Source organism: Botrytis sinoallii, assembly GCF_014898435.1.
Source record: "Botrytis sinoallii strain Bc 23 chromosome Unknown BSIN_036, whole genome shotgun sequence".
NCBI lineage: Eukaryota > Fungi > Ascomycota > Leotiomycetes > Helotiales > Sclerotiniaceae > Botrytis > Botrytis sinoallii.
The window spans coordinates 80,301-186,179 of record NW_024066063.1 but is presented as its reverse complement, the minus strand read 5'-3'; the positions used below and the strand labels follow the sequence as shown (position 1 = coordinate 186,179).

The 105,879-nt window shown below is 40.6% G+C and overlaps 32 protein-coding genes across 32 annotated transcripts; 20 read left to right on the top strand and 12 right to left on the bottom strand.

The window, feature by feature from the left end:
- Positions 1-12,576: 12,576 nt before the first annotated feature.
- Positions 12,577-13,888, top strand: EAF02_011825 (uncharacterized protein; the record flags this gene model as incomplete). The annotated part of the gene is made up of 4 exons (XM_038907872.1): positions 12,577-12,783; positions 12,859-13,436; positions 13,493-13,769; positions 13,826-13,888. The coding sequence occupies 4 exons, from the start codon at positions 12,577-12,579 to the stop codon at positions 13,886-13,888; spliced, it is 1,125 nt and encodes a 374-aa protein (XP_038752381.1).
- A 379-nt stretch (positions 13,889-14,267) lies between these two features.
- Positions 14,268-15,215, top strand: EAF02_011824 (uncharacterized protein; the record flags this gene model as incomplete). Its single annotated transcript, XM_038907871.1, has 3 exons — positions 14,268-14,342; positions 14,400-14,510; positions 14,586-15,215. 3 exons carry the CDS (start codon positions 14,268-14,270, stop codon positions 15,213-15,215), a joined length of 816 nt encoding a protein of 271 aa, XP_038752380.1.
- An 882-nt stretch (positions 15,216-16,097) lies between these two features.
- EAF02_011823 (uncharacterized protein) lies at positions 16,098-16,701 on the bottom strand (the record flags this gene model as incomplete). The annotated part of the gene is made up of 2 exons (XM_038907870.1): positions 16,098-16,225; positions 16,509-16,701. 2 exons carry the CDS (start codon positions 16,699-16,701, stop codon positions 16,098-16,100), a joined length of 321 nt encoding a protein of 106 aa, XP_038752379.1.
- Positions 16,702-17,208: 507 nt separating this feature from the next.
- On the top strand, positions 17,209-17,931 carry EAF02_011822 (uncharacterized protein; the record flags this gene model as incomplete). The annotated part of the gene is made up of 3 exons (XM_038907869.1): positions 17,209-17,255; positions 17,322-17,444; positions 17,529-17,931. Coding segments are annotated over exons 1-3 (528 nt in total). The 5' UTR covers positions 17,209-17,253.
- A 318-nt stretch (positions 17,932-18,249) lies between these two features.
- EAF02_011821 (uncharacterized protein) lies at positions 18,250-19,515 on the bottom strand. The gene is made up of 2 exons (XM_038907868.1): positions 19,079-19,515; positions 18,250-18,740 (listed from the first exon to the last, which is right to left on the bottom strand). Exons 1-2 carry the CDS (start codon positions 19,313-19,315, stop codon positions 18,402-18,404), a joined length of 576 nt encoding a protein of 191 aa, XP_038752377.1. The 5' UTR covers positions 19,316-19,515; the 3' UTR covers positions 18,250-18,401.
- Positions 19,516-19,901: 386 nt separating this feature from the next.
- EAF02_011820 (uncharacterized protein) lies at positions 19,902-20,818 on the top strand (the record flags this gene model as incomplete). Its single annotated transcript, XM_038907867.1, has 3 exons — positions 19,902-19,956; positions 20,014-20,308; positions 20,356-20,818. The coding sequence occupies 3 exons, from the start codon at positions 19,902-19,904 to the stop codon at positions 20,816-20,818; spliced, it is 813 nt and encodes a 270-aa protein (XP_038752376.1).
- Positions 20,819-22,465: 1,647 nt separating this feature from the next.
- On the top strand, positions 22,466-23,286 carry EAF02_011819 (uncharacterized protein; the record flags this gene model as incomplete). Its single annotated transcript, XM_038907866.1, has 4 exons — positions 22,466-22,532; positions 22,599-22,618; positions 22,714-22,801; positions 22,868-23,286. 4 exons carry the CDS (start codon positions 22,466-22,468, stop codon positions 23,284-23,286), a joined length of 594 nt encoding a protein of 197 aa, XP_038752375.1.
- A 1,325-nt stretch (positions 23,287-24,611) lies between these two features.
- EAF02_011818 (uncharacterized protein) lies at positions 24,612-26,400 on the bottom strand (the record flags this gene model as incomplete). Its single annotated transcript, XM_038907865.1, has 7 exons — positions 24,612-25,487; positions 25,542-25,710; positions 25,833-25,929; positions 25,985-26,006; positions 26,064-26,164; positions 26,237-26,270; positions 26,368-26,400. The coding sequence occupies 7 exons, from the start codon at positions 26,398-26,400 to the stop codon at positions 24,612-24,614; spliced, it is 1,332 nt and encodes a 443-aa protein (XP_038752374.1).
- Positions 26,401-27,704: 1,304 nt separating this feature from the next.
- EAF02_011817 (uncharacterized protein) lies at positions 27,705-28,451 on the bottom strand (the record flags this gene model as incomplete). Its single annotated transcript, XM_038907864.1, has 1 exon — positions 27,705-28,451. The coding sequence occupies one exon, from the start codon at positions 28,449-28,451 to the stop codon at positions 27,705-27,707; it is 747 nt and encodes a 248-aa protein (XP_038752373.1).
- Positions 28,452-29,895: 1,444 nt separating this feature from the next.
- On the top strand, positions 29,896-30,826 carry EAF02_011816 (uncharacterized protein; the record flags this gene model as incomplete). The annotated part of the gene is made up of 2 exons (XM_038907863.1): positions 29,896-29,908; positions 29,973-30,826. The coding sequence occupies 2 exons, from the start codon at positions 29,896-29,898 to the stop codon at positions 30,824-30,826; spliced, it is 867 nt and encodes a 288-aa protein (XP_038752372.1).
- Positions 30,827-31,168: 342 nt separating this feature from the next.
- On the top strand, positions 31,169-31,912 carry EAF02_011815 (uncharacterized protein; the record flags this gene model as incomplete). The annotated part of the gene is made up of 1 exon (XM_038907862.1): positions 31,169-31,912. One exon carries the CDS (start codon positions 31,169-31,171, stop codon positions 31,910-31,912), a length of 744 nt encoding a protein of 247 aa, XP_038752371.1.
- Positions 31,913-31,952: 40 nt separating this feature from the next.
- On the top strand, positions 31,953-32,228 carry EAF02_011814 (uncharacterized protein; the record flags this gene model as incomplete). The annotated part of the gene is made up of 1 exon (XM_038907861.1): positions 31,953-32,228. The coding sequence occupies one exon, from the start codon at positions 31,953-31,955 to the stop codon at positions 32,226-32,228; it is 276 nt and encodes a 91-aa protein (XP_038752370.1).
- A 2,075-nt stretch (positions 32,229-34,303) lies between these two features.
- EAF02_011813 (uncharacterized protein) lies at positions 34,304-34,783 on the top strand (the record flags this gene model as incomplete). Its single annotated transcript, XM_038907860.1, has 1 exon — positions 34,304-34,783. One exon carries the CDS (start codon positions 34,304-34,306, stop codon positions 34,781-34,783), a length of 480 nt encoding a protein of 159 aa, XP_038752369.1.
- Positions 34,784-35,711: 928 nt separating this feature from the next.
- Positions 35,712-38,411, bottom strand: EAF02_011812 (uncharacterized protein; the record flags this gene model as incomplete). The annotated part of the gene is made up of 1 exon (XM_038907859.1): positions 35,712-38,411. The coding sequence occupies one exon, from the start codon at positions 38,409-38,411 to the stop codon at positions 35,712-35,714; it is 2,700 nt and encodes an 899-aa protein (XP_038752368.1).
- A 6,447-nt stretch (positions 38,412-44,858) lies between these two features.
- Positions 44,859-46,464, top strand: EAF02_011811 (uncharacterized protein; the record flags this gene model as incomplete). Its single annotated transcript, XM_038907858.1, has 2 exons — positions 44,859-45,585; positions 45,722-46,464. 2 exons carry the CDS (start codon positions 44,859-44,861, stop codon positions 46,462-46,464), a joined length of 1,470 nt encoding a protein of 489 aa, XP_038752367.1.
- Positions 46,465-48,715: 2,251 nt separating this feature from the next.
- EAF02_011810 (uncharacterized protein) lies at positions 48,716-53,341 on the bottom strand (the record flags this gene model as incomplete). The annotated part of the gene is made up of 2 exons (XM_038907857.1): positions 48,716-53,247; positions 53,305-53,341. 2 exons carry the CDS (start codon positions 53,339-53,341, stop codon positions 48,716-48,718), a joined length of 4,569 nt encoding a protein of 1,522 aa, XP_038752366.1.
- A 648-nt stretch (positions 53,342-53,989) lies between these two features.
- EAF02_011809 (uncharacterized protein) lies at positions 53,990-55,468 on the bottom strand (the record flags this gene model as incomplete). Its single annotated transcript, XM_038907856.1, has 1 exon — positions 53,990-55,468. One exon carries the CDS (start codon positions 55,466-55,468, stop codon positions 53,990-53,992), a length of 1,479 nt encoding a protein of 492 aa, XP_038752365.1.
- A 206-nt stretch (positions 55,469-55,674) lies between these two features.
- EAF02_011808 (uncharacterized protein) lies at positions 55,675-57,555 on the top strand. Its single transcript, XM_038907855.1, has 2 exons — positions 55,675-56,339; positions 56,390-57,555. The coding sequence occupies exons 1-2, from the start codon at positions 55,817-55,819 to the stop codon at positions 57,418-57,420; spliced, it is 1,554 nt and encodes a 517-aa protein (XP_038752364.1). The 5' UTR covers positions 55,675-55,816; the 3' UTR covers positions 57,421-57,555.
- Positions 57,556-58,593: 1,038 nt separating this feature from the next.
- EAF02_011807 (uncharacterized protein) lies at positions 58,594-63,128 on the top strand (the record flags this gene model as incomplete). The annotated part of the gene is made up of 5 exons (XM_038907854.1): positions 58,594-59,287; positions 59,338-59,435; positions 59,495-59,938; positions 59,988-62,795; positions 62,847-63,128. The coding sequence occupies 5 exons, from the start codon at positions 58,594-58,596 to the stop codon at positions 63,126-63,128; spliced, it is 4,326 nt and encodes a 1,441-aa protein (XP_038752363.1).
- Positions 63,129-65,396: 2,268 nt separating this feature from the next.
- Positions 65,397-68,168, top strand: EAF02_011806 (uncharacterized protein; the record flags this gene model as incomplete). The annotated part of the gene is made up of 5 exons (XM_038907853.1): positions 65,397-66,991; positions 67,053-67,121; positions 67,233-67,283; positions 67,332-67,491; positions 67,545-68,168. The coding sequence occupies 5 exons, from the start codon at positions 65,397-65,399 to the stop codon at positions 68,166-68,168; spliced, it is 2,499 nt and encodes an 832-aa protein (XP_038752362.1).
- Positions 68,169-68,876: 708 nt separating this feature from the next.
- On the top strand, positions 68,877-70,620 carry EAF02_011805 (uncharacterized protein; the record flags this gene model as incomplete). The annotated part of the gene is made up of 4 exons (XM_038907852.1): positions 68,877-68,927; positions 69,961-70,067; positions 70,311-70,463; positions 70,569-70,620. 4 exons carry the CDS (start codon positions 68,877-68,879, stop codon positions 70,618-70,620), a joined length of 363 nt encoding a protein of 120 aa, XP_038752361.1.
- A 1,558-nt stretch (positions 70,621-72,178) lies between these two features.
- On the top strand, positions 72,179-73,409 carry EAF02_011804 (uncharacterized protein). The gene is made up of 3 exons (XM_038907851.1): positions 72,179-72,699; positions 72,901-72,982; positions 73,098-73,409. The coding sequence occupies exons 1-3, from the start codon at positions 72,341-72,343 to the stop codon at positions 73,164-73,166; spliced, it is 510 nt and encodes a 169-aa protein (XP_038752360.1). The 5' UTR covers positions 72,179-72,340; the 3' UTR covers positions 73,167-73,409.
- A 474-nt stretch (positions 73,410-73,883) lies between these two features.
- On the bottom strand, positions 73,884-74,132 carry EAF02_011803 (uncharacterized protein; the record flags this gene model as incomplete). The annotated part of the gene is made up of 1 exon (XM_038907850.1): positions 73,884-74,132. The coding sequence occupies one exon, from the start codon at positions 74,130-74,132 to the stop codon at positions 73,884-73,886; it is 249 nt and encodes an 82-aa protein (XP_038752359.1).
- A 1,590-nt stretch (positions 74,133-75,722) lies between these two features.
- On the bottom strand, positions 75,723-78,788 carry EAF02_011802 (uncharacterized protein; the record flags this gene model as incomplete). Its single annotated transcript, XM_038907849.1, has 4 exons — positions 75,723-77,309; positions 77,374-77,908; positions 77,965-78,576; positions 78,768-78,788. The coding sequence occupies 4 exons, from the start codon at positions 78,786-78,788 to the stop codon at positions 76,882-76,884; spliced, it is 1,596 nt and encodes a 531-aa protein (XP_038752358.1). The 3' UTR covers positions 75,723-76,881.
- Positions 78,789-79,742: 954 nt separating this feature from the next.
- On the bottom strand, positions 79,743-80,089 carry EAF02_011801 (uncharacterized protein; the record flags this gene model as incomplete). The annotated part of the gene is made up of 2 exons (XM_038907848.1): positions 79,743-79,918; positions 80,020-80,089. The coding sequence occupies 2 exons, from the start codon at positions 80,087-80,089 to the stop codon at positions 79,743-79,745; spliced, it is 246 nt and encodes an 81-aa protein (XP_038752357.1).
- Positions 80,090-80,574: 485 nt separating this feature from the next.
- On the top strand, positions 80,575-81,430 carry EAF02_011800 (uncharacterized protein; the record flags this gene model as incomplete). The annotated part of the gene is made up of 3 exons (XM_038907847.1): positions 80,575-81,201; positions 81,282-81,321; positions 81,342-81,430. 3 exons carry the CDS (start codon positions 80,575-80,577, stop codon positions 81,428-81,430), a joined length of 756 nt encoding a protein of 251 aa, XP_038752356.1.
- Positions 81,431-82,742: 1,312 nt separating this feature from the next.
- Positions 82,743-84,290, top strand: EAF02_011799 (uncharacterized protein; the record flags this gene model as incomplete). The annotated part of the gene is made up of 1 exon (XM_038907846.1): positions 82,743-84,290. One exon carries the CDS (start codon positions 82,743-82,745, stop codon positions 84,288-84,290), a length of 1,548 nt encoding a protein of 515 aa, XP_038752355.1.
- Positions 84,291-84,896: 606 nt separating this feature from the next.
- EAF02_011798 (uncharacterized protein) lies at positions 84,897-87,427 on the top strand (the record flags this gene model as incomplete). Its single annotated transcript, XM_038907845.1, has 3 exons — positions 84,897-85,201; positions 85,255-85,887; positions 86,266-87,427. The coding sequence occupies 3 exons, from the start codon at positions 84,897-84,899 to the stop codon at positions 87,425-87,427; spliced, it is 2,100 nt and encodes a 699-aa protein (XP_038752354.1).
- Positions 87,428-87,665: 238 nt separating this feature from the next.
- On the bottom strand, positions 87,666-90,819 carry EAF02_011797 (uncharacterized protein). Its single transcript, XM_038907844.1, has 2 exons — positions 90,684-90,819; positions 87,666-90,557 (listed from the first exon to the last, which is right to left on the bottom strand). The coding sequence occupies exons 1-2, from the start codon at positions 90,700-90,702 to the stop codon at positions 88,096-88,098; spliced, it is 2,481 nt and encodes an 826-aa protein (XP_038752353.1). The 5' UTR covers positions 90,703-90,819; the 3' UTR covers positions 87,666-88,095.
- Positions 90,820-92,707: 1,888 nt separating this feature from the next.
- EAF02_011796 (uncharacterized protein) lies at positions 92,708-93,327 on the top strand (the record flags this gene model as incomplete). The annotated part of the gene is made up of 2 exons (XM_038907843.1): positions 92,708-92,845; positions 92,938-93,327. 2 exons carry the CDS (start codon positions 92,708-92,710, stop codon positions 93,325-93,327), a joined length of 528 nt encoding a protein of 175 aa, XP_038752352.1.
- Positions 93,328-93,588: 261 nt separating this feature from the next.
- EAF02_011795 (uncharacterized protein) lies at positions 93,589-97,130 on the bottom strand. Its single transcript, XM_038907842.1, has 3 exons — positions 96,483-97,130; positions 94,027-96,403; positions 93,589-93,980 (listed from the first exon to the last, which is right to left on the bottom strand). Exons 1-3 carry the CDS (start codon positions 96,570-96,572, stop codon positions 93,760-93,762), a joined length of 2,688 nt encoding a protein of 895 aa, XP_038752351.1. The 5' UTR covers positions 96,573-97,130; the 3' UTR covers positions 93,589-93,759.
- Positions 97,131-99,294: 2,164 nt separating this feature from the next.
- EAF02_011794 (uncharacterized protein) lies at positions 99,295-100,500 on the top strand (the record flags this gene model as incomplete). Its single annotated transcript, XM_038907841.1, has 2 exons — positions 99,295-99,689; positions 99,762-100,500. The coding sequence occupies 2 exons, from the start codon at positions 99,295-99,297 to the stop codon at positions 100,498-100,500; spliced, it is 1,134 nt and encodes a 377-aa protein (XP_038752350.1).
- Between the last annotated feature and the right edge of the window lie 5,379 nt (positions 100,501-105,879).

The following is a 105,879-nucleotide window of genomic DNA, read 5'->3' as shown; positions in this document are numbered from 1 at the left end:
ACAACAAACTAATTAATATTATTGAATATTAACAAGCTATAAATAATCTTATTTATCCAATGGTATATACAAGACCAGATATCTCCTTTGTGTTAGGCTGATTATTATAATATATAGCAAAGCCAGCGAAATGCCATGGAATAGGAGTAAAGAACTTAATGCGATATTTGAGAGCTATGATCACTTAGAAACTCAAATACAAATTCGAGAAAATACAATACCAAATCGCAAAGGAATACAATTTACTAGTAAATATTATAAAAGTTTTTATTGATGCAGATTGGGCAAATAATCGGTATAATCGGAAAAGTATTTCTGGAAGAGTTACTATATTCTATAATAGACCAATATTGTAGACTAATAAAAAGCAGAATTCAATAGCGATATCAAGTACTGAGTCCGAATATATATTAATAGTGATATTCATTAAACAAAAGAAATAATTAAGACAAAAAGACCATTGTCCTCCGCAAGGAGCCTGGCTGGTTCAGTGGTAGAGTGATCGGGTCACTCTCCTACTGTTCTACGACTTATGGCTATAGCGATCTGATCCACATGGATCCACCCTATATGCCGCCTCATAGGCCACCTTAGTGTGGACCTCCTGACACAGCTCCACTGAGCTCCGACAATCTACCGCTAACCCTAATAGAGCTTTTCTATTATGGGCCGCAAAAGCGATCGATCGAATGCTGAGGGGGAACTGATCCCCCCTCCAGCCGCCACCACTGCGCCTATGCGCCATTCCGCTACTCAGCGGAACCATCGTTCCGGCTGCTCCTCTCGAGCGGCCCAATAGCCGAATCCTCCGCTCCTCTGGAGCACCATCACACACACACCCGCTTCTTTGAAGCGGCACACCTGTACACACCGCTCCTGTCCATAAAACATGGTTCTATGACAGAAGTAATTGTACAATCAGAGCGCTCCTCTCCATGAGCAGAAGGAAGCGCTAGGAATATGGGGCCAATCAAAAAACGGCCCTATTTGCGATCATTACACTGGCTTGTTTAGGATATATAGAAGGAACTGGGTTTACCCTGTGAGGTTTTACTAGCGTGCGCATCAGCGCCTTTCTGTATTTGTAACTCTAGATCTAGCCACGTCTTTCATACCCCTCGGGAGGTCCTCTACAAGACGTTAATCACTATAAATAAATAAAAATAAAAGAAATAATTAGCTCAAGTATTTAAAGATCTTGAAAAGACTGAATATGTATTTGTATATAGAGATATTGTTCAATTGTTAAATAATAATCAAAAAGCAATTACTTTAATCAAAAACCCGTATTTATATAAACAATCAAAGTATATCGATATATGCTATTATTTCATTAAGGATCTTATTAAAAAAAAAAGGTAGTAACTAGTTACATCAATATATCAAATATGGTAATAGATAGAATAACTAAACCCTTAGTAAGAGTAGTATTCGAAAGATTCAAAAACATATTGGGATTGAGATAGTAGAGATGTGGAAGATCAGAGAGATTAAAGATAATAATTTTTATAGGGAAGTATTAAAAGGAATAGAAGTTACTAGTGTTAAGTACGTGTAATGATTAGTAATATAGCTACCTAAACGGGTTAGATTAGATGAACCATAGATAGGCATATTGATCCCCTCATATAATACTATAGGGAGATCAATATGCTTACACGTGTAACTATATAGTCAATATAGAGGCCTCTTCCACCCAATCTTCTAATAGTTTTATTATTTTTTGAAATAGAATTTGGAAAAAGAATATAATCCCTTAATCGATTATATTGATAATTATAAAAAGAAGTTTGTTAATAAATTGATTATAATAATATATTATTTTTGTAATCTTGAAAATGATGGTAAGATAATTAAGGAAGATATTCTAAAGACTTTATATTAAAGTTAATCTGATTGTAAATTCAATATATCTTATTATAGAAATATTAGTTTTATTGATATCAATAAATAAGAATCTCTAAATAAAAGATTATCAAAAAAGATGATATTATAATAAGAATAATATATTCAAAAAAACAATTAGATTTATACTAGCTATATATACAATTGTATTTCCGGTAAGAAAGATAATATTTGTTATTAACTTTCTGGATAATCATTTAATTAATCTCATTATTTGCTTGTTTAACTAACAAGTATAAGTGTGAGCACTTGCCTGATAAGAATACATATAAGATGTTTTTCTAATACTGTCACGAGAGAATTAGCCTATATAAACCCAATTAGCTTAATGCTATCGGTGATATCACTTTTAGCGTGATAGTTATGAGCCCGGTATGCGTTTATAGCGCAGTGGCATAATTCTTCACTTTACCGTACTCTCTTGTAGTGGTTTTTCGTGGGCCCACTTATAAGAGGGTATTTCAACAGACCCACATTAGTCATCTGATCTTGGCCTATTGGAGCTAATGTGAGGACCCTGCTCTGTTGCCCCACTATCTCCGCTCAGCCTATTAGATGTATCCAGAGAGAACCTAATACTAGTTGTATCCAATCAAAAGAGAACCTAGATTCGGCATCACATGGAGATAGGAAGAGATTTGCGCATTTATGACTCAATGAGGCTAGTACAGAGATTACTGCCTATACCCAGCTAGTCAGCAATCTCGGGGGTGTGTCACGAGAGAATTAGCCTATATAAACCCAATTAGCTTAATGCTATCGGTGATATCACTTTTAGCGTGATAAATACTAATCGGCTATTACTGAGTATAGTAATATAACAAAGATAAGTTATAACTTTACTAGCTTTTAATAAAGTTAACTTTTGAGATAGCTTGATATATAAAAGAAGCTAAAAAGTTACATTTCGAAAGAAATGTTTCCTTTTACTCTTATTCGAGAAACCATAGAATATTGTATAATGGAGATTGCAGTACAGGGAGACAAATTGAAGTAGCAGTATCAATTCGTTCTAATTTAGATGAAAGCAAAGTTTTCGGCAACTTGTAAGTGGTTGGGTGCGATTGAGTGCAGGCTTAGCCTTATTGTTGTATATATTGTGGCCAATAGTTGTTTTGTCTTTTGGTTTGTAGTTATTCTGTATATACTTGTTGTTGCTATTAGCTAGAGACTCGACTGATATTTCGGTTTAAATTATCCAGCCTTTGTTGTTGTGTTTTATCTGATTATAATCATTAATATCTATAGAGGCTTTCTTTCTAACTTAATTTAAATCTGTTGAATAGGGGAAAAGACTTTCTTTATTGATATTTTATCTTTATCTAATTGCTTTTAGCTTTTCGTGCAATTAGGATTTTCTTTATTATAATAATAAATTAAAAAAATTCTTTTTATTTTTTTATTTATATATTAATTATTATCTATAAAATTGTAATTATTCTTTTCATTTTTATAAAAACAAATCCATTTCGATAGATATATAGGGGGTTCTGGCAAAATGGGATTTTGTAGATGGAAGTTACGGAGGTAGTACAAAACAGTTTTTAAGTCAGAAGCGGGGTACCAGATGAGATTATTATTAGTGTTCAGTTATAATACTCTATATTTAAACTATCAGCATACTTTCTTTACAATTAGAATACATTCTATTTTCCATTTAATATTATTGGTGATATTTATTGGGAACAATAGTTCAAGGATTTGTTTGGGAAGTGAATTATTTGTTATTTTATAGAGTTTGTTAGATGGAAATACAAGATGGACTTTTATAGTAAATAATAAATCCAATCAAAAGAAATCTCCAGCCCAACCAATAATCTTGAATTTACCTTGAATAGAGTAATTCAGTTTTTTGGATGATTGTTGTATTGAAAAGTTCCTTATACTAAGTTATATATAATCTCCTATATCAAAATTGACTAAACAGTAATGTGAATTAGCTAATCGAAATATCTTTTCTTATATATGTAAGATATTTTCTTTTGCTCAATCGAGTATTAGTTTATTGTATTTAATATACTCTCTAGTATTGGTTATATTCAAATCGTTGACAGATACAGTAGAGTCGAGTTTCCAATCCCAGGGATTGCGGGATAGGTAGCTATACAAGATCTTATATGGGATTTGATTATCTAATAATTTATGGGGAAGTATAAGTTGAGCGTAGTTTATTATTGATAGGAATTCAGATCAATTATCTTGATAATAGCTTATAAAGAATCGCAAGTATTATTGGAGATATTAATTATAAATCTCAATTTGATCATCAGTTTGCAAATGGTGAGCGATAGATAACTTGACTTGCATTTCTAAGATATTATTGAATTCTTGCCAGAATTTGGATATGAATTAAGGACCACAATTAGAGATTATAGTTTCCAGGGTATTATAATATCTGTATACATAATATAAGTATAAGCAGACCTGATCTCTCGAATCAATTGATTTATAACAGGGTATCAAAATAGCTTATTTGGTTAATTGATTGATAATGACGAATATATTGTCATAATCATATTTATCCTTGTTGAAATTATAGTAGTTTATAATGACATATTGCCATGCTTGTGTAAGGATCGAGAGCGAGTAGAGGAGATCGGGAGTACAATTTTTTGATATGGAGCTACACTTGTATTTGTAATAATTCTATATATATTAATCGATTATATTGTTTATATTCTTTCAATAATATTGATTGGCTAAGAAAGCATAGATCTTTTTGATATTAGAGTATATAGTGGAGATTGAATTGTGAACTTCGCGAATCAAATAGGTTCACAGATTTTCGGTATTTGATATGTAAAGTCGATTGTTATAAAGCAAGAGTTTTTTCTCGAATATAAAATGCTTATGCGATTTGATAATCTGAACACATAAAGCTTCTAAACTCAGATGGAATCTATTTGCTTTAATAATATAATTTACAATATCGAAAAGCAATGTGATTGTATATATATCGATATTTGCAATTATATTCAGATCTTGCTATAGAGATTTGTATATAATCTTTGTGTCCACTTAATCATCTTTTATAAACTACTAAAAACAATTCTTCTTCTTAATACTATTTTGTTGATTCAATTTATTAGTATGGCGTATAAGCGCATCTACAAATAAATTGTTCTTTTCAGTATAATACATAATAATAAAGTTATAATCAGTAAGTAGTTCTGTCCAATATGTTTATCGAGCATTCAACTGTTTGATAGATATAAAGTACTCAAGCGCTTTATGATTGATATATATTTTGATTTGGTATAAAGATTTAACAAGTTCAGCTTTCCAATAGCCTAGGGATTTGATAATCGCGAGTATTTCTTTATCATAAACTTTGTAGTTCAGCTTGGCGGCGATTATTGTTTTCGAAAAGTAGGCAACTGGTAATTATTCGTTGCTGTATTTCTGAGATAGTATACTAGCGACTATATTATTGGATACATCGGTTTTCAATATACAAAATAATGTATAATTGTAATACTACAGGAGAGAAATGAAGATAAATCTGTCTTTAAGTATATTAAATACAATTTGATAGATTTTGTCAAAATGGAATTTGATATTCGCTTTTATAAGTTTATAAAGAGATTTTGCTATTATACTGTAATCCTTAATAAATTGGCAGTAAAAGTTACAAAAACTTAAAAATAATTGGATACCCTTTATAATAATAGAGTAAATCCAAATAGCAACCACTTCAATCTTTTCTGGATCGATTTGTACACTGTCTATAGAAATAATAAAATCTAAATACTTTGTATATTTAATATTGAATTCGCATTTCTTAAGATCTGCCTAAAGACTAGCGAACTCAAATCATTCAAAAATATACTTAATGTATTCCTCATATTTATCTTCATTTTCAGAATATATAAAAATATTATTGAGGTAAGTAGTACAGAAATTATTTAAATAGTCAAATAGAATATCGTTTATATATTATTAATAAATTATAAAGCCGTTTATCAATCCAAAAGATAAAACTTTGTATTTATAGAAACCATATCAAATGCAAAAAGTAATATATTCTTCGGAAGCTGGATCCATATAGATGTAATGGAACGCTTGTCGAATATCTAATTTAATATACATCTTTGTATTAGCGAGTCATATAAATATCTCGTTAATGAAAGGTAGAAAATACCTGTCTTTGTATATTAAAAAATTGAGTAATTGGAAGTCTATATAAAACCTTAAGCTTTCATTCAGCTTTCTTATAAAAGAATCAATACTACAAACAATATTTAGCTGGGTTTTATAAATCCTTTGGTAAGGTTTTCTATAATATTTCTTTAACAATCTTAAACTATTCAAGTAATATTTTATATAAGAAATTGTATTTGAAAGCTTTTTCATCTTTTCCTTTAAGTATAATTTTATAATCATATAACCAAAAGAAAAATAGAATATCAAATTTATATTTGAAGAACACTCAATAATATTATTAATAAACTTCAAAGATCGAAGATTCCATCTCAACATTTGCAATGACATGATTGAAAACAATAATAGTTTTTGGTTTAGAATTATTTAAGGCAACAATTACAATTGAGATTTGATAATTATTGTTTTAACTAAATTTGTAAATCGAAATGATATTGTTAATCTCTATATATATAACTATAAAGATCTTATAATCCTTGTTTCTCTTATAGATAAATTGAAATTGAATCAACTTGAATATATAGATATCAAATATATCGGAGATATAAAGTGAAAGGGATTTGTAAACAAATTGAATAAAGATTTAATTAAGAATAGATTTCTTTTTCAGATTGATAAAACCTAAGCTTTGATTGCATCTGAGATTACTATATTAGTCTCTTAAAAAGAGGTAATAAATATTTCAGATACAATCAATACTATAATTAGTTATCCATTGTCAAATCAATAATACATTTTTCCAATCGGGCATTCCGATCATTAACATTTTTCTGTCTCAAATAATTAATTCTGGATTATTAAAGACTATCTTTAGTTAAAAGTATATTTTTTGATAAAGAAATAGTAAAAAGATATTCAAAAAGCTATTCGAGATATTAATTAAAACAATCGATTTTAATTCGGATTTCTATCAATCATTTGTAATCTAGGATTATATTATGTAAATTCAAATCGATAATAAGAAATGGTAAATAAGACTATTGTCAAATATCAATTGTGAAATTAAGAAATATGAAATAAGTGATAGTTTTACTTTATATATTATTATAACTTTTGACTTCAATCGATAATTTGAATAGTATAAAATAGGATTTGAATATAGAGAATAATAATAAAAGAAATATCTTGTCAATAAAAGCAAAGCTATTCGCTTTGAAATCTATAAAAGATTGAATATTATATAAATATTCGTTTTTCGAAAATATATATAATAGATTTATGAAATTACCTTCCATTAGTTTTATCAAATCAAGGAATCTTATATCCCGGATTATATTTAGGAGGGAACTTCTACCTAAACATATTGATTTAAATATTGATTTTCAGTAATATAAATAGATTTGATAATTTCCACTTGCACTTCTTGATTTACATCTTCCTCAACATTCTCTTTTATATTATAAAACTCTTTGTCTTCTCTAATCTCTTGAATCTCGGCCATAGCATTTATATTACCTATACATAGTATAAAACTGCGATTCACTTCTGATACAGGAGTGGTAATATTATAATTGAAATTGTTTCTAGAAATAGAGTGTTATTTAACTTAAAGGTTTCTGTATAGTTAGTAAGAGTGCGAGGAGGATATTGAATGTGAAATTGAATAGATAGGTTCGAATTATTCGATAAGTGGAGAATACTTCTAGAGGTAATCAACAAATCGATATTACTAGATAGCTTTCTAAGAAATATCTCTTTAATCGTTCTATAACAATTACATTCTCGAAATATAACTTTGAATTTATTGATTTTAATAAGCTTAATAATCAGATCCTTAATAGTATAGCATTTATTAATATAAAAACCAATAGCTTATTAAAAGAAATCAGATATTTTTCTTTTCAGATTACAAAGAAGAGTTATCGGATCAATGATTTCCGCCTATATAGCTAATAATCTAAACCTGTAATATTATATTAGGAAATTTCCTTATTAAATATTATTAGGCATAATCCAGTATTTATATTCAATTTGTACATAATCGGCTTCGGCTAGGTTTTTATAAATAACTATAAACTAATCAATTAATTATTATTCTATCAAATAAAATATTTGAGTATATAACAAGAATACATATTCTTATATCTCTTTTTCTGTTTAATCTATTATATAAGATTATTATTGTGCTTTCAAGATAAACGAATTTTTATAAAATTCGAATCGCTTGATAACCAATAACTACCAGAAACTTATTTTCAATTTTACATTATCTTTGAATTTGAATAAAAAATTAATAAGCTTTAAAATATATAAATACTCTATTACAATAATAGATAAACAAGAATAAAGTATTCGATGAATTTGTAGATTATTCAATAAAGCGATTAAATTTGAAAAGGGTTTGCTATCAATACTCAAAAGGGATTATTGCAAAGACTGACTTTGTGAGTAGAGGTTTTTCTTATTCTTCCTTTTTCCGATAATAAAAAATACTCTCTCAATAAAATCGATTGGAACATTAGAAGTCCGAACTTCGCGATTCACAAGGAAATCTGTATAATATTGTTATTGGTATCTTAAAGATTGAAATAAATAAATAATATTAAAATTACACTATAGCAATTCATCTTTGAATCTTACGATTTCATTCTGTAGGTTCTCAAAATCTTTAAAAGTTGGTATTTGTTTTTTCTATAATAAAAGAATATATATTAGTATACTATCCTCAAAAGTTAATACTTCAATTGAGGAGTTATTTCCAGACTGTTTATTTTTTCCATATCTATTAGTATTTATATTAAAACTATAAGAATTATAACCATCATTCTATTAAAATTGACTATTGTCGGCTGGGGGCGTTTGGCCGGTAAAAGAAGGAGAGTGATAGAATTCCTTTGAAATAAATAGGTCGAATATAATAGCGGTACTTGTAACTCTATATATTAAGGATTTATTATTTTTTGTTAAATAAATTTATTTGGAATCAGCTCTCTTTTTATAAATGATATCGAATGTTCTTAATATATTCAAAAAGGTATTATAATTATAAGGTATTATTTGATCGGCTATCAGATGGCTGTGCAATCGTATAATGAGTTGTAGATAATGTGACACTTTGCCTTAGAAGAACTACAAGAGCAGGGTACAATTTATCCTTAGAATCTACAACTACAGAATCGGAAGCAAAGCGCTCGTAGAGTGCTTCTATATATTAGCTATATACACGTGATCGTGTACGTGCGCAAGCGCGCACGTGAGCGATCGCAGCTGCGATTGGGTGCGATCCGTGACAATAAGAGGGAATAGACTAATATTAGTCTATTATGGGAAGCTGGCTCGTATTAACAACTAAATAGCTATGAAACACGTGATTTTCATGAAACAGTATATGATATTCTTATTTTCTTTTTCTATATTCGAGGGGAAAAGGCCTTATTTTATGCTTTTTCCTACTAATCTAGCTTTCCACTTTCGTTTATATCGTAGGTCATGAGCTAGTATATGAGTATATGATATATATAGTATATAATAGGGATTAGACTAGTATTAGTCTATTATGGGAAGCTGGCTCGTATTAACAACTAAATAGCTTATGAAACACGTGATTTTCATGAAACAGTATATTGATATTCTTATTTTCTTTTTTATATTCGAGGGGAAAAGGCCTTATTTTATGCTTTTTCCTACTAATCTAGCTTTCCACTTTCGTTTATTTCTCGTAGATCTCTCCTAATCCGGCCATTCCATCAAATAAAGCTTTTCTTTTCTTATTCTTTATTCGATTTCGCTAGTACTATGTCGATCTTACTACGAATGGATTGAAAGAACTAATAAAGAGCTAATAAAGAATTGATTTTCAGGCCGTTCTAGGCTAAGAGCTCTCTTAAGCGACGATCATGTGATTTGATCATGTGATCTTGTGATTCGCTCTTAGTATACTATATGAATATAGAACTATATATATATATAAAAAGATATATTATTATATTATTTTTTATATAAAAACAATAGTTTATTTCTCGTAGATCTCTTCCTAATCCGGCCATTCCATCAAATAAAGCTTTTCTTTCTTATTCCTTATTCGATTTCGCTAGTACTATGTCGATCTTACTACGAATGGATTGAAAGAACTAATAAAGAGCTAATAAAGAATTGATTTTCAGGCCGTTCTAGGCTAAGAGCTCTCTTAAGCGACGATCATGTGATCTGATCATGTGATATTGTGATTTGCTCTTAGTATACTATATGAATATAGAACTATATATATGTATAAAAAGATATATTATTATATTATTTTTTATATAAAAACAATAATATTATTAAATTCTAGAGTTTATTCGATGTATTCTCTATTATAGAACCGTAACATATTACAATCAGTAGGTGGCGAGTTATGATAATTAAGCGAGAGATACGAATTACTCTCAAGTATATTCCTTAAGTCAATTACGAATCTTTGTTCCCTAAAACCGCACTTGATTTAATTTACTCTCATGCTCCTTGGATCTTTGTTGGATCTATATCCAAAGATGAGAATCTAGTCTATAATAGCTATATTTACGGGGAGGGAGGGGGGGGAACATATCAAAAAACGTCGTAATATAATTATTATGTCAAAGCAAATGCTTATCATTGGACTTGTTTAGTATTCTATTGTTCATTCGTGATACTCACCTTTATCATGTTCTTATCTATTGTAAGATTACGTATAAGCATTACAGTTAGTTAGGAATTACTTGGATGCCGGCCTTATATTACTAAGGATTCTGGTAAAAATTATGCATTTCTCAAGTATTATCTATCTAATTCTCATAGTGTAAAAGTGAGAGTCTATTTGAATATATTCTTTCACTTTGAAGATTCATAAATGATTAATAGAGTGTCTAATCCGAGTTGAGTTGTACTTTTCGATACTGAGGAATCATAGCTTACCGCATTGCTGAAAAATTGCCCTCAAATTCGCAGTACTAGCAGCTCAGAGTCGGTATCTTTTCAAGTTCCTCTCAACGGGTTGACCTATGATGTGGAGACGATGAACTGACGGTTGAGGAGGTGGCACATGGCAAAGGATGTAAAGGTTGAGTTTTGAGCGGTAATTGGGAGCTAACTTGAAATATCTTAAAGGATATTTGATTATGATTGTTTAAACCAACCTTGGTTCAAAAAGATGACGCATGATGCAATGTGCATGCCATTTTTGATGATCACCTAAATCGTTACATGTCTTCCACGAACTTCAGATGAACGATCACCTTGCATCTTGCGCTCATCACATATGTAAAACTAATTCGAGTCTCTCATTAAGAATACCGATACTTTATTCAATGCTTAATTTAGTGAGGGCCATGCATACAGCTAATCGTATCTCTCGCTTACCATAAATAGTTCTTTCACATGATTATTTATCTTTGATGGCATATTTGTTCCTATGTAAGCGCTCGAGGTTCATCTAAAGGTTCGAAAATTTTATGTCAACACACAAGTTGTAGTTGGCAGGTTTTGTTTTGCGATTTAATTTGAATTTGAACAATTGGCGAGGTTCCTCGTTTGTCTCGAGCCCCTGAGTTAATATGCTCAACTAAGCGACAACACTTCTGTCTCGGATCCTGTCCTCGGGTCCTGGGAACTTCTGAGTAGTGGTTGTATTCCGTTTTTATGAACAATATTTACGAGCTCGGGTTATATGCCAATTGCAGACTTTACATCTATTTATAATGCTGAAAATCTCTATAAATATCCCAGACTAGACTACCTGTCTAGTCGCTACTAGACTATTGAAACTCCAGAAACAATCTTTACTTTCACATCATCCACCATAGTATGCCTGCTCATATGAATATATTCTTTGAAACATGTACAGTTTTTTGGGCCACCGATTTGATACTAGGCAAAAAGAATCATTGCGAATTCTCATGATTGAATTCTATGATTGATTGAGTCCCAATCTAATACCAATCGCATACATCTTAAGATACTATTAGCAAATTGCCCTCCCTTCCTAGCTTAGAGCAAGGACGATGAAACAGTCGAGCGCTGCAACTTCTATAACAATTTCGTAGACTGTGTACTACGTGCGCGCATGATTACTTCACATCCTTACGTTTCTCCACCTCGAGGTAATACAGTTGACCACAGCATTACGTGCAACCACGTTATTTGTCGGGCCACACCACACCGCCAAAGCCTTGTCTCGGCAAATTATCAAGCGCACAAGATTAACAAGACTTATACATAATTTTTGTTCCAGCTTGATGTCGTTGATTTATTGAAATTTCCTTCGCAGCCAAAATTAGCAACCGCATAATCCCATGTAGGGGCAACACTCCAAGACCAGATAGGAGAACGGAAATACTTGGGCTGCATGTTTCGTTTGCCAAGTTAACTGCGGATAGAGACATGGCCAGTGGAGCCTCTTGCAATTGAAGGCCATGCGGTGCTATTAGAATCTGTTGCACTGGATGGATTGGATAGCATAAGTACCAGGCATCACCTCCATTAATACCTTTTAACACTAGAGCTCTCAGTTCCTCAAAGACAAACCTTTTAAGTTGGGTTGAATTTCAGCTTACGATGTCTACATCATTGACAATCGGAAAGACCAAGCAATTTGCTGAGTCAGCTCAAGATGATACCAAACTATTAGTGCTTGAACAGATATTGAAGGAGTTGAGAGAAGTCTCTTCTCATTTGAGAAAGCAAGAAACTCGCCTTAGTTCTGTAGAAAATGGGCTACGCGAAAGATCCAAGCTGGTGGATGGAAAGCCTATTATATGTGGCGTAGGTTTGTTTAGTTGCTGCTTTCTGTTAATCTTTAAATTAGAGTCCATCACGGCTAATTGAGGTATCACGAAGGGGAATACCATTCAGGTGTATAGCAATGACGGAAGAACGTCAAGAACTCAGATTGTTGACAAGACTGACGAGAGTTCGAGTGGTAATTCCACCGCAGTGCCACTGAAGCATGGAATTCAGGGAGCAATATCATTACCATTGGACGTCATACAAATCTACCACAATGATGCGATTTTATTTGAGAGATTAGGAAGAAAAGGTGTAATCGAAGACGAAGTTCCGCGATTGGCCACATCCTCAGAAATTGCTCGCTGGAAAAGTGTTGTAGGAGACATTTACAAGGTCCCCGAAGATGGAAGACTCAGATTAACATTCTCAACACGATGGCTATTGATGTTGGCATCATCTGATGATGCCCAGCAACATCTTGACCGGATAGCGCACGATGAACAGCTATGCAGAGGTCACACAACAATCACTGACCTTTTTGATAGTGGGCAGATAATACGATATTCCATTGGTGTTCAGGACTCAAATGCTGGGTCTCACAGTAATCACTGTCTTAATCCTACTTCCACACCATGTCCTGTTGGAACTCCAAACTCCAAACCATTGGTCGGTCCATGGAGAAGAGTAATGTAAGTCAAAATATTGCCTCCAAGATTTCGTTAGACTTATGTTACCCCTTTGTTAGCTCCATATCATGTCCTGAGCTCAGGTCAACAACTCTTACTCAAGAACTCGTACGAAGAGAAGATAAGGATATCAGATCCCAGACTATCCCGTGCGCCGTGAGAGGAATTACCCCCATGGATCGTATCATTTTCCATATCAAGTATTTTGAAATACACAATGTACAGCGGGAGGAATATATTTGTATGTCTTGGACAAAGTTAAAGTCAGGAAGGTTGCATAGTGACAAAGACTTTTCGAGTGGAATGTTTCGCATTCTACTGGAAAGCTCGTACCGGGTGAGTACTTTGCATACTGCACCTTAGAAGATTGATATGCTAACTTGTGCGTACAGCTTGTTGCACTGGCAGACAGAGGTTGTAACAGTATTGGACCTTGTTGGAACATAAGCCATTGATTTTCAGCCAGACAATCTCTGAAGTGATGCATTCCGATGGTACGCCTCGAAACGTTCTGTCGACTTTCTTCCGCTACGCAATCAATGCCGTCTCTTATATGATTTATAAATGGGAGCAGATCCTTACATATTTTGACGGCTCGTTTACTCAAAAAATATCGTTCTTGGATCCGATCAAGCACGATTATCTTCTGCTAGACGACGAGACATTTTCCAGGTCCAAGCGATATTTTTGGGCAATATCGACACTCAAGAAATTGCATGACGTGATTTTAATGAACATATATAATGTATCTAAATTGATTAATCAGAGAGAACTCACCCCAATTGAAGGAGATGAGGTGGAACTTGTTGAAGCCTCTCGCAAGAAATTGCGGCAATGTTTCAAACGATTGGAGGAGATAGCAAAAAGATAAACGACAAGAGAGAAGAAGCTATCGACATGAGAGATGGCGTAAGTACGACGTCCTATTCCCATGATTTTCATTAGACTAATTCTTCTCATTTCTAGCTTTTCAATGTCAGTGTTGTTATGGAAAGTCGTGCTGCTACTAAATCGGGAGAAAATGTCAAGCTATTGACTTTTGTGAGCATATTCTTCCTGCCACTTTCGTTTTGTATGGTAAGCCGATTCCTATCTCAGCAAATGTCCCATTCAACCTGAGTATACAATTGGCCAGGACTCATACACCTCAAGTCAGTTTGGAGTATCAACGATGGGATTTTCAGTCTTCGATTACTGGAGATTGTTACCATCGTTGTCGGACTGTCGACATACTTCATAGTTTTCAATCTTGACAGCTTCATGAATTTATCACGAGCACTGCATCAAAGATTTGTTGTCTTTGCAATCTCGATGATGGAAATGGAGGCTTCACACACTACCTGGGGGAAAAGAGCCTACATTTTTGAAAAGTTCTCGGTTCATAGGGAGATCGAACATAAGCCGTCGGATTGGAGATTGGTACAATACTTGCTTTACCGAGCACTTGGTATGATAGGCATCATAGGAAGATCCACGGCTCTGCTTAAGCATACCAAACAAAGACTATCCCTTGCCACAGTAGCATCGATGAAAGAGGCTCGAAATCCAATTTGGAGAGACCGCGCTCAACGTTTCGAAGATGCTTGGACTGGAGGAAGTACGGACAAGCCATCTAATTGGCGTATATGTCAATACATTCTGGTTAAAGGGACTGGGTGTTCCCTTATCTCTGCCTGTTTTCGCCGCAATTCTGGGGATCAGACTGTACCCAAATCGAGTCAGGGTCAGGCTATCACTGGAGACCTCGAAACCCAACAAAATCGAGAAGCGATATTATGCTAGCCAAATTTCACTGACACACCCCCCTCGAGTAGTAAAGTGTATACTTACCCGCTGGGTGTATACATATGGAGTATTTGTAGAGGATATTTCGTGATGATAATTGTAAGGTATGGTTCCGCAGATACTTTCCGTAGAATTGCAAAACTACAAAACTGCAAAATCGGCAGAAACTGTCATTTCTGGCTGGCTGAATAGACATTCTAAGACAAATAGTCAATTGAAAAAGATGATGTTACGTTCATTCTGTTTGGTTCAGCACCCAATTGAGCTCCAAGTGGTAAAGTACCCAAATATCAAATCACCTCAGTTCAACGCCTTCAGCTCACGCTCTCTGGGTCATGGAAATAAGAGCAATGAAAAGATTCATTCATATTTTATCATCTCCTGATTTCCACTATCAGCTTGTCCCTTCATCAAGGGCCTGAAAGCCAGAAAAGTGTTAATACACACTGGGTACGTATCTGGGTGTATCCAATACATTTCTCATGCCCCTCGTATTATTGCAACCACCTTCATACCCGCAATTTCCATACTCCCTTTCATGCCCCTTTTCATTATATCCTGCACTGCCCATGCCTCATTTTCTCCGAACTACAACTAAACCCACAAAAAGAAAACGCCGCAACAATGCTCTTTTCTTGACGGATCGTCCTATGAAAGTAACGGAAATCCATTCTCAACGCCCATCCATTTTATCTGCATCGGTGTTCTCCAAACAATTTCCTTCATGGCTGCCTACTATTGTAGTAGGTGTCTTTTGATGTCTTCAACGAACCAATCTCGATCAAATCCATGCTGAAAGTCTTCTGTGGCTTCTGGTACTCGAGTATATACCGAATTTAAGTGAGTAACTAGTGACCAAAACCAAATCCAAAGGACCTCTTAATTCGTAAATCCCATCAACTTTGTGATTTCATCCAATAACTCTGTCAAATCGTCATCGCTGATTTTGTCTTGTAAACTGGGTATCAAAGTCTTCGCTTCATCGGCCGTGTCGCAACATAATGAGCCTTTACATCTCATGTTAGCATTGCTTCTCCCAATGATACCCTCGTTATCCATCTTCCCCAAACTGCCCTCTCCATCCCCCCCCCCCCCCACCCCCCCCCAATCTCCCCTTTCAACCTTCAAGAAATCCAAGCATAAAAAAGAAAAAACCACAAGTCACCTACCCAAACTGCGCCCTCTCGAATTTCGCCAATTCTCCCCTGCTTCCCAACAATCTCTCTACAGCCTCCACGTTTTCCTTTCTCTTGAATCTCGCAAAATGATCCAGGTATTCTTGCGTCTTACTCAAGATCTCAGTCTCATTAACATTCTTGCGATCACCACGACGCTTTGCGACAAGCGCGTTGATAACGAGTGCGGCTTCAGAATGAGTAAGTGCATCTACATCTTGGAATTCTCCGAGCTTCAGAACGGTGGATGCTTCTTCGTCACCTGCTGGAGGAGCGCGAGAGCGAGATGTAGGGGCAGGTGCTGCCATTGTTTTCGAAGGAGAGGTAGGTTCGAGAAAGGTTGAAGGATGTCGTTTGTGGGAGGGTCGGGATTCGATAACTTTGGCTGTTCTTTCTGACTGACTGTGTTGTCTCGATTTAACCTGTGTAATTAAAGAAACAATCCTTTCCTTGAAATGCGCGTCCAACTTTTCCAAATCAACTTTGTGCAAAGACTCGACGTGTTTTGCTGTAAAGTGATTTTGTTGACTTGAAAGGAAGAAAGAAAGTTAAGTTGCGGCCGATCTATCAATAAACATGTGCTGGTCGCAAATTCCTCGAAATCCGGGGAAGGGCTGCTTACTTAGCCGTTTTGGGACGAGGCTACAGACAACAGTATCTTGATGCATCTCGAACTTTATATTGTGGATGTTTAATGAATGCGCCGAGTTCGATATTCAATTTTTGATTCTTGAATTGTGTAGACAGAATAAAAGGACGGTTACGAATGCGAAGTTTGCAACGAACAATTGATTTCTACTACGAATAACTCTCTCAGCTTCTTTCCTATCGATTGCTCTTAGCAGTGCATCAAATATCAAATGCAAGTTTCTACTCCCAATTCTCCCCACGAAGTCTCAGAATCGTGACTCTAATACCCAATCCGTAGGGTCGTCTTTGCCCTCACAATAATAAATAAAGCTGGTGGACTTATCTACCAAAAAGATTTCGCAGATGGATTGAACAAACTATCTATAAATGACTATCTGGTGCTTGCTGGAACATTTCACGGGTACATGGGCTTCTCTCTTTCTACTTCCCAATTAGACTCATCTCGAACTTCTTCTACTGAGAATTCTCACTAACAAGTCCCTAGAGTCCACGCTATTTCCACTCGACTAAACCCCATCCCATCCTCTCACCTCGCTTCAACAGGTGCCTCCTCTCTTCCTTCAACATCCCACTCCAAGACGCTCTCTACCCTCTCCTCACTCTCCTCCACTCCCACATCCGATGACCGACCAGATCCACCTTCCGGCATCGAAGTGCTCGAAACGACTTTGTTCCGACTCCAATGTTTCCAGACTCTCACTGGCACGAAGTTTCTCCTATTTACTGAACCTGGCATGCCAAATGTTGATAGCATATTGAGGAAGATATACGAACTGTATGCGGATTATGTGATGAAGAACCCGTTTTATCAGTTAGAGATGCCGGTTAGGTGTGAGAGGTTTGAGAGGGGCGTGGAGAGGTGGGTCAGGGGGGTTAACATGAGGTAATTTGGAAGGGGGTTATGGGCAGATGGATCGATGGATCGATGGATTCACGTGGAGAGCCAACGGACTTGGGGAAAAGCGAGGTGGTATCGTGGGCTCAGAGGTTGTATTCCCACTTATTGAAGAAGCGGGGAATGTCTCTGGATCTGATACAGGATACAGGAGTACCTGATCAGATCTCTCACATTAGGACTGAGAAGGCGAAGGGAAATGTGGACATAATTTCGGGCATAGAAGGAACTTATTGGGACTTAAGCATTATATTGAGCATACGCGCCGATATTTCACAGGCCAAACTTCAAAGGAGTCAAGGAGTATACAAACTAGAAGTAATTTGTTGCAAAAGAGCCAAATACCATTGTATATGATATCTATTGGTACATACCAAACGCCAGTTTGCCATGCAGCCCCAACCATTCATTCAATTAGCAATCCATCCATTCATTTCCCCGCCATGTACTTCAACTCCTCATCTAAGCCGTATCCATTTTATCATCGTCTTTCTTGTCTCCACTCCCACTAGCTTCTCCGTCCTTATTCAATAGAGGTGCAGATGCCTCATCCTCTTCCTTAATCTCTCCTAATGCAGACTGCTCCGCTGCTTCCTTCTCTAGTCGATCCTTCTCGTTTTTCTCAACCCGAGCTTTCTCATCCTCCATACTCATTCTCAATGCTAATGCCAACTCTGGGTCTACGCTTGGATCGATACCAAATTCAAATGCGCCTGCATCACCACTTGTTTCGGCTCCACCCATACCAACTCCTCCTGTAGCTCCATCCCCATTTAGAATTGGTAAGTCATTACTGATCCACTAAGAAGCTGAGGTCCTGGTGGAATGATGGCCAAATGTGATCCATCACCTCCCTTGACATTCTCATTGAAGGCTGTCAATTTTTTGGTGACATCATCATCAAGTTCTCCAAATACAACGAAATCGATCGAAACGTTATTTTTCTTCATCTTTTTGGCGAGCTTGACAAGTGATTTTTCGTCTTCTGCGATAGGAGAGCAAGTAAAAACGATTATGCGTTGACGTTGGGATTTGTTTTGTCGATGTTTGAGTGCCAAACTATGAGAATATCTACATCAGCATTTACTCCAATAGCATGCCCGGACAATAGGTAAGATTATAAAAGAGATGATACATACACCAGCGATTTGAATACCAGTAGCTAAGTGACTAGATCCACGAATCTTAGTCTTAGTACGATGTAATCCATCCAAGATCTTTCCATGATCAGTTGTTAAGGTGACAAGAACCTCTGGTCCTTTACCCCCCATGGACATTAAACCAACTGAAGATTCTGGATTGGCTTGAGTGATGGTAGAAAAATCCAGAAACGGCATCTGATTGCGCTTCATAACGTGTTGGTGTATAATCTCCATTTCGACTGCTTTCACTGTTATCCACCACAACCATTACTGCTTCGAGAACCATCTTGTCGGATTGGCTGCCGTTTGGCAAATGTGCGAAATCTTTCTTTTGGAAGTTGTATTTGAGTAATGGAGCCGGATGTATGGTAGAGGACGATCGTAAGTAGTAAGTATGAGTTAATCTGTTGATGGCGATAAAGAATGTTGATGTTATTAAGGTTGCAGGTTGCTCAAGGTAGCTATGGTTGCGCGTTAATGCTAAAGTACAGCAAGCATCCGTAGCTTCGGAGAGGTGCCAATCCCTGTAATATCTTCAGAATTGGGGAGCAAGAAAGTTTAGCCACACATCTGTGGCGCTTAGCAAGCGACTTCGATAATGAAACGGATAACAATCTACAAAGTGATGATGATGTTTATTCTCAATCAACATCACAACACTCTACACTCTACACTCTACACTCTACACTCACGATACAACATCTCACAGCTTCAATTGTATTCACACAACACAACAATTCAGAAGTAATCGAATCGCAATTGTTCGTACGGATAATTAAAGAAATTTGTAAAGTTTCATACATATAATAGCCTACGCGAAATGGCTATCACAACAGGCCAAAAGCAAGCTCTGATGGAGAATTTGCAGTTGGAAAGTGAGGAACTCATTCCTAAAACGCGTCAAATTGTATACTAATTTTGCATTTGGATAGTTACTGAACGTGCTAGAAAGCTCAGAGCACAATATAATGTTCAAGCTCAAGGATTAAAAACGCGTATTGAAATTCGCGTCAATCGCATACCTATCTCAATGCGCAAAAAGAACATTGGGGATTTGTTTGAGAAGCACAACAATACTGGCGCACAAGCAGCGCGTTCGGAAGTGGGACCGCCAGTCCCAGCAAAGAACACTCCAAAAAACACACACAAGAAGATTCCAGTGGAGGAATCAGAAAGTGGTCCAAGTACTCAGGTCACAGCACCATCTCGTACTACCAAAAGGAATAGGTATGTTTTCCCCATAAGATTAAGGAACATATACTAACAATTCAAAGTGACGAGGCAAGTCTGGACAAAGAAAACAATATTGACAACCCGAAGAAGCGTCAAAAGGCTGTTCCTAATCTGCCTGAACGTACCACTTCTCGTGTCAATATGGACCCAAAACAAATACTTTCACCTAGATCTGCTAACTCCCGAACTTTACCTGCCTCGCCAATAAAACCCGCACCACCCGTCAAATCCACTACAGAATCTCGTCCGCCTACAAGAGCAGGACGAAAAGTCGCTCCACATACGAATCCAGCTGGAGCTGCTACTAGTCGAGCAAGATCCAATACCGCAACTTCGGGTCCAAAGACTACACGAGGAAGAAATGTGAGCAATACTAGTACTGAAACTGTTGTTAAAAAGGCACCTGCTGCAAGACTCAAGAATGCGGCACCTGCACCTGCACCTGCGCAACCCATACAACCAGCCAGCACTGCTGTTGGAAGAGTGTTGAGAAAGAGAGGCTGAGGTCAATTCAACAGCTGCAATCTCATACATTGTTACACCAAATTCGACTCATCTTTTGTTCATGAAGCACTGACCCTCAGTTGAGAACACTCTTACTCTGGAGTGGGGAACTTCCTCTATGGTATTTGATTAAGAATGTTAAGGGCTGTGACCCCTTTTTAATCAACGCCATAGGGCATATAGAACCTCGATATCGTGGCTTGTTGTTTTGAACATTGGGATTTTGATTTGATGCTATGATTTGGATTTAATGGTTGATAAGGAAATGAAAAATCTGACCGCTTGAATCGGAAATGGATAATGACGGGTTTTAATTTATCTTTAGCGATTGGAGTAATACGGGGTTTGTATTCTATAGGCTTCTCTGGGGTATGCATTGGAAGGCGAAAGAATACTGCTTGAGCTTCTCTGGAATAACAGGAAGGGAAGGATGACTGGCGTTTGATTTTCTGATACCAATAAAAAGTCTTTTATTGTATGCACCTGATGTTATGTAGGGAAATTTGAATTCTCAATGTTCGTAATGTATGCTCTCTTGGTTGGTGTCTATATAAGATTTATGTTTTGTCTGATAGATGATATCTTGTATGGTCTTGAACCTTCAAAGATGCACAAAGATTCATTCTTAATTCAAGCGCAGGGAGCAAAGAGTGGTGGAGGGCTTGTAGGCTTGCCCCCCATGAAAGCTACTTGGATCTCTCGATTGATGACGCCCCGCTAATAGTCGGCTCTCATAAACGGCCGATTAGTTTCTAGTTAAGAAAAGTGAATATTCCCAAAAAGCGAATTATTCTTATGAGATTTTGATAATAGATTTATCATTTTCATTGAAAAAAATTCGAATTTTATAATAATATTATAAATTTTGAAGTAATTTAGATAAAATCTAATATCATTAAAAATCTATAATCTTATTGAATATAATTATATAAAAAGTTTAAGAATTATTCTAAAATTAAAGGTTATATATTAAAAATGAATTAAATTGTTAATAAAATTGAAATGATTTTAGTAATATTTTGTATTCAAAATCTTATAAGGACAATTCGCTTTCCGGGGATATTCGTTTTCCCTGATTAGGAACTAGTTGGCCGTTTATGAGAGCTGACTATTAGTCCTACGGATGTCGCTACAGTGTGAGTAAATTATCTGATGATTAAATTGAAATCGAGGAGTTCTTCTGTAATTAGCATGAATATTCACACCCGCTTATGATAGGAGACAAGCTCTACGTAAGCAAAAAAACAGGCGGGAATTGACTACTATTTGAGAAGACCTTCAACAACTAAGATCTCTTTCGATATAATATTAAATAATACAACTACTTACTATCAATACAAAGAAGACTCAAATTTCGTTTGCTTTTATAAAATTTTCAATATTTAATTTGAAATGAATTTATAATCTATTAAAAAAGTCCTTTGAAAAGGTACTCAATTTCCGCCTGTTTTTTTTCGCTTACGTAGAGACAAGCCAAGGCACGGACTAAAGCGGCCGCTAGCCCCCTCGGAAAAACTACCCCACCATTACGGTTCTTGAGCTCATCCATAACTCATGTCAAGTGTTTCCCCCTCCAAATATATACAAAAATCATCATTGTAACCAAGAAGAATTCAAAACGAAATACACATAGATTCATAAGAAAATATGGCAGATGTAGAAGAATCCACTGCGCCGGCAGAAATTCAATCAAGAAATGTTGTTTATTGTGGAGGTAGGTTTACAAATGAATGAACGACCCCGCTATCTTGATTTCATGAAGGCTAATCACAGAGAATAGTTTGTTCGTTACCACCTGAGGTAGGCATTACTCTTATACTTCATGGGGCTTGGGGCTTAACTTGAACAAAGGGATGAGGATACCAAGGACAAGATCATTAACAAAAAGCAATTAGTATTGCGAATACGGCGGCACAGTAAAGAAATGTCAAGAATGGCTCGAGAAGAAATATCCCACCATGTACGAGCGATTATGGTCTGAAGGTATAGCTCACTTTCTCTCTTGCTCCACATGTGCTGCATGCTAAATTTTAACTCTCCTCCTTCTAGATGCCCTCGCAGCAGCAACCTCAACCCTCAGCGTCGATGCCCAAAAACGCGCCGCCAAAGACGCCACCAAAAAAGCCGCCAAAGCCGAAGCTCTCGAAGCCAAGCAAAACGAAACTCTCGCGTCCTCCAAAATCCGCATCAAGCGCGTTGAGCGCAACAAACGCAAATACGTAACCGAAGTCCAGGGACTCGAAGCCTTTGGACTCGAGCTCAAAAAGGTTGCGAAGGAATTCGGATCTAGGTTCGCGACGGGAAGTAGTGTGACGAAGGTAGCAAGCGGAGGACAGGAAATCACGGTGCAGGGCGATGTGAGTGAAGATGTGAGGGAGTTTTTGATGAAGAATTATAAGAATATTCCGAAGAAAAATATTGTGCTTGAGGAGCCGAAGAAGAAGAAGGCGGAACCGGCGGAGGTCTAAAAGGGGGTTGGCGTTGAAAGAAACGAGCGGGTGGGAGCGTGGATTGGGTATGGTTGAGATTTCGAGGAATACATATACCATTATGAAATTCGTTTTATGGCATTGAAATATGCACAATCCTGCATTACACTATACAATGTGAGATTTGACAGGAAGGGAGGGAGGGAGTCGATGTTTCTCACTAGGTACTAGAAATACCCGAAAATACGAAACTCGACTCGCTACCTTGAAAATCAATCTCCGATAACATTTGGGACAATGAGACATGAATGTTTCAATTTGAGTGGAACAATGGCACTCCAACGTCAGAAAAGGAATTTACATATATCTTGAAGAACAAGAGGCAATCGCTTCTCGTGAATATGACAAACTCAATTTTATGTAAGATTACAACCTACCTAGACTACCTAGTATCATACCACTCTTCGGTTTCAGCAAGGCGAAAGTCTAGAAAAACGAAAGAATAAATACATGCGTGTAATACTATACAAAACCTATCTCAAAAATGTTCCTGAAACTAAATTATTATTTCAATTTCAGGTAGTCACAGTATCTAGAAAATATTATAATGTCCATGGATGTGTATCTAAGAAGGTATAATCACGTTGAACATACACTCATTTCTGTCATTGTTTTGTACAAGTCATCTCGTCTCAACCTCACAGAATCTGTATTTAGATCCATTATGGATCCTCAACTATTTAACCTTATATCATTTTGTCTCTTATGTTCTCTTAATCTCTCTTGACCCTCCCTACGTCTTTCATTCTGTTCTGCCGTCTCGCTTATTCTCCTTTTAAATTTGCAGCATTATTACAACCCCACCATAATTCGAGCAACCCCATCGTCTCTTCAAGGAGCAGCAAAGAAAAGAAATAGCCAAATAATCCATCATATCCCATAGCAACCCAGCCCTTCCATTCCTCCCATTACCCCATTACCCTACCCATATTTTTTCATAACGCCAATCCTGATTCAATACACGGATATCATAACCTCCCATCCATACTATATAATATCGTCGAATCCTAGCCATGCCAACCCAGCTCAATTCGTTTAACCCGGCTCACTGTTAAAAGTTGAAGTGGGCCTCTTGATTTGAAGATAAAACCTCTGGGACCAGCCAGCCCATAGAAAACATGATGAAGAAAACTCCCGCTGATTTACGCCATGCTTTGTCCAAGCCAATGTTTAGGCAGTCGAAGTCCGAGAAGATTGTTGTTATGTATAAAAAAGGCCGTGATATGAAAAAAAATATGACACACCCGAAAATTGAAAACTGCTCGAAATATCGCACGGTATTAAAGTCTGGTTTGGAAACCAACTTACTCTATGCTACTTTGGACCGACCTCCGAAGCTTTCGATTATAATTCTTCTTATCATCCACTGATCCCCAGAAGAGTTTGGAAGCTTCCACATTTACCAATGTCCGTGGATCGTATGGTGGTGAAACTTCCTCTAAAGCTTCAATGATAGACTCGATATGAGATTTTGCATCATCGGGGCGTTTGGGGGTATAGCAAGGTGTTCCATCAAGTCCAATCCGGTGATGAAATAATGGTGTCTGAAATTTGGCTCTTGGTTGCTCTTCTGGAAATCTTGGGCTGAAGTAGAGCTTAATATTGAATAGTCCGCCATCTAGATTGGTCATGGGGCGACCGAAATAGGTAATACTCCATACAAAAGGATTCTTATTGTCTAGTTCAATGTCCAGGGTTACGGACTTGTCCCTCTTGTATGCTTCAACCACTTGTTCGAATTGACGTTGAAGATTTGCTGCCACACCACTTTCCTTCTTCTGTGATAACAATCCTTCGGTAGCCCAATGAGCCGTCTCGGCATCCAAAGTGGTACGAATGAATCTCAATCGTCTCTCGAGCTCAGTGTAGTCGAACTTTCCCTCCATAATATTTCCACCACCCTCAAAGGGCATTCGAGCAAAAGGTTGAAGATCCTTAACCTCTTTTCTTGCTTTCTCTATAGCCGTCAAGTACGAATCATAATACCACAAGAACCTACGCTTGCAAAAATCTTTGAAGGGTTCGAATGCAACGGCAGAATCATCAAGTACATCTCGATCTAAGTCGCTGTCGCTATCCTCGCTTGGTGGAGTGTATGGTGGAGTTGTTCCTGCTGCGGAGATGTTCAAGTATTCCTCAAGACGTTGAATGACTGAGATTCGTAGAGTTTCATGGCGAATCTAGCCTTATCAGTACCAATACCAGTACAAAGAGCCTTGATAGTTCAAGCATACCTTTGCAGCATAATCCTTTTGGTTTTTCCTGTCATGGTCATCATTTGCCGTTTCGAAACCAGGTTCATTCTCGTAGGGATTGCTCGACATTAAACTCTGGATTGAGATTAAAATTGACTCAAGTCCCTGTGCCGATGACCACTCTTCTCCTCTTTCACCTCGCCATGTGCTATTGTACAATTTAGTTTCGGAGATCCAGAGGAATTGTACGAAGATTGTTAGTTACCCTAAAATTGATCTCAAAGCAAGTCAGTAAATGTTGAAAGTATCATGGCATAAAGGGTATCTTACAAACAGACTTTGCCTGTCGCATAAATATTGGGATTGAAACGACATCTTCCTCCATTTGTAGTTGTCGCAATAACACTAGGTGCTTTTGTGGGATAATCTACATGAACTTTTTCAGCTTCGAATTGATGTGCAACCCTTTCGCAAAATCGTACCTTTTCCAAATCTAACACCAAACTAGAGAAATGTCAGTATTCCATATGCAGAAAGAAACTTTTTATGAATTGGATAGACCAACATCGAAGAAACCAAATTCGTAAGGTGTAATCTGGTGGGGCCGATTATAATTGCTTTGACGCTTCGAACATCGATATCCCGACAAGCAACAGCGAGAGCTGTAGAATTAAATAGTTAGTAAAAGTTCAAGGAGAGAATAGTAAACTTCTGAAGAACATATATTGACTTACATAGATCTGGACCTCTCTGGATATCTGCCAACTCCTAAATCACCCAAAAAGTGTTGTCAGCCTTGCGCTTTCATTACCACTTTTGGCGCATATCGTGATATCATCACATGGGTTTGGCTTGATGAATTTACCTTCGCAATACGAATAACGGAGTGATTCGCCATGATTTCTGAAGTAAATTCTTCCAATATCTCTTGATGAGATATTATATTATTATTTCTGATTATGATCTTGAATTAATTACTGGAATATTGAAAGTATTGGAAGAAGTATGATAAAATGGTGAAGTTGTTGAAGGAAGGATTATGAAGTAATTTGGGCGGGGTTTCTGTTGGAAAGTGCTTCAGAGATTATGAAGGGAAGAGGTCACTAAATAAGCGGTGATGTTTGGCAGAATTCTATTTTCGCTCTAGTCAAATCATGAGGGGATGGGGAAATAGTGGGATACCTGGCTAGGCTTCCATGCGTGATGAGGCTGATTCTTATATTCCTCTTGATAAGCAGATGTGAGTTTTCTCTTATTCAATGGAAGAGAAGAGAAACTCCAAACAATTTATGATTATACTACTGCGAAGGTACCTACTAGTATTTATATTATTCCAACTTCCTTATTCTTCTAAATAATGCTAAGCTACCTATGTACACAGTCATCATGTATGAATACACAATAAGTCAATCCAGAGCATTTATGAACTGTCAGAATCGATGTCTACTTGATAGGCAAATGTCCATTTGGAAACTAGGAATCGTAACATCCTTCATTTCATCAATGACTTCTCTTTCTGTGGTCTGCTAGGTTGAAAGCTGCCTATTAAGTATATTCATAAGTATATTCATCATGAAGGAAGATTATCACCTCGAGAAAATCACCGAGTGGCCTATGGTCTTATGCCACACAACATATCACATGCGAGTAGAATTGATGCAACCATCCAAACAACAATCACTGGTACTGGCACTGGCACTATATATTCAGGTAGTGCTTATTCATGGAGATAACGGTTCATGATTTCTTATCAAAACCTTTTCTTGACTGGGCCAAGCAGAGCATATAGAAGATATCATGAGAAAGTGCTATCATCCATGGGAGAGGACATCAAGAGGCTTCTCAAACGTTTGCCATGTGTTCAGAGTCTTTCCGTATTATTGAAATGAAAACTCACAGATATCCTAGCACTTCAAAGAGTAATAAGGGTAATAAAAGTAAAAATAAAATATATTGCTTTCATCGTCATGATATCATTCTCATGCTTTGGGTATATTAAAGCCAACTTTCCGAAACCTTTCGGACCTTTCCTATCATACAAGGTATTGAAGACTATCCAGTCCCGCACTAGAATATATACAAAGTCTTCTTGGAAAACTGCGGTTGCCGACAGACTTTGAGTAAGTAGTGTATAGCCATCGAGATCATACCTGTATGCCCGCGTATACTGTGGCAGATTTGACCTCGTGTGCCTCATTTTGCTCAACAACATCCACCACTGCTGGCTTTCTGGGGGGCCAATTTAACATTTGTTTTCGAGCCTCCATAGCCAGGACCCTTCACTCCAGATCTCCTGTCATTCAAGTCATACTTTCCAGCTTCGATGTTCATGTATATCCTTTCTGCCACCCTTGCAAATGCATTTTCAACACCTTCACCACTCTTCGCACTTGTTTCAACATACTCTAATACGCCATTTCGCTTTGCCCAGGCGTCTGCCTCTTCCACGGTAACCTCTCGTTTGTTCTCCTCGCCTGTGGCCAAATCACTCTTGTTTCCTACCAACACAACAACTATATCCGGTTCAGCAATTTGTCGCAAATCATGTAGCCAGTCCGTAACATGTTCAAATGTTGGTCGCCTCGAGATGTCGAATACGAGCAGTGCGCCTGAAGCTCCACGAAAATAACTCCTCGTAACACTTTTATAAGTTTCTTGTCCTGCCGTATCCCATAAACTGAGCTTCATGTGTTTCTGTGGCACATCTGATTCTGTGGCTGCAGGTTTAGGTGCTGGCTCTTCATCTAGAGCGCTGGATTTTGGTTTAAATCCTTCTGAATTCGGTGGACCAACTGGGATAATTCGGGATCCAAATTCAACTCCAATGGTAACGTCATGGTGCGGAGAAAAACGCCCTTCGCAAAGTCGAATTGTGAGAGATGATTTTCCCGTTCCACTATCGCCAATGCAGACGAGCTTTGCAATATAATCCCATGATGTTGTAGACATTACTTGACGTTGGACGAGGAGGGGTGGTAGACTGGTGTTGGAAGGGCAGAACCCGTTTGAGCTTTACTAGGTAAGCTTGCGATATGGGATTAAAAAAAGACTGATACCCAGAACAATCAATGGACAATTTTAATAAACAATGTTGCTCTTGAAGATGTTGATGAATTGTAAGCGATTGTCAAATCCGAATTGGATAATAATTCGATAACAATGAGGTTTCTGAATAAATGATAGCTAGGATGTTTGGGTATGATAAAGTTGTAACTTGTCAGAGTTGTTTGTTGTATGGTAGTACAATCTCGTGGGCAGTTGAGAGTCGAGACAATGATGAGATTACTAGGGAGAGCTGGAGTGTTCATGGATCATTCATTGATTGACCCACCATACAAATACTGGTAGCTACTCCATCCATACCCAGTAGTACATAGGCACCTCTCTCTAATCACGTTAACGTTAACGTTAACCCAGTCATAAAGTGGCTTTCGGGAATGCAAGCGGAGGGAAAATCATTATCCTCTAGCGCCCAGCCGTTATATTTTCGGATTGGAGAAGTCGGCCGGGTTGGTTGGGGGCGGTGAACAAAGGAAAGGATTCTGGAGATGGATGTTTTGGTATCTACGAGGGAGCGAGGAGTGATCATGCAATGCAATCTTCACCATCACTCGATTGACTCACCAGTATCAGGTAAACAAATAATGAATATATACGAGTAGATTCATTGCATTCTTACATCCTTGCTCCTTCCTTCTTTCTCTCTTCTCTCTTCTCCCCTCATCTCTCTCTCTCTTCTCTCTCTCTCTCTCTCTCTCTCTCTCTTCTCTTCTCCTTTCTCTTCTCGTCATACACCTCTTGCAGAGACCAAGGAATTCTTCATCAGCCAAACCCAAAGATTTACACTCTCGCATAACTCGACGTCCTATCCTTTCCCATCATATCCTATCCTTATCTGGAGGACGAGTTCATTCTACCTATCCATTCTCCCTAGATCCCCATGCGGTATGGTACGCCTGCCTCGTGATTTTATATGATTCACGACTGAGGCTCCCGGCACTCCGCTATCATAAGTCTTGACTCGCCCACAGCAACCCCCAGCACGCAAGCAAGTGACTGATATCTCACAATATTATCCTTCACGGGGCATCCATTATTGTTCTAAACCAGGTCTTGCCCATACAAATACCCTCTACAGTATTCACTTCCAATACCGACTTGGAATACCTAATCACAAGCTTTATATCATTCATCGGTTACAAGATACCCTACCAACCCCAGACTACAACTGATCTACCGCACTGCAGCCTGCGAGTACCGTTTCAAGCTCTCACAAAAGACCCACAAGACTGCGCAGTACTGTAGATAGAGAGTCCTTATCAATAACCTCGACTCCTCAACTTCATCGCAGACAAAATATTCCAACACACAACTTTGTTCTTGAGGGTCGAAGATGTTTTCAGAATGTAAGTAAACTTGCTCACTTGCCCCATTTGCCTTGTGCATTCATTTAACCATTATATCATCCAGATGCTTCGCGCTTCTTAGCTCAGTCACAGTCTCGATTCTCCAATTTCGTCCAACAGGATAACGAAATCCCAACTCGAAGTCCAAATGAACGTTATCAACGGTCGCAGCCTTTACGAAGTTCCAGACACCAAAGAGGACTAGGAAATCCTTATCAGTCATCACATCTCCCAAACTTTGGATTTACCTCTCGATATTCCCAAGCTCCGCCTGATGCCCCGTTATTTCACAGCGCCTTGAATGATTTTCAGGAAGAAGATGAGGAAGAGGAACGAGAGAGGGAGACTGCAGATTTCTTTGCGCTTCAACGATCACGGAGGGTTTTTGCACCTACGAGAGAACTGGAAGAAAGCGAGGAAACAGAGCGCGACGGGAGTGATATAGCTCTGGGGAATAGTAAAGATGATGGAATCGCAGGTGATCATCGGGAACGTCCACGAGGAATCAAAAGTAGTTGGAAGGGCGGTATCCGAAGTACAAGAGAGCGAGGCCACACACCGGAAACAGTTGGGGAAGAACATGATGACGAAAGCAGGCGACCAAGCAGTCAGGGAAGCAGTAGTAAAGGAAAGGGAAGAATGGTCGATATTGGACTAGAATCTACAATTGCCGACAGCTTACCGCCAAGTGAACCGGATTATGATATGGGTGACGATAATCCACCAGCATTTCAACAATTCAAATCTGGGCCAAAATCTGGCACAACCCGATTTACAGATGAATCCATCAGAGGCAATGAGAGAGATATCGAGTCGCAACAATTACCTGGTTCGCGATTCCCCATGCGACCGAATGAAGTGGAGATTGTTCCAGTAGCAATTCCTACACTCAGACGAACTGGAAGGGCCAAAGCATGACATGTTTTTGGGGGTCATTATTTTTGATATGCTTGGCTTCACTTTTCGCAACTTTCTTCCTAATCTTTCTCCACACATCAACGCCTGACGGAGTGCTCGGAGACACGATATATACCACTCTCCATTCTTCATTCCATCTATTCGCAGTCGATACCCTGGCATCAATAATTGTATCATTCATCTGGCTTGCGTTACTGCGGTCTTTCGTTCGTCCATTGGTATTCCTGATTGTTCTCGCGGTACCAGTCATACTGTTTTCGTTCTCACTGTATCCTATGGTGTCCGCTGTATGAAAGGGGTCAAACGATCGAACTGGTGTACAAGATAGGGCTAGTGAGAGGGATGTCGGTTAGACCTGGAGCTCTTGCTTTGCTTTGGCTATACACTATTTATAAAGGACGTCAATCATTGACCAAAGCAATCAGCATTCTAGAGTTTGCGTCGAGAATTCTTGCTTCGAATCCTGGTCTGCTCGCGTTGGGATTCGCTACGCTGGGGTCGGTTATAGTATGGACATGGATATGGTTAGGAATGTTTACGAGGGTATTTTTGGGTGGTCATCTCTCGAAGTCAGGGCTGAGTTTCATTATTGATGCAACAACTTGGTGGCTTGGTGTATATTTCGTAATGATGTACATCTGGACTCTTTCCGTGATTGGGGGTATTCAGCGAACTACCACTGCTGCAACAGTTTCTCAATGGTATTATCACCGTAATGCGCAGACAGGAGCTTCATCTCGAGAAGTTGTTGCGGCAGCATTCTATCACTCGACGAATACGATATTCGGTACCATATGTCTATCATCATTAATAGCTCTCTTGATTAAGCTTCCTCTCCTCGTGTTTCCACGACGATTGGTGGCGGCTATTTCGATAATTGCATACTCTTTTGTACCAGCACCAGTGACAGCATTGCTCAATCCTCTTACCCTCACCTATGCTGCTATCCACTCACAACCTCTTCAAACTTCCGCAAGAGGTCTAAGTCAAATGACATTCCTCACACCTCAAGCTCCTACAACCACGTTAACCCACGATCCTTCTCTTTCTCGAACTCACGCCACAACACCTTACTTACTGCCTTAACCGTCTAGCTAAACTGCTTCTTCATGCAACCCGTATCATTATGTCCATGGCCCTTGGTTTCGGTGGTTGGGTAGCAACTGCTCGTCAATTGTCTATCAGTATGCCCGAAGGTCCTGGTCTCAAAGGAAGTGCATATGCATATGTTGTGGGACTTGTTGCTGGATTCATCGGCTGGGGTGTGCTTGGGGCTATGGAGGGGGTACTCAGTGGAGTTGTGGATGCGACGGTTGTCTGTTGGGGAAGTGAGAAAGGAATGGCTAACGGTGGAGCATATTGCTTGGAGGCGGGCTATTTGTTTGGTGATGATAGGGAGTAGCGAGTAATGATCAAGGAATGTAGTAGGGAAATGGAGGAAGAACGATGGATTTGTATTGATTTGAGTTAATTGGGGGTGTATGGAGCTTGGAGCATGGTACATATTTGGATGGGTGTATGGAGCATAGGTCATTATATGATCAGATGGCATGACATGACTTAGCATGACATAGCGGTTTTTTTTAGCATGACGGAATTGATTAATGAGAGCATTTAATGATTATATCATATATACATATGTATCATGCAAATGAAATTAGAGGTCAGTGTTCTTGAATAGGTTGAATCATGAGCGACAGTCAGAGCTTAGCGAAACTACCTATTTCTTGTATCTTTAATCTGGGCGGATTTGATAGTGTGATATAATGTGATATTATAGTTTCTCAAGTGATTATATTCCTCATCTCCATCTCATATTTTCCCTCCATGAATTTACATCTCAATCTAATCTAATATTCTCCTTTCTATTTCTCTCTCTCTTTCCCCTTTCTCTTGGAAATACTCTAGTTCTTATTTTATTGTTATTTATCGATTCTTTTGATTTGAGATGTATATATATGTACATATATACATATAAGTTCACCCCATCACGCGTGGCATATACAGATACATATAAATATAAATATAATATATAAGCGAAAGCAGATATGCGGGTAGCCATCGAAACACGAGGCGGGTTGAAGTATAGCTACGAGCGAGGGTGTGAGGTGAGAGGTGAAGAGAGGGGGTTATTGTTTAAAGTCTGGTGGGTGGGGCAGGTTAGGGGGTGATCTGATGTTATGTGATATGATGAAGGCTAAGGGGACAATTGTGATTGTGATTGTGAGTTAGATGAGGGGAGTAGTCTATATGTATATAGATATGCAGAATGTATTTATCTAGAATACTACTGTAGTAAAATGAATGTATCAATACATTTCCGCACCAACCATCTCAAAAGACATGCAAACCTCAACGCCCAGATTCCTATTCCTTTTTCCTTCCTCTTCCTCTTCGTCTTCCCCTTCCTCCCTCACTCCGATATCGCCATCAACCCCCTTCCATTCACCACATATCACGTTACACAACTCCTAAAAGTCATCTCGGCCGTTTGTTTTGTTTTCACCGTCACGTTCATGCCATACGTACTATAGCATAGCACAACATAGCACAACATAACTACACTACACTACCTATCTATCTTCGATATGTTTCCGAGGACGAGAAGAAAAACACATATCGCCGACTGATTTTCTTTCTTGCATGCGCGTGGGAGTTTTGAGATATGTGTTTGTGTTTTTCGATGAGTTGGTTGATTGGTTGGTTTGTGTATGCATGCATGTTATGGGGATAATGATGAGAGGAAGATTGCTAGATGATGATGAGGAATATAGTGATGGAGGATGATAAGCTGTGTTCTGGTGGATAGGAAGGGTGAATGAAGGAAGGAAAGAAGAATGTGTACGAAACTGAATAATTTGTCGGTAGAGGGAAATCACTACAGTTATGATTACCTGCGATATCGATGCATATATGATATGATACTAAATGTGATCGCTTAGAAAGAAGGGGACTTGAATTCGTATATGTATACATGCATGCATAATGGATTGAGAACTCAGACTCAATTCCGATAGGAATTAAGACTCAAAAGTACATTTTCGGAATGCGTCTTACTTACCGGGGAAATGGATGGAGATTTGGATGGTTTTTCGGAAGCTGAATGCGTAGTTGTTTGTTTGTTTGTTTGCACGTGTCTCGTGTCGAATATCCTTTTTTGTTCTTCTGTTGAAGTATTGAGCTCGTAAATTGGGTTTTTAGGGGGGCGGGGATGAGAGGGGAATTAATAATCTGTATTCCCTTTCGTAATGTTTAATATATATTGACATCTCATCTCACTTCTGCTCTATTTATTTACTGAAGATATATATCGTCATCGCCAAAGTTCCATATTTTGACACATTCTTTTCACAATTGTATGGCAAGAGATACATATACATACTTCTTCATCGAATATATCACCTTTCCATTTCTTGCCTACAGCATACATAAACATACAACACCAACCCTATCTAATCGAGCATAACACAACTCATCATGGCCTTCACAACACGCTCATTCTCTTTCATCTCCCTCTCCCATCCATCCTCGTCTCTATCTCCCTACTCACCACTTGCATCCTCCAAATCTCGCTCCAAACAGCCCAGATATCCTCGAAAAAATAGATCAAAATCAAAATCTAGGCGCAACGACCGCAATGAACAAGAACAAGAACGAGAACTCCTCACTGAGATATCCCAAGGGGGAAAAGATGAAGAGTGTCCGTGTCCTAGCTGTATGTATCCAGATGTAGATAGCGGGGGAAGTGCATCTTCCTCATCCTCGTCATCCTCGTCATCATTCGACAATCATGATATCGATTCAGAGGAGAGTTCCAATCTTGCAGGAGTGGAAAATGGAGGTATATTTCTCGAGCGGCGGAAAAGAAGACGGGAAGGAGGGCGCGAGTTGAAGATGAAGTGGGGATTGGCTTGGTTGGGGGGGAGGGGGATGCGGGGGAGAGGATACGGATATTGATGCGGATATGGATGTGGGGAAATAAATACCTATGCTAGAGTTTCTTGAGATAGGATGGGATGGGATGGGATGAGATGAGATGGAGATTGAGATTGAGCGGGGAAGTAAAATAAATTGATGACGGTTGGAAGGTGACAAGAGGAGTGGGTAGTGATGGCGAGACCAGTGATGATACGGAGACACGAATTTTCGAGGGGAGATTCGAATGCGAGAATGAAAGAGGGATAAATGAATGCTAGGACCTGTTCGTCTGGTGCTAGTGGTGTTGGGTATCTAGTGTACTAGGTACCCAGGTATTCCATAATAATACGTCACAAAAGGAAATGAGACAGGAGGTATATAAATAATTATAATCATAAATGTATAAATAGAACTCAAACCAATCGTGTCTTGATCATATCAACCCATCCATCTCCCGCCTCCACTCTGGGTATGAAAGATCCTATATCCTAAACAATCGATATTCATTCCCGTAAGCGACTTCGCATAATCGAGGTGTCTGTTCATCTATATTGTAATGTGTATAATACACTACTCAATACTCACTAATTCCCCTTTATCTCGATGAACACTCGCTCATCTATCTTACATGATATACACTACCTACACTACCATCAAGAGTAAGAAATAGGTAACTGATAGGATAAAGATTAAATTCATCTTTCACATCTGAACAAGCTGACATTTATCTATGGTATCTATAAATTTATTCAATCTAATCCCAAAAAGCTAATCTAATCTAATCTAATCATCTAACGATATGATATTTGTCCCGAATCCGGGATTCAAATGTAATTCTATATGGTATCTTTCGCAACAAACCCAAGTCCCTTATATACTATCCATAACCCATCCGATCCGTTACTTCCTTTGATGCATTTTATTTATCCTTTCCCGCACACGTGTATGTATGAATTCATCTCCTCATCTACGCAGCCAGTAGATCACCCCCTTTTCCCCATTTACTCTCCTCTTCCATATCCGCCTCTGGAGTCTTGACTCCATATGCATCTAACAATTTGATACATCCCTTGTGTCCCCCGGTCCACGCATCTCCAGCAGGACTTACATCCCTATCGTCTTTTGCATCGGGGGCGGCACCGTGATTGAGGAGGATCTTGGCGATATTCTCATGACCTCTCGCACACGCATCGTGGAGTGGAGTCTTTCCCTCCTCATCCCTGAGGATGGGATCCGCGCCTCGCTGCAGAAGGAATTTTGTCGATTTGGGGAGATTCTTGCGGATGGTCCACACCAGCGGGGTGGTGAAGTGATGATCTGGACAGTCGATATCGGCACCGTGAGCAAGGAGTAATTTCGACATGTCGAGGTTGTTGTAGGAGATGGCAAGACCGAGCGGTGTGCCTTCGCGAGGTCCATTTTGGTAATCGGTGGTTCCGCCTTTGTGGTTGGGGTCGGCGCCTTTCTGGAGGAGGATCTTGGCGACTGAGGTGTTTCCACAGTGCACGGCCCAGTGGAGAGCAGTGAGTCCGAAGGAGTCTTCAACGTCGATGTAGGTGCTGCTGTTCTTGAGAAGGATCTCGGCAACCCACCAGGTGTTGCATACAGCTGAGATGTGAAGGGCGGAGAAATGAACATTTTGGATGGCGGAGAAGTTGGTCATGTGGCGGTGCTTTTTGAAGTAGAGGAGCCAGGTACGGCGGAGATCGCAGTTGCGACGGAAGAAATGACGGTCGAGGGCGTAAGATTTCATCATGCGGGATCCGGCAATGTTGCTGTGGTTGATCCAGTAGATGAGAGGATATTGAAGACTGTCCTCTGAGGAAGGTTGATCTTGCAATGAAGAGAGTGGAACATCTTCGAGACTTTCGAGATAATACTTCCAATCTCTGGTTGTGTATTTGAGAGCTCTGAAAGCTGCCTTTTCGTGTTCAAACTCGAGATCCGAGGAGAAGATACCGGCTGTTTCGTGGTTGAGGAGATATTCCTTTGCGGAGCGGTGGACAAAGTATGGGTGATCGCGGTGTAATGATAAGAATGATCCACATAATTCCACAGCATCCAAAACAATGTCTTCATCGTCCATGGCTGCTGCAGGGAAAGCTGCCATGACAGCAAGTTCGCGAAGACTGAGAGGTCTGAAAGCGATACCAACTGCACGGAAGACTGAAAAGGCCTTTTGTTGATCTTCTTCACCCAACTTCAAAACTCCCTCGAGGATTCTGGCATATAATGCATCAAGTCCAGTAGGGAATTTTCCAAGCACAAGCTTGACATTGATGAATGAAACGTTCTTTTTCAAGAGTTCCTTGCAAGCAAGAGAGATGAAAAGGAAATTTCCTTCAGCTTTCGCCCTCAATTTATCAGCGACAAATTGTTTCAATGGTGCATCAAATCTCTTCTTGGTAGCCAAGATGTCAACCTTGTGAGTGATGAATGTATCGACAGCCTTGCTCATCTCAGTGGCAGACTCTTCCAAGTCTACGACCCAGGATAACTTCAAGTACTCCTCGATCTTTGTTTCATTTCGACTAGTAAAGATCCATTTGACATTGCAAAGTCCGTCAACGTTGGACGCAATGTATGTACTAGCGAGCTTGAGGAAAACATCCAAAGATTCCTCGGTGCATTCATCGAGACCATCGATGATCAGGTAGAGGTTTCGTGTGGTCGAAGCTTCGAGTACTCGTGTCAAAGCAGTCCAAACTCCCTCGATGGTGGAAAACATTTGAGGTCCATGACGTTTGAAGTCTTCCAACAACACATTTCGAGAGCTTTGTTTCAGAACTTGATGAAGAACGGTCTTGAGCGCATGTAATGTTGAGTTTCTTTGATCTGTGTTGTTGTCACAGAAAAAGTAGGCAATTTGGTCACAAGGGTTTTGAGCGACCTGTTTGGAGAGTGTGTCGACAAGGTACATAGAAAGCATGGTTTTACCCTTTCCTGCTTGTCCATGAACCCACAGCAAGTCGGATTGATCACTCTCAATCACAGACTTGTAACTCTTGTTGTTGAGGATCCAGTCGCATGATTTACTCAAGAGACGATCCGTACGAGCTTCGATTTCTCTTCTTCCAATAAGTGGATTGATGACAGTGAGTGCATTCAAAACCTCATTGCTGGCTGCTACATCTTGTGGCGATGCCTTGCCAAATCCACGGACCTTTCTGTGCTGGGTGGTAACGATGTCGTTGATTTGACGGGTGAGTTGTCCCTTTTCCATCTCACAGGTGCTGAGCATGGTCGACAACAGACTTGATACTGCATCCTCGTGAATCGAAAGTTCTTTCCTGAACTGTGATACATCCCACTTCCTGCAAGCCAACCAATCGATCTTTTCGATGATTCTGGAGAATTCTTCGTGAGACCATAAAGATCCCTTGGTGGTGATACCGTTTAACCTGCATCCTTGGTGCACAAATCTCTCTATACAGTGTTGGCATGCACTAATAACTTGCATCATCAAACCACGTTGAGCTCCAAATGATGGATCACTCAAGAATCTCTCGATGCCGTCGAGACGCTTGTGAAGGTTGGATAGAACTTGTGCAACATCCCCAAAGACTGGGTTTGCCTTTTTCGAATCGTCGATTGCTGTGAATGCGTTTCTAAGGATTCCAACTCCATGAATGACCTCGCCGAAACTGAAACCGAATGGAATGGCCATGATTGCTATATCTGTTGTAGAGGGAGGTATCTGAGGAGCTTTTCACTACCGGTGTTGTAAAACGAGTTTTAAAGTTTGGTATTATATATGTATATTGAAAAAGTTATGAGTATAGAATGTGAAAGGTAGATCAAGTTGGTGCCAGAGATTGACAGAATGGACGTCCGTGAAGCTTAAAGAAGCCTCTTGAATAATCGTGATATAATAATTTCTTGTGAAGTGTCATTCGGGCCGTGGTGGCGTACTTTGAATGGACCTTTGGAGATTGATTGTGATATGAACTTATCACAACTGATATGATCACTCCTTTCTTAAGTGAAAAGGCGGAAAGTTAAAGCTGCCTGATATAGAGATAAAGAAAGGAGGGATAGGTGTGATATATATAAATGATGAATGGAGATAGCATTGCCGTGGTATGTCTTGATTACATTACTCTTTTAAGATAGGACCCACCGAGTGTTTTGAATCGTAGGAATGTACTCCGTATATTTTCAATGCATTAGTGTCCAACGGATTAGAATGAAATTGGGAAAACCAACGAGTAAATCCACATGTTACCTTACCGACCACTTGAGTTATGAAGCGCGACGACCGAAGATAAGTCATTGACAATAAGCATAATCCACTCGGTACAACAAATTTTTCTTCAAAAAGGTCGGAAATAATGACCAGTAGGGTTACCTGACACAACGAGCCAGGTTTACCGATGCCATCTTATCAATTTACTCCACTATTGTTGATATCCTAATGGATTAGTTTGATACCAACCTTTACTAGAGAATTAGGGGTCCGCTTATCTTCCGGCTTCTCTTCGCGCTACTTTTCAAAATCACCATTATTATTCGCTCAAATTCCAAGCAAAGCACAAAATGAAGGGGTAAGAATGCACATAGGGACAGGATAGCAATGGACAGACAATGGGACCGTCAAAACAACGCAACAAAGATAGAAAGTTCACATGTTTATCTCTTTACATGTATATGATTACTTGATTTGTCTCTCTTGCGGTATCGAAAAAACCCAAAAAATCCAGGAAATTGTAGATTAGATTGAAGATCATGAGAAAATCAAGATTCAAAGGGTTCAAAAAAAGAAGATTTACACTTTCAACGCCTTTTTTGAAATTCTTTGCATATTTTACTTGCATCGGCATACTTGTAAAAGGAAAGTTAATTATCAATAAAGTAACTGTTTGAAGGAATAACACATGGGTATAATGCATATTACCTAGGTAAGTTTTCACATTATCAAGCATATCTACGTCATTGTATCCATAATATGGCGAATTTGGTTGTTCTTCGCTACGCAATATGATCCTTCCGTGAGACCCTCAGAAAGAGGAAACTAAGGGGTTCCTCTTTTTCGTGCGATGTATTGATTCGGCTCAGCCCAGTTAAATGTCTCGAGAAATAATCGTGCGGAGGCACCTCGTAGGGAGTAAAAATCGGTGGGAAGTCAGCTCAGGTCAGACCGCTCAAATTCCGCCTTTCTCAGCTAAATTCTAACTTCTAACGTGATTTGACCCACTCAAAACTACATGATATGATATCCCCCCAAAATATTCGATATGCATTGGTGTACAATGAATAGTGTGCACTGCCTGTAACTGCGAACTAGCTACTAACTACTCAAACAGATTCGAAATACGAAACCAATCAGATTACTAAATCTTGCATTCACGACAATTTTTCGCAAATTAAACTCATTTTCATCTTTTCAGCATGAGAGTAGACCCGGTCAAACAGTAGGTACTTAAAAATTCCTGCATTAGTTGCCGAGCAAGATAGGAGACCTAGGGATGGGATGAATGAATCGTATGAAACCAATGAACCGCCTTTCCGACCCGATAACCAATCGTTCGGGAAACCGCATCAATCTTTCTCCACTAGAAGAAAGATACAACTCAGAGGTTTAATGCTCAATGCTTAAAAAAAGGATCCGAAGGAAGGACAGAGTAAACAAGCCAGCTGTGCAAGATTGTGTTCTGATTGCGTGCATGCATATAAAATATTAATAATGGGACCTCATAAATGAGTTGCGGTAAGGCTTGGCTCAATATCTATCTTCTGATGGCTTCATCAAAATGTCTGCATGGTAGGTAAAGTTGAATAAAAATTCTCATCATCAATTCTCAATATCAACATCCACTATGCTTGCAACATGTGCTAGATCGTGAGTTGGACTTGACCGTGATGGAGATCATGACAATACGCAGCAGAGGAGGAAGATGGATACCTATTATCCTTTGAGCCAATCAGTAATCACACTGGTCGATATTTAATCAGATAATCTCCATTTAATAGCTCGTATCAATCCCGATGTCATTCTTTCTTGAATTTTGACGCATTGTCAGTACACGCCCATGCCACATGGCAGATTTTCAGTCTGTGTTATCACGTCGAAGGTTCCAACTTCCAAGTTAAGGAATGCGGTATTTATTTTCGAGAATTTCGGCACATATGACTTTATGAGATATATTGTTGACATGTGCCGCTGTCACATCACGGAAGCTTGAGAGAAAGGGTCATGAGGGGTCCTAAAGGGTTCGATGTTCATACGCTCTTCACTTCTAAGCTCGTAGCTTCATACCATTGTGAGCCGATCGATCGAAGATATCGAAGGGTATCGATTCTTGTTCACTGAACTTGAAACGCGCTGTTAGGTTGGTAAAGTTGATCTCGGAGATTCCCAGCAACCTTATAGGGAACATTCAAGGAAGAGGCAGGTTACTTATTCACTCATGATCCACTCCGAAATCACGACTCATGGTATGTCAACAGTCAGCAGATTTGTAGGTATGTCGACGGCCTTTAAAATCCAACGTGAAACAACCATTTGTATGTTTGCCGCGGCCCCAATGTCGACTTGAGTGAGGAGTATCAAGTTGCTGACTATGCGAGTAATGTCGAGTACCGGTAAACATGGACGTTTATTGTATCTTGAATAGGCATTTGTGGCAAGCAAAAAGCAGAAAAGATCAGAATTTGGACCGTGTTTGAGAGGCTGAAGTAGGGAGGGACTATCAAATTAATTTAGTCCCTTGGACTTGGAATCCAAACTGGAGGGGTAAATACTTCGTACAGAAAAAGAAATATATTGAATATTGATCACGTGGGAGTTCTATCAATTCTGTGATTTCTCGTGGTATTTCTACCTCTGCCCAAGGCGCTGGTTAATAACATGCCCAGGCTCAATTGTTCTCAAGACTCTCTCTCTCTCTTTCTTCCTTTCCATCATAATAATACTTCTGCGAGTTGAAATGCATTGCCAATTCACATATTGATTGCACTGCACCACTTCTTTCTATCTCATCATCGATACCATCCCTCCACCTCATTTCTATTTCGGTGCCTTGAAGTTAAAATCCACCTACGAAGTTAGTACTTGCTAGGTATCTCTTAGAATTTGAGGGTCTCTTTAGTACGATCGAACTACTTTCTGAAAATTGTCTGTATCGAGTAGATGTACTCCGAGCAAGTCATCTACGATCAAGGCGACTCTATCGCACAGTCTACCTACTAGGTATTTGCAGCCGCATTACGAGCATCCATGGTTTCTCTCAAGACTTCTTTCCACTCTCGAGCCACTCTCCCACTCTCCCACTCTCCCACTGTACACAAATACTTGAGTATGAACGTGTTACGGATTACGCCTTATCCGCGCACGCATACAATGCTGGGCTGGGCAATGAAGATAGCGTCGGCGAATTCATAAACTTTCGGCGCCCTACCGTTAGCACCTGCTGCAAAACCCTGATGCATCCATCCATCCATCGTACATACTCGCGCTCCGAGCTAATAAAATCGGATCAATAAAAATCAAAATTATAGGCTATTATTATACGATGAACTGCAGTCTGCAGTGAACTTCCTGGCTGCGATCAAATTACGATGAACGCCTCTTATGTCATTTTTAATAAAAAATTGATAAAGAATCTTCCGTCAAGGTTTCGTAAACGCGGTTCGATATTTCAAACGATAATTTGGCGCCATCCATCCAATGTGAGTCGGTGACTATTTCATATTCCTCGAGCGTTTAGCGATTGCGTGCATGTAAGTAGGGTATTCTCTAAGAGGTTCCTGAATTTTTCTATTTTCTATTTCATCTCCTACTTCACACAGAGTCTCTGCTTTGGCTGTCTCACTCTCATGCAAATAATATGTTCTACCAAGCAATCTTGTATGGCAGCGTCGAACCAACAATACTCAAGACATTACCACGTGTCTAATGTCGTTGAAGACAATCCCGTTTGAACGGTGGGATTTTTCCGAGTTATTGGCCTTATGTACGGCTCAGCCTCCTGATCACCGTGGTTCGCATCAGTTTGTGGGTCTGTTTTTCAAACATATCTAGTAGAGGGCTGACAGAGGGAGAAGCAGAGAGGCGGAGAGGTAGAGAGAGGGGACGAGGGGACGAGGGGACTTTTATGTGAGGATTCTATTCAGAAGGGAAAGATTCCCAGATCTTAATTCTGCAACGAAGCATGATGGTATGTTATCTCTTTCTATACCTTTAAGCTTTTCGCCATTGGAAATTACTCGCAAAGGTCTGTGATGATCTTCGATCAAGCAATCAATCAATCAATACTGTAATTCGTCGCCATGAAAGTTTAATACAGAGGGTACACCTACCACATCACAAAGCCTTATCTCACGCCTTCCAAGCTATATCGAAAACAATTAAGACGACAATACTATTGGAAGAATTGAAATTGGAATTGGAGGAAGTGTTGTTGGCCTTGAAATCACTGCACACACAAACACTCAATCTACCGCGAGACAACCCTCCGCTCAACGGTACGCCAGTTCAAATCGATAGTGTACTTTCTCGAGTTTATCGATAATCTGAATCTCCAACAAACTCTCTTTTTAAACCCCAAGGCAAAACATGCATTGATGGAGAATTGGTAAACAATGATGTTGTCATAGAATCCCCAGAGAAGACGGAAGAAGGAAATTTGGAAATTGGCGATTAGACATTGGATCAATTCATGGAACTATCTATATTCATGAGGTTTAGTTGTGTGGTGGAAGGAATGTCTGAGAGAGAATGTCTGAGTGGAATGTCTGAGGTGAATTTGAAGGAAGGAGGAAACGTTGGATGTAATGAGTGTGGAGTTTACGATGGACAATAGAGGTAGGTAGGTAGGTAGTGAGTGACTGGACTTGGTAGATGTAGTCGAGTACTGGTTACTGGTTATTGGTTCGTATTACTGGTTACTAGTTACTGGTTCGTGGTTACTTCTCACTGGTTACTCTGGTTGATATATCTAGGAATTATTAATACAGATAGAGATAGAATACAGTGATGAGTATCGATATGCCTTTTTGATAATATATATATGTGTGTATATATGTATTGTATATTATATGTTATATATCATGTATTATATTATAATTGATCAAGAGCTTTATTTTATATAATGCAGTACCTACAATTATTCTCAAACTTCGAGGGTTGATTATTCCATCCTATCAGAAACCAATCTGTCAACTTGGATCGATCTGAATATCTCTGAACATCTATCTCTGAATGCATCTCTCTGGATACCTCTCCCTGAATACCTCTCCCTGAATACCTCTCCCTGAATACCTCTCCCTGAATACCTATCTACCCTTCCCAGCAGATGTGTGTGTTGTGTTATCATCTCAAGCTTCACTTCATCCTTCTTAGCCTCGGCATGTTCAGAATTAAGCCTTTGTTCTATTCATTGTTCCAGAATAGAGTTTCAGTGAACAAAATCCCCTAAGGGGTCAATGATCGGATCATTAATTCCAACATCAATGCGAATAAAATTGCCATGCGTTACGGTATCATACTATGCCATCCGGTGCCAGCCTGTGCTAAGTGCAATTATCTCTCGAGCACTTTCAAGACGTTTCTGGAACTCTCAAACATTGTCTCGAGACTGCTTACTACGATTTATCACGATTTGTTATTACGAATGAACACGATTTGCTACGATTTGCTACGATTTGCTACGATTTGCTACAACCTACTACGACTTACTACCACTTACTACCACTTCCCACCACTTCCCACCACCTCCCACCCGCCACAAGCAAGAGCCTTACCACCTTAACCCCAAAACACCAGAGATTCTAGAGCTTCAAGTCCCAAGTCCCGGTCGCTCTAAACTCAAAGCTTCAATATCCGACTACCACATATTACTATATGTAAAGAGCCCTTCTCCCTACCAAACATCTGGATTTGATAGGAAATTATTCGCATCTTGATTACTACGACGACTACTTACTTACTTACTTTAAAATCCAATTCTCTCTCTCTTTCTCTCTTCCTCTTTCTCTTTCTCTTTCTCTTCCTCTCATACTACCCACAACTCACACCATATACAAATCAAAATCCAATCAATCTTCAGGGGATTAATCCTCGGATATCCATCCAATCCATCCATCCATCCGCAAACCTAGTGAGAACAACAAAATAATGTCTCTCTATGAATGTTCCAGTTGTACAGAGCCCATCCGTCCCGACCGGGCTCGCATTCAATGCCAAACCTGCACCGATTACAATCTCTGCACCAACTGTTTCGCCATCCAAAAGACTTCACGTACACATCTCCTCAGCCATCCCACCGCCATCATCAAGACGAGCGGGACCAGCTCCCCCACTGTTCCTCCCCCAGTTCCTCCTCGTCCCCTCCCGCTTCTCCCGCCGCGAAAAGATACCCTCACCAACATCACCGCCCCCAATCTCCCGCCCAAAAAAGTCGAACTCCCAACCGCCAATTGGGGGGCGCTGTGGGACATCGTGAAACCGAATAAGAAACCGAAAAGTTCGAGCGGGGGCCCAAGAGATCTCCTTTCCATTCAACCACCTCCGAATGACGACGGCTTTAGCAACCACAACATAAGTTATTCAGATTCACCCCTCACCAAATTACGACCGGATTTACCCGCGCAATCTTTTGAGGGATCGTTGGAGGGAAAAATAAAATTGGAAGCCTTTACCAATCCGTACGCCTCGCTGGCGCCCCCAATGCCATCGGAATGGAGTCCCTTTTTCCAAAAGGACGGTGCATTCAATGCGATTTTTGTGGATTTAATGACGACCATGTTTTTGTGTTTGGATGTGGAGGGCACGAATGAATTGAGTCCAGAGGTGTGGAGTGCGTTTTTGGAGATGCAGGGGGTGGGGATGGAGAATAATATTTGTAGGTTTTTTTTTATACTTTACTCAAACCTCTTTATTTGGACCCTTTTGGTGGAAGGGGTCCAGAGTTATGTGGTTCTTGTGATTTATTTTTTACTTGATGAAGGATGAAAACTAATATGGATATGATTATTTAGGGCAAAAAACACTCTACACAACCGGGGGACCTCAAAATCAAGAGATCGCCGACCTCGAGTTGGGTATTTTCTTCAAAACGCATGACATTTCTCACACGCTTTCGGTACGCCATGCGTCGAATCTTCCGCCTCCGTCGCCGTCTCCTACGGCGGGAGAACGTATTCGGAGATCGATTTCGCTCGGTGCTAATATGCCGATGTTGAGTCGGCAGGGGTTTATAGATGTTATGGGCATGGAAATGCTGCAGGATCCGGATGAGGGGCATAGAAGGTTGGAAGGGGTGGTTAGGGATTACGATATTTGGAAACCATTGGGGGATGTACCTCGGGAATGTTTTCTGGATGGGAAGATTGAGGGAAGGGGAAAGAGAAGGAGTTTGTTGGAGATGAGTGAGGAGAAGGAAGAGGTGGAGAGGAAGATTATGGAGGGGATGTTCAGGGGTGTGGGAGCGGGGAAGATTGGGGGAAGGAATAGGAGTGAGGAGAAAGAGGAGAGGAGGGACAGATCGAGATCAAGATCAAGCTCAAGAGATAGTAGAAAGACGGATCTATCCGCGCCCGAAAGATTCGCCTTTGACTCCACGGATGAGGAAGAGCGAACGGGAGATAGAAAATCGCCCTTCTCCCATATCGAAGTCGATGTCATCCCCGAGGATGAATTCGAAGACACATATGATGAGATCAATCGGATCTTGACCGGGGAAGACATTGGTCCTACCGATATTATTGGGGAGGCCAAGTGATCAACCCCCTACTCACCTACAAAACATATACCACCTACAACTTAACGACTTAACGAATTATTTTAAAAGCTTTCGAAACTCATTTACTCGATTTCCAATCCTTACACATTTCTTTTGTCATTTCTGATGGGTTGAGGGGTGGGTTTTGGTGGGTTCGCTGATAATTTTGGAGTTTTTTTTTTTCGCAGCGTCTGTTGTTGAATGGAATGAACCATGGGTTCCGGGGTGTCTTATATCTTGTCTTATATCCGTGTTAAAATAGCAACATATCATACCCTAATAGTACTTATTTTATTTATATATTCGATATGTTCATTTAGATATTTATTCTATGTCGTACTTGTGATTCAAACCTTGTTTTTATATTTGGGTGTGTGGGTGGGTAGGGAGGTAGGGAGAGGGAAGGGGGGGTTTGGTTTGGGATTGAGATTTGTAAATTTGTAAGTTTGTTAAGTAAATATATAGGAGATGGGATGGGATGGGGGATGCACCAGATAGGATAGGATGAAATCGAATTTCGAATTTGCGAATTTGCGAATTGAGCATTTGATTTGATTTGATTTTGAATAAAAGGATTCGGGGTTTGTGAATTGGTAGGAAAGGAAGATTTGAAATTTCCAGGTTGTTCTTATTGATTTTTTGGTTTTTTGGTTTCTTGATTGATTAGGGAGTAGGTGGTAGGGAGTAGGGAGTAGGGAGTTGGGAGTAGGGAGTAGGGAGTAGGTATTAGGTATTAGGTATTTGATTAGGTATTAGGTATTATTAGGTATTATTAGGTATTATTAGGTATTATTAGGTATTATTAGGTATTATTAGGTATTATTAGGTATTATTAGGTATTATTAGGTATTATTAGGTATTATTAGGTATTATTAGGTATTATTAGGTATTATTAGGTATTATTAGGTATTATTAGGTATTATTAGGTATTATTAGGTATTATTAGGTAGGTAGGTAGGTAGGTAGGGTAGGTAGGTAGGTAGGTAGGTAGGGTAGGTTGAGGTTAAGGTTATTATTTCAAAATGGGGAATTGGGAATTGGGAATTGGGAATTGGGAGTAGAAAGTAGAGAGTAGAGGGTGTAATTGATTGATTGATTGATTGACTTGTTATTTATTTAGGTAGGTATGTATTTTTTATATAGGTATTTAGATATTTAGATATCTGATATATGATATATGCAATACTTTATAATTTTAGTAATTGGGAGTATTAGTTTAATATATTGAGGAGGTGAGTGAGTAGGTGAGTGAGTAGGTGAATGAGTAGGTGAGTGAGTAGGTGAGTGAGTAGGTGAGTGAGTAGGTGAGTGAGTAGGTGAGTGAGTAGGTGAATAGATAGATGGGTATTCGAATAGATAGATAGGTATTTGAATAGATAGATAGGTATATTGATAGAATTGGAATTGTATCGGATTAATTTAATTCGGCTCAAGCCAACTCAACTCAACTCAACTTAACTAATATAATATCTATATATTATTTATTATTTATTTGATCTACTAGATAATATATATTCATCTAGATATAGTAATATTAGATAGATAAATACTATATATAATGATATTAAATAGATACTAGGTAAATAATAGAGTATTTAGTATCTATCTAATATCTAAAGAATAGAAATCAAGATGTAGAATATAAACTACAAAACTTCTCTAGTATAGACTATTAACTACTTCTCTTATTTCTTTGTAGGTTAGAATAGAAGTAGAGCTATAAATGCTAATTTTGATTTTGATTTTGATTTTGATTTTGATTTTTATATGCGATAGATGTTATATTGGAATGCTATATACTATGAATATTCTTTATATCACTAATTAAAATAGAAATCTATCTATTTATCCACTTGTCTATCTATCACAAATGTAAAATACAAAATGCGAAGTGACTCGAAAGAAAGTTTTAAATTCCAGTATTGAGACTGCATGGGATGAAATGAAATGATATGATGCGATCAAATTACGAAAATCCCTAGATACCTAGATACTTTACATCGTTATCAAATCAAACAAGATCTAACGGCCTCAAAATCCAATGCGGTCTAATAAAATCTAATACCCGATGATATGATGGATGCGAGATCGACCAGCTCAAAGTACTACTCTCATCCTCCGTCTATGTACAATTTCCAACAGTGCTTTTATTACAATTGAGATAGCCCCTTTCTACTCCTCTCCCATATTACTCTTCCCTTCTACCTCTACCACTCTCTACATTCCCCTCCCCCCTCCATCTTCACCCCCGCTATGCTATACCATCCTGCCTATCATCCATATTCTCCACCGTGCGCTTAGTCTGCGCATACGCATCAAACTGACTATTATCCACCGCTACATAACTATTCCCTATTCCAGATGCGAGTCTACTCTCTCGTGTACGAAAATCCGAATGTATAGCATCATCATGTTCTTTTATTTTCACAGGAGCCGGAATTACTATCTGGAACGAGGATCGTTGCACAGGAGCTTGATCTTCGCTGTCGGATTTCGTAAGATCGATGAATTGAGAGCGTTTTTTTCGTTGTGAAGATTTTGACGAGGAGGTATTGAGAATCCTAGAAATTTTGGATGTAGTGGTGCGGGAATGAGGGGTTCGATGGAGAAGAGTTGAGGCGCGTGGTCCGGAATCTACCCAGATGGTATCTTCGTAGTCGTCATCATTGCCATCTATTGTGACAGGATTGTCTTGTGGAGAAAGTGAATGTTTGTTTGAATGATTCGTTATATTAGGCGTGTCTGTTTGATAGGGAGAATTGATTTGCGGAGGAGGTGATGCTGAATATAAATCGGGAGAAGCACTTTTTGGTGTGGCAATATTTCTCGGACCCGAACGTTTTGCAAAGTTGGACTCCAAAAGTGTATTGGAATTGTAGGTTGAATTTGCAACAGATTCTCTTGATCTTGATGAAAGATTCCCTGCCGAGCTCAGCTTTGGAGATTTACCAGCGGGTTCATTGGCATGGTCAATCAACTGTCGCCTTTTTTGTATCTTGGAAATGCCGCCTCGAAATTTCTGAATGCTATCAATTGAACCCGATTGGTCAAAACCAGACACACTTGAACCAGCTGAGTTCGATGAGCTCGAGTAAAACGCAAGAGTACCGTTTAATACACCGTTTCGCGCCTCCAAATCATATGGTTTAACTTTTGGACGTTGACTGAGAATAACTTCCAAAGTAGTAGAACCCGTATTACCTGGAACCTCCAAAGATCTCTCCCTGGCGACCATAGATGTTTGAGTTCTCACTATTCTTGTAGGCATATCAACTTCAGGTGAACACTCTAGCCAAGCGTTTCGTAGAGAGATTCCCAATGCCATGGAAACAGTCCTATCAACACTATTCCCGATTATTTTGATTTGTTCCCCTCTTTTACCAATGATTACCTCATCATCAGGAAAGCTTTGCGCACGACGGAGTTCCATTAATGTCAAGCGTCTATGCTGGTCCCAATGCAAAATCGTTCCCATGCGGCCATCCTCCATGTTCATTACCACCAGTACAGTTGGAAATAGTCCGTGAGGCTTTATCCTTCCCCAGGCTCTAGAACCTTTTATAACGCTTTCTCTAATTTTCCCTGACTTGGCAAGATATGGAAAAATGTCTCGTTCTTCTTTAGTCATTATACCATTGCCCTCATTCCATGCCTTTGAAAAACTCATACCTCGTGGATGAGTCGGAATGCATGCGATTTGTGAACGATATTTTTTGGACAAGGTAGTAGGTGAAACATGATCCGGATATTTTATGCAGTGCCCAGTCGCTCCATCTCCAATGTAAGGAAGGTCAGCTACAGATTTTTCAGCAGTGCGATACTGAAATGGAGTAGGACAATGAACTCGACTACCAAATGATTGACCATTTGCTAATTTACCAAGCCCACGTTCGCCAATGTGTGGCGGGTGTGAGTGAGAAAGGTCTGGATGCTTAAGTGGAACACAACCAGGGGCTGCAAATGAGACAAATATTCGACTTCGTGACTGGGAGCTACCAAAACTCCATGAATCGAGTAAGAAAAGCTGTAACTGGTATCCAAGACCGACGATGGCGCATATAAGTTGAGAGAGAACATCTTCGTCTCGTCCCAATCCTTTCTGGGCCATGTTCAAGACATTCTCTAGCAATCCGTACTTGGGGCGATAAAAATCAATATAGGCAGCAACAGATGCGACCAGGGATTGATTCCGTAGACTCTTATCATTGCCTTTGTACGTATTCATTCTGCTAAAACCTTGGCAAGGACTACCAGCCATGATGACATCAACATCGCCCGGTAGAGGAATTTTGAGTAATTGGGGGTTGCCTACAAAAGCCTCTGCTAGTAAATCGTTGACTGAACCAAAGTATATGTCGGTTTCCTCAGGGTTCTTTAAATTAGCAGCATATGTTTGCACTGCAGCTGAGAACAAATCGACAGCCCATTTGTTATGCAATACACCGCTCTCTTCCAACCCACGGCCGAAATTACCACCACCACAGAAGAGATCGAGTCCATTCAAAACTCTTCGTTTCAGCGGTGCTTCGGGATCAAACCCTTGAATAAGGCTTTGGGGTGTATCACTTTCTATTGGTATCAGTGTCTGATTATCCTCACACAATCGCTTCGTAATGATGAAGGCATTCGAGCCTCCATCTCTACAGTAAGGTGCTGGAACATTGCCACTTGAGACTTGCTTCTCAGTATAAAATCGTACAAGACAAGTTCTTTCGAGTTTATGCGCTGACATTGTATCTATTGCATTAGTGTATACAAGCTCATTTGGTCTACAAGACACAGTATGATCAATCTCCGATCTTCTCATGAGTCTCCTTAATCTGACATTTAACCTAGAGATTTCTTCTACGTATCCTACAATCTCATAAGGCTCTAGATTGTTTTTCGACTCACGTCGAGGGGGTAATGCAAGTACCGTCTGTCCAACAGGAAAGCGATCAACAATCGTGGCTGGCGATGGTGAATCTTCCTCGGACTTTCGCAAATGTTCACATGTTTTGTGTGAATCTTTTAATGTTACAAAACTCTCGTGGTTGAGATACGTCTGACGAATGAAGATGTCTGTTTCTGATGGTAGACCATGCCAGATTATAGGGATGATATCAATGACTTCATCATGGGTTATCCGGGAATCCCGAGACCCACAGGTACAGTTGTCACTGAGAAACAATTCTTTGGCATATGGATACTTCATCTTTGCACAACTAGTATCAGAAGGCTTATAAAGCCAAATACCATCGAAAGAGTAATTGCCACGAGGACTTTGATGCTTGATCTGTACATACAAATACCAACAATCGTCTTCTGTTTTCCATTTGCTGGATTCGTCTTTCCACACAGAACTTGGTCCATCCTTGGTGACTGATAATACATCTCCAATTTTGATAGCATCAAGCATCTGCTGCCGTTTCACACCCCCATTCTGGCTCATTCCGGCTCCCAGATTGGCTTTACCGCCAGCGAAGAATTTATGTTGAGGCTTGAATGGCAGAGTGGGTTCACAAACAATGCGTGTTTTTCTCGGCGAAAGCGATAGTGATTGATCCTCTGGTTCTTTTAAATTCTCTACAAATATAGTCGGTATCAGAGGCTTGAGTAGGTGACCAAATCTTAGGTGACTGAAGCATTCATAAACGTATGGCGTGACGATTGTCTTATTCTCTTGGATCGGGTATTCTTTAATGCTTGTAAGTTCCAAAGTTTCCTCCCAGATGTACAATGAGCGAAGTTTTGACGTTACACCCATCGATTCCTTGAACAGAAAGTTTATATTTGCTGAGATGGCTTGTCTGAAATCATCTCGGCCATATTCGAGATACCAAGATTGAAATTTTGATGAGTCTGTATGTATCTTTTGGCACCACTGCGCAAAGTCTGCCCGGAAGTTGTGGATCGATACCTTCTTCCTTTGCTTCTGACATGCTAAAGAGTAGTCGACAAAATGCTTCGACAGATTAGCCAACCATGAAAAGCCAAGATGGAAACGAGCATATTCCGATGCGGGCTTCTTAAGTCGATAGTAAATGTTTGTTCTTATGTTGAGATCAGACTGAAGCCATATAGCACCATCAACATCATCAAATTCTTCGCCGTAATTTCCAATTGAGCATACTTTGAATGGTACGCCTTGAACATAGTGTCGAGAGTTTCCCACACTGAGAACACCGTCGAGTAGGAAACATGAATGGCCCATTTTACTAGCAAGGTCTTGTAGACCACGCAGCTCATGCCCATAGAGAGCAGTGTCAGGCATGTAAATCGAAAATTCGGCCAACTCAAATTCTACAAAATCTTCCTGCGTCGACGACATCTCGGTTGTGTCTTTGTTCCTGAGTTCCCGCAATAAAGCCGAGCATGCTTGATGCTCTTTGCTTGCAGGCAAAGGAGGGACATAGCCATGGTACAGTGACTTGGGATAAATGAGTTCGGTTGGCCGTATAGTACCAACTCTACTCATTTGGCATGGACTTGCGACTTGTCTGTCAGTATCTGTAGGTGGTATCTGGTCGAGGATGAGCTGCCCTGCAACAATTTGTTGTTGTAATAATTCGGAATCATCAGTCGAATTTGATTGACCTCTGATGAAGCTGTCAAAACGAGGCATTGTTTGCAAAGAACTTGAGCCAGAGTTGCTAGATTGAAGGCTCTGATGCTGTTGTGAGTGATTGCGGGCATTTGTAGTTGAAGGTTGAGAGACGGTATCTGCTTTCAAATTACTTGAAAGGCTCAAAATGGAGCTAGCAGAGCTTTCTATCGAGTTTATCAAGGTTGAAGATGAAGTTTCTGATGATTTCCTCAGTATTCACTTTCAGAGGATTTGACAAAAGAGGAATAGCTCACCTCCTTCTGTTGGTATCCAGCATCTGGGCGGCATCATATGTTGAATGTTTTAGGCGCGCCTAAGAGAACATAAGAAATTTATGATTGCTGTTAAGAAAAGTATTTGATTTTCTTAGATATACATCAGGTATACATGAAGGCGCCCAAAAATATCTGACAGCCTTTAATTCCACCACGTTCAGGAATTCCAGAAATGACAATTGGGGTTGCAAAACACAAAGGACAAAAGAGTGATTGCAGTAGGTGGGTGGAACTAGCTCTGCATAAAGAAAGCAGTAAAGACAGTGTGTGTATGCAAGAGCAACAAATCAATTACATAGGAGAATTCCCACGAGAGGGTAACTAGATCATATTACCTGTCTTTAAAATCGGAATCGAACCTGTTATCTGTACTCATGGATAGGCAATGAGCAATTGCGATACATTCCGTGTGAGAAGGAAACAGTTCACCTGGTGGTTCAACATTGTTTATCAAAAGAGACCGCGTTTCTTAGTCAGCGCCACTAGCTAAATAACTATATCACAACCAATAAGATCTTATTAGAGCATTTCCACCAGAAGCATGTGTTTAATTTGAGCCAGAAAGAGGAATGAAAAAAGTGTGAAATACAAATTCAAGTTATTTGAGTGGAATGATCAGTAACAAATAATTATAATGCACATCCATTTCTTTCAATTCATTGACCTAAACCATTCCTCCTTTCTCCTTCATTTTCAATACTCTTCCAATCTTTTCCTGCCAAAACTCAAGATGGCGAGACCTTTGAAACTCTGGCAAAGACCACATGGGTATCTTATTCCGGCCTGCGTCCCCCTTCCATACGAAAGCCCTGATTTTTAGAATACTATTGACAATCTCATACGTCTCCGAATCAAACTCGAGACCCGCGTGTTCCATCTCGTTTAGTAAGTCTATACAAGTTCGAAAGTCGTCGTATCGTATCCAGTAAACACGTAGAAGCTCATTGTAAAGAGGTGTAGAGGCGCCTAAGACATGGGAGAGTAGACCAAAAGACTTGATCCGTGGAAGGATAGAGAGAGAAAGCTGGGATGGTTTGCTGAACCCTCGGTCGAGCAGACGTAGGCCAAGGAGAAGGTGCGATGGGTAGAGGGGGCCATACAATGCTAGTGGAGAAATCTCAGGCTCGGTATTTTTAGCAGTAGTGGGATCCTCTTCGACTGGAAGAACGCCAGAGTCTTCTATTCCTCTTCTCAGCTGATCTCGGCTCTCTTTTGTCTCCGCTAGACCCATTTTGGCAACAAGTGGGAACACTTCCTTTTCCAGAACATCCCAGAGCTCAAAATCCGTATTGGCATTGCGCAACAAACCCTCAACTCGTTGACGTTCAGGTTCTCGCAAATGTTCCTGTGCATCGAGTTCTAGTTCCGGATTTTCCATTGTAGGTTCTGATTCCTCTTCTAGAACAAGACCAATCGCTCTAGCAGCTGCGGCACGAAGAGCTGGTGGGTATCTATTGATTTCGGCTTTTTGTTCCTTCTTGCTTCGATGTTTTTTGTTTGATAGTGAATGCTCCATTATATTGTCAAGCTTGTTGCGCGCATTTTCCCTGTTTGTTGGAGGCATTTCTTCCATGCCATCATCGAGATCTTCCAAAGACGTCCTTTGAGTCCGCGCGAAAATATCTGTGAATATACGATTGAACGTGTGCCTTTCCGAATCTGTAATCGTGGACTCGCGCTGCGGATAGTGCGGACTTGCTAATGCATCGATTTCTGTGCCATATTCTATCAAGGTTTGGTCATCGTCCTCAAAGCCAATGTCCCCGGACTGTGCGATGTTGCCTTCCGATTCCAGTTCACTCTTTTCGAGATTGAATTTGTACTCATCGGTGATCATCCTTGGACGTAATCTAGATCTATGAGAATGACCACCCCTAGAAGAAGTAGCCCTCCTCCTGATCTGAGGCCCAGTGTCATCCTCGCCATCATAAATTCCGTTTTGCGATTCGTATTTGACTCGGGGTAAAGAGGTATGAAAGTTTGCTCCCTGAATAGAAGGTAAAACCCTGCTTCGATATTTTTTACTGTAAATAGACCTATGTAGGCCTGCGATTGTCCTAGTTTGGTATAAAAATGGCATCATTGTGGAGGACATAGTTGAATATGCAATTGGAAAAGCTTCAACGACTTTTATGGATGCCATGACTGGTCATTGCACATAAAGCAACTTATGCGATCAGTAGGTCAAGATTTGAATCCAGCTTTAAATGCTTGATGATGGATCTTGCAGTTGCTTAAAGAGAGGAAAATATTGAACGCTCGAACATTCGAATTTCTATTTCACCCCTCATAATTTTTCCGCAAGTTTTCTATGGACGAAAAAATTGGGCACGGACTATTTTAAATTGATCGCGACGCGGTTTCTTCAATTGAGAGAGACGCGTTAATTGAAATGACTTCATGAATTAAATTGACCCTGCATTGTTTGGTAAACCCTCCATTTTGCCATTGAGTCTTCTCAGACCGAGAATCCACAAGAAAAATCCACAACATGGCTCCAAGCAAAAAGGAAAAGCCAGAGATGAGTGCCTTCGAGCGCCGAAGACTCGAAAATATTGCGGCAAATCAAGCAATGTTAAAAGACCTTAGTACAACAGCACAGAAAATCGTCCCAAAACCGCCACCAAAACCAAAATCAGCAACCCCTAGAAAGAGAGCAACTCCCATAAAAAAAGAAGCCCCTAGACCAACCCGTACAAGTTCACGTCTGGCTGGTATTGAAGCTGATAGTGAGACTGCTAAGCGCAAAGCAGAGGTCGAACAAGAATTTGCGAAGGAAGTTTCACAAGCTAAGAGGCAGCGAGTCGTAGGAGATATAAATGTCAATGATATTATTGTTGAGGGAAAGAAATGGAAGCAAGAGAATGGATTTCTATCTGGAGTCATGCGTGGCGCTCAGCCGAATTTGAGAACCTTTACCCAAGATGATATCAGAGAGACAACAGATGAAGGGTTGAAGGCTTTGAGGGAGAAGATGAGCGGGTTACAACTATATGAACCATATGAGCCCAATCGTAAGACTTGGTTCTTTCAAGGAATATTCTAGTGCTAACTCAGTCCCCAGAAATTAAAATTACCCCCGAAAGAATATACGCTGTAGGGTTTCATCCAACAGTAGACAAGGCTTTAATATTTGCTGGAGATAAACTAGGCAACGTTGGACTGTTCGATGCTTCACAAGAAGGTCCTGGAGTGAAAGCAGAAGACGATGAAGACGATGAAGAGGACTCAGAGCCAGCCATTACTGCCTTCAAGATACATTCTAGGTCAATCTCTTCTTTCGTGTTTGGCGCAGACGGAAATTCGCTATATTCGGCTTCATATGACTCTTCAGTGCGAAAACTAGACCTACAGAAAGGGGTAGCTGTTGAGGCATTTGCCCCAGATTCTCTAGATGAAGATATCCCTATATCTAGCATTGCCATACCATCCACTGATCCAAATCTATTGTGCTTTTCTACTCTGGACGGTCGATTTGGACGCCATGATATGCGGACTCCATCCAAAAGTGAAATTTGGTACCTTTCTGATAAAAAAATAGGCGGATTCTCTCTACATCCATTGCATCCTCATTTTGTGGCTACGGCATCATTAGATAGAATGCTGAAAATTTGGGATTTACGGAAAATTACAGGGACAGGTGATTCAAGACACCCGGTTTTACTTGGTGAGCATGAGTCTAGGCTTTCGGTATCTCATGCCTCATGGTCCCCTGCTGGTCATGTTGCAACTTCTTCATATGATGATACTATCAAGATTCATTCATTCCTCGATGCCGGCTTTTTCAAGGCAGGCCATTCACTCGATGATGAAGCGATGAAACCTACGACTATTATCAAACACAATAACCAAACTGGACGGTGGGTGACTATCTTAAAGCCTCACTGGCAAGAGAAACCTGAAGATGGAATTCAGAAATTTGTGATTGGCAATATGAATAGATTTTGTGATGTTTATTCAGCCGATGGAGAACAATTAGCGCAATTGGGGGGTGATGGTCTCATAACAGCTGTTCCAGCTGCTGCACAATTCCACCCTACAAAGGACTGGGTTGCAGGTGGTACGGCATCAGGGAAACTGTGTCTTTGGATGTGATGGACGCATTTCCGTGAATGATAAATTAGGTATTGTTTGAATATTGTATAGTATGATGAGTACTTTGGGGGTTCAACGATGGATTTATATTGAGCGTTATTAAAGCGAAGTTATAGAAGAATTTAATGGAGCAACCGATCCATTCATCCTTATCAAAGTGAATACCTGCCTGGCACGATACTTCAGGTGATTTATGATCATTTGTTATTCTTCTAGATTTACTATTGGATGATAACCTTTTTTATATGTTCTTTTATGGGGGCAAGCCCCAAACCCCCGTCCTCGCTGCGCTCGATTATCGTAGAATTGTCTGCGTTATGGAGTCGTAAATACCTACCTACCTAACTGATAGATAGATGGATGTATGGAATATGTCTGAGTACAACTCCTAATAATGCCTATCTAGTACCTATCTACATCGTGCCTACCTACTAGGTATCTATGAAGTAATCAAGACAAAGGAATCGAATATAAATACATATGATACATATATTGCTCAATAAAATAGCCATTGTTACAATCATTTTCACACCTAGAGAGACTGTTTCCCCAGCTCCTTCGATTGTGACTTACTGTATTATGTTGTCATATTACCCACTTAAAGAGAATCAGATCGTCGCATTGTGATCTCCTCGATACGATAATAGATAGATAGGATAGGTCCACCAGTCAAGATAGAGATACCCAGTAGATACTTAGATAGGTTTCCCCCACAACAAGACACACCACCGAAGAAACCGAGCTCGCTCAACATTGCCATGCTGTGAGATACCTCGTCCTGAATAGCTACCTAGTACTTACTTACGTATTTCACTTAATCACTTCCTTCCTTCGTTGCCTACAAACACTCACTGCCATCGCATCAAATCCTTAAACAACTTGTGATTCATCATCCACCTGTGAATTGTCTCTCTCTGCCTACTAATAAATCCCTTACTAACCATACTGAGTCCAAGAAGACCTGATGATCAACTTTATTTAATTACATGTGATTCAAACTCTAATCGCCCATCATTCAACTTTTAGGGCATAGCTTACTCTGAAGGAGCCTAAGCCACCCTTATCGATACCGCCTGAGATCCTAACGTCGTTGGATTCTTGACGATTTGTACAAACATCAAAACAACTCGAGTGGTTGGTTTTCCATATCAACGACGAAAAGTTATTGCCAACATGGCTCCGGAAGATGAGTTAAAGAAGAGGGTCGCTAGAAAGTTGACGAAGAGACGGAATGAAGGCCACCAAGCAACTATGGAACTCCCTGAGCGCTTTCAAGACGGCGACGATGCGGATGACGATTATACTGCCCCTAATGCCATGAATCAATCTGTCTTTGGTATGATTACCGCGGCTGTTGGCCCGAAAGTTGATTTCAATGCCAGATTTGATGCGCAATCCAGCGACGAAGAAGATGATTCGAGGAAGCCTACACGACAGAGTTCCGAGTCGCACATAAATTATGACAGCATAGATCAAAAGGGAGGGAAATCGGAAAGGCATAGAAGGAAATTCTCAGAGAGCAAGTTGATTCGATCATTCTCGCGACTAGGTTCCAAGTCCAAGTCTAAATCATCAAACACCGTCACTCAAGGTAGCCGTAGCCGTACGCCGTCACCAGTACGCGATTCTCCTCAAGAATCTACCACACCTGATATAAAATCTCCACAACTTCAACCAAGAGACGCACCGGTCATGAGCAGAATGTTGGATGCCCAAGCTAAATTAGCTTTGCGACCCAGTTTCGACATGCCTCGAAGTTCAAAAGACCTTACAGAGATTGATGAAGATGAGGAGACGCCATCGACAAGTCTAGCAAAGAAGCTGAGGGAGATCTACAAGTTCGAAACTCCTGAAGAAGTAATAGAGGGTAAGTTCTTTACTTTCCCGCATTATGCAGGCAAATACTAATTGTTTTAGAATATCCTTGCTGGCTAATGAAAAGTGTATTGGTCCAAGGTTATATGTACATCACATCTAAGCACATCTGCTTCTATGCCTACTTACCAAAGAAATCCGTATGTTGTTGACTTTATGTCTTGTGGATTGCCTTCTCAATTCGCTAACGCTCTTTTAGCATGAAGTCGTCAAATCAGGATATCTATCGAAATCGGGCCAACACAATCCAAAGTACAATAGATATTGGTTCCGGTTGAAGGGCGACGTTCTTTCATATTACACCAACCAAGCCGATTTATATTTTCCAAGAGGCAATATTGACTTGAGATATGGAATTTCAGCAAGTATTACGGAAAAGGGGAAGGGGAAAGACTCGACACATTTCACCGTCGAGACACATCAGAGAAAATATCACTTCAATGCCGATAGTGCCCCTTCTGCAAAGGAATGGGTGAAAGCCTTACAGAAGATAATATTCCGGTCTCATAATGATGGCGACAGTGTCAAGATCTCGTTACCCATTGAGAATATTATCGATATCGAGGACAGTCAAATCGTCGATTTTGCCGACACCTGCAAGATACGCGTCATTGACAACGATGAGAGTTTTGCAATCGATGAGGTTAGTGATTCAGAATTCAATTCAGTAAAACGCTAACGACCTTGTCTAGTACTTCTTCTCATTTTTTACCAACGGCCAGGAAGCTTTGAATGTACTCAAAATCCTTGTCGAAGATACAACTGCGCAGAAATTGGCACAGGACCTTTTGTCACCATCAACAGTGGACGATAGCCACAATAGCTCCAAGCGTACGTCGATCCACATGAGCCACAACAAAAAACCTCAGGTTCCTCCCATTCAAACCACGACACCAACTTTAGAAGAGAATGTCCGAGCAACCTTATCGCCGTTACTCTCTCCAGGACCCGGTAGTCCTCGTGCTAGCACAGATATGAGTCGTTCAAGTTCGGATGTATTTCGTAGGAGCATAGATCTTAACAAGCACGGTCGACGTAGCATAGACCTGAATCGATTTCAGACGAAAAGTCGTAGAAGCACCAGTGCCAATAGCATCAGCACAAGACGTAGCCTTAGTACTAATCGCTTAAGTCGCGAGAAGGGTACATCTAAGGAAGGGTCTTCTGATTCATATGTCCATTCTCTGGATGAACCGGGGTCATATGAAGCTTTGCCATCAGCAAGTGATGAGAATCAAGCGTCTGCTAGTCAGATACTTCGAGGCAGCGATGTATTTTTATCACCCACCATACAACGCTCGCCTTCATCTCGACGTGGCAACAATAAGGATGATTTTCAGAGTCCAGAGTCTCGCCCTCTTACCTCTCCAAGAAGATCCGCAGATGTTTCCCCAACACGAACTTACCGACCTGAGAAACCCAAACATGCTGCTACCACAGGTTCCATAGGCGACTCAGACGCCAGGCAAGGAGCAATATCATCTGGCCCTTCATTACAAAGCATTGTCAAGGCTGGATCTTATCCTTTGCAACGAGCTGCAGGTTTCGCCGGCTATCTAAATAGACACTCGAAGAAGATGAGCTCATTACTGGCAACTGAGTCTATGGGATATGTGGAAAAGGTCTCAGGCATGTGGAAAGGGGGCAAGATGCACTATGAAGAATCCCATGGATTGCCACGTGATGACGAAATGTCTAACATGAAAAACGATGATGATAACCGCGATGGTGTTACACACGCAGAGCGATTCCGTCAACACTTCGCCTTGCCTCCTGACGAGAAGCTCCATGCCGCATACTTTTGCTCTTGGCAACGACTTGCCTTTCTATATGGCAAGATTTACCTTAGCGATAGATCTTTCTGTTATCGAAGTCTGATACCAACCATAAAGACTAAAATCATCATTCCTTTGAAAGACATCGAAAACGTCGAAAAGGAGACATCATCTAGATTTGGATACTCGGGGCTTGTAGTCACTATCCGAGGACATGCGGAGATATTCTTCGAATTCGCTTTAGCTGAGGATCGAGATGACTGTCTAGTAACTCTTTTGCAGAATATAGAGACAATAAAGTATATGGACGAGTCTGGGCTCTTGACCATGGAGGAACGCGAAAGTGCAGAGGTGGCTAGTGCTGAAAATCAAGCTCTGATTCAGGCACGGCATGTGCTTCATTCTGAAAATGATGTCAATGATATCGGTACTCCAAAGGTAGGCGATACTGGATCGCCGCCAATACTGTTCGATGATCCGAGAGCTTCGATATTGAATTTCAAACCGACAGAGTCGCTGCGTATCACTTGCTTGACCATTGGCTCTCGTGGTGATGTTCAGCCTTACATTGCTCTATGCAAGGGCTTGATGGCGGAAGGTCATAAGACGAAGATAGCCACTCACTTAGAATTTAAAGATTGGGTTGAGTCGCACAATATTGAATTTGCACCAGTCGATGGCGATCCGGCCGAATTGATGCGCATTTGTGTCGATAACGGAATGTTCACGGTCTCGTTCTTGAAAGAAGCATCATCGAAATTTCGTGGTTGGATAGATGATTTACTCAGCTCGTCGTGGAAGGCCTGTCAAAATTCTGATGTCTTGATTGAAAGCCCCAGTGCAATGGGTGGAATTCACATCGCGGAAGCTCTTCGAATCCCATATTTCCGAGCCTTCACCATGCCATGGACAAGAACAAGAGCTTATCCTCACGCATTCGCTGTCCCCGAGCACAAATATGGTGGCGCTTATAACTACTTGTCATACATTTTGTTTGATAAGGTCTTTTGGACTGCTATTTCTGGACAGGTGAATCGTTGGAGACACAAAGAGCTAGGTTTACAAGCCACGAATTTAGAGAAGATGCAACCCAACAAGGTTCCATTCTTGTATAATTTTAGCCCTTCGGTTGTGGTACCACCTCTTGATTATAGCGATTGGATCAGAGTCACTGGCTACTGGTTTTTGAATGAAAGCTCAAATTATACACCACCCAAAGATCTTACAGATTTCATCGCCAAGGCCCGCGCAGATGGCAAACGACTAGTATATGTCGGGTTTGGATCAATTGTTGTGCCAGATTCTGCAGCTTTGACTAGAACAGTGAGGGATTCTATTATTAAGGCGGATGTAAGATGCATTCTATCAAAGGGATGGTCGGATCGTTTGGATAAGAAAGGTGCCAACGATATTGAGGTACCACTCACACCCGAGATATTCCAAATCAAATCAGCACCGCACGACTGGCTTTTCTCTCAGATTGATGCGGCAGCCCATCATGGAGGTGCCGGTACTACGGGAGCTAGTTTACGAGCCGGTATTCCAACGATCATTAAGCCATTCTTCGGAGATCAATTTTTCTTTGGTCAGCGTGTTGAAGATCTAGGCGTGGGTATTCTGTTGAAGAAGCTTAACGAAAGTCTTTTTTCCAAAGCTCTTTGGGAGGCAGCGCACAGTAAGAGGATGATTACAAAAGCCAAAGTACTGGGCGAACAGATTAGAAATGTATGTTATAATTCGTGTACAAAAGACCAATCGGTACTAACAACTTATCAGGAAAACGGCGTCGACACTGCTATTCAGTGTATATATCGAGATATGGAGTACGCAAAATCACTGATCAAGCTCAAGGATGGAAAGTCAGATGATGATGCCTTGGAGGATTCGGAAGAAAGTTGGACATTCATAGGGGATGATACCGACCCGGATTCAATGAAACGAATTCATGATTGGGATACAATGGCGCGTTCGGGAACTTTGAGCGATAGGAACGCGATGACTTGGTCAGGGTCGGATTTGGCATCTAGGGCGTTATCACCGGCCAGAAAGGCGGCTTGAAATTTTATTCCAAGGGTATACATAGCGTTAAGCGGGTCAATGGATTGAATCGGAAGGCATGGAATTGGGCTGGGTATGTAATGTTTTAAGTGAGCAAGGTGTTGGAGGCTAGTTGATAGGGTTTACGACAGTCTGCATACACGATGACTATGAGATAATGAAGGGTGTTGTTAGTGACAGGAATAGGAATGGGATATAATCTACTTAATTTGTATTTAGCGGAGGAAAGTGCAAGATGAAGTGAGCAGGTTTTATTTTACATAAATATAGATAGTAGACTACGATCAATGAACGAAGGATAATATAATTATGTTCTATGTAGGTAGTTATGATTAATTGTTCAATTTTTGATGTCCAGCCAGGGAAAAAGCCGGATCCATTTCGCGGTAAAGAAGGGCCACCTTGACAGACTCCCGGTGAGCCGCAAATCGAAGCGTGCTAAAATAGCTTGTGGGCGGATGTTACGGAAGAGCTACTATTTCCGCAAGTCTAGAAGCTCTAACTAATTCTTCGCCGAGGTATCTCTTTCTTTGATGAAGAAAGGATGAGATAATATGAGGCGAAGAGGTAAAAGGGCAAAGAAATAAGATCTAACTAAAACCATTATACACGTTCAAAGAATATACATATTTCATAGCATGACTGTCAAATAAGGTTTGGGCAGGGGTGAGATGCTCGACGAGCTGCAAACGGTTATATTTTGTGATGATTGGATGGATGGATGGATAGATAGATGGTTGAGGTGTGTTTGCTAGGGGTATTAGGTTGTGAGTGGAGTGAGTCGTGACTGTAGGTGCTGTATGAGAAGGCTGTAGGTATGAGGTGAGTAATAGAGGGAGATTGAAATGAGTAATAGATAACTAAATGATTCATACTTATTATCTACTATCTACCTATTAGGCATCTATATAATTTTTACATTTTTGAATATATTTATATATATGTATATATATACCCTCGAGGTTTTCGTATCAATCTTCACATTCACTTTACTTCATTCAAAACTCCCTACCTAAATAGTACATACTAGGTATCCCGAGGTCTATTTAGATCATGGTCACGAGATTTGGTCTTATTTGAGTTACATAGATATCTACCTACTCACCGCTTTACTAGGTAAGTGAATGAAAGAAAATATGGAGTTACGATGAATGATGATGATATGTCGATGATGTTCATCCCTAGGTATTCTTCTCATTCTTCTACTTCATCCATGTAATTTTTATAGTAGCATCTTTTATCCCGCTCCATGAACCAATCATTGTTCCCTCACTCATAGAATAGACATCGAGAGCAAGGAACAAGCTGATCACACATATAAAAAGTCCCCCCCTTCTCCTCCTTTGTCAAAAATTCACTTGTTTGGGTGTGTATCTCAACTTTAGCGGTAAAAAGTCATCTTGCCTGTTCTTCCTACCTACCTACACACCTTCAATTCGACATTTATTTATGCCTTGTTGCCTTGTTGCCTTATTTTAACTGAGCAAGGTGTACTCCCATTCACACAACTGCACACCCACCCACCCTTTATAAGCTTCCACAGTAGTCGCGTTCGTGCGATTGATGTGAACATATAAAGTCAACAAACGATTCAACTTCAGAGCTCCAAAAACTACAATACCGCTTACTTTTCAATCCTTTAAATCCAATTTTCTCAATCGCAACAACGTCAAATCCTTTCGCGGATATCAGAAACCTTCTTACCGACAGGAAACACAATTCAAACAAAATCCCAAAGAATTCCTAATTGAAAAAGAAAAGAAAAGGTATATATTGAAAGATCGCAAAATCAAGAAACCCATCTTTCATCCCCGCCCATTTTGGTGGTTACCTCAACCTTCTTTGTGGCTTACAGGCTTGAATAAGGAAGAAGTGGTGTACATGGAATCTTACAATGCTGAACAACTCCACGCGATATTTATGAGAGCTTTCAAGAAGCTTAAATTGAATTCGTAGGTCTTTCAACAGCTTGTAGATATCTATTGTATCTATCCTTGAAGCTTGCTTTGAGCTTCTGCGAATTTTCCTGGAATTGTATTGCGCTTTGCGACGGCCTCTCACAAGGTGCTGTGGCTTGCTTCTTGTCATATGCGATTTGCGATTTGCGATCCAACTGCTCATCAGCTTCCTTTCATCTGCGCGCGCATTCTACTCTTTGACTATTTTAAGCTCAGTTACTGACGATTCATCTTTCAACAAATAGAACCGACCCACCCGGGATCGCATGATCACACATCCAACGACGGCTTTGCGAAGGAGGATATCAAAATGGGAAAGACATTAACCTTGGGTCCGAATTTAAGGTACCCAATTACAATCACCAAGTTATTCAAGAAACATGGCGATCCGATTTCGAAGCGAGACTCACTCCTCGAATATAAATATCATTGGAAGCTAATGGTTGGTGATCCATTGGGCGAACAATGGGAAGAAGAACAAACATCGTATGGGGCATGGGATAGTCCTTCTGACGGTACTATCGAGAAATGGTTAGTCAAAGAAGGTATGACAATTGAGAGCGATGGACCTGTTGTCGATGTTGAAGAAAGTTGTTCGCATGCTGTCCAGTTTGCGGGACTTTGTGGGATGTGTGGAAAAGATATGACCGAGGTCTCTTGGGCCACCAGTACGCTTGATACAGACCGAGCTAGAATCAATATGATCCACGACCAAACACACCTCACAGTTAGTCTTGACGAAGCTTCGAAGGCAGAAGAAGAATTACAACGGCGGCTACTTAAGAATCGAAAACTTTCATTGGTGGTGGATCTGGATCAGACCATTATCCATGCTTGTATTGAACCTACTGTTGGAGAATGGCAACGCGATGTCAATTCACCAAACTACGAGGCCGTCAAAGATGTGCGATCCTTCCAACTCAATGATGATGGTCCTCGCGGTCTCGCATCCGGTTGTTGGTACTACATTAAAATGCGCCCTGGACTTGCGGAGTTTCTCGCAAAAGTCTCCGAAATGTATGAGCTACATGTTTATACTATGGGTACTCGAGCATATGCATTAAATATTGCAAAGATCGTCGACCCTGGAAAGAAATTATTTGGTGATCGTATCATCAGTCGAGACGAGAACGGCAACGTCACGGCAAAGAGTCTGGCTAGATTATTCCCTCAGAGCACGCACATGGTGGCAATTATTGATGATCGCGCAGACGTTTGGCCAATGAATCGTCCTAATCTTATCAAGGTTGTTCCTTATGATTTCTTCACTGGTATCGGGGATATTAATTCGAGTTTCCTGCCGAAAAGAGAAGAGCTTCCTAAGATATCCACACCCAAAAAGAAACATCACTCAAAGCCGGAGACCAGCACACTCGAGACGGTCGAAACACCTATTGGAGAAGTTGCAAAGCCGACAGAACCTGAAGGAAGCGAAATTAAATCTGCCGAAGAGACCAAGGAGGAACCAGCAGCTGAGAAACCAATTCTACCGAAACTTAACACCTTAGACGATGACGCTTCATTACTTGAACAAGCAGCGGAGCAAGAGAAATTCTTGGAGCAACAATTAAGGGATCGACCATTACTTCACAAACAAGAAGAACTAGACGAAGCCGACAAAAAACAGGAAGAAGCAGAAAAGGCGGTTGAGGATGGCACAGCTGAACATCACACCCATCGGCACAGTGTTCTTAAGGATGACGACGTCGAACTGACTTATCTTCAACAACATCTTACGGATTTGCACAGAGCTTTCTATGAAGAATATGATAAAGCTTTGGTAAATGTTCCAGGTGGACGAGTTGCACAACTAAAACCTGGACATCAAAGAAAGGTCAACGTCAAGAACGAAGCTGCCGATCTCAAAGTGGTACCCAATATTGCAGTTGTAATGCCGCGTCTCAAGTATGGATTCCCCTCCACAAAAGCGATGCCACCCAGGACGGTTTTGCTAACAAACTTTTAGGTCTCAAGTTTTAGATGGATGTGTAATAGTAATGTCGGGTTTAGTTCCTTTGGGAGTTGACCTTATGAGGTTAGTTGATACCACCTATGATTCTATTTCGCAAGAAATTTTATTGTGTATATTCTCTAGCATGTGGGGTTTGGAAAGGGCCAAGGGAAAATCCATACTAACCAAACTCAGATCTGAAATTGCTCAGCAGATAGAAAGCTTTGGTGGCAAAATTCATAAAAAGTATGTACTGCCATGGTATTTTGTCGAAAGGTCACTAACATATTATAGGGTTTCAAAGAGAGTCACTCATGTCGTTGCTTCGTCACAGAAAACTCGTACACAAAAAGTTCGAGAAGCGGCAAAATATCCTCACATTAAGATAGTCACACAACAATGGTTGACTCAGTCGATGAGCAAGTGGAAAAAGGAAGAAGAATCAGAGTATTTGGTAAGTTGAACTCTCCATTATTTTCTTATGGGCAATATTAATATATCCATTAGGTGGAAATAAATCCAGCTGATAGGAGACAAAGTGGCGATTTAACTAATGTTCCATCTCCTGGTGAAGATAGTGAGGAATCTTCAGACTACACCGAGAGTGAAGATTTTGAAGATGACGACACAAGATCTGAGCTAGATGGGGAAGGTGTCATGCCGGATGAACCGCGAGGTGACATCTCTCCAACGACGGATCTCAATTGGTCATCAATAGATGACGAATTAGCCGAATTCATGGGTGATGATGAATCTGGTACAGAGAGCGACACAAGTTTCACCAGTAACAACAGTAACAACAGTCGAACATCGCGTACAAGTTCCAGAAGAGGACATAAACGAAGATTCGACGATGCGACGGACGAAGATGAAAGTGAAGAAGAAAGTACTATGGCAAAAAAGCAGCGAGTAGCTAATTCAAGAACAACGGGCCTGAAAACTGTAAAAACGCCAAATAGTACCACGGAATCGAGTCTTCTTACCCCGGGGGTTACGGGTGATGAAAATGACGAGGTTAATCAAGTTATGGCGGAGGAAAGTGATCATAGTTTTGAAGATGATCTGGAAGCCGAAATGCAGGCTGCTTTTGATCTGGAACTGGAGGAAGAAGCGGCTGCTGCCGCCGGTTGATTTTGTTATTTGCATTGCATTGCACCTGGGTCGAACTTTATCAAGAGTCTTTGCTGTTTGGCATGAGGGGAGGAATTGCGCACGACGAGGAAACGAGAACTCTTGTGTCAGCCATCATATCATTTTGAAGCGTGGTTTATTATTGCTTTTAAGGTGTTTTGTGGATGGAATCTGGGAAACTGGGTGAATAGGAATGGCATGGTTGGGAATTGGGGTTGGGAGATTTGGAATTGGGATGGGGGTTTGGCGGGAAGGGACGGGATGGGACTGGTTTTGTGCATTAGTTGGGCGTTATTTGAAGATTGAAGAATTATTGAGTCTATGAGATTGAGATTGAGATGAGTTTTATGATGAGATGATTACGAGATTTGTATTTGAGGACGATGATGAGGATTGATGTATTATACGCACTCGAGCATAGTAAAACCTTGATGTTTATTGGTTACGAACGCTCAGACCAAGTCAATTGTGCAGGTGTGGATTTCGGGAGGGCTACGAACTATAGGCCTTGAATTCCAGGCATGAATAAATTAGAGCTTGATTGAGCGATAACATTCAATCTCGAAAGCATACCACACCACATTGACAATTACAAACAACTCACTTACGCCATATTCTGTATCCTATCTTGTGAAGTCTCGATCAAGGGATAGAAGAAAGAAGATCGAGGAAACATATATTAGTTTGAGGGAAGAAAAATCAGCAAATATGCCTCAGGATATGCCGCCAAAGGGCGGGTATGAAGCCGTGCAGTATAAGGTGTGTGGTGGGATTTCCTTTTTCGTTTCTTTTGTTTTTGCGGAGGGGAATGGGAAGGGAGGTTTGGGTTTTGGGGTTTGGGGATTGAGGAAAGGAGGGGAGAGGAGATGGGGCATTGAGAAGCGGGAAGATGGGAGAGATGGATTGCAATGGGATGGGCTGGATGATACATTAGGAGGAGGAGAAGGAGAAGGAGAGGGGGTAGTGGGATGGAATTGGAACGGGCACGACTATGAACACGATCACGATCATAGCTACGACGAGGATGAGGACGAAACGAAACGGAAACGAAAATGAAAACGAAGAAGAATACTGCTGGGACTGCGACTGCTATGTATTGAGATATTGTGAGGGGGAGTGCGGAATGAATTGTGGATGGTTGTGTGTTGGGATGTGCTGCTGTGTTTGATGGTTGATATTGGGGGGGTTGTATTGATCATCGGGATTGGGGAGATTGAAGAAATTGGATAGGATGAGATGGATGGAACTATCAACAATGATGGGGGACGGAAGATGAGGATTATATGAAAAAATGCGAACGGAGAATACGCGGTGCGTTGCGATGGAGGGGTAGGTGTGATGGGTTTGTGGAATCGGGAGATTGGGGGTAATGGAGGGGTAGAGATTTAACGTTCGATTTTTTGATATCTGTCAATGAGGATGAGGTGCTGGGTGTGGTGCATAGGGAAGGAGAGTGGTGAAAGAAGAGGTGGTTTGATGGGATGGAATTAACCAAATAGTCGGCCTCCACGGCAGTGGCCCCCGGAGGGCCAGCGGAGCGTCATTCATTATGAGACCGCGAGATTTTCCAAACAACGATACACGACGATTGATCTCCATACGCATATCACACTAGTTCTTTGTCCTCATCCTCGTCTTAATCTTACACGGGTCCGACGTAGATAGTCAGATGTTTATATAGTCAGATGAACAGGGGCGGAAGGGAGAGCGAGATTGTGGGGCGAAAGGAGAAAGAAAGGCACCCAGAGTTCAAAAGAACGGCAAGCTAATATTTTGTCTTTGAAAATTATAGAGAAATCTTCCAGCACGCGGTTTCAGACCCTCGGTTATGCTTTTGGCCATGGCTGGAGTTATGACATATGGATTCTGGAAAGTAGGAAAGGGAATCCGGGAACAGAAGTAAGTGTTTTTTTTATTAGGTTTTGGAGTGTTGAGGATTGAAGGGGAGATTTATGTCTAAAGGCATCTCGGTGGAAGGCTCTACTCCTGAGGGGTCTGATGAATTCATGAATTATCTTGAACGATTCAGAAATAATGTCTGAAGAGCTTGGATATGACTTTGATTTATACGTTCAAATATCAGGACGCCTCTTTCCTAACCAGACGATTCAAATGGATAATTTACTAACAAATATTAAACAGTGAACTTGCCCGTGAAAAAATGTGGTCTAGAATCCATTTGATCCCACTTTTGACAGCGGAAACCGATCGTGATCTTGTCAGAAGACATTGGGCTGATTTGAAGAGAGAAAAGGAATTGTTGGGTAGTGAGACTAGTCCATATAACAGTGATAGGTACGTTGTTTTGATTATTTATCTGGGAAGAGTCTTAGGCATGGAAAGGAATGGAATGGAGAAGGAGAGTGGTAAGAAGATGATGCTGATATTGTGACATTATAGATACGTCAGACCTACGTACGCAGTTACTCCTATTCAAGTCACCAAAGATTGAATTGGTGCAAGGAATGTTTGGGATGTTGAGATCTTGGAGGCGGGGAATATTGCGAGGTAGTGGCCTGAGATGGACTGAGCTGAGCTATTGTTTCAATCTCTGTTCGGTCTTCGGTCTACGGTAAAGTTTGAGCAGATGGGATGCATTAGGATGATGCGAATGGGGAATGTAGATAGGTGATTGATTGGAATGAGAATGGTGGGCGGAAGAAGTGGTAGAGAAGAGTAAAATGAAAATGATACATGAAAGTAAAACTAAAAATCTATCGATCACTTTGCGGGATTATTGATTTCTGCTAGTAGATGTGAGATCTGAAAAGTTGGAGAAGGGGAAGGGAGACGGAGGTGAGATTAAGGAAAGTTCCTGGATCATGATGAATGGGTCTGAGATTTAGATTAGACTGCATGATCTGAAAGCTCCGGGGATAGAGTTTAAGAGATGGGGACGGCACGGCATGAGATGAAATGAAATGGCATCTGAAAGGATAGAGGGGAAATGGAATGTAGAGATTCTGTGTTGGTTTGAAGGTTTGTGATTGAATAGTGGGGTTGCTTGAGTGATGTTGGTTTTGTTGCGGACTGTGTCTTGGGGGAGGAAGGGGGAGAGTGGGAGAGGAAGGATGAGGAGGGGTGTGTTGTTTTTAGGGTTGGATTGGGTTTGATTGGGTTGGATTGGGGAATGGGTTTGTGAAGCAAGTAAGCTTGGTGTTGTGTTGTGTGTGAGAAAGGGTGAGGGATGGGGTTGGTGTGATGGGATTGGTAGGATGGGATATAGTGTAGACGGTGGGTAGGGTAGATGGGATTGGTGGGATGGGATGAGATGGGATATAGTGTAGATGGTGGGTAGGGTAGATTGCAGGAGAAGACAGTGGGAGGGTAGATGGAAGTGAAGGAGGAAAAGGATGGCATGCCCCCGAATCTTTTGAGATCTTGTTAAGCTATGAGGTTATGAAGTTATCAAGCTATGTAGACCTGAAGAATCTTTATATGATATGATTTACTATCTAGATGCTCCCCTCTCCCCTTCCCATATTTTGTAACGGTGGTGTAAATGTATGAGGAATGGGAAGGACGAGTGAAAGGAATACGCTTCTCGAATACCTTTTGTACTCGTAGAATCTTGAACCTCTCGAGATTCGAGAATGGTGGCTCTTGGTGGGTGGGCTGGATGGAGCTGTTACCTATCGACAAACTGGTGTTCAGTTTGAATACTATTGAAATTTCGAATTTAGTTGATCATACCAGAGTTTGGTCAGAAGGGAAAATATAAGAAGTGTTTTTCACATGCTAAACACAACCCAGTATACGATACTTGGTATATCCATACTCGAGTAGGTGTGATCGAATTGGAGGGGTAGCGGGGTTCTTTTTGTACGAGGTATCAAGTTTGAAATATTACAACAATACGGTCAAAAGTAGAATTGTGTGAATGGGGTAATGATTTGAATTGGATGCTTACCTATGTTCTTAAATTAAATAATTCTATATAATATAATTAATTGTGTAACTTATCTATTGACGTGAATTAAAAGTAGGTAATAGAGCGGGGGGGAGCTTAAACACCTTCCTTTTATCGTTATCATTAAGGTTACCTATCGCGAAATGACCTCACCTCACAATCTATATCTATCTCTACTCACAACTCAACTTACTTTCAACATATTAACATCCCCCTTTCCTTCCAAACCTCTCACAACAAAACACAAAACACACGCACAAAAATGGCCTTTCCCCAACCAAAATTACTCCGCGGCAACGACCCATCCGACATATCCTTCGCCAGCGAAACCTACTCCCTCACCAGCGAACAAATCCACACCCTCCAATCGCGCAGCGCATCCGCCAAATCCACCGCCTACTGCCCGTATTCGAATTTCCGCGTCGGGTCTACGATTCTCACCCATGAGGGAAAATACATCGATGGCGCGAATGTAGAAAATGCTGCGTATCCGGTGGGAACATGTGCGGAGAGAGTTGCGTTTGGGAAGGCGATTACGGAGGGGCAGAGAGGGTTTCGGGCGATTGGCGTGGCGACGGATATTAGTCCGCCGGCGAGTCCGTGTGGGATGTGTAGACAGTTGTGAGTGTGCTTGGTTTTTGTTTGTGTTTTTGGGCTTTGGTTTGGGTTTCGATGCTGGAAGTGTGGATATGGATGGGGGTTTGGAAATGGGGATATAGCGAGGGGATGAAGGGAGCCGGAGGGAGCTGGGACTTGAGAATTATGGACTTGATGAGAGATACTGGATTAAGAGAAACTGCTAATCTTTGTGGATTAATATAGTATCCGTGAATTCTGCGAGCTGGATATGCCAATTTTTATGTTTGACAAGAATGGGGATTTTATGGTTGCGAGGTTAGGAGAGGTATGTGATACGTTTATTTTTCCGACTTACTCACTCCTAGTACACACTTTTACTTGGGATTCTGTTTGTGGCCTAAAAGTTTGTTTGACATATTAATGCAATATGGTATATCTAGCTCCTACCATTGTCTTTTGGACCAGAAGCACTACCACCGAGGGAAAAGCTGGCTGAGATTGAGAGGTGATGTGGGAAAATTTTGACGAAGAGTAGGAAGGTTGAGACGTGATAAGATTGGGAGGTGCGTGCAGTAAATGCAAGTACTAGTTGTACATATACCGTGATTATCATTTTGGCTATGAAATATGGTGACATATTATAGGCAAGTGAAGCAGAGGGCTTGGAAAAGGATCGGCTGGTCAGGTTGCATTATGATATTTTGGTATTTGCGAGTATTCATTGACAAATTACTTCACCACCCCAATTGTTTTGCATTTGACTCAAAAGTCTCCTTTTAAGCATGATATCTTTTTGACCTTTTGCAAACGTCTACTCTATCCTACTTGGTGCAAGAAGTCTTGAACCACTGATCCAAGGATGTCTCTAAAATTTGGAATATCCTGTACAAAATATGCAAGTTCATTGAGTATTTAGGGACTTGAATTTGTCTATCCAGCTACTTCGTGCGTTTAGAGAACTTTCAAAGCAAAGATATTTGCAAACTTGATTCGTTAATCAACCTCTCTTTTTCTATTCACATTTAGATTGGTGTTCACGTTCAGGTTCACAGTCACACTCTAAAATCTTTGAAAAGGCCATTATTGTTGGGTTATGTTGCTATATTCATTCAGTATGCAATACAGCTAAGTTACTGTGATGAGCCATTTCTTTTAATCGTGGGTGTGACACTACTGGGTTTTCATTCCATCAAAGGAAGCGAAAACCTGCCACCAGTAGTATGCAACTAGTTGATATAGATGGTTTTCCCTGGTACAGCGAGGAAAGACTCGATTCCTGTCCCAGCATTCTGGCTTCTAGCAACTCTGACGATTTGATTGTCGGACCTGTAATTCCAGGTATCGGATCCTCCGTTGGCTTTAAGATTATACCAGAGCTCGCTTCCGCCCTTTTGAAAGTCGTTTCCGTGGTATGTGACACTGACGGAAACGTCAGAGGTGGAGTTGTTGGTTACGGTGATGGTATTGGCACCCATTTTTTCTATGGAGATGTCAGCTGGGTTTGTTAGTCGATGTGTGATTTATCGTAGCTTACTTTGAGGTAGTTGGTGGAGACTGGCTTGAAGTTGGTCTGGAAGTTCGAAAGTTGATAACTAGATCTAGGGCGTAAGCCAAAATATCGATCCAAGAAGGAATAATATTACCTAGCAATGGAAGTTGCAAAAGCTTTGTAGAGTGATGTCTTCTTTGGAGGATGATCTGAGCTTGAGAATTGAATTTAATGGGAGGGATTCTGAAGTTTATATAGCTTCTACATAGGTAAGACAACGAGTAGGGAAAATGATGATATCCCGCTTCAACATTGCACCAACTGATAGTCTGCATTTCCGCATTGTTCAGTAGATTTTAGGCCATTTCGTATACCTCTATCTGCCAGCCATGAAGATATCTGCAAGTTACGGAAAGAAAACACTGCATGTCAATGAAACCTTCGGTTCAACACCACGTACTGCAATTCACCCATTTCGTCATTCTTTTACTTCAAAAAATTGCGATTTTGGCAAGGTGCAGTAGTACTCTCCGCAGATCGTCCTCAGATTGTATCATTTAATCAATTGACTCGTGTTTTTCCCTCAGCGGCATTGCGATATTAAAGCTGATATGCAATGCTAATGATGCATGTAGCGTGATTGACATTGTGACACTAATGCAAGTAACTGAATGCGGATCCGTCCAGGGTTTTCCCCGCACGCCACCCCTCTCGTCTAGATGATTATTAAAGGTTTTCAGACAACTTTTTCCTATCGCTGTTGTTTATGAAACATGTGTTCCTCATGGTGTGGTGATCATCGTGACTCGCGAGTACCTGCATGCTACCCTATTTATTCTCTTAAGCTGCCATTGCGTCAGATATTGGCTCGTACGATTCATATCATCTAGCTACCTTTCAGCTATTGCACAAACGCCACAGTTTACCTTGTTGCTAACCCTCTAGATTGCGGGAGTTGTTGGCGCCAGTTAGCGTGTGGGTCGCTCTGGATATTCCCCTGTTTGTAACCGAGTAATTGATTGTTCCAAGATCACTACCCCTCTTTCTTGGTGTCACGATCCTGCGTCGTTTCTTATTTGTAAGTTACACAGCGTATCACGAATTTTGGGGTTTCGATGATGCTATCATGCCTAACTATCTCTATTGGAATTGTGTGAGCAAAAACGGAGTTGCGAACCTACACGAGGGGTAATGGCACGGGAAATTGAAACCCCCTGATGTGTTGGATGATCGATCGCTTTGTAATAAAATTCCAAATCCATCTACTGGTATTACTTGAGGCTGCAATGAATCTTCATCCTGCTCCAAATAATCCTTGATTTTGGAATTTTTTCCGGAAGGTTTCATGGATTTCGTTTCTTGTTTTCATATTCGTGCATATTTCTCGACAAATGCGAGTCTTGCCACATGATAGGCGTTACATGTGGTGTCTAGAGGTTCAGAATCAAAGCAGTATCCTGTAGCGATATTCAATTTCGGAATAGTAACTTCAATAGCTGAGGTTATGATATAGTCGATGTAGAAGATATCAAGCAGCATCTCTGGGTGATTCCAGTAAAGGAAGATTTTAGAAGGGCAACAATGTCATTTTTTGAAAGCGGGGAATATAGAGATATAGGATTTAGTCCTCGAGGTGCGCCGATATGATGATTACTCAGTCTTGTCAATTTGCTGAACGAATTAACTTGCATAGATTTTGCAATTGGCAGCAGAACTTAGAGGAAGTGATAAAACATCCTGCTTGGCCTGTATTAACGATATGAATCAGGAGCGGGGAAGGGTTCTCAAGATAAATACGAAAATAAGAACGACTTGTGACAACAAAAGAAGTGTCACTAATCCTTCCATTGAAGAAAAATCGTTTATGCACACTCTGTCTGTCTACACCAATTCTAGTCTTCCTAAACGATGGATCTGGATGTGAAAAGAGAGTCTCCAGGACATCTTCGACAAAGCTGTTCTTGATTAGAAGAGAAATTAAGGAGAACACCCTCACCACAGATGAAATCTGAGATATCTGCTTCATATCAAAGTAGTAACACACACTCAGCATCTACTTTATGATAGATTTTCTTTGTGGTATTGCCATTCCATATGTCTATCACGGGTTCTGATATGATTTAGAGGGTATAGCGCGCGATGAACCCAACTGGCAAAATGAAGCTGGCTGATATGATGGAGCTAAATACTTCAAGCTAAATTGTACAACGAAGCTAAGTGCTGCGGTTGCTAATCAAACAAGTTTAGCTCTATGAGCTGTGGTGGGGTAATTTATCGCGACTTGATTGGTGATTGCGTCGTACTTTACCGTGACGCTAATTGTGTGAAGTATGAAGGGTGAAGCGAATCATGATGATGCTAGCTCAAGATTTTGTGTTGTGATAGAATGGTTATTTATGCTGAGGGGTTTGTTCGTAGATTGGGGTCAGTGGTTGCGGGAATCCTTTTAGTTTTTCGATTGACATGTTATATAAATATCGATTCGGCTCACTTGGGCAGTAGGCTTTCATTGAAAGTGATATATCGTTGCGAGCAGAGTTTGTAAGGGTCCAAAGGAGCGTGATTGGTGATGATTATAGGGTGTAAGGGAACAATTTCTCTTAGGTGATGAAGTAGGTTGTTGGAGCACTTGGGAAGTATATTTGGAGTCTTTTCCGTTTATGACCCAGGACTTTTGAGAAGATAGATGTTACGAGGTTTAATTTACAAAGGTTCTACCAGTTAAGTAGAACGATTCATGCTGGGATACATACAACTTTACATCCATTTATATTCTTCGCTGTCAACTTCCACTCGCCCTCCCAGTCTCTATCGTCACGACTCTCCAATCCCTTATACACCTGTGCAATCTTCGCCACAGTATACGCCGCCTCTACCAGTGCTTTCTGTTGACCGACACAAGCCCGTGGTCCTCCACCAAATGGCGTATATTCCCAAGAGGTTGGTTTGCAATTGACGGAATCACATCGATCTGGTTTGAAGGATTCAACGTCGTTTCCGAAGACTTTCTCGTCACGATGTAGAGCATACTGGTTCGTATATATCGTTGTACCTTTAGGTGCGAAGAGTGGAGATTCTCCGTTTATACCTCCTCCTCTTGGTAGTATTGTGTCGCGGAGAGCAATGTGGTTCATGATGGGGAACACAGGGTATATGCGAAGAGCTAGAGAGCCGGTTCATCAGTATATTCGTCTCTCTCTTAAATCTCACAGACTTCTCTAACTTACATTCACGCAGAATGTTCTGAAGGAAAACGTGATCTCGTAGTACATCAAACAGCTGAGAAGACAACTCAAGGTCCACATATCGTACCTCGTCTCGAAGTCTTTCATAAAGATCCGGATTGCGCGAAAGAAGGAATAACGTGTTGCTGATCAAAACGTATGTAGTACCTTGCGCTGCCATCATCCCTTGAATAATATTCTGACGAATTTCTATGCGATCATCAGTCTGCTTAGCGAGACCTTCCAGAAGACTCTTTTGCATTGGTACATTTGAATTTTCCTTGTGAGTGAGCTCTTCCCGTGTCTTTTCTAACGCATTATCAACTAAAACATCAATGTATTCATACACTTGCTTGTGAGCAACAGTTGTGAGTGATTTCGGGATTAGAAATTTGAAAGGACCTATCATGAATGAGAGTTCCATTCCGATCATAGATGCGTTGAAAGCTTTAATAAACTCTGTTGCTTTCTTCCTTTCATCCTCATTGCTGGTATCTGGGGAAATACCTATCAGAAATTTCAAGGATGTTTCTAGATACTATTAGTATCATAAGTATCTCTTCGCCTGTTATCTCATCAAAGTGCAACACTTACGAGATTCGCTAGTAAAGGTTGTAGATCAACAGTAGTGCAGCCATCATCTGGAATATTTCGAAGGAACTGTTCAACAGCACCTTTGTATGCAGATAGATCCGAGATATTCGACTTGCTGAAAGTTGGACGCAGGAGAGCCCTAGCTTTTTGCCATGTATCCCCATCTGTAGTGATGAATCCACGACCACAAAAAGGTCCCATGACAGATAGTCTTGAGGGCTCATAGCCCCAATCGTTATAATTTGTAGAATAGACTGCTTGGATATTTTCCGTGTCTATACTTCTCAATGAGAAAGTGCCAAAGTTGACGATTTCAAATGTCTTTCCATATTTTCTGTGGAGATTTGCAGAGAAAGTGATGCTCTGATGGCGTAGAGACTGTTGAATCTCTTGAAACTTCAGGTCCGTTCCAAATATTGGATCGAGGTGGGGATAAGTGAATGGAATATCACAATTGTATTGTCGTGCGGTTTTGGTTCTTATGGTTCGTTGGTTGGTAATGGTATACAATAGAAGAGCCCAAGCCTCCAAAAATATGGACAGGATGATGTGAAAACATTGTAGAGAAAGGATATTCGACCCCGACGAAGATGGCGATGGTGACGATGATATCTGTTGATTTCGAAGGAATGAAAATAACTCCGCGTCTAATAACTTTCAATTTTGATTTTTCTACTTGGAGATAGCTAATTGTAATAATTCAACATCAAATGCAGTTGGTTCATGCATGTTGGTGGCACAATCACGATAGTCACCTTTAGTTCTTGACCCGCTGACTTATCACCAAAGAATCTTCAATATACATCTGCGGGATTAGAAAGCATGATTATGTTTCTATTCAGTGATATCTCGCCACGCGTAGAAAATGCACCACAGTGCATGTTTATTGATGTGAGCCCTTACAAACAATGAGGATATTCTTTATTATACTCGCAGTATTCACTTCGTATGTCTCTCTCCTATTGTTACTTGAAAAGATAATGCAACTTTCTTGCACAAAGATTGAATTGATATATTGAGAAACAACCATACCATCTCGTATCTTTATCGCCGCTACTCCTTAACTTCATTGTCCACAAGGACCAGAGTTTTCCTAATGCCAGAGGCTCTCCTGGATAAATAGTATCTTTCTGAAAAGTCATGTGCAAGTTTATAGTATGGAAGTAATTCGCCAGTGCAAACAAAACCTTGACAAAATAACCGTCTCAGATCCCTATTGTGTCTCCGAGCTCCCGTCCTAAATCCTCTCTTCGCACCGTATATTATCATAGATCCCATTCCAAATTTCAAAGACCACTCAGTCTCCGAGCTTCATAATTCTTACACGTGCATCGAATAATATTTGATACTTCATGCATAATTCAATCTTACATAAGACCTCGTATGAGACCTGATATAAGATCTTACATGACATACCCATAATCAGACATACATCACTGCACAATTGACATCTTTCACAGCACCCAGAATGCCCAGAATATCTGCAACCCCTTTTTGGCACCTGCATAATTGTCGCATTCAGACCCATACACAATGTCCAAAAGAAAGACCAACTCGCATAAAGCCCATCCATAACACAAAGCGCTACACAACGTAACACAAATTATAAGACTCGACCAATCCGACTCAATGGATAGTTGTGACCCGTCCACGTAAAGCATGCGCAGAAGCGCGATAAACGGGTTTGGACATTTTGACGGGTGTCACTGTACACTTAATGCAATGCCCCCGCCCGTACTTGGAGTGAAGTCAATGTAACACTATAGATGGATTTGAGATTAGATTGTAGGAAGATGGATAGAGTGAATAGGGAATGAGACACTGGGATTTGAGACATTCGCAATGTTTGCAGCGTTTTTGTGAAATCGTGGATATAAACTTTGGTCTTTCTGTGGTAGGTAAGCGGGAATCGGCATTGATTTTTGGTCATTCATAGAATCTTGATCGAAAATGACTGATCAAAGTCAAAATACATAAGTTTCACGGAAAACATTTCATCAAAACAAATGAATTAGTTTGAAAGGTCGAGATATCATGTTTGTTATCATGACATACCTACATCGGTACCCCGCAAAAGCTTGTTTGCGGGATTTCCAGGTTGGTAACTCATTGCAGATCTGGACATGGATAAAGATAACGTTGCATGCCTCGTATGGCCTGCGTGCGCGCCCCCCCACAAAGCTTGTGTTTCCCAAAAATCCTGGTGCCGTTTTTTATATGAAATTCGTCTCTCCTCTCACCCCTGCCAATGCCCATTTCACATGGCTTCATGCATATACGGTAGATGGCTCGCTGCCGTTGGTAATTTGCAATCTATCCAGTGACAACCAGGGAAGGGATTTTGCTGTTTATGGGCCGATCGGTATGTATGTCTCTTGCAATGAACCGTTAGATGTGCCTATGATATTCAAAACAGAGAAAAGGCTTCCATACAAGCGATTCGCGATCATGTAACGTCATACTGGTAATTCATCTCATGGCTCAATCAAGATAATCACATTTTGGATACCCTATGAAAACACGTTAACATATCTCCACATAAGCATGATTCTTATTGTGTGGGCGATTGTCTCCAGAGAAATCAGGTGCCAGATGATGTATATATTCGGTATGCCATACATTGCAACCAATCTGCTTTCTCGTTTCTCCTCACCCCTTCTGTCTATCATTTGCCGAACTTGCCTCCACAGATTTAGCGTAGATACGAACATAGAGATAGATATGGTGTCTCTTTCACCCTTTGTTTTCTTGTCATCATCTTTTTCATGTTCAAGGTCTGGTTCTAAAAAGCGCTCAAGAATTAAGTCAAGATTTTCATCAAAGATTGCAGGACAAACCTCATATACGATATATCGTGCAGAAAATTCTTCTCTTGAACAACTTCTTGTTCCTTCAGATCATAGCATCGCCGAATCTATTCAAAGTTATCAAGAATCACGTCGATCGTCACTTGGCCAAAATTGGCACTTGTCAAGTCACTCGAAAGGCACAAAAATCGAGGCAAATAACTCAAATAGGGAATTTGGAAGTTATTATCTGCTTGCAGTCATATCAGGACCTGCTCCGTCAACGGCAAAATCACTACCAGAAAAGAGAAAGTCGATAACGATGGCATCAAAATTTCCACCTTCTGATGAGGGAACGAACAAAATTTTTGGGGAATCCTTTGGATCGGCAACAAAAGATGTACAGGGCGAACGACGCAGATCATATGGCATTGGTGGAGCGGGAATATTCGTAAGTGATCTTTTGTTTTTTCTCCTCCGCTTGGATAGAATACATTTCAATAAATTGATTTAACAGTCATAAACATATAGGTAAACCATCCGAGGGTGATTTACACTCCACGAGAGAGACGTAGATCTAGTTGCCTTCAGTAGTCCCCGAATTCTCCAACCATCTCTCCCGATACGAAGAAGGAAAATTTCTTGTCGTGGTTGGAATAGGAATGGCAAAAAAAAGATGAGAAATAGTACTTCAACGTGAGAGCTGTGCTTTGGAAGGGAGGGGAGAACATAAAATTAGTGATTGTAATATCTGTGATTATGATGATGATGATGGATTTATGGATGAGGGCAATCAAGCAAATGAAATGGCTTTGAGTTGGGAATACAATGGGAGAATTGGCAATGGAAAAGGGCAAGATGATGGATAGCAGTGATTTTTCCCACTTGAAGGATTCATTAAACATGGAATTGATTATTTTGAGATGCAAAACGAAGGTTCTCATGACATAGCCTTAATAATTCAAAACCAACTCTGATCATGATTATAGACTATAGGCCTTGGGATGTTGATGGCAATAAGATGATTTGCTATGAGGAAGTGTATCTGTCAATATCTGGAATATCTATATATGCATGATTGTAACATGGCAAGGCATATTCGTCCGATTGCAAATATGCGAATACGAGAGTTGTTGGTTTCCACTAGAAAGCCTGATCAACATAGCCTGAAGGTACCTAGTTGGGGTCTTGAGGGGGGCTCGGGGGGAATCGAGGAAGCTTCATCGCAAAAGAGATGGAGATGAATATGAAGGAAGTGAAAGAAGTGTACCTAGGTAGGCAATGTTACAATTTTAGTATACACATAATCAACCTACATCGTATTGTGATGTCCCTGATTATATGTTGTTGACTTCTCCACGTGAACTCATCTCCAAGCCGGGTCAGATTATGTTAAGCATCGAAGATTTGGGTTTCAATCCAGATCTTTTGCCACGCGGGTCTGCTTCTCCTACTAAACAAAGTGTCCGTGCCACCAACAGCACTAGTATAGTACATCGCCCGACAGCCTTTTCAACAATGCAATGCAATTGGTACATAGTTACCTAGTACCCTACCTAGGTAATAAGGCGCAGGGAGGCTCGGTAGGTGGAGTTCAGGTGAATCATTCAAGGTTCCTCTATCCGAATTCGATCTCTTGAAGAAGAAACCGCCTCCATCTACTGCAATGCAAGTACTTATTAACCTATTGTTATTTACCTTCATTGAACTTCAACTTGGTATCATTCATTCTTAATCCATATTAGATAACAACGGCAACATCAAAATCTACAGCGAGAAGTATGATTATACTTGCAAACATCATTTCCCAGTTCATTGTAAGTTATACGCAACGGCAACTGCTATTTTGCCACTGTACTTCTTATCAGAGCTATCAGATCAGATCACTAACTTCAATCCTCCTTATAGTCTCAATACCCTATCAGATACTACACTTAAGATAACTTCTTCGGCTTGAGCATCTTCTGCTAGGTCGATCCTCACGTTAATTACATGACCGAATCCCATACATCCCAGCCATGGGACCTGACTTGTGCCATCGAGCTTCACAATCTCCTTTCTACTTCGACTTTAAACAGCGATTTACCATATTCTTACTATTTTCTACCTGAAGACGAGCCCTCATTAGTAGACAGAAGTGCACGTACCTTGGGTGATTTCACTCCAATATGGAATCACTTGGGTGTCGATGCTCCGACAACTTGTCAAGATCCTGATGCTGAACCCAATGAGTCAGCACCATCTTCTTATACTTCTGAAGGGCTCTTTTCTGATCTTAATAGTCTGCCATCTTCTGCGACGGATGATTCAGATATTCCGGATATCTACCAAGACTATGTTACGAAAACAAGAACGGTACGATGGAAAGATAAGGTTAAAGGTACGAAATTTCCGAAACTACAACAGCGGGGGACACGAGCAAAGTCCAGGGAAGATTTGATATCTTTCCCGGAAGAGACGTCGATAAGGCAAATCTCTCAAACGAAAACAGATGTTAGATCTCCCTTTCCTGCCGATTGTCTTTTCAATATCCAATCACCGAGAGTACACAAACAGACACGCAGGCAGGTATTGTCTGATCTATGGACGGATGAGAATGAGAGCAGCGGACTTGAATCAGAGGTTGAAACACCTTTGCGGACGAAATCTGCAAAACACTTCAGCAATGGTCCTGTTATCTTTGATACCCCCGAAAATAAGAATACGGTCATCAAAAAGGGCGTCATATATCCTCTTCACGATTTGACTCGCGAAGAAAAGTGGATCAGGATAGTTAAAAAGCTATCATATCAATTGAGGCTCGACGAAGCAGTCAGGTCTTCAAATAAGGAAGACATACATGTATTTGTTGATTTCAGCAACATTATAATTGGATTCCAGAACGTTTTAAAAAGTGCACGGCGATTTCCTGAGAGTGAAAGGATGGTTGAAAGTCCACCTTTCTCATACTGTTCACTAGCATCAATTCTGGAGAGAAATCGGCCTGTTGCTAAACGAATCTTGGTTGGATCCAGATCAAGTGACAGAGACTCAGCACCTCATTTTAACGAGGCTGAGACGTGTGGCTACGAAACCAATATTCTTAAGAGGGTGTATAAAGCAAGGGAGCACACAATCGAAAAAGCGCGAGGGGGACAAGGAAATGGATACCTTACTGGACAATCGAGTAAACCTGAAACTCCCATCTCATCACAATCCACGAAATCTGGATTTGTCGAGCAGGGCGTAGATGAAATATTACATATGAAAATGCTCGAAACTTTGGCCGATTACCCGATACCGTCAACCATTGTCTTGGCAACAGGAGATGGGGCCGAGGCCGAATACTCGGGAGGATTTTTCAAGAATGTGGAGAGGGCGCTTCTGAAAGGATGGAACGTTGAATTGGTGGCTTGGAGCAGTGGTTTGAACCATGAATATAAAAAACGGTCGTTCCAAAATCGATGGGGAAAGCAATTTCGGCTTATTATGTTGGATGATTTCAGCGAGGAGTTACTGGCGATTTACAAGAAGGTCGAACCACCACTGGCGAACGAGTAATCTAGGAAATTCGAGGAATCGACCTAGCATGACCTCACTTACCTCTCACATTCTTAGTAATAACATGGATGAAATTAGCGAAGGGCTATACAAAAGCTCTACAGCAAAATAGAAATTATAGCACCTGCAAGTAATGAAACTTTTTGTGTTGCTCAATGAGGAAATCCATGATCAAATTTTGGTTACTTGAGCTATGTGGAATCTTGGCATACTTGGTTGTTGACACCGACCATAAGATACTCGGTCACCATTTGACATGTCTGCGCATTTTCGAATTTGCATCAGCCTGATATAAGCAGTTATGGAACTGGGGCTTCAGCTGAGTTATTTGCTGACTGTTATCCCATTCTAGGACCCAACATGTAATATTTTAGACAAGTCAGCCCTGGAGCCACCACTCTTCACACCGAGCAATATCAGTGCACAGCCATGATTTTACTACATAATTTCCTCTCTTCCTCGTTCTTGAGAAGTAAATATACCAATTAGTTTTGGTTTATATCTTTGTGTATTATACAATCATTCCTTCTGTTGCACCTTGTCATTTTTTTACGGTATAAGACATCGATTTATAACCGCCTCATACTCTCTCTGTCTCTCCCACGAATGTTTACATTCATCTTCAATTTGCTCGTTCGGATTCTCAATCATTTCTTCAACATGCCGGGCATATTTCAAAAAGTTGAAAATATACTACATCATGGAAAACATGAGGCTCCACCGCCTAAACGCTTCCCCATTGAATGGAATCATGGAGTTCTCAAGGCAGAACTTCTTGCTCATTCTATCTTCGCTGGAGAACATGATCACAACAAATTGAAAGAAGATTCCGGTGAAGCTAAATTTGCTACGGGTACATATATCGGGACCAAGAAAGCAGTTTCAGAAGTTTATACTCTAGTCAACAAATCGTATGATTCCCCCAAAATTCAATATCAAGAGTCAAGTAACTGACCAATGATAGATTCGCTTCTTTCTTCGACGTTCATCAATTGGAATCTCACCTTCCTACTGCCCCCATCTCCCTTCAAGAGAAGAAAGAGCGTTTCCAATTCCAAACTCCCGGTTCAGACGGCTACCCCCCTCATCTAAGTCTTGAACCCAAAGTTGATTTCCTTCACTCTCTTAAAATCTTTCAACCAGAGCGACTCTTCGCCACAGCTCCCATAGTGCAAAAAGTGATTCCCGAAAAATTTCTCGATTTCGCCTATGATGAACCAAATCAACGCACATTCGCTCTCATCGAAAGTGTTAACCAAAAACTCTTTGACGAAAGAAGAGATATTGGAAAAGTAGCCAATATAGGGACGCGAAAAGATTGGTATAGTGATGAAGTATACGCGCAACAACAATTTACGGGGGTAAATCCGGTGACGATTAGAAAGGCAGAGAAGGAATGGATTCAGAGGTTCAAGGCGGCAGCTAGTGCGCAGGAGAAAAGAGATAGTTTGAGGGTTATTGAGGAGGGAGAGAGGCAGGGAGGATTGTATGTGCAGGATTGTAGCTATTTCCGTAAGTTTGCGGGGGTGGCACAGAAGGAGGATTTGAAAAGTGATGATGGGAAGAGATTTGGGTGTGCGAGTGTTAGTCTTTTTCAGTGAGTGTTGTGTTTTCCTTTTTGACTTGCTTGTTTTTTACATTTTGTTTCGTTTATTCTATTGCGTTAAGTTACATTTTCACTTCTTCATCTCTTTGCAGAGTATGTTGAGCACGAGCACGAGAGCGAGCTGTCAGCTGTAAGCTTCATCTCGTAAGCGCCGTCATTTGCACAATCAATCCTGATTGGACAAAGTACGACATGACTTCGTATCCCCTACGTACATAAGTTGGAAAGTCTTCAGCCCTGCAGTCAGCCCAAGCCGCGCCGTTCCGCAAGGATGAAGAAAGTTACGTGGGGCTAACCGTCATCTCTTCTCATTTCGCACTAAATTTCGTACCATCATGAAATAAAATAAAATCGTACTAACCCAAATAGTCTCCTCCCAAATGGTACTCTCCATCCACTTGCAATAATCCTAGACTACCGTGCCAATATCACCGATTCTCTCACTCTCTTCAACAAGCGTACTTCCCCTTCATCCCCCAAAACCCACGAAGCAACCGATTGGCCCTGGCGCTACGCAAAACAATGCGCCCAAGTATCCGACTGGCACGCCCACGAACTGGGTTCCCATCTCACCCACACCCATCTCATCGAAGAAGGAATCATCATCTCCTCCCACCGCCACCTTCCTGAAACCCACCCCGTATTCCAACTCCTCGCCCCCCACTGGCTCAAAACCCTCCCCCTCAACGCCGCCGCAAGAGCAAGTCTCATCCCCCAAGTCATCGTGCACATCAACGGGCTCCCCTCCAAAGGCAGTCTCCAGATGGTGCGCACGCAGTACGAAACCTTCGATTTCGTCGGCGGCTACATCCCGCACGATCTCGCCGCCCGCGGCTTTCCCCTCGCCGAACTCGACGCCCCCAAATTCCACAACTATGCCTACGCGCGCAACATGAAACATATCTGGTACACCCTCCGACGTTTCGTGTCCGGCATGCTGCGGTCTGCGTATCCCTCCGACGGGGCCGTCTCTTCCGACGCGCAACTCCAAAACTGGTGTCGCGAGATTCAAAGCGAAGAGGGAGCGAACATTTCCTCATTCCCAACACTCACCACCTTCGACCAACTCACAGACGCAGTCACAATGTGCATCCACATCGCCAGCACCCAACACACCGCAGTCAACTATCTGCAAGACTACTACCAAGCCTTCGTCCCGAACAAACCCTCTGCCCTATTCGCGGCTCTCCCCTCCTCCCTGCACGAACTGGAATCCTATACGGAGAAAAACCTCATCGATTCCCTTCCTGTGCGCGAGCCGCGCTCCTGGCTGCTCGCGTCGCATCTCCCGTATCTGCTGAGTAGCGTTGTGGCGGATGATCAGTCGCTCCTGGAGTATGCGTTGAGCGTGCGCGGGGTAGCGGGGGAGAGTGATGGGACGGGGGAGAGGGAGGAGGTGGCGGGGAGGTTTTATGAGGAGTTGGTTGCGTTGGAGGGGACTGTCAATGAGATTACGTTGGGGGTGGATGATGGGACGGTTTTGTATCGGGTGCTGGCGCCGGAGAGGACGGCGGTGAGTATTTTGATTTGAGGGGCGGGTTTGGGATTGGAGTTGGGGGGTTGCGGAGAAGAGAGCGTCGAGATTTGCTATGCTGTGCTATGTGATTGTTAACTTTCCTGATATAGAACTTGCAGATAGACCTTTCAATATGTAGATATTACCCATTTGTTCCTCATCACTCGTTATTCATCACACTCCGCACACACAATCAACATATACCTAGACAAAATCTTCCAACGCACAAGCACAAAAAACAACAAATCCCAAATAATAGTAATACTGATAATTCATTTGTGTGCTTCCTAACTACTGCAAGCTAGCTACCAACTCCGCATACTAAATAACATCTGGTGTGCCTTCTCCGCCGATATTCCAGCTGCACCATCATACTTTTCAAAAGTATGAATACCCATGGTATCTCTTCCTGTTAATCGTCCTGATTCATCTGTCCCGTTCTGCCCACCAAACTGCTCTTGAGCCTGATTGTCACAAGACGATCATGAAACTCAACGCACTTTGAATCAAATTCATTCCCCAAAATGAAAAGTAAACAAGCAAGCTAATGAAAGCAAGCTACTCAAGAAAATTCATCATTCCAGAAAAGAAGAACACAAAAAGCCTTAAAAACTCCCCACGCTCCATCTTAGCGTTAAACCATCCATTTATTTGCCCCAGCTCAGAATCCGCAACACAACCACTTAATAAGGACTGTTAACCACATCTTCTCTCCCCAACTTGTATCTTCCACTATTGCTACCTCCAATTCTCGCACTATCTCTTCTACCATTGCTCCATCCAACTTTGTGTGGCGTTGCAATACTTTCTCTTGTTGGCTTCTTGAAGGTTTGCTTCGCTACCATATTCACTTCATTTGGCAATGCCACAATAACATTCTTATCACTACCGTATTTGAAATTATCCGCCTTGACTTCTTCAGCATAACGTTTAATACTATAAGTATCCTTGCTGCCTCTCAAGATCTTCTTCATATTCCACGTTACGATGAAAGGACCAGTAGCGGTGATGATAGATGTTTCGGTGAGCCCCTCTCCGGTATTGAAGCGAGCTGGAGTGAAAGAAAGAGGAACACCAGTTTCATGTTGAAATTGGGCGACGTGAGCTGGTGTAAGACCAAGACGACGTGGTTGAGGTTTCGAGTCTTTACTGAAAGATTTTTCAAATCCGAGTTTGCCTTCATTCTTACCATCTTTTTGAAGGGCGTCAATGAGAAGAAGATAAGTACGACAAGTAGCCAAAACCCAACGACCATCGGCACTGACATCTAGACCAATGATAGGTTCACCAAGAGCTGGAATGTGAGTCTTCGCGTTGATGCCAAGACGATCGAACATACGGATGTCACCCTTGTTACTAGCGACGGCGATGTATCCCTTTTCTGTGGTAGCGGCAGCGGAGAAATCATTTTTAGAAACGTATTGTTTGAGTTCAGAATCGACAAGTTTGTTGCCTGCAAGACGAGGATCGATACGATAAAGAGCATTTCGAGAAAGACCAAGGAAAGTCTGCTCGCCTGTCATTTGAGAGAATTTGCTTTCGGGTGCAAAGGTGTTGACAGGAATATTATCATGAACTTTCCATTCATCAACAATCTTTCCATACTCCAAATCCATCCTGTAAAGCGAATTTGGATTGTTTCCATCTTGAAGAATCATGTTCGTATCCTCAGCGTGAAGCATAACTTTCTTTGGATGAAAGAGTTTGCCGTTTGGTGCTTGGACTTTTGAAATATTGGTCGAGAACTCCAGATTGTTATTAGGTGTATGCTTGAAGACACCAATCTTAGATCCTCTAACAACAAACGATCGATCGTGTTTGTATCCAACCGCAAGTTGTGAATTAACATTTCCATCATCGTCTTTGGTGACAACATCATCATCTTCCTCATCAGAATCATAATGTTCGCTTCTTTGTCCATCGTCTTGATCCTCGACTTCCTCTTCCTCTTCCTCTTCTTCCTCATCGCCCTCGACAAAATCTGGAGCGTCCTCCATAGTGAGATCCTGGAATGCCTCGAGAACATATTCTCTCTCATCTTCCTTACTGTTGTTCCACTTAATTTCATTCAATTGTTCCCACAAAGCTTGCATCAAACCTTCCTGGAATCTTGTCACTGTCTCTTGATCTTTGAATCGAAGAAGCCATGAATAAGCTTGATGATCGGCTGTGTAAGCGTTGAAAATGAAGGAGAGGTATTCAAAATTGAAAACTGGATTAATATCCGCAATCACAGCTTGACCCAACCAGTCTCTATCCTTGCTGCTAAGTTGTAACCAATATTGCCAATTTCCAACCTCGGTAACCGTTGCTGTAACCTCGTCATCTTGCTTCAAAAATGTTCCAGAAATGAAGTCGAATAAATGTAATTCGGCAGTTTCCTCTGCCAACACAGAAATAGCCTCAGGATGCTTAGCAACAGCCGGTGCCTTCGTTGGGCTCTTTTCAACCGGTGATGGACTTCTGGGTGGCGCCCTTGATCCTCTTGTAACTGGACTCATGGTTTCCTTTAATGCAGAATTCGCCGTACTTCTAGTAACTGCCTGATCGATAGCCGGGAACGATTGTACAGGACTCAAACTTAGAGGGCTCGTAGGTGGACTAGCATGCGGAATTGGGTCTTCTTCTTCGAAGGCAAATTGACTCAACTCCTCCTCGGTCGCGGTTAAATATTTTCTCCTGAATTTTCTCTCAAATTGGCAATGAACAGCTGTAAGTTCAAATGATTGAACCTGACTATTCTCTATCGAAACGTCGCAAACAAATTCGTATAAATCGCCCGCGTCACCGCTCAAATCTCTCCAAGCAAGGACTTTCTCACCGCCTTCGCGAATTTCCGACCGAAAATGTAAACTTTCGTCTAAGAGGAATGTTTTCTCGTCGCGTTCCCCAGTCAAAGCTGCAGTGCCGTCTTCGTCGTCCGCAGCCTCGTCGTCCAATAATTCTTCTTCGCCTTCTTCGTAGGCTCTTTGAATCACAAGCTGATATTGAAAATCCTGACCTGTTCTTCTAATCCTCGCTGCTGCGTCGCGGAATATAAGTTCGGAGTATCCTTTGGGTGATAGGGGTCGAACGAGATAAAGTTGGCCTTGGGGTAGCTCGATCAAAGATTCTTTGGATGTATCACCAAAGATCAATTTACCGACTGTTGTATATGTTAGATGCTGTTCGCAAAAGAAGTTGTATATTCAGTTTGCGCTTTGCTGATAAAAAGCTTGAATGAAGATCGAATGAGGGGTAAAGTGGAGGGGCGGACTATTTATTTACACACCATTTCTTAACATAAACATCCTGCTGTCTTCGTTTGCAATCAATAACTTGTGTCTTTAAACCCTATCTCTAAGCTCAAAAAGGTGATGTGCTCACTATCAAAAGAAGGTGGTATTGAATCCAAATCTCAAAGAGAAGGGGAAAGTGTTTCTTATATTTTTTTAGTATCACAAGGCAAAAAGAACATGATGGTTGTAATAGGTAACCTCAAGCCGTAGAGGTGCACAGCCTCGCCTTTAGTCTAGCGTGTGCATGTGACTTTCAACTATAGTATTTTGTATTCTACTAATTCTTTTTAAAACTAATCAAAAAAAGAATCCATTCATTTTATTCAATTAGAAACACATAGACGCATTATATGATTAGTGTAGGTAGTCTTATTAGTTATAGATATCGTAGACTGAACCGATTATGAATTTGCTACTACTACTACTGTTACCGGTACATACCGATTGCTCATAGCGTGTGCATTGAGGCGTTCGTCACATGATAGGAAAAGAAGTCACTGTCAGAGGTCCTCGCCTGTGTAAACCAATTAAAAGACCGAAAAGAACAAAAATGGGTCAATCCATGTTGATACTAGTAGACTCCCTAGTTTTTGTGGTGATCCACGAGCCACATTAGCATTAGCCACATTAGAATTAGCCGTATTGCCTAGGTAGTATTAGCGGGACTCACTAAGTAGCCTTCAGCCCTATATTTCTTCCCTTGTCTGTTCATCAACATTGTATGAACGTAGGTGAGGTGAATGACTTCAATTCAATGGCTACTGTATCAAGCTTTAAGCGAATACAAAAGAGACTAACTCTTTCAATAGTGCCTATATAAGACCTACGACTTTTTATACATAGCTAACTCTTTAGACTGAATATAATATAGATATTTAGAATCTACAAATACATGAGTACTCCGTCTTTTGTATCCTTCTCAAACCAACAGTTAAAGAACTGAAATCCTGTTTTACTTTTAACTCACTCTTTTACTCTTACTATTGTAATTCTTTATGTATATATTCATTCATTTTCTAGGACTTTCTTTCCTGAGAAGTCTTACTGGAAACTTGATTTTGAAGTTTTGAAATAAATGACGCTCCGCTGGCCCTCCGGGGGCCACTGCCGTGGAGGCAGACTATAGAAAGAAAACGAAGTTTCATATCAAATGAGTACTAGATATTGGGACATATCCAACCTTCAGAGTAAGTACATGCTGAACCATTAAAATATTTCAAAAGTACCTAGTACGTACATATAATATAATACAACAGTTATAAATCTTCAAGCCCTCCCAAGTATGCTCTTCCGAAGTGAAGGAAAGCATACTTCTGCTGCTTCTTCTTCATGTCACGGTGGAGATGGAGATTAGACGAACTGTTTGTTCAACCTTGCCTAGGTACATAACGATACCATTACTTAACATAACCTTAACACCAGTACCCTATCTCTCTTTACATCAACAATAATATCGCGAAACCCATAAACAATCCTCTCCCCATGTATAATAGTGTTCAACTCTAGAAAAAGACCGTGTCGCCATAAAACCCCAGATACCTACCTAGTAATTAATTTCAACAAAGGAGATAGATAACCCAGACAATTCCCAATTTCTTGCTCTACTCTCCGTACAGTAAGGCAGAAACGTCATATCCATCCATAAGGTTATTATGGTGGGGGCTCGGGGGTTCGCTCCTTTCATGAAAGCAACGCCACAATTATCGCTGTGCAAGACAGTCTTAATTCCAACCTACCTAGTGCAAGGGTCCATCCATACCTACATACAGAAAACTGCGTAACCTTACCTACACTGTCGAAACAAAAAACCCAAGCACCAACCAACCAATCACCCCCCACCCACCCTCGGAACCGGAAAAACTCACCTTCCCCTCTCAAAATTATAACTAATAATTAATTATACAAACCAGTCCAGTCCAGTCCAGTCCAGCACAATACAATCAATCAATCAAGCAATCCAAACACCTCGAAGATCCCCCTCCCGCATTACCCATTCCCCAATCCACAAGTACCCAAGATGCCCATCCAAAAAACAGTCAAAGCAGCTGCCCACGCCTCGCGGCAAATAAACGCCGTCGTCGTATCGAGCGGTCTCATGGAAAAAACCGTCAAAGTAAGGATCGGAACCCAAATATGGAATGAGCATTTGCAAAAGGTATTTCTCCCTCTTCCTCCTCCCTCTCTCTCTCTCCCCCTCTCTCTCCCCCCCCACAACCAACCAAACTAACCCCCCTCCCCCCCTCCCAGAAATTCAACTCCAAAACCCACCTCCTCGTCCACGACCCCCGCTCCTCCCTCACAACTGGCGACATCATAACCATCACCCCGGGCCACCGCACCTCCAAAACCGTGCACCACGTCGTCTCCTCCATCATCGCCCCCTTCGGCCGTCCCATTTCCGAGCGTCCCCCCATCCCCACCGCCGAAGAACGCATGGCCGAGCGCGAGCGCAAGTTAATGGCAAAGCATATTCGCAAGGGGAGTTGGAGTCGCTGGGGCTTTGAGCGCGATCCCAGGGGGATCGAAGGGAGTGAGTGGTTTGTGGAGGGCTTTGCGGAGGGGAAGAAGCCAAAGGATGAGGTGATTCAGGCCGAGGAGTCGGCGAATGGGAATGGGGAGGAAGTAAGGCTTGTGTAGGCAGTGAAAAGGAAAATGGATCTGGAGATGGGTGCATATGCAAAATTTGGCGTTCAAGGTGTATCACATATCCGTGTGCAGGAAGTGTATGAAGATGGGATTGTATCATAAATATCATGTATAAAGAATGACATGGGAAATGAGCGCATCAAGTAATGTTTCTATGGAGTACGTTAAGGTATGTTTCGTAATGGCAATCAACCCAGCTTTTATCACACAGGACTCCATGCTCAAGACTCTGAACTCCCGATCCCGCCTATGCCCTCCAGCTATCAAGAACCTTTCCATGCACCTCCCGGATTCCTTAAACCCATGACCCTATTGTATACCGAGCCCCAAATCCATCCAAAAGCTAAAATATTGATACACCAAGTCATATACATATACACATGCCATTCAATTATTGCCTTGACCTTGACCTTGACCTTGACATTAACCTCCACGTTCACCAAACTCCCTTGCCCAATCCTCAAATTCTTGTAGTCCTTGCTTGCTTACACTGGGTCTAATATTGACTAAACTAGCTTGGAAGTCTTCAATTTGCATTGGTCGAATATCATCCATGGTCATTTCCAAAAGCTTTTCTCCGAGAGATCGTAGAGGTCCCATGGCCGCATCTTTGGCCAATGCCGTAATATCAGATCCCGAAAATCCTATTTATTGTTAGAAATATTCAACAACGAACTTAACAGAACTTACCATCGGTCAATCTGACCAACTGATCAATATCATCTTCTTTCAACCCATGCTTTTGATGTCCCAATAAAGTATGTAATTGCTTGGCTCTAGTCTCATCCTCAGGTAGAGGAATATACTGCCTTCTCACGAATCTTCGTCTTGCAGCTTCATCAATTGCCCAAGGCAAATTTGTTGCAGCAAGTACTAGTACTCGACTAGCATCCCCCCTTTCCTTTTCCTTGTCTGTTTGTTCCCTACCAGCTGCAGCCCTTTGTAAATCACTCCACTGGATAAGGAATTCGGTCTTAATACGCCTTGTGGCTTCATGCTCTCCTCCAGATCGTGCAGAAAGAAGAGAGTCGATTTCATCGACAAATATGATACTTGGTGCCAGTGCTTTTGCAAGAGAAAACAATGCTCGGACAAGTTTTTCGGACTCACCCAAGAACTTGCTTGTCAAACTACTAGCCGAGATGGAGAAGAAAGTAGACTTCGACTCGGTGGCGACCGCTCTTGCTAACATAGTTTTACCAGTACCTGGGGGACCAAATAATAGCATACCACGGGCTGGTTCGCGAAGGCCCATAAACAGATCCGGTCGTAGGAAAGGATAAACAACAGCTTCTTTGAGCGCATTCTTGGCAACATCCAGACCAGCAACATCATCCCAGTGTACCTCATCACCTTGAACTACAATCTCATTAAAAATCTGTTTAGCAGCCCCTTCATCAACCCCTTTCGGCAAATTCTTCATGAGATGTTCGACTTTCTCCTCCCATGCACTCTTAATCCTATCCGTGGCAGAGTCATTAGACTCTTCAGACGTTGGGGTTGTAGGATCGACAAGTATTGGCGATACCACCTGCTTTTGCTTCCTTTTAGGCCGAGTTCGCAATTCTTCATTACTGGTATCATCATTCGCACTCTGAGACGAAGTATCATCTCCGTGTACTCGCCTAAGTTCCTTCCCTCGTGACTTTTTGTTATCATCTATACGTCTTGGTGAGGAAGTGTTTGCAGATACTGGTTTTCTTTGTAAGCGATTTGATGATGTTGAAAGTTCGGCGTTCGAATCTACTCTGGGAGCTGGTCTCCGACGTTGAGGTACCGGTAGGTTGTCTGGGTTGCCTTTCTTGGCAATCGTATCAGGATACTCTTGGAGATACGTCGGGTATTTTAATGGTTCAAATTTACCTGGGTGTCTTGAGTGAGGTGGAGGTGGCGGAGGTCCCTTCTTGAGCTGCGAGAACGTGGAAGCAGAAGGTTCGGCTGGTCGTGGTTGTAACGATGGCCCGAGGTTGGGCTCAATAGGTTGTGGTATGAGTGGAGAATCAAGTCCAATCACGTCTTTCATGGTAGCAGTGGTGAGAGAATGTCCAGCAACGGCACCTGGTTGACCTGGATCTGTTGGAGGAAAAGGATATCCATTTGATTGACCTGTAGCTCCGACCATATCGTTCAAGCCTGTCAATAAATCTGGTGGTGATTTTCGCGGCGGTCGTACATCTGGTACCAGAGTTCTTGTTGTGCTATCAAATCGGACTGGATTCGGAGGCACTTGCTTCCCTTTGATTGGATCTGAAAAGCTGGGCTTATCACCAGGTAAGTTTGTTGTACTACTGTCAGTCTCCGGATCTTGCGAACGGCCCAATTTGTCCTTATCTTTCCCTTTTCTGCCCATTGTATTCCATGCCAGGGTAGCAGCTTTATTCGTTATAGGATTCTCGTCCTTCTTTCTGTTTGAACGAGAACTTTTGCCTTTCTTGGAATCGCCGGATCTTAATGTTTGAAGCATTGTTCTTCCTCCTTTTTCGGGACTAGGACTTCTTGATTCTTTCGACATTTTATGTTGTGGTGCAGGGACTGATGGATGAGATGTTGGAGCGGGCGGCCTCGATGATGCTGTTGGCAATGCAATCGAAGAACTTGACATACTTCTACCACCGCCAACAACCGCCATCTCCGAACTATTTTTGGGGGCCATCGAAGGTCGTTGGGGTAAGGGAGGAGGGGTAGGTTTCGGCAGACCATCGTAATTGACCGCGGGAATTGTACCCTCCCCGATTGTATTACTCATACCTGTTATAGCAGGGCGTTGAGAATCCGAGGAAGCGCGTGAAGACTTCAAAAATGATTTGAGCCTTCCACTCCCACTGCCGCTGCTAGTTTCTCCCGGTGGTGTCTTCTCTCCGTTGTTCTTCTCTTCCCGTGAGGCTTTGAGCGCTTCCAATAAATCGACACGTTCTTTGCATTGCATTTCCATCGACCTCAGACTATCCTTCAAAGCCTTTTCGGTTTCTGATTTGGGTGTATAGCCTGCGGGAACTCGATATGCATTATGATAATAGATTTGATCGAGAGCCGACCGCCATGATCTTAAAGCTTCTGCCTCATTACCCTGTGTAGAAATAGAGTCATTAGTACTTTCTCTTTCCAACATCGAGATTCTCCGGATGAAGATGCATGTCTATACTAACCTGCCCTTCGAAATATACAGCCGTCGAACAAATTAAATAACACTCATCGTATGTCTTTTGCAGCGATGAAGATTGCTTGCTTCGCATCATGACAAAGATTCTCGTTCTTGCGATAGTTCATTAATATCGTCGTTGGTAGAGATTGTATTCGAGAGTACGAGTATTTGATCAAGAATAATGGTACAGTTGTTGATATGGTGAGGTCTCGTGTGTCTCTGGTCGTTCGCAATCGATAAGTGATATGTCCGATGTAGAAGTTTAAATCATGTGTTTCCCTTTGCGGATAAGGCTCGAGGCTGTGACGTAGGTAAAATGCGAATGTTGGGGACCGGATTTTCCAGATGGATTTAATTATTGTTGTTGTGAGTATGATTACCTAGTATTCCATTTGAACATTTGAACATTTGAACACCACTCATCTATTGCTCTCTACCTGAGTAGTTTGACTCTAGAATAGACTCGAAAAATTATATACAAGTTACAAAAAGTTGATAAATTATTCGCATCTACTCGTGGTTGTTTGTTGGTTGGTACCTACTTGTATCCATCAAGATTGATTCATGCCAGCATGCCAGGAAAATCCTAAAGAACAATGGCGCCAATGTTCATGTACGAGGATCGATTTAGGGTTGCATTGAGTGGGCTATCGTTGCCGATCTTACGATATCTGACGATAGAGGGGCATGGACGGCGGCCCCCAAGAGAGATATCAGACTCTCTTCTTTCTACTCGACTACACACTTTATGGCACTTTACAACAGAAGAGATCATCGGGATTTCATTGGTAGAAGCTGATACTCAGTACATAAATCAATTTCTCCAACAAACTCGAATTCTCCCCCATTCTTGCCCAGATTGATTCCCAACGACAATTGTCATTCTTCGTACGAAGGACTCCATCAAAGCAAGGTTATATTTAGTTCACAGGGGGTCTCGGCACCGGTATATCGTAGAACCTGGAAGGATTACGAGCATCAGCAGCGCGTCGACCTTACTCAAATAGGTGTAAACTACGTTACGCTAGTAAAATCCCATTTCCATATCACCATCTTTATCAAGTTGGAATGTCCAGGTCCACCAGTTCAATTCGTGATCATCAACCGCAGTCTTACTTTGACCGATTGATTTCTTTGAACATCTACCCAGGTTAACATCAGGTTGCGATAAAGATTGTATTAACATGGATGTCTCCTGACAGAAAACGATGGATTGCTAAGATGATTCCGGATATCATCTAGAAAGTAATCGGCTCGCAGTGTATCCACTCGAAGTCCGTTGACGCCAAACAACAGACTCCGATATATTTTAGAAGGTAATTGGTTCGCAACTGTAGCATTCCGGCTCGCTATGAACCTTTATATGTACTTGTCGAGTACTACCTCCAAAAACTCTTGCCAGGTATAGAATCTCGAGATAATTACAAGCTATGTTCTCCCTATGATGTCACTCTCTTTGACCATGGTACCAGCCTCTCTCGTAGATGTTCTTTTGAGTCTCCTCGGTAAGCTTCTCCGACATCTTTATTCGGTCAATTGATCCACGATAAAGCACCACGTTGGCGCGTGAAGAGGTTGTCGAGCCGTTTACCCCTTTGTTGGTGGTGAAATATCAGGGAGCGCTGTGGCCTGGGGTACAAGCTATGTATGCTTTCAAGCATGCTTTAATATGTACCTAGTATATAGCATGTCTATCACCATATACCAGCTGTCATTACAATACATTGCATGTAGCCATCCAATGTGCATTAAAGTTGTCAATGATGTACCTTACTAGACAGATGGGAGGATCTGTAAAGGAGGAAAAGACTAGAACTGTGATGTATCTCCCTCCGGTATCTTGATAACGGTAGGAAGATTGCTCACGGCCTTCACATGCTTGCTCTGTCAAATCCTTTCCAACCTACTACGATTTGAATCACTTCGGTACAGAACAAGACTGATGGTCAGCATTGTAATTGACAGTGCAGCTATCCGACCGGTTTGAAGTTCGACGTTGGCAGGTTCAATTCCATGAAAGGAATATGTGCTGATAAACATAGACAGATTTCTGGCGAAGTTCAAAGTAAGTTGTGATCTCACATTGTAGAAAACACCCTGTGACGCAGATGAGTAGGACAATTCAAGTAGAGTGGTCAAATGAATATAATCCATCTCACAGTTCTTAAGTCTAAAGGACTGACTAAAAACTCGATACGAAATACATAAGTGCAGGATGTAACATCACATTGCTTCATGACTGAAAGTGTATGGATGTGGATATGGATTGTGTGTTACGTGAACCAAAGTACAGCATGTATCTTCCCGCATACTTGGGACGAGATCCCGAGATATCAAGATATCAAGTTTAGTTTGAAAGTCTACGATCTCGAGAAGTTGAGCACCTAGAGAATTTCAGAAACTTGGGAGCCAGAGCAGATTTGATACAAAGTTTGGCAGAAAGATCAATGTTTTTAAATTCGGATATCTACCCGTATCTTCTTTATTGGACTGTATCTTTCCTCCAAATATGCGTGGTTCGAAGGTCCGGGAAACCCGCTTTCAACCTTGGATTGCCATGACGGGAAGGTGCATCTTCTCGTTTGAAGTTTATTCAGTACTTGAGATTGCACCACCTCACTTTCGTTTTCATTCCATTTCAATCCAAAAGTCTTGCGCATACTTCACTTGATTGTCCAGTTTTTGATTTTGAGTATGAAATAAGTCATCGTACAGTAATTACGACTCACTGGCGCGGCCCGTTCTTTCCTTTGACATTTCATGACCTACGTCCATTTGATTCTTTTTCGCCAGATCAATCTTCTTCAACTACCACAATGATACACATTCGCGCTTTTCCCTTCACTGTCCTGTGTATCGGCATTCTCCTCTTCATCGTCTTCCTCAATACATCGACACCTTCCTACTTGACACACTATTCATCCGACCTTCTTCAAAAATACAGACCAGTCGCACCAGTTCATGCATCCTCCGATATTTCAAACAGCACACTTGGTTTTCAAAAGATCTTTGCAGTGGGCTTACCGGAGCGAAGTGATAAGAGAGATGCTCTCACTTTGATTAGTAGTTTGACAGGATTCAACATCGAATGGGTAGATGGAGTGAAGGGAGAAGCGGTTTCGGATAAAGCTGTACCATATGGTGCTGATAGAGTGAAGTTATGGGAGTCAAATTTGGGAAGTTGGAGGGGGCACATGAATGCTGTTCGGAGGTATGCCTTTCTTTCATTTTCATTCACTTCTTTCTGATTGGTATAAAAGCTAATGTGCGTCTGCTCACTTAGGATTGTCGAACAAAATCTCACAAGCGCATTAATCTTTGAAGATGATATGGACTGGGATACCCGTTTAAAATCTCAACTCGTTACCTTTGCAGCCGGTTCCAAATTCATTCAATATTCCTCCACTACACCCTCAAATCTTGTTTCTCCCTATGGTGATAATTGGGATTTACTCTGGCTTGGTCATTGCGGCGAAGTATTCCCCGAAACTCTCGACGAATATAAATCGCTTTCTCCCTCCTCTCCTGAAATCGCACATCTCTCCCGCAAATATATTATAACTTCCGATCCTACTGTCGCACCTCCGATGCATTTCAAAGGATTCCAAAATGCCACACAAAATCCCTACACACGATGGGTTCACATAAGTGGAGGTCCTATCTGTACTTTCGCATATGCGCTGAGTCAACAAGGCGCAAGAAAGGTACTCTGGGACTTAAGTGTGGATAAATTAGCAGGACCGTTTGACAATGCATTAGCAGGATTGTGTAGATGGGGACGGGATTCAAGGAGACTGGGAATGAGATGTATAAGTGTTACGCCAGGGCTCTTTCAACATCATAAAGCCAGAGGTTGGATAGGTGGAGATTCGGATATTCAAAAGGTGGGCAGTACGAAGGAGGATGTGAGAGAAAAGGGGGTTACGGAAAATGTGGTTTGGAGTGCGAGGATGAATGTAAGGGAAATGTTGATGGGAGAAAAAATTAGGGGGCAGTGGGATGATGAGGTGGGAAATAAATGAATGAATCGAGGGATGTAGTGTGGAGAGACTAGAATAGTTATATATGAATATAGACTGGTCGAATGAATGTACTAATATTTGACTTTATTTCTAAGCATTGATGGAAAATATGGGCGCTTATTCGTACACATGTCATGAGTGGATGTGAGGGTCAACTTGATATATAGATGAACCCGAATATTACGACATACTGTCACGATGTGAGCTCACGTGATATGCTAGTCCTATCGGAGAGGACCGAAAGGAACGCTCGCACCGGAGCGCAAGCGAGCTAGAGCCCGATCGGGCTAGCTCGCTGTGAGAATTTTATATATTTTCAATTCAGAAGATCCTATATTGTAGCTCTTTGAACTATATTTTAATTCTCAATCTAAATCTATTATTCAAATCAATATAGTCTTATCAAATTAGGGCAAAGTTATTAGAACTTTATCTAGTCTATTTATTTTGTAATATTATATAGCTTTTATCTATTAAAATATCACTTTTGCAATAATTATTCCACACCTGTCTAGCTGGTTTAGGGACTCCTTGGAATTTAGTGTTTTTGTATTGAAGGACCCCCAGATTTGATATCAATATCTCCAGTCAGCATCTGTGTATTATATCAAACTGAAGAAGATTAACAGATTATTTGAATACGAAATTTCCGAATTCCTAATCTACAAATATATTCAAACCGCTCTGCACAAACAAGTTACTACTCAAAACGCCTATTTATTCGATTGTCTTACCAAATCTACACTTACTATATCTACTCATTTGAAAACTGTATTCCCTAAAACTCTCACTAACTTTATTCCCGAACTTACTATATCTATTTCAACCACTCGATTAAGTAAATATATTCCCAATTCAAAAGAGTTTGATAACATTCACTCTAACCTATATAGATTTGTTTAATAGATATATAAAAAATTAAATGCGAATAATAATAGATTCCCAATAATTTCTATTTATTTGATTTATATTACTAGAAGATTTATTAGAAAGATATATAAGCTTATATTATCTAAGTGTCACGGCGCCAACTACATGATCTGTAGTTGCCTTCGTGCCTCAGGCACAGCATACTAGTACGCCCTATTTCCTATAAGTAGAGCTTCACTCTTTTATAGCTCTTCTATTCTTATAATACAATATAAGTCTTTACCTATACCTTGATAATTTATATTATCTTCAAATAAATTATTACAGCTTTATTTCTTATTTTATTTCCAAAGCCCCACCAACATCTTATTTCAATCGCATCGATTGCATTCATTGTTGATCTATTGTATACCTTGTCGCCGATGTTTTGAGCCTCAAAAAGTATTGAAAATAGGTGAACAAGCATTTATACCAGAAACGCCTGCATCTAGCTTACCTCCGTAGTTCCTTTTCTTGAATCATATTCTCAATTCTATCGAAACCGATATCTCTCTCTTTACAGATCTATTCAATAATCCAAACGCTGCATACTTCATTATCACTCAAGCTGTATTTGAATCGATTGAATCAATTACAGGCTTATTATAAGTTCAAGCTGCCATTATTCAAGCCCAAGTTATCAATGTTCAATTAAAGATTGTCGAATTGAAAAATATAATTGAGATATTGAAGATTATTGTTTACAATAATTCGTAAGCTTCATCTTGTTGTAAATATCTCATTGCTTTCGAAAAGTTTAGTGGTGATAAGCAAGATATTGTAAAGCATTAAGATCAGTATACAACTTTTCGTAGTGTAATCAATTACTGTTTAATTGCGAATTACAAAAATAAATCAGAGTTTCAGAAAATCACATTTCTTGTTAGTCTACTTTCTAGTTCTATTTATATAAATAATCAGATATACTTTGATATAATTACAGATAATGCGTATAATTCCGATCTTTGGCTTTCTGGATGGTACATTGTAGTAGGTATCTAGTATGAATTAAATAAACAATACTAGACTCTAAATCTCTTACACAAAGTTTTCATGGATTACAATAAATATAAAATGAAGAAAACCCTATTTAATAACTTTATTATTGAATTCAAGTAGCTCATTATCAAATATAAGAAGACTACCAAATAACAAATCGCTAATTTTAAATTCAAAATCTTACAAGAACTAATCAATACTTTAGTTAACCGCTTCAATAAACTTTCTGTCGCTGATATCGATGTGTGAATAATCTGATGGCAAAGTATCTACAATGATTTAGAGAAAAAGATTCATCTTGATAATCAATATAAGAATTAAAGCATTAATTTTAGTGATTAGAAAAAACCTAATAAAAAGAAGTCTGCTATCGCTATTGTAATATTTACGCCTGATCTTTCTGGAGATTCTATGCAATTGGATACTGCTTGCTAAGACTAGCGATCCTTATTATATTATAATAGAAAACAATATCTAGATCTTGGTCTCTGTTTTTATTACAAAAAGCCCGGTTATATCAAATTCAATTGTGAAGAAAAGCAATGTAATGATATAAAATATAATATTAACTCAGGAACTATACAATACCCTAATCATTCCCTTGCTATAAACCAATACGCTTTGAATATCCATTGTTTTCCTATTACTGATTACCATCACAACCCTGAACCCTATCGCAATGCTTATAACCCTACTTACCAAAATACATTCCTGTTTGCTAATCGTTTTTTGACTGCCGCGGCACCATTTCGATACACCTTTCCAATCCCCACTAGCAGTAGAGATCTGAGCGGATTCGTTGAAGGCTCTGTACATTTAGATGATAGTGGAAATTCAATTCTTTAGTTAAGTATATTAAAAGACTAATCTCGATTTATAATTGCGAATCGAGGTTTGTTATAGAAAGTTTGCCTTTGTGGATTAAAAGATCGGTTATATCTAGGGATCCTTTATATCTTAGAATAATGAATAGCAAATCTCTTAAAATCTCAATGGAAATTTTCCTTGCGTTTAATATGATTATTCTACTTATTGGCTTAGTAGATAGTAGAGCCATGGGATATAGGTTTATAGATAGAACCCTTATATCCAAACTTGATATCCCTATATATCCCCTCTCTACTACCCGCAATCTATTACTTGTAGATAGAAAGACTTCTGATATCCTATCTCAATATACATTGTTAGATCTATGGATTAATAATTATAAAGAAATTGGCTTATTCTATATTACCAATCTTTTCGATACAGATTCTATAATCCTTGGTCTTCTATAGCTTTAATGCTATAACCCTATCATTAATTGGGCAACAATAACTTTTAAGTTTATGTTTATATATTACTTCAAATATTGCTGTTTAATTAACTCTACTACAACTGTTGTCCCTGATTATAACAATATACTGATCCCAATAGATATAGTGTTTAATTCAATATTACGTATAACGTGTTTTATCAGCATGTGGCCCATATCAGCATGTGGCCCACTTTCACCTCAATTCACACCTTTCTCTTTCAACACGCGTTTTATCAATAATCCACGATGAATTCGAAGAATCAAAAAGCTTGTATATTCCTTACCATCAAAGCTATTCAAAAAAACAAAAAACTAAGTATTCGAAAGATCGCTAATATATATAATATCCCGTGTATAATACTACAGCATAGAATTAACGGTTTATCCCCTCGTACTGAATATCGATATAAATCTTACAATCTTTCAGAACTAGAAGAGAATATCATTTCTGAATATATAATTGATATGGACGAGAGAGGATTTCTATTTAAATTAAGAAATGTGGAAGATATAACAAATCATATTTTTGAATTGAGGGGTGAAAAGTGTGTTGGGAAGCTTTGAATGTATCGATTTGTAAAGTGTTAAATCGAATTAAAGATATATTTTAGTTGTGTTTATAATTTTCAAAAAGCTCTCTATAAAAATCCTGAGCTTGTTGAGAAGTGATTTCGATTAGTTTCGAATATACGAGCGAAATATGGTATTCTTGATTGTGATTTCTACAATTTTGATGAAACAGGCTTTATGATGGGTATAATATACCCCGAAATAGTAGTAACTAATACTGAATGAAATGGTAGAAGCAAGGCAATACAACCAGGCAATAGAGAATGGGCTACAGCGATCATATGTGGTAATAGGGAGGGTGAAACTATACCCCCATTTCTAGTGGTTCAGGGACAAGTCCATCTTTCCAATTAATATACCGAAACCGGTTTTCCTGCGGATTGGATTATTAAACCTACATCTAATGGATGGACAAATAATAAAACAGGTTTAAAATGGTTGAAATATTTCGATAAGCATATTAAGAATCGAAGAAAGGGCAAATATCGAATATTAATACTAGATAGACATAAAAGCTATATATCAGATCCTTTTCAGGCATATTGTAAAAAGAATGATATTGTATGTTTAGGATTACCACTGCATTCAAGTCATTTAACTCAACCACTTGATATAGATTGTTTTAGCAATCTGAAACGTTCATATAATGATCAAATTAATGGATTTATCAAAACACATATCAATCATATTTCGAAGGTTGAATTCTTTATAGCTTTTAAAACTGTATATGAAAAATCAATTACAATTCAAAATGTGAAATTAGGATTTCGAGGAGCAGGTTTAATATCCTTTAATCCTGAAACTGTACTTTCGAAACTAGATATTCGAATTCGTATACCTACTCCCCCCTTTTTCGATCTAAACCAATAGATCTCTCAAACCCCTTACAATTCAACTGAAACTTTTTCTCAATCAACACTAATTAAATCTTGAATAACTTGTTATCAATCAAGCTCCCCTATACCTATATTCGAAACTATATTAATTCTAGTTAAGAATATAAAGAGATTAGCTTATAAAAATACACTTTTGAATACTGAGATTCATATACTTCGAAAAACAAATGAGGTATTAAACAAATATCGACACACAAAAAAAAACCCAATTACACCAAGGAGGAGTACTTACTGAACAAAAGGCTTTTGATATATTATCTCAGTAAAAGATTGATATTCAGATTCAACACGATGAGCATCAAAATAAGGGAAATCCTAATGGGGAAGCATTTTCTAATAGGTATTGTAGTAAGTGTGGAAAACCAGGTCACAATTCAAGAACTTGTCAAAACAATATAATAGATCCTAGATTATTAGATTCTTAATAGTTTTAATCAATTGATTCAATAATGATTGAATAATATAGGTTTGAAGGTGTGAATTGAGGTGAAAGTGGGCCACATGCTGATATGAGCCATATGCTGATAAAACACGTTATCTATTAAGAAGTCTATTTTGAAGTCTACTTCAAAGAAATCTACCTCAATCCCATATTGTGCCTTTGCCGAAGAAGTTATCAACAAAAATCTCCAGACTCCCTTCTTCTTATCCTAAGACTAATCGATACTTTTGGAATACGATCCTCCGACTCCAACTATAAAGAAAAAT

Coding starts and splice junctions, on each gene's coding strand:
- EAF02_011808 (XM_038907855.1), top strand. CDS start 55,817: ATGGCTCCAAGCAAAAAGGAAAAGCCAGAGATGAGTGCCTTCGAGCGC. Junction 56,340..56,389: donor TGAACCATATGAGCCCAATC/GTAAGACTTGGT, acceptor CTCAGTCCCCAG/AAATTAAAATTACCCCCGAA.
- EAF02_011795 (XM_038907842.1), bottom strand. CDS start 96,572: ATGATGCGAAGCAAGCAATCTTCATCGCTGCAAAAGACATACGATGAG. Junction 96,404..96,482: donor CTGTATATTTCGAAGGGCAG/GTTAGTATAGAC, acceptor ATTTCTACACAG/GGTAATGAGGCAGAAGCTTT. Junction 93,981..94,026: donor GTTGGTCAGATTGACCGATG/GTAAGTTCTGTT, acceptor AACAATAAATAG/GATTTTCGGGATCTGATATT.
- EAF02_011821 (XM_038907868.1), bottom strand. CDS start 19,315: ATGGAGATTATACACCAACACGTTATGAAGCGCAATCAGATGCCGTTT. Junction 18,741..19,078: donor CTGGTATTCAAATCGCTGGT/GTATGTATCATC, acceptor TCAGCTTCTTAG/TGGATCAGTAATGACTTACC.
- EAF02_011804 (XM_038907851.1), top strand. CDS start 72,341: ATGGCCTTTCCCCAACCAAAATTACTCCGCGGCAACGACCCATCCGAC. Junction 72,700..72,900: donor TGTGGGATGTGTAGACAGTT/GTGAGTGTGCTT, acceptor GGATTAATATAG/TATCCGTGAATTCTGCGAGC. Junction 72,983..73,097: donor TGGTTGCGAGGTTAGGAGAG/GTATGTGATACG, acceptor TGGTATATCTAG/CTCCTACCATTGTCTTTTGG.